Raw genomic sequence first — 134,829 nt, 5'->3', positions numbered from 1 at the left:
GGATAATTTTTTTGTATCAAGGGTGCTCTACTTCACGTACCAATGCAAACAAAAAAGTTCGCCCACACCTTACATTTCATGTTTTAATGACTGTGGATAATTTATGTCACATACCGTTTCACGTTATACAGTTAAAATCATGCAAGCAACAATCGAGTCAAGGACATTTGTTCTACCAAAACTGTCTTTTTCAGAATATGGAAATTGAAGCAGTTGAGGGTACAACTGGGGAAAGTTAATCTTTTATAAGCTTTTCTGTCACCATTGCGTTTCAAGATGCATATTTCTCTGTTCGCAAGTGTATTTATTGCGTGTAAGATAACGTCCTCAAATGTACTCGTCTCTATTTTACACAGACTGCACCTAAACTCCGCAATATCGATCTTTAACTTCAAAAAAATACAGAAATATCTTTTAATTTTTTTTTTGATTCAAGGAAAAACGTAATTTGAAGAATACAATATGACATTTTGAGAAGCGTTTTTGTTACAAGTTTGAAAAGCTATATACATTTTTTTGTATTTGATAAAGAATGAATGAGGAGTTTGTATTTCAATTTGAAAATACATTTATCATAAATTCTAAAGTCATCAACTAAGTTTTTTCATTTGTTTCAAGTGCATTTATCACATAATTCTACAATAAAAATTTCTCGCATCTTCGAAAATTCCACATCAGAAATGACTGCACTAACAGTGATAATTCATCGCATCTATAGTTAAAATGGATCGCTTTCAAAAATCGATATGCTATATTATGTTGCTTTTATAACACTTATTTGAACTTTAATGCTATGTTTGTACATAATAAAGACATATCACAATGAAAATATGTAAAAACTTTCCCTTCAAATCAATTAATTTGGTATTTTCAAAACGTAAACAAATACAGTTTTCCCATGATCCTTTATTCTACAATAGACATACCCGCATATGACAGTGAAAATAAACTAGCTGGATTCGCACTTTATATACACTGAACACATAAAATATAAGAGGAAAACACAATTAAAAAATTATTAGATAATTTTAAAATCTGTACTTATATGAATTCAATTTATACTATATAACGAAAATTAAACGGATCTTGAAATGTGCATGAAACATTGTCAATGTTACATTCAACAATAAATATAACAGTATAATAATATCTATAAGGTCAAAGTTTTAAGATATTTAAATTTATTTTAGATAGAACATCAAATACAAGATAATAAATAACAATAAATTTTGTAAATAATAGAAATAATGGAGATTTCTAAATGTATGTAACTATTTCAGTGGACACGAAAAAAATCAATGTTCTATATACTTCAAATATCTTCCAATCAAACATAAACAGTAGTAAATACTGAAAGCGTAAGATAAACCAAAGAAGATTAAATATTGTAATGGAAATAAATGACTGTTGGATCTATGGCTAGCAACGAGCCAAAGTTACATGCATCAAATGAAGCTTTAATTCTATTTTTTTGGATGTTAATTAATATAGTTAATTCAGAAAAAAACACTCTGATCCCATCAGCCATGAAATATGCTAACTAGTTATCAAAGGTACAAGGCGTATATTATAATAATCCAGACGCGCGTTTCGTCTACATAAAGACTCACCAGTGACGTTTAGATCAAAATAGTGTTTACCCACAACCAGTACAAAGTTGATTCGTCTACATAAAGACTCATCAGTGACGTTCAGATCAAAATAGATTTTACGCACAACCAGTACAAAGTTGAGAAGCATTGAGGACCCAAAATGCCGAAAATTTGTGCCAAATACGGCTAAGGTAATCTATGCCTGTGATAAGGCATTAATCAGTATTTCGAAAAATTTATACTTTTGTACACAGGAGATTATAAGACAGAAGCAAGATATATTATTTGAAACAAAAATAGATATGCACAAAATTTACAAATGTGACAAGTGTAACATTGACCCCCAAAAAAGTAGTTTTGGGTATTTTTTCCTTTTAATTGACAAGACATGATTTGTCATGCAAGGAGTAAATTCATTATCACCTCACACCATAGCAACCATACATATACTATTTTTATTAAATGAGTATTTGACAACTGAAATAATCTTGGTGTCAATGTTACATACTTCATATATCAATGAATATCGTATTATAAAGTCTTAGAAGACATATTTCCAAAAGTCTTTTTTAATGTCACACCTTATGTATGTTAAGTGAATTCTTGCCCATATATCAAATTCCAAATACACTCTTTGGTGATACGCTAGATATGTGCACAACGTGCAGATTGTGTGTATGTAATAGGTAATAGGTGATATACACTATTGGTGTCAGTATCGGATTCGACCAGGATCTTGTTATTGTGCTTATTCAGTGGGCTTTGATGTATCACAATAGCAATGGCTTATTTATGATAGAAGTTTTCATGCCGAAGTTAGACTTTCTCAATCAGTGATTCATATTATAGTAAGTCATTACTTTGTTTGAAATTCATTACAAAGACATCAACTAACTGGAGCTGGTTGTTAATAGACTTTCTCAATCAGTGATTCATATTATAGTAAGTCATTACTTTGTTTGAAATTCATTACAAAGACATCAACTAACTGGAGCTGGTTGTTAAGTATGACTTTTTATTTCACAGCACTCTCTTTGTACTGACAACTTTTCACTTAAGTTATTTGTTAAAATATTTTACCAGTTGATCAGTTAGTGAAAGAAAAATTCCAACTGCTCTCTGGTAAACTGTTTTAGCCATTGCTATTGTGATACCCCAAAGCTCATTAAATAAGCATAGCTATAAATTATAATACAGTTACCTAAGAATCAGACAAGCAAAAAGTACCATCTCACCACTTAAAACAGCTATTCAGTGTAAAATGTTTTCGTTTTTTGGTTTGTTGATGAATGTGATTTATGATGGATATGCAACTTTTGAAATAATCCTAACATTTTACTTGTGCAAAATGATTTATATTGTCTGTTTTTTGTAATTTCTCCTTATTTTTTCCCTCTTTGTTTTACATTTCTGAGTTTGTTTTGTGGTGTTATAGTATGTTCGATACTCAAAATTAACAACTATGTGTTAATCTCTTGATTTCCCTCTGTAATATTAATGTTTAATGTTATTCTTAAAATTTAGCAATTAAAATACACTTCGACAAAATATTTTCAAACGTCTGTCATTCTTTTTTTTATATTCATCCTCACACAAGCATTTTTTTTCCACGCCAAACATAACTAATTTCACATATGCATGCATGCATTGTATTTGTTAAAACATAATACACGCACCTATCTCCCAAAAAATGTTTAAAACAAGCTACATTTGTAGAAATGTTTAAATTTAGATATGTGATATATTTTTTTAATAAAAGGCAAAAGAAATCAGATTAATTGAAAAATATCTACAAAAATGATTGATTAACAGTGACATTCCTACCTTGGACAGTATGCCATCTCATAGTCATACTCATATTCGTCATAGTGATCATAATGAATTTTTGGAAGGTCATTGTGAATTTCTGGAAGGTCATTATGAATTTCTGGAAGGTTATTATGAATTTCTGGAAGGTCATTATGAATTTCTGGAAGATCATTATGAATTTCTGGAAGGAAACCAGTTGCATTCTCGTAATTATAATCATGAAGGTCTTCCACAATCGTTTCCATTGTACTGGATGATGTCGTACTATTGTGATTATCTAATTTATGGAGATCTGAAGTTTCGTCAACTCCAGGCTTTATTGAAAACCCGTCACTTTTTAAAATCATCTTATATGATGAAGTGTCAGTTGGTTTCCATTGCGTAGTTGAAAATAACTCATTTGTCTGCCGCTTTGATCTTTTTATTTCAGCAGTCTCGGTGGTAAAAGAACTCTTTCTGTCATTTGTCATTGACTGGACGTTTCTATGTAGACTACTGGTGTTGTCATCTTCAATATTTTCCGCATGATTTTGTAATTCTGTGGAAAACGTTTGACTTGTGTAATTTCTGGAATATTTTGTTTCTAAAACTATGACTGAAAATTAAAACATATGATTTAGTTAAATAAAAAATGAGTTAATAAATAGGAATTAAAATAAATGTACAAGGTTACGAATTGTAGATGAGCAATAGAATTCCTAGAAAGCGGTCCTCACAATTCATAGTTCTGTCACATGTGTATTTGAGTTTTAAATGCGTGTAATCTAGTTAGTTTTCTGTGAAGTAAGCATGGGCATAGTACACTATTATGTTCCAGAGTAAGCTTCTGTTATGCCCCAAAAATAAAAATACGATGAAATTATAATACTTTAGTTGATTGGTTGGTTGTTGGTTGCTTAACGTCCAGTGGCAAATATTTCATGCATATACAGGACGAGAACAAGTTCATAATAAATACAATAGGTAGACCATCTGGGATGATGGTCGGGGAAATTTGGACTGCCACTGGAAAATGAGGATATATTGGATAGGGACAGAAAATTTGCCTTGCAACAGGCCACCTACGGACCCCTCAAAGAGTTGTTGCAAGGGTTCTTAACGTGCAAAGACTGTGGCACTCTCTGTACACGAGGCATCGGATTTAACGTCCCCATTCTGACCGGACGTGACTGCGAACTTGATACATCCCGCACAGCCAAACGGACGCCCCACTTCGGCAAGCGTTTTACTGCTGGTCGGGGGAAGACCAAGTGACCATATCTCTATTCCCCAGTCACCCTTGGGGAATAATACTTTAGTTTAACAGTGTCTAAAATGAACAACTTACCAGTATTAAGAATCATTAACAAGACGTAGCATTGGAACATATGGACTTTCATTTTGGTAAATATAGGTAAAACTACTCAAGTCTAGTGGATTTATACTCTAACTCCAGAGTAGTTATTTGTTTTTTTTAATTTCATATTGAAGTAAGTACCATCTGATGATTCCCATAGGCAGGTACTTAATTTCAAATAAAAACATAAAATCTAATTAAAAATCATTTTTGTAAAAAAATTAAAACTCTTGAGGACATTTTGGGCATTTAAATGAAATAGATTAGAAATATTTTGTAAGACTTGGCAATAACTTTCAGGAGTATTTGTTTGATGAATGATACCGTACCAAAGTTATGGTTCGAGTTTACTTTAGACACGTGATATTGAAGAAATTAATTTCATATTTTGGCAGGTAACTGATTTCCAAAATGAAAAAAGGTTTTTTTTTTCATTAGTTTTATCGGTCACATGTACTCCTGTGGTAGCGTTCGTAATACACGGATTCGATTCCGACCATGTTGTGAGTAAATTATATATTTTCAATTGCTGTCTTTCATGTGCAGGAAGATTCGATGTATGTTACCAAGTGAGCTAGAGTATATAAATCTTTGTTTGTGGATTGATCTAGTATTAGTACTTCAGGCTGGCCTCCATAATGCTCTGTAATTAATTACAGGGAATGTAAGGGTAAACTTTAAAAAGTTACCAATCAAATGATAGAAATAGACCAGTGGGGGAGGGGAGGATGGGTGTATAAGGGTATACTTATATAAATTCAGCAATCCAATAGCAAAAAATATCTATAGGTATTATATTGCATTTAACGAGGTCAGTGGGGGTGTAAGGTAATATAATTAAAAACATTCAGCACTCCAATGACATTAAAAGATATCTAGAGGTATTATATGGCATTGACAATAGACCAGTAGGGTGTAAGGGCAGACTTATATACATTCAGCAATCTAATAACAAAAATATCTAGAGGTAGTAAATTGTATTTACCATGGACCAGTGAGGATGTAGGGGTTTGCTTAGATGAATTGAGCACTCCAATAACAGAAAAAGATTTTTAGAGGTACAACATGACATTAAACAAAGACCATCGGGGTGTAAGGGTATACTTAAATAAATTCAGTAATCCAGAAAAAGTTATCTAGAGGTAGTATACGGCATTTATCATAGACCAATGTGGTTGTACGGGTACACTCATATGAATTATGCAGTTCAATAACAGTAGAGGATATTTTGTTGCATTTATCATAGGCAGTGTCTATACGATATGTCGGTATCTTAATTTTCACCAGATTAGAAATATTGTGAATAAATTTGAAAGTCCACGATAAATTCCCATAAGTACAATCAAGACAATCTCCTTTCTATGGTTATATTATTTCGTTTCAGTATAATAATTCTATTTATCAATCTGACATGAATTCCTCCCAACTTTCGTATGTTGTTGTTGTTTTCTATTCAAGTCAATCATTCCAAGGTGTTCTGTTCTCCACATGACAAATCAAATTACGGTATTTTGAGTTTTTTTAAATTTATATTTTTGACAATAGGAAAATAAAAAAAAATAAAAAGGTTGAGAAATAAGTGATTTAATTGTACAGGACAATATTCACTAAATACAAAATATGAAACATTAAACTGAACGGTAACCTTGACAACACATGGTAAAATTTAACATGTTGTAGCAAGATGTCCCCTTCGCAACGATTTTTTGCGGCTCTACCATGCTAAATGTCGAATTTTAATTTATTTTTTCTTCACGAATCAGACAAAATTAATGATTTAATACGATTTTATAATTTGATTTGCAATTTTAGCTACTAGAAAATAGTAAAATCCGTTTTTAAAATATTAACAATTGTTGTTTCACGCAGTTTCTTTGATACATGATTGTTTCGATTATTGTCTAAGATGGTACATCTTATTTTTAAAAATCCACAGGTATTTTATGAATTGAGGTCAACAAAAATAAAAGGACGTTGCAACTGTACATGAAAAAGGTACGATAACAATTGGAATTGGCAATTGATTAAAAACAATATGACCGCCACATGCATTTACTAAACGAAGTTTTATTAGTGGGAAATAAATTGAAAGATTATGATTTGAATACTAGTAAAAGAATTATGATATTGGATTTTTTCTTGTTCACTTTGCAACGACGTTTTAAAAAAATGTTTATTTTCGTTGCGAAGTGGACATTCTAACATGGACATCAGTTAAAAATTGTCTGACACAAATCTTTTTGAACTTTTCTAAATATTTAAATACTTTTTGTGATGTTCCGATGTCACAGTAGCTCTTTGACAAACCATTTAAAAAGGAGAAAACATAATTATAAATTGTAATGCAATGTGATGCGACTGTCGTACAAGTGAGCGGTTTAGCTAGCTATAAAACCTGGTTAAATCCAACACCTTCACATAAGAAAATGTCTGTACCAAGTCAGGAATATGACAGTTGTTATCCATTAGTTTGATGTGTTTCAGCTTTTGAATTTGCCATTTGCCATTATTAATACAATTCAAAGACTGAGATAAGAAAAGAAAAAGAATAAATATGATAGTATCACAATTTAAGCCCTTGTCAGTTGAAGAAGATATTTTTTCGAAGAAAAAAAACCGCTTTATTTAACAGTACAATAGTTTAAAGGCAATATTCAGAGGCCAACATCCAGTTACATCATTATAGATGTCTTAAGTTGATCAGTCCCTGTTCTATTTATAGTTTTTTGTTTAGTAGGCATATCCGATATACAAAAACTTACATTTTGGTGAAGCCTGCTTTATTCATGTTATTATTCAGAGAAACTTTGAAAAGGATATACCTACCTTTCAATGGAAAATTAGTTTGTAATCAAACAACTAACTTTATAAAAAAATATTAAATCCAAATGCCTTTTGTCTAGTACCAGTTCATGTTATAAATACACTCATGTATTTGTATTGTAAAACGGTCAATTGCAGGATAAATATATTAAATGTTGAAGCAGGTGCTGTTACCCCTATCTTATTTTTGTTGTCGAGGAAACAATAATCATTAATGCTGACATTATTTTAGAAAAAATAAATCAAAGAACATTCAAAATTAAAAAAAATAAAGTTTGTTTTTTGTTAATGAGGTTAATTATAAATTACTAGATAAACAAATTAAAAATCCGGAAGTATTATGTGCGAATATACACGTATAAATTGTGTAACAGTTAACATGAACTCTGACTTAAACTGAAATGTTTCCCCGTAGCCGGTGTAATGGAGTGATAAGTAGAGTAAAGTGGTCATTTCCAGGTGATCTCATAAATATCCGGCTTTGACAACCTTCTTTCTCCATCAATTAGTAGCATAGCGTTGATTCTGAGGATTTACATGTTATATTGAATTTGGAAGGTAAGCAATCCTAGTTTTTTACATACAACATTACATGACTCAAGTTTTTAAAATTTTCATTCACATACAAACATAAGATATGAAGCAGACTAAATTGAATATCAGGTAATCTTTATCTCAAATTCAATGAGATTAATTTGAGAGCCTTAGCTTTAAATTATTCAGAAAATGAACATTATTTTTAAACGCGTGACATGAAGGTGTAGGTTAATGTCAAGTTATTTTCATGTTTCCTTGGAAACTTCTTTTAGAAGTCTGCCTCCGTTGGAATAAAGAATAAAACAGCAAGAAGATTCGCGTAGTTTGATCCATAAGGAATGCCGTTGAAAAGAAGCGACCAAACGTAACAAATAAATGTATATGTTGTAAATGAAAACAAATCGAGCATCTTGATAATATTGGTTTCAAAGAACTTTGTAAGAATCATATTAGTTCCCTTTACACTCCAATCAAATACAAGTCTTATTTCACCAAACAACAACGAAATGCACAAAAACAGAAATACTATAGCCTGTCATAATTGAGAAAATTCAGTTTATTGCAGAGATTATCATACATTGTACAGCTTCTTAACGTAAAAGTTGTTCATGTTGTTAAACTCAAAAGGAGAGATTTTTTTAAATGTGTTATTCTTTTAAATTCTCTAGAATTTCGTTTTATTTTATCTCAGTGTTTTATTTTTTTTACTGTGGAAAACATGGAGAAGGCAACTACATTTGCCTCTGAATAATTATGAAAAAGAACGACCAAGCCGCCATGTGTAGTTCACTTACACTAGAAGTAATCCACTTTTGTAATTGTAAATAATGTCAAAACACACTTGACAAATTATATCATTTTCTTTGTAGGATGTTACTCTTCAACAAATTGTTCAAGTATTACAATTTAGTTGTAACTCTTCATTGCATAAGATATATACTTTCTGTCGGTAAGTTTAAGTAGTTATCTGTAAACAAACTACACTTCATATTTAGTAACAGCAAATAAACAACACACATGAAAACAAAATAGAGTATAATTCATATAATGGTAAAATTGTCAAGCTTCTGCTTGGTCCCGTAATGACGACAAATTATCAATAAATTGGCTTTTTGGCTTTTGCTTCAAACAAGTCTGGGGTGGTTTTTTGCCTTAAAGCATGATAAGTTTAAGTTTCAGTTGGCCCTAGACTGACTTTCAGTGACTGTGGGTTTCGTGTCAGTATTGTGTCTTCAATTTATGTGTTATTTTTTTGTTTTGCTGTTATTGCTGTGTGTCAATCTTATGTTAAAGTTTGTTCTTGAAGTGTTATTCTGTTTTATTCTGTTTGCTTTTTCTGCCATGACTTTAAAGGAGTTTGAATGTCCCTTTGTTGCATCATTTCGCCACTCTTTTTCTGTAATTTAGTGGTTGTCGTTGGTTGCAATCTAACATATTTGATTTCGTTTTTTGTTTTGTCATAAATCAGGCCTTTGTATTTTCGATTGAATTGTTTTACATTTTTGTCTGTTTGGAGTTTATTAGCATACTATATGGTGTGGATGTGCTCATTGTACCTCTGCCTCATCGGTTTGCTGGTTGTGTGATTAAACTTTGAAGATGCACGTCAAAGGTCAATTTAGATAATTAAAGCATGGAGATTAAAAGTTACCGCTATGCAATTGTTATTTTCTATATATTTGCTTCGATTAGGTTGGAAGAATAGACATAAAATAAAATGAGGTATTGTTAATGTATTGATGAGGCAGCAACCCAATGACAAAAATAACAAAACGGTGTTAAAAGGGCAACATACAACCCTCAGCAATAGACAAACGTCTTTTTATCGTACCGAATATAAAAAATAAATGTAAAAGAAGTTAACTAAAACAATCAAAAATAAACCTGCAAAAAATACACCCACCAAATTAAATGTCTCAATATAACCCCAAAAAACATTAGCAGTGGCGGATCCAGAACTTTTCCTAAAGGGGGACACTGACTGACCTAAGGGGGCCCGCTCCAGTCATGTTTTAGTGATTCCCTATATAATCAACCATATTTTTCCCACCAAAGGGGGGGGGGGCCCTAAGTCCCCCCTGGATCCGCCTATGATTAGGATATGACATATGCAAGCAGTGTCGAGATTTCTGAGAAATATTTTTTGTGGAAGGAAACGTCTGTGGTTATTGTAACCTGTATAAACACGTCCATATGTAAGTTGAACTGGTTAGTAAAATTTAACTACATAACTATGTCAAAGTTTACACATGATTAGTAGGTTTTGGTTTTTTTAAATCCGTAAATCCGGTATCACGATATTTTATAGTATCAATTGAAATACAATCATGGGAAAATATTTATACGGCACAATAGAAATCCACTTGAAAAAAAATTGAGTCACTCCTTTAAAAACTTTAACAGGGAAATAATTACGGAGTAATGGGTTCAATATTGTTGCACCTTCTAATGTCGAGTAACATGCATTAAACATCAAAACTGGAAGCATGGACCTCTGGCGTATTCCACAGTACTTTAAAAAAAAAATTAAATACAAAGTAGTATATAAGATATGATTTAGTAGTCCAGTTAAGTAACATGCACATTCCATATTTTGTGATTCACTTTGTGAAAGGTTACACATGAAATGGAATTAGTAATATTTCCATTAAGTATTGCCTTGCAAGGATATTTAATTCATATACATTCTACAATAGATTTGATTGGAAACTATTATAGCAGTTAACTCCCTAAACATAAGTTTATAACGCATTTTATAGAATTTATATCTCACCTGGTAAGGGTTCGTAAAAACCTGTTTGTGGAGTTGAACACAGTTTTGTATCTAAAAAAAAATTATTTGCAGGCTCTCCACCCATAAATCATTTTTTATACTTAAATAATCCCATACAATTAGGAACGCAAGAAACAACTTTTAGTTAAGTACACTGTATATCACAGATGCAAAACATTGGTAATATTACTACCAATATAGTATTCTCTCTCTTTAGATCATGATCAACACCAAACAGTGTATGTTCTACTGAACATGACAGAAGTGTTCCTCAACTGTTCATCGAGTAAAGAGGTATAATATTCCTTAAACAATTTTCTCTCTTCTTTTGTTGATTGTTCCTCCAAAGTTTATGTGATTCAAGTGTATCTTCTAAACAATAGTAACGAAGAAAAATTTCAGTTGTATATAATAGGATATAACTTTCTGGTATTAAACACTACATATTTACATAAGTAGAACATTTTGTAGTTAAAGCTCAAGATAACCACATTACAGGGTTCGACATTAACAAACTAAACAACAATGAAAAAGGCGGAAATTACAAACTTATGCCAATTTCACTGTGCAGTGTGTTTCTTTTTATGATTAGTAACTATATAAACTAAATAATTGTATTTTTTCCATAGAGGAGATATGTTGTGTCGGGGTGTCATATCATGGATGAAAGAAACGAAATGTATATCCTCAAACGATGTCTTTCTATGGTTAGCATTATAACTAACAAATCATATATAGATATAGGAAGATGTTGCGTGAGTGCCAATGAGACAACTCTCCATCCAAATGACAATTTATAAAAGTAAACAATTATATGTTCACATGTGTTAATATGTTTTTTGATAGGGTTAAGTCATTTCAATTGATATTTTAAAGTGTGTCTTCTTATGTTTTGATGTGACATTATTATGTCAGATAAGGGTGAAGGTTTGGTACCATTAAAACGTTTAAACCCGCTTCAATTGTTTGCACCTGTCCTAATGCAGGAATCTGATGTTCAGTAGTTTTCTTTTGTTGATGTGGTTCATAAGTGTTTCTTGTTTCTCGTTTTTTAATGTAGATTAGACCGTTGGTTTTCAAGTTTGAATGGTTTTACACTAGTACTTTTTGGGCCCTTTATAGCTTGCTGTTCGGTGTGAGCCAAGCGTCTTGTTGAAGGCAATACTTTGACCTATAATGGTTTACTTTTATAAATTGTGATTGTGATGGAGAGTTGTCTCATTGGCACTTATACCACATCATCTTATATCTAAATCATTCACAAATATTTAGGTAGCATGGACACGTGGTGAAGAGGTTTTAGTACAGGGTGGAATGAAAGTAACATCTGATTCAAGAATCCAGCTGATAATAGATACACATGTAAAGAGGTTACATATCAAAGATATAACGAGCAACTATACCGATGTATATCGATGTGTAGATTATATCGCAGGACAGATAAAGAATGTTTCCATTGTAACCTACAATGTTACTGTAGTTGGTAAGTGCTGTCATTTTTAGGGGAAAACACTTACGTAGTTATTATAGTTTTACTGTTGTCATGTCTATATTCATTGTTGATAAAGTGGCTGTAGTTTTACTGTTACGTTTATTTGAACATGTGCATGCAGTAGTTTCGTTTTTGCAATAGTAACATACTGTAACATATATTTATCAATTTATTTCATAACAAATTCTGGCGTACATTAGTATAATACATTACTTTGTTACACGAGGCAAACTATTCGTGTAACGGAGCTGTTTATTTATACAGTGTATTGCAATGTACCAGGGCAGCTTTTCATTCGAAAGGGAAGAGGTATGAAAATAGGATTTCTGTGACATTTTTGCTAAATGTTACACTCAGGATTATTCAAGATTTACAGTCTCAATCTTTTAGATAATTTACACTGTTAATGTAAACTTAACAACATAAGTAGATCTATATGGTTTCAAATCATTGAAGTTTTACTCTGGTGAGGATAATCATAAATTGTTTACTACTAATGTAATTCTATGTTACATAATGTCAAATATGAACAACCTTCACAGCTGTAGAAATATGTCACAATGATGAGACAGACATCTAACAACGAAAAGAAACCAAAAAGAAACCAAATTGTTTGCAAAGGATATTGTCTATATTAGCTAGCTAGTTGGCTAATTGTCACTGTAAATTTTTTAAAAGGATCCCATCTATATTGTCCAGCTATCAAACTAATTGTGAGTGCGGATATCAGTGAAAAGGTTCATGTAACATTATTACTGGCATTCAAATAAAGACGATGCCAGGAAAACTATATTGTCTTTTAATAAAAGATTTTGTTCAAACGTTGTAGAGGATCTTTACATAACGGACAATACAGCCAGCTTTATAGCAGTAGAAGGAACGTCTGTTAAAATGACTTGTCCTGTTTATGGGAGACCCGAACCAAACATTAAATGGTACATATGGTACATCAGTAGTAGTTATTTACAAGGTAATCACATACAAACTGACAATCACATACTCACATAGGGAAACTAATTGGCCATATTTGCTTTAATTTTGCCAGTAGTTTTTGAGGAGAAGATCTTTGTAAAAGTTAACGACGACGACGGATGCCAAGTGATGAGAAAAGCTCACGTAGCCCTCTGGGCCAGGTGAGCTAAAAAAAGCAACGGACAAAAATTGGCCGTGTTTGCTTTAATTTTGCCAGTAGTTTTAGACGAGAAGATTTTTGTAAAAGTTAACGACGACGACGGATGCCAAGTGATGAGAAAAGCTCACGTAGCCATCTGGGCCAGGTGAGCTAAAAAAGCAAAACGGTCAAAAAGCAACGGACAAAAAGCAAAATAATCGGACAAAAATAAAACGGACATAAAGTAACGGACAAAAACGCAAAAGTGTCGGACAAAAAGTAAATTGCGGACAAAAAGCACCGTATCACTCGTCCTGTGTACGACCTGCATAAACCAGTTAGTTAGATATCATTAGTAGAAATTGTCTACATTATAATCATTAATGTAGTGTACAGAGTACAGCGATAGATAGACCGACAAAAAGAGGGAAAGAAAAAGAGAGAAAGAAAAGAGAGAGAGGAAATATTTTCCCGGCAGACCTAAATCTTATAATCATATATTACATGGTAAATCAGTAGCAATCCTCTAATAATTAATTAATATAGATAAATACACTCAAACACGAACACACAGGAACATAGAAAAGGCAGTTGGCCATATGCGATCTTTGGATAACTTGAAATGAAGTATTCGTATTAATCAATAGCAGTCCTTTCACACAGAAAACACATCAATGACAATAACTTTTGAAAATTAGACAAAATATATATTATCATTGTGTACTTAACAATTTGTTTTTTAATTCATAATTCGTTTTGTTGTAGACATCGGTATATCTGGAAATGTGTTAGAAATACGAAATTTTACCAGGGATTGTGGAGTTCCTTATATGTGCATAGCGAAGCATAAACTAACCAAATCTTTAAATCATACTTGGACGCCTATACCAGAATGTAAGTTTATCTCGTGTAACTCTTTCCTGTCATTTGTATCATTGTTTTCCTCTTCGTTGTTTTTTAAGAAAGGATATAAAAGTCATTGTTTATCATAGATAAAATTAAAAGTGAGAGAAAAATGACAATACTCATGCCGATCAAGAAAGGTAAAATATTTATAATAGATATAAGAAGATGTGGTATGAGTGCCAATACTACCTTTATGCCATATGCACTATTGTTGCACTGTCACTACCAAACAAGTGCAGTAAGCACATAAAACACTTGTATTTTAGGAACCATCTGTTTTTCACACAGTATATGATTCAACAGTTCTATTGCAATGTAATGCAAACTTGGTTTCTACTCTGAGATTACTTGCATTTACTGATAGCTATTTCAAAGTCAATAACAACGAGCAAAATCCATACCACACCATTTACTGATAGCTATTTCAAAGTCAATAACAACGAGCAAAATCCATACCACACCATTTACTGATAGCTATTTCAAAGTCAATAACAACGAGCAAAATCCATACCACACTATATAGTAAGCTATAAAAGGCCCCGAAATGACAAATGAAACCATTCAAACAAAAACAAGATAACTAACACCCAAATTTATGTACAAAACAAAAATAAATATGATATACCTCAATATATGACAACCACTGAATAACTTACCCCTGACCTGAGATAGACACATACAGAATGTGAAAGGGTTAAACCTGTTTGTTGGTGCCAACCCCATCAAATACATACATAGCATTTGAAGTTTAGCAAACACATGTTTGTATTAAGTGAAAAAGTTAAGGTAAATTTCTTTCATTTTCAGTTCCACCAGATATCTCTGCGAGTGCTGACCCCCATAAATTCAACAGAACGAGTGAAGGAATCTACTTTTCAGCCAAATATAGTGATAAATTCGAAATGATATGTAATATCACAGCAAATCCGTTTTACAGTGTAACATGGACTAAAGGTGATACATGGCTAGGAAATATCACTTATATGGATGACAAAAGGCCAAAAATCTTAACAAATACAAACTTAGATATGATTTATGATTGTGTTTTTGATTTAAAACCTGTCAATGATGAACATACTCACAAAACTTCTGTTTCGAGCCGTATAACAGACCCAAGCGTCTTTGGTCAATATAAATGCGTAACATCTAATGTATATGGTTATGATGAACAAATTTTCAACATAATTCAGAGAGTTGGATAAAATAATTTCATGTGATTACTGATTTTTTTATATATTTTTTGTTTGTTACTGCTATTTTATCTGGGTCTTGCCAAACATGGTTATATACGGTTGTGATTTTGCTATGTAGGGTTCGTAAAAATAAACAAATGTGTGTGATCAGTCGGATGAGAGCAACTACTTACTGTGTGTTCTCAGAAAATGAGAACAATAACAAAATGTGTGTTTTCGGACGGATGAGTAAAATCACCAATGTATGTGATTAGTCAGATGAGAACAATAATAAATTTTAATAAAATGTTTGTGCTCAGGAGATTGGGAACAACAATAAGATTGATGTGCTCTGTCGAACGAAAACAATAACCAAATGTGTGTGCTCAATAGATGGGAATAAAAAAATATGTGTGCTCAGTCGGATGAGAACAACAACTTAATATGTCTTGCCATTCGAATAAGAACAATAAGTTACTTAATGTGCGTGCTCAATCGGATTAGAACAATGACCAGCTATCATGTATTGTCAGTCGGGTGAGAACAATTGCTAAATGTGCGTGTTCAGTCGGATGAAAACAATTGCTAAATGTGCGTGTTCAGTCGGATGAGAACAATTGCTAAACGTGCGTATTCAGTCGGATGAGAACAATTGCTAAATGTGCGTGTTCAGTCGGATGAAAACGATTGCTAAATGTGCGTTCTCAGTCGGATGAGAACACTAACTATAAACGCGTGCCTAGTCGGAAATGAACAATAATGTAATGTGTGTTCTCAGTCGGAAAAGAACAATAACCAAATGAGTGTTTTAAGTTGGATAAGAGCAATACAATATAATGTGTACCCGATAGGATGCTAACAACAATAAAATGAATGTTCTCTGTCGTATAAGAAAAAAGCAATAAAATGGGTGTTTTCAGACAGATGAGAACAATAAACAAGTGTTTCTGCTCAGTCTGATAGGATTAATCCAAAAAGATATGTGTACAGACCCAAAGTTCTTATTTCGTGTAAAGTTTGGATGAAGACTATAGTTGTAACGTAATTGTCCTTCGTAACGTTAGTTCTACATTTTGGTTTGTTCAAAATTGTTGTTATAGATCATTTATAATTTCAAAAATAGAGTTAGACTACTTGATAGAAAAAAATATAGCATTCGTTTGTTTGTTTTAAGGTCAACGTCTAAAAGCCTACATGTCGTATATATTCATGATAAGAACAAACTGACAGTTATTTAAATAGACAGGTTCTGCCAATTGGACTAGTCCAGCCCTGGCCTCAGTGACTCTTTTTTTTTTTTTTTTTTTTTTTTTTTTGTTGTCACTGACAACAAAAAAAAAAAATAATGAGTCACTGAGGCCAGGGCTGGACTACCAATTGGACCAGATGATGTAGAGGGTAAATAAAGACAACAGTAGTATATCGCTGTTCGAAAGGTCAAAAATCGATTGAGAAAAATCAAATCCCGTTACAAACTAAAACTGAGGAAAACACATCAAATATAAGAGGAAAACACCAAAGTGCAACAAAAAACCAAACAACAATGCAACACACACAGAAACGAGCTGTAAGATATCAATTGCCATTTGTGAAAGATTTAACCTGCCACTGAAAAAAAATTTGTGGAGACATGTTACACTACAAAGGTCAACCTTCATCCCTATGAAATAGATGTTTAATAAGGCTTTCAAATCCCGATTCTGACCGGTTGTAACTCTGTATAAGTATATTACACACAAGGAAAAGAAAACCTCGCTATTCAGCAGATCTCATGGCCAATATTTAAAAACAAAATTCCCTTTGGGAGAATTAAAAGCCAGTGCTATTACAAAAATTTCTATTCTTTATTTGTTCTGATGACATATTTATATAAATATTGATTTCCGTCCTTGATCATGTTGATTTAAATTCAACTTTTTAAATATTGAAGTTTTTTTTTTAGAGTTCCTATGCTTAGAATTATATGATATTTTCAATGTAAATATAGATCGATTTAACTATTACAGTTTCGAATATATTTTTTGACCAAAGTTTGTTTACACGAGGAAACATTTGTAAAATAAATGTAAAGTATTCTCTAAATTATGTCGATGTTAAAGAACTATATATTTATTTTTTGGTAAATTTCATAAATTTAACCAGAAAATCTGTAAACCTTCTTAATTATATGAGGGATTACATAAAATCGCTAGTTAAAGTAGAGGTTGTTTAATAAAAATAGAAATTTTATCACTCACTTATCGATTTGTTAGTATTGTAAAATCCAGTAATTTATAGATTTTACAAAAAAAATGATTTTCCAAATTCGCTGTTTAAGTTTATAATTTGCATTGGTACTTAAAAAATAATCATTAATAAAATTAATTTAACTATATAACATTTAGGCGAAAGATATACATGGTAAAGGGTGGTTAAAACTCATAAATCGACGACAAACTGACGACTGCACAAAACAAACCACCAAACACAAAAAGCAACATAAAAAAAAATAAAGACTAAGTGTGTGGAGCAGGATCTGCTTACCCTTCCGGAGCACCTTGCTTATTTTTTTTAGTTTACTATGTTTTGTCATGTGTTCTATTGTTTGTCTGTTTGTCATCTTTCATTTTTAGCCAGGCGTTGTCAGTTTATTTTCGATTTATGAGTTTGACTGTCCCTCTGGTATCTTTCGTCCCTCTTTTGACTGAACTCCACAAATCATCTGGGTTGATCTTTTGTGCCTTTCAATTGTTAAGCATATCCTTTTATATATATGTTGCCCATAGAAGCACACAATCGATCTGTATCTTAACTTTGTCTGTGCCACAATTATTTCCTCGACATAACTAACAAATTAAGGTTAGAATTATGAAAGAAACATACCACAGTCTTAGATATAATATAATGTCTTTTTGAACTTGGCCATGCTTGTAACAAAGGAGGTAATATTGGGTTAATTAGCCTCGCACATTGTTTCCTGTTTCTCAATCTAGTTTAAATAATAATTATGTTTATATATTTCAAGACAATCTGTTGTTGTTCCATAACCAGGTGACCGTAAAACTAAGAATCCAAAGAGTATACATTGGTCTTAACTAAAATGTGTTTGTCCCGCATTGAAGCTATTTTACTTGTGGTCAGATTGGCGTCCATCCAAGATCCAAATGTATGTGTGTAGATGTTCAAAATAGCAATGATCGGTGAACACGTTGTGTTACATTTTGTATCTTATTTATCTAATCTTTCTCGCAATCGAACAAATTTAAGGAACGCATTTAAATGATTTACATTTTTTCTTTTCCCATTTTTTATACTGCATACGTTGTATTGTTGGATGCCATTAATAAATAATAGTGTATAATATATGCAGATGCTAAATCTGAAAATGACTGAATGATTATTGTTAAGACTTTTCAGATAGACAATTTTGAGATCAAAATGACTATTTCAGACGAGATTTGTTTACTTAAGTGAATGTTTCAAACATGAAGGGGAAATACAAAAAACTAGTTCCGTAGACTACATTGTTATACACATGAACTGATTAGAAGGTTCTAAAAAGACAATTCTTTCTAGAAACTTCACCACTAAGCAGTCACTTATGCGAGACCCCTCAAATTTAAATATGAACGACAGATGAAACATTTTTTTCACGCTTTAACTCATCCTTATTAAGTTGCAGACCTAATATGAATTAGTTCCCTCACAAAGTATTTTAAAAGACATAAAATATTTGACCTTGAACAATGAATGTTTTGAAATTTCTAATCATCTGCAAACAGGATCTTGATGCACGACAGTTGTAAAACTTGCTTGTACGGTACAATAGCCAGCCATACCAAGGTGAAAGAACAAAATAGAAATTGTGCACATCCTGCTACAAGCATGAAATTTGGCATAGACCTTCCTCAACTATTACTCTTTTATTTCAGATAGGGAGGCATTTGAAAAAAATGTCTCACTTCCGGTAAAATCCAAAATGGCGGACATCATACTAAAATCAGCCCAATATCAGAGGCTAGTGTGTGAAAGGGTATTTCTATCATGCTGCTATTATAATATCTGGTACAAACCTTTGTTATGTACTACTTTTGGATATTTATATAGATTAGATGTCTTTAAAAACCCTACTTCCGGTAAAATCCAACATGGCGGACATTGTACTAAAATAAGCTTATTGTTTAAGGAGGGTGGTTGAAATGTGTTTTAACGTATTGCTACTATCATTATATTGTGCAGGAACCTTTCTTTAATGCTGCAAATGGATACAATGTATAAGACATATGTCTTTAAAACTCTTACTTCCGGCAATATTCAAAATGGCGGACAAAGAAATATCATTATTTTATTTTGATATTCAACTTCTTTTCAAAATGTAAAGAAAATGTATTTTTTTTTTTTGTGCTGGTCATTTAACTTTTGGCTTTAAATTATCCTATGAACCACTTATTCTATTCTATAGTTAATGTTTAAATACAAAGTTAACATTCCCGGTATATAAAACCAATATGGCGTAAATGTCAAAGATGAGTCCATATCTTCGATGTAGAGTTTTGAATAGATTGATTAAAATAAAATAAAATCACTGAAGTACTAAAACACTTTTAAAATTACTGATTTATGCCCGCAAATACATGTTTATTCACAATCGGAGAGCTGATTTTCCTCATTTACAAAGACCGTGTTATTGTTTCCTAAATCAATAATGTACAAGCTCCTGATAAGGTGAAGAGGCCTCACAAAGAGTTGTCAAAAAGGGTTCCAATGGATCACATTTTCCCCTTCGCCATTTATAAGCGTCTGGACTAGTTAGCATAGGAATCAATTCCGAGCGTGTTACTCATTCACACCCGCCATGGTATATTGCACGTTTTACATGTTGAAAAAACTAGACCGAGTGTTTCAAATAGCCTCATAAGCGTCTTGACTAGTAAATATAAGACAAAATTCCAAGCTTGTTACTCATCCACACCCGCCTTGGTATATTGCACGTTTTACATGCTGAAAAAACTAGACCGAGTGGTTCAAATAGCCTCATAAGCGTCTGGACTAGTAAGTATAAGACAAAATTCCAAGCTTGTTACTCATCCACACCCGTCATGGTATATTGCACGTTTTACATGCTGAAAAACACTAGACCGAGTCGGTCAAATAGCATCAGTAAGTCTGTCCTCCTCCAAAAACATGTTTTCTTGCTTCGTAAACGCCATCTGATAAGTTTGTTCGATCTTACAACAAAACCACGTATTGTTTTATCAATGACATTCTCAAATCCATATCTGGTGATGTTGGCTGATCAATCATCATTCTTAATCATAAAGTCACATCTTCAAACGCCATTCATGTCAACAACGAAGTTCCCTTTCAAGTAAACGTGCATTTGAAAGGTCATGGATAGATATATACATCTAAAGTTTTTCCGACTTCCAAATGCAAGCCAAAGTTAACGCATCAATGTAAATATAACGAAATTTGATGAGACTGTCATCAAAGTGAGAGGGCTAGCGCTATAAAACCAGGTTTAATCCACCATTTTCTACATTTGAAAATGCCTGTACCAAGTCAGGAATATGACACGTTTTGTTATTTGATTTTGCCATTTGATTATGGACTTTCCGAATTAATTTTCCTTTAAGTTCAGTATTTTTGTAATTTTACTTTTTTTCGGCTGCCCCTATGTCACGGAATAACGTAACGGCGATGACAGCAACATCAGTATCGACTGTTCGAGTCATGACTCAGTTAAGTCTGTGTATCACTGCATCAGACATATGTATCTTGATTATAGTATAAGCCTCTTCATGTTTACATGGGGCTAAACTTGAAACACCGTCATGTGGTTGATAACACAAAACATCCTGAGCATTTGTTGCTACAACTAACTTTTCCTCAAAATCTATTGAGCAAGCCCCTGTGAATAAAAACTAAAACGTTCTTTCTTAATGTCGTCATCTCTCAAAAAACTTTTCCAATTTTGAGAAATTTGTTTTGACCTTGGATTCGTCTATGTATTCTCTTTCCCCTAAATGTAGCTCTTTTAGCAGCCTTCAAACTACCGGTATCGTCTATGTACACATCCGAGACTACAATCACTGTTGTTACAGTTTCAAGGTGTTTCATAACGAGTATGCTGAAAGGGTATTATGCCCTTACCTTAAAAAAAACCGTGAAACTGTTACAAGAGTGGATGAAGTCTTGGATGCATATGGTAGTTGTAGCAACACATGTTCAGGATATTCTATCCTAACCACCACGTGATGTATTTCAAGTTAAGCACCATATTCACATTAAAGGCTGACACTAGAATCATGGTGCATGTGTCTAATGCAGTGAAACACGAACTTAAACGAGTCAGTATTCGAACAGTCGTTACTGATATGCTGTTATTACTGTTTCGCTATTCTGTGACATAAGGGTAGACGAACTATGGATTGTGTTTATGAGGGGAAAGCTTTGGATAAATATCGATCAATGACCTTTTAAATGCACTAGCGATTAGTGATTACATACACATATTGTGATCCATGTATTTACCGGTTGTGATACGGTTCTCTGTGTGCTTGAAAAGGGGGGGGGGGAGACTGCGTGGGAGCCATTGATGGCATTTGAAGATGTCACCTTAAACATAAATAATGATAATTGATCCGCCTAAATCCTCGGGGTTTACTGTAAGATCGCACACACTTATCAGATGGGGTTAACATGGTTAACAAAGCAAGAAATAACTATTTATGCAAAAGTGAAGGCTAATTGAGGCTATTCCTTCAACTTAGTCTAGTCTTTTCGAGGATGCAAAACGTACAATATACTAAGACACGTGTTTAGGGGACGAGCTTGAAATTAGCTCTTATGCTACCCAGTCCAGGCGCTAATGGATGACGAAGGGACAAAGAGGATCACTTTTAAAAAACTCTTTTTAAGGCCTCATCATTTTGTCAGAAGCTTGCACATTGTGGATGTAAGAAAGGTTGCCGCAGTTGTTGTTAATGTGGAAAATCAAGTCACCCGTGTCCTGCGTCGTATACATGTGGTGGTGACTGTGAACATGATTTTGGGCCAAATAGTGATTATTTTTTAAATGTTTTAGTACTAAAGCGGTTGTATTTTGTTTTAATCAATCTATCCAAAACTCTACATCGAAGAAATGGATTGAGGACTCATCTTTGACATTTACGCCATATATATTGGGTTTTTTTTAACGGAAATGTTAACTTTGTATTTAAATATCAACTATAGACTATGATTTGTGGTTTAGAGGATAACTGAAGCCAAAAATGTAATGACCACCACAAAAACCCAATTTCTTCACATTTTGAAAAGAAGTTGAATATCAAAATAAAAAGATGATATTTCTATGTCCGCCATTTTGAATATAACCGAAAGTAAAGGCTTTTAAGACATATGTCTTATACATTGTATACCTTAGAAGCATTAAAGAAAGGTACCTGTAGAATTTAATGATAGTAGCAATACGTTAAAACTCATTTCAACCACCCTCCTTAAACAATAAGCTTGTTTTAGTAGAATGTCATCTATGATGGATTTTACCGAAATTAGGGTTTTTAAAGACAACTTATCTATATATTATATCCAAAAGTAGTCCATAACAAAGGTTTGTACCAAATACTATTATAGCAGCATGATAATAATACCTTTTCACACACTAGCCTTCGATATTGGGACGATTTAAGTATGATGTCCGCCGTTTTGGATTTTACCGGAAGTGAGACTTTTTTTTCAAATGCCTCCCTATCTGAAATAAAAGAGTAATAGTTGAGGAAGTTCTCTGCCAAATTTCATGTTTGTAGCAGGATGTGCACAATTCGCCTGAAATATGCTGTAACCGCTGGACTGTGTCGAGAATGAGAAATGTGCAGTTTATTCAAACGAATCCAATAGTTCAGTTTAGAGAAAAAAATTTGAATGAATAAAAAAAGTTTAGAAGAAAGAGAAAGAGACTTATTATTTGTGATTTTTGCTACCGCAAACCGGAAATTTAGAATAATTTATCGGTGGCATTTTTAAACAGATATTTAAAAGTACTAAAGTTAATATTTAATAATCTCAAAAAATCAAAATTACCAAGTAGTATTTACAGACATGTATGTACTACAAATAATGTTTTGGCTTACATATCTAATTTGGAAAATATAAGTATCATTGCAAATTAATCAATATTACAATAATGACACAACAGGATCCTATCAAAGGTTATCATAAATGTGATTGAGATACAGCTCTTGCATTTGGATACAAAACACGTACGTTCGGTACCTGTAACGTTTTAACTTTTGTCTTATCTGTAAATAAAGACATATTTTTAATACTGGTTCGGCTTATAGCACTGGTCGGTCGTGAAGCTCCGAAAAAGTGCCTGAGTGAATTTGTCAACCTACGTCCAAGGCCAAGAACACCAGTATTCTTTTGTGAGTTCGATTGAGCATCGTCTTGATTTTTCATCATTTTAGCAAGCTGTGTTATATTTCGAAGATTTTTCTGTGTTTTAAAACTTTTCCATGCACGTTGTAGAGTTTTGGCAGCAACGTCTTCTTTTTTCTTCGTCATAGTACTTGATGTTTTTGTAGTTTTAACCCTTGTGGGAAAAGTTTCTGCGAATTTAATTTGAAGCTCCTCTCTAAGCTGTGTAAATTCTTCAGTTTCTTCCACATTTCCTAACACATGAATTACTAAATGCATGAGAATATCTAAGCAATGCATCTTGTCGCCTTGAACGATAGGAATATCAAATGCTACCAAAGCTATTTCGTTAGGTGCCGGTATTCCTAACGGTTCATCTAGCTCCGCTACAAAAAGTGATAGTTGGTCAAACTTTATAAACTGTGTAGCTAGCGGGTCATACTTCTCCCATACTATGTAGAATGCATCAAAATCATCCTCAGTAATTCCAATTTCTTCCTGTGCATGTGCTTGATTAAAATTCTCCAGAATAACAGCAATATAAGTATTTATAATAACTAAGTATGTGATTAAAATATAGGAACACATGAACAAAATTGCCAACCATGGTTGTCCGCAATCACCAATGTCTTGTTTATACAACGTACCATCAGGCCGAGTAATGTAATCTGGATTACAATCCGGGGGTTGTATTAACAACGGTTCTAGGATGTCATTCCAGCCAGCTGATGTTGAAATCCTTAACATCAACACAAAACTGCTACTAAAAGTTTTAAAATTAATTACATCCTCGTCCATAATTCCGCCTGCTATCTTTAAATTACCAAAACTCGACATTCCAATTATGGAATATATAAACATTATGAGAGCTAAAAGTGCTCCGATGTTGACTAAAGCTGGAAGAGATATTACTAAAGCAAAAATTAACTTTCGGATTCCTTTGGCACCTTTGATCATTCGTAATATCCGACCAATTCTGAAAACTCTTGCTACTCGGAATAATGTTGGTGAAATGGATATGTTCTTTAAGGCGTCCTCAAATCCAGAAACTGAAACAAAAATTGTTGTGATTAATCTTTGTTATTTATATAACAGTAGCGGCTTCTGCTCTGCGATGTTTAATTGTTAATTTGTTCGTGTCACAAAGATGATCAGAAATATAGTTTACGTAAATGAGAAACGTAGAATTGTTCGTTTGTTTGTTTCTATGGTTTTTTTTTATTTGCGTTACGTATTCTTGGTTTCAAGATGATAGTGTACGTATTCGCTGATAATCGATATTATCATACCTCAGTATGTTTGTTCTATATAAAAAATAATGAAATAGTTGTGCTAACATACAAGAAGCAAACATAAAAGAGGGAAAATCTTCGCGCGCATTTTTTAAAATTTAAATTTAATTTTTTTAAATTACAGTACCTTATTCATAATATGGGTTCGGTCGTTGTATTCTAAAAGCGAATTTGAGTTTGGTGTACTTTAGCTTAAATTTATCATATGCACGGAAAATTAAACACGAGTATTTCTAGTCTTGATTGCAATTAATGAAATATTTACAAATACAAGAAGAACCATAAAAAAAAAACCCGTATAGTTCATCTTTTGCATGTCAAGTTATGTGACATTTTTCTCTTTTCTTTCAGATGATATATGTACACTTTTAGAAAATTAGTTAATTTGGTATATAAAAACATTTAATGACTTTGCTGTTCAGTATAATAAATCACCTAATGACTGGTTGTGCGGGTAATAGCAAGTGTGTTGTCCCTTCGCATACCAACTATTGCTCTTGGCTTTGCCTCGAGCAATAGTTCGTATATCAGGGACAACACACTTGCTATTACCCTCACACCCAGTCAATAGGTGTATAATGTTCAAATAAAGGCAACAGTGGTATACCGCTGTTCGAAAATCATAAATCGATAGAGAAAAAACAAATCCGGATTCAAAGAATTTTGGTTCAAAATTTAATATCGAAAATGGAAAATTTTCTTAAATCTTGCTTTATAATAAGATGGATGCTCAACGAAAATGGAATCGCAGACCTGTCAAAACAGTGATTTTATTAATAATATATACAAGTTTTCGAGTAAATTCAAGGCTAGGATCGTTAATAAAAAAGCTATGTTCAAAATCTGTCAAGCCCTGTTCCCTCCTCTAATTCGAATAGTTCTCCCCTTAGCAGGCAATGCAATCTCAACGACAAATGAAATGATTTGTAGATCTAAATTGCTTTAATGGATGTTGCTGCTTATACTTTCTTTCTGTTGTATTTATGATTAGTAAGTGCTATGCTGAAAAGCTAAGTGTTTATAACAAGAGTTCACAAAGTCATGTTGAAATGTAACGCTGCTTTACTGGTCATAGTCAACTTTATGTTCAATACTGATGCATGTAAATGACGTCAAGGTCATATGAACCAGACGGACATGTACGCATAACAGTTCTTGATACACCAACTACAGCTGACCAATTATTATCTAACATAAAAGACCTTACCTATTGAATGAAAACATAAAATGTAAAATAGACCAACAAATCATACAAAAGAAATTTACTAACAGACAAGTGCATCTTTTGGTAAATCAAAAAAACTAAATCAGTATCTGAAATATAAACTTAACCTTAATTATCCATAAAATTAGGTAAAGGTCAGATAATGAGAGCTTGTTAACGGCCTTTGCTCCCCTTTAGGGTCGGATGGACCAAAATTTTGAGCTTTCGAAAGCACCAGCACCAGATTATCATCCCTATGTCTTGTCGTTGTGTTAGTCAACGTTTTCACCTGTATAAAAATGAGTGTTTTGTGGATCGGATCCAGGGCCGTAACTACCTATGAGGCAGGGGAGGCAACTGCCTCCCCTGAATTTTCTGCACCATTTTTTTTTTAAAGTAATAAAATGAAATATTGACAATATGTACAAGAAGAACTTGAATTTATATCATAAACAACACAAGTTTACAGTTTTAACAGTGTTGTAATGATACATGATATATCTGTCATTGTCTGGATTTTTGATCGATAGTGAACCGTTTCAGTATTTGTTTTATTTTTATATTTTCGTGTGGCCGTCCGTCTGTTATTCGGTATTCGTACGAATATGAAAGTTTGCTTCCGACAATTTTGAATAAAACCTTACTATTCACATTTATTTAGGGGCTCAATTAAGCAGAGGAAGTTCCCTTTGTATTGTGATTCTTTTATGATATCGGAAATTCGTTACCGGCTGAATCAGCTGTTGAATCATTTTTTTAACATCTCCCGATCATACTAGAACATTATGGTCAATGACTTAGTTACTTAGTTAAACACTCCCATTCGTTGTAGCAGGGACTTTCTATACTAAGTATATACTAGCAAAGAAAGTCCCTGGTTGTAGTTTATACATGTCTGTTCAGCTTTCAACAATATTGAAGTTCAAGGTCCTCGATAAAAAAAATCTTGCGTTCTATGATCTTGCTTTATATGTTTTTTTTTAACTTACCAGTTTGATTTCTTACAAAAAAATATCTTTAAATACAGATAATAATTGTTTGCATAAAAATTGCCTCCAGGATCCAGCAATACTGATGTTTCTTAAAGTAAGTAAATTGAAGGAAAACGGGTATAATTTTTACGGCCACTGATTTTATTAAGAAAAAAATCCGCGGTCACATTATATTTAATGTTAATAATTAAAGGTCAAAGTACGGCCGGCCTTCAAGACGGAGCATCGGCTCACCCCGAACAGCAATCTCAGCTTGTTTTTGCATAAAATTGCTTCAGGTTCAAGCAATACTGATGTTTCTAAAAGTAAGGAAATCGAAGGAAAACGGGTAATTTTTAGCCATTTTACTGAGAGAAAAAAAAATTGGCGGATCTAGGGGCCTCAATCGGCGGCCCCCAAACCCCTGCCTCCCCTGAATTCGAACCCTAGTTATGGCCCTGGGATCAGTCAAACAAATGGATTTATTGCTCTTATAGTTGATATGTTTCCCTCAGTTTTGGTTTGTGCCCCATATTTGTTTCATGACTATTGAACAGCGGTATACTACTATTGCCTTTATTTACCTTAAATTTTGACATTATTTTCCTTTTAAAAACTTAACATGTCTAGTTAATGAGTAACTCATCTCTAACTAATGGAATAAATAGAAGGTCATATGAAAACGGATTCAGTGAGGTCAAATTATTCACTTGAGTGTGATTCATTCATCAGCACCGTTTCTTAGACTTTTTTGACAAAATTGAAACAAATTGGCTGCAAAAAAGTGAATTATCATTTCACTATTTAACTTTCATTAGTTAATTAATGATTAAAAATAACCCATATTTTTTTAATATTTAGTAGCTATTGCCCCTTTAAAAAGTCAATTAATGGTTTTACCCATTTTGCATTTTGAGGAGTTTCAATTTATGTCGGTCAATATTACAGTTGTCTCTTTGACTGCAGGTAACAATGATAAATAATTCGGTCAAATATTCGGTCATTTAATCGTTAGAATTCTTGTAAAGAAAAATTCGCAAGGGTTCCACGGAACCCAGTGTCTCGCCTACTTTTGCTGTTAATCGCAGACTCAACAAAAATGAGGAAAAACATCAATAAAAATTTCCCTCTCGATACTGTCTTTTGATTGAAAGAAGCTTCCAAGTTTGGTAAAAAATCCAGGATAGTTTATGAATCTAATAAATGTTTTATAAACTTTAACTGCAGACTGTATGTAATGTTAACTGGAAGAAAAACTAAGTCCATTTATAAGTAAAATACGGAAAAAGTGAATTTTTTTTTACAAAATTTCCTTCTTGATACTATCTTATGATCATAAACAAGCTTCTGTCCAAGTTTGGTACAAATCAAGGACAGTTTATGAAAGTAATTAAAATTTTAAAAACTTTAACCACAGAGTGAATGTAATGTTTCCTCGCAAAAAAAACTAAGTCCATTTATAAGTAAAATACGGAAAAGTGGAAATTCATTTTTACAAAATTTTCTTCTTGATACTATCTTATGATCATAAACAAGCTTCTGTCCAAGTTTGGTACAAATCAAGGATAGTTTATGAAAGTTATTAAAATTTTAAAAACTTTAACCACAGAGTGAATGTAATGTTTCCTCGCAGAAAAACTAAGTCCATTTATAAGTAAAATACGGAAAAAATGGAATTTTATTTTTACAAAATTTACTTCTGGATACTTTCTTATGATCATAAACAAGCTTCTGTCCAAGTTTGGTAGAAATTCAGTATAGTTTAAGAAAGTTATTAAAATTTCAAAAACTTTAACCACAGAGTGAATATTTGTGGACGCCGCCGACGACGACGACGCCGACGACGACGGAATGTAGGATCGCTTAGTCTCGCTTTTTCGACTAAAGTCGAAGGCTCGACAAAAATAGGATACTAATAGTTTCAAGCCTATGGACATTTTATTTCAAGTAACATTATTTTGCCATGGAAGCCATATTGGTTTGATTTGGGTAACATTAAACAATGAAGTCTTGTTTATACTACGAGATACTCACAGAATCATTCATAAAAATTGAAATTGCAGAATATCAAATAATTTCTAAAGAAGATTTTTAACAAGACGACACATACAACGGCATCGACGGGTAAGAGATGACCATGGCATAGCTGACCCAATAAAAATTAATCTGAAAGGCTTTTGATATGTTTTTTTTTCTTAAAAACTTTGAGATCAAATTAGGCTTGAAATGGCCCAACTTCTTAAATAGTAAAAAAATATGAAAATTATATTTGGGAGATAAACTTCTATTTCATAACTTTTATATCATCTGTAATTAAGCAATGCATGCAGACGATTACTGAGAAAATAGTTATAGGTATCTCAACCAGATAAAAAACATTTTGTTCTGTTTTGGAATACATTGCAGGCTAAAATTTTCAATGAAGTCTGTGAGTTCCACAAAGGATCGAAAAATACACAAATTCGGTTTATATTTGTGACAAGAACGGTCTTTTCCTTACTTTGTTTTGTTTTTTTATTGATTATAGTTTTTTCACGTCCTTTCTAGTTGTGTAACACATTTGTTTTCTTGTTAAATGAGACATTCATTTCTACGCTTAACGATTTTTTTGGTTATATATCATTGAGATATATCTTGTTTTGCCTAAGCAAGTCTCGTGTGTTTCAACGTACGTGTATGATTTTTAATACTTTATTAGTTCATTATTTTTTGTTAATAGTAAAACTACTATATATAAAAGCTATATACTACTGAAATGCTACAAAATAAAAGAAAACGTAAAAATTATTAAGACTTACCTTAATTGTCTTGAACATTAAAATCTTTCTTAACAACGACGAATTGTAAAAATAGTACCATCGACCAATAGTTTAAATGTTTAAAAAATAAATTACAATGTAGAAATTTTCTTTAGATGCATGTTCATATCTCTCTTCCTTAAAAGGATACCATAAAATCTATGCTCTACTCTTTTAGAATACGGATGAATAGACTTCTATTTCTTTTTTAAAAAAAATATTTTTCTTCCTTTCAAAAAATTCAATTTCACCCTACTTGATTAGCCATGCTATCATTTGCAGTGAGTCTGCAACCCAATGTTGTATTAGTTTCAGACAATGATACATGGGAAAAAACATTCCTAAACCTTTTGACTTTGTCATTTTCCCCTTTCCAAATAACAAGAACCGAGTGAGTTGACTGAAATTGTTATTATCCTAGGTGGTAATACTCCCCCAGACACTTAATATATAACTTACCAAGATTTCTAGCAAAAATAGGAATTTCAATAATAAATCTGGGAAAAAAATATAGTTTATCAACAAAAACACTACGCACATGTGCACCCTAATTCACTAAAACATCAAAACATTCTACAGAAACGAGCTAATAAAATCAAATAAGAATAATGGGCAATTTAACTATAATAAAATAAATATAAGGAAGTTTTGTAACAATGATGCTAATTGTGGGACCATTTACATCAACCAGACATATTTTTTGTCCAGTTGAGTTCTACTTGGAGCTATCATGTAGCAAGGGTACTATATTAATACGTGTTAGACCCAGTTTGTAAGAGCATTTTACTCTAAATTAGTATCTATATTTCAGAGTTTAAGTCATCAATGCAGTATCCTATGCCATTCAATCCCTTTTGAAAATACGAAATTCTACTTATGCTTGAACCTTGCTAACCTCGGTAGGAACATATGAACTTCTGTTTAACCTTGAACTATGATTATCTTAAGCAACATATATATAAGATTCTGCTAATTCTAAAACTATGCTAACCTGTGGATAAACTTGGATTTGTTCCTTTTTAAACCAGACTATCCTATATGAACGTTTCAAATACAACTTAGGAATGTAAAATTCAGCCAGCCCTTGACTCATTATAATGTTAAAAAGTGCACATAAAGTTCTTTCACTTTCTTTTATCATGTTCAGTCTACAATACCAAAAATTATGTTCGCCCTTGAACATAGACGTTTCTGAAGTTCTTTTAGGTTCTAACCAAAAATCATTCATGGGAATTTCTGAAATTCTGCTAGCCCAGAGAACTTTTGAAATTCAGTTACTAGTAACTGAGATAGATCTGAACAGTACTCGTCTATAAACAAAATGTAAGTTAAATTACTCCTGGATAAACACATTGAAAAGTGTTTTTCCTTAAATTTAACATGCTTACATTAGTGTGTACTATAAATAATGTAAGATTCCCTAACCTCAAACTTTATAAATACAGATTCCTATAAGACTCTATAATGGTATCATTCTACCAATACACCCTACTTACATCCAACCCTGAGAGTAGTAATGCCCTTTACTGTAGAATTTTTTAAAATATTGGATCTTCATGTGAACAATTCTTCTAAGCATGACATTGTTCAATCTAAACAACTGATGGTGTGTAGCATTCACTGGCTAATAATACAACATGTCAGGAGATCTATACATGAAGTATGATTTTGAACCCTGCTTTAGACTAGATTGAGTCACTACATCAAAATTGCAGAAATGTTTAGTAAATCCAACTGATAAACAAATTAGCGGCTCTGAAGAATCCGTGTAGCTCACCTGATTCTACTTTGGTATAAATCCAACTGCAGTTGTATCTTGGTGTTTATTATAATTTTCCCACTTAAATGATAACTTAAAGGCCGTGGAATGAAAATATTGACTTACCTATTTATAAAGCAAAACCATAAACTGATTATGCTAGTTGTTGTTAAGAATACTTGCAGAAAAACTACCCAAATTTCTTTTTCAAAACAGTTTATTTGGAAAAAGTATGTATGAAATGAGTTGAGAGTTAATATGATGAAAAATACACATGTAAACAAAATACATTTCTGGTTGTAATAGCTCAATCATCATCACAGAAATACAGAAATCAAAACTTCAACAAATAATTTCATGTAGTAAATTACAAGGAATTGTTACCTTCACATACTTGTGTATAGATATATATATCTTTAAAAAATCAACAGAATTAATAATAAAACAATTCATTTTATTTACAAATACTTTGAATGTACAACATATGAGAAGGAATTGCAATATTAGAATATTTCACTCGAAACCCTTATTAGTTTTACAATTAAATATTAACTGTTTTACATCATGATGCATACACTAAAGCATGAACAACTTGAAAGTCAAGATTTTGTGATTTTTTAAAGAATTAAATCACTTTTTATTGATTCAAACTGGGGTTACTAATGGGCATGAGTGATTTTGTATGAATCTAATTTCCAATTTGATAAATAGGACAGGAAGATTTGTCTCCCCTGCATGCAATGCATCTGATAAAAATCCTATTGACTTCCCATAAGAAATTACTGTTTAACAAATCAGAAGATCAAGGTCTTGAATAAACTGCAATATTTTACTCCAAAATTCAAATCCAGTAAGGGGTGCATAATATTTCAATGCTAAAAGCAAGAAATAAGAAAAATGTCATCATTTTCACTCTATTTTTCCTTCATACTTGCTGCCATGTTTTTTCTTGGCAAGGTAGAAGATACCTTTATTTCTTGCATCAATTTTGTAATTTTTATAATCTATATTATCATGTTATTTTTAAAGAAAAGAAAGAATTTCTGGATAAATAACAAATTGAAATACTTCAGTACATATTTCTTTTAGAATTTCATGGCATTTAAATCATGAATGAAATTCAGATATGAAATCAGTAATTCATTTAGATGTGGTGTTTATGACAGGAGTGTTGCATTTCTTATCGTAATTTAAATATCAGGAAATAAACAGAATAAATAAAACAATGTTTTACATAATGATAGCACTATTTTACATTTAAAGTATTCATAAACTTAAATGTGTTTGCTTTTCAATTTCTACTTTATGACAAACACAACTTCGGCACTTGTTTCCAGTGCTTTTTTTGGCACTTTTTAACACTCCTGAAGTGTACAAGAAATGTTTATTAACAAATTTTGGGGATATTTCTAATAAAGGAAAGTTGACAACCTTATATGACCTGAAAGTTATAGATCTTCATGAAGAGATGAAAAAGTTTTTGTTCTAAATTCCAATGGCCAAAGAGGGTGTGCAGATTAAACATAAATGCAGATTGTACACAACTAAATATGGTAATATTGAGCTTATTAAACATAGAAAATGCAACTGTTAAGCCTAACCATTGTTTAAACCTTGGTTTCTTTTATAATTAAAAAGCTTAATCATTTTTTCCCCTTCCTTCTTTATGGCAAATCATATTACTAAACCTTCCAAGAACAAGCACTTATGACTGCATCTTAACATGACAACATTCAAACTTAGAAACTGAAAGAAAAAACAAAACACTAAAAACATGGGGAAAAAAATATATCCACAGGTATGCTTTTTCAACATTCAAATTTTTCCACAGTTAATTGATGGATTTTTCATTCGTTCATACGCAAATCGCAAATGCATAAATATAACAGAAAATAACATCAGATAAAACTTATTATAAAAAAAAAAATGTTCACTGAAAAATAAAATAACAATATAAAAACAAAGAAAATGTTGTAAGATTTCAATGAGACAACTATCAAAAAGGTTCACTCAGTATTCAAAAAGAAAAAATATTTTTAAATATTAATCCTAATATCTAACACTTTCAGATCATTTGTTTATATTATATATCATATTGCATGTTACCTTGAAAATATCACGTGACAAAACTTTTCTGAGTAAAACTAAAAAAAATCAAATAAACTTATCAATTATGATAAAAATAAAAATCTGTAAAAAAGGAATACCCTCTTTAGTTGGATCATAATATAATAATATCACATGGAATTTAAATATGACATGACTACATGTAAACAACTGAGTATATAAACAGAGTCATAAACAAAATAAAAATTAAATAAAAATTGGTTAAATGCTTCATGGTACAAACTGGAATGTGCATATATATATATATATAATTTGAGCAAAGGGTGAAGAATGTTGAATATAATGAAGCAAAGATTTTGATTTTGTTAAAACAACACAATATTTTTTTAGTCCTATTTAAACTGTTATAATACTGTATTCATATTATAATCAATGTGTATTTATCTTACACAAAGGTCAATAAATTTCTTCATGGTGACCTCGCTTAAGTAATAAAAAAATAAGAAGGCAAATTTACCATTGATTACCAAGCTCTTTCTCAAGTACCCAAAACAGTACAATCAAATTCAGACAGACTTTGAAGGGCAATTCTTACTGGTACAAAACTTGGGAAATATCAATTATAAAGAGCTGACTTAAGAAATCCTTTCTAAATAATAGTTATCACTTAAATATAAAGTTTGATATAAACAGGATCTTGTAATGACCAATGTGATTTTTGAAAGGACTGGAACCCTGTTAATGTGTGAAACATCAAGGAACAGTCAAACAAACAGTGACTAGGAATTGTGGTTAGGAATATAAATGCACATCCAAACTTATGAGCAATATCAATGTGCAATACAAATTAATTTTGGCATATATTTTGACATATCAACAACAATGTATTTTTGCATCAGATGTATAAAATATCACAGAATACATATTTAAAATGCTAGAGTGTCTTCTAATTTATAACAACAGTTATTCGTTCAGTTTTTTTGGTTACAAAATACTGCTGGCCTTGTGTTAAAACATCTGACCAAGGAAGAACTTTGTGTCATATACATAAATGCTATGTAGGCTGCATGCATAATAGTTCTGCAAATGTTGTTAGATATACCTCCATCAAAAAATTCAAATGCCAATACTATATCTCAACTTAGAGACATTAATTTTTTTCTGTTCTTACTGTTGTTTTGATGATTATTTTTTAATGGTTTTAAAATATATCATAATAAAGATTAGATATAAAAAGAAATGCCATTTTATTTCAATGTAGGTATACCACAATATTTTCAACACACAAACAAAACTTGTTATGCCATTTTCAGCCATTCATCAACCTTTAAAACACTTGCAGACTCTTTTGACACTCTACTTTCCTTTATGAAGTCATTATTATCATAAATCTATGTCAGGCTTGTGTTGATTTGGTGAGTAGAGTGAGCCTACACTTGGAACTTGTAATGTGTTTTTCTTTGTAGGTTTTCTAGTTAATGCAGTACTACTTTTAACACTAGCTCGACTTGTTGCACTTGTAGGTCTTGACGAGCTGAAGAACTGACTCAATGCACTACTGAGTCTACGACCCAAGCTTATAATACTGTTGCCTTTTTGTGAGGTCAGAGCAGCTTCTTCTTCTTGACTTTTTTGTAATTTTGCTAGCTGTGTAATATTACGTAAACTCTTTTGAGTTTTCCAACTTTTCCAAGCACGCTGTAATGTTTTTGCAGCCACATCTTCTTTTTTCTTCATCATAGTACTTGATGTCTTAGTTGTTTTGACTCTAGTTGGGAACGTCTCAGAGAATTTAAGTTCAAGTTCTTTTTTCAATTGCCTAAATTCTTCTGTTTCTTCAACACGCCCTAGCACATGTTTCACAAGGTTCATTAAAATATCTAAACAATGTATTTTATCACCTTCCACTATAGGAAGATCAAACGCTACTAAAGCTATTTCATTTGGTTTTGGTATCCCTAAAGGTTCTTCAAGATCGGCAACAAAACTAGTTAAATGCTCATATTTTAAAAACTGTGATGCAAGTGGGTCATATTTTTCCCATACAACGTAGAACATATCGAAATCATCTTCTGTAATACCCACCTCTTCCTGCTGGTGAGCTTGATTGAAATTCTCCAAAATAACAGCAATATATGTGTTGATTATAATTAAGAAAATAATTAATATATATGAACACATGAAAAAATAAGCTAGCCATGGTGTACCACAATCCCCGTTTTCTTGTTTGAACAAGGTTCCATCTGGACGTGTAATGTACTGATCATCACAATCTGGAGGTTGTATCAACAGAGGTTCTAAAATATCATTCCAACCAGCCGAAGTAGACAGCCTCAATAGTAACACAAAGCTACTGGCAAACGTCTTAAAATTCACTACATCCTCATCGAAGACTCCACCAACAATTTTTAAGTTACCGAAACTTGACATTCCAATAATAGCATATATAAACATAATTAAACACAGGAGAGCCCCGATATTTATTAAAGCGGGTAATGAAATTATTAAAGCAAATAAGAGTTTTCTAATTCCTTTAGCTGCTTTAATTAGTCTAAGGACACGTCCAATCCTAAAAACTCTAACGACACGAAGAAGTGTTGGTGAAACGGACAGACTCTCTAATATATCTTCTAGAATGATTGCTGAAATACAAAGATTTGGATAGATTGTAAGTCAATGGTAAAACTGCATACAGGAAATGAAATTAGCAAGACTATGTTCTGCTTGTTCTTACAAACTAAGAACCATTAGGCCAGACAACACTCGAGATTTAAGTCATTAAACAAATTCTCCTCAAATGAAACCAACAACAGGTCGTACAATTTGTATCATTGCTGTAATCAATAGTTCATGAGATGCCAATTTTACTATGGTATTTAGAGGAACTAGAGGATAATAATGCACTCAGCTGGTAGGGGATAGAAATGGAGTTTGGAGTAACAATATTCACACTACTTGTCTTATTTGTCTCTAAATTTATCTACATCTAAATTCACATTTCACGTCAAACTTCTAACACAAAACTAACTTTTGCTTTAAATTTTGTTTTGACTTTAATAGATTTTTGTTTCCTTTAAAAATCAACTACTTTTCCATCATAAATTTCAGAGTACAGAAACTTTCGTGTAATAGCTTTTTTTTTTAATATTTTATGATATATGTAAGTATATAATTGAACAAAAAGGATATACTAATATCAAAAACAGCATTTGTGAGTTCAAAGCTAGCAAACATTACACTTCTAGAAAGTGAAAACAATATATTATCATCTACTTAATAAAACATCCTACAGTGACAAAGTGTATCTCATCAAAATTAACTGACGTCAAGTCATATTAGGACTTTAGTCAGAATCTACAATATATTACCTGACTCCTGTAGTATTAAAACTGAGAGAAAACTAACAGTATTAAAATAATATCTCACTAGGTACAAATATTAATCCATTTTTCAAAACATTTATTGATGATAATATCTTAAAACTCGTTGAAAACTTTAATTTTTGAATTTATTTCATCTAAAGAACTATTTTTATCAAATAATATGCAAATGAGGAGAATGTATTTCTTGACTGTTATCCCAGTTGTCTGTCCTAAATATATCTAATAAAATATACACAAAATTACAATTACAACTCCAATGACAATATCTGTTTTATAGTGTCTTCAGTGAAACCTTTATAAACTATCCAATATTGTACTCTAAATTATTTTCATCCCAACACCTTTTCTTATTTGTAAATGGTTCTGTTGAGATAGATTTCACTGCATTGTGTAATTTGACATTTTCTTTCAATGTGTAACAAATGATATTTCAAATGTGTAAAATGTTCTTTTAAAATTAATTGTTCTAACTATTTTACTTTTTTTTTTTAACCAATACAAGCTTTTTGTACATAAATAAGGCCAATAGTTTTCTTGTTTGAACTGAAATACTTTTTTTACTTTTGTCATTTCTGTGTTTTTTATAGCGGTATGGGCTTTGCTCATTCTTGAAGGTGGGTGGTACAGTGAGCTATAGTTGTTAATTTCTGTCATTTTGGTCTTTTATGAAGAGTTGTCTAATTGGCAATCATACCACATCTTTTTATATTTAATCATATCTCCAATACAAATAATGTTAAACATAAGAGATTACATTTATAAACCAAGAAAGGAGAAAGTACATTTTTGGTCAAATTGGCCCTTATAAAATGTACCAAAAGTTCTATATAATTGGAATAGTTTTAATGCACTTTTCAGAAATTCATAGGGCCAAATAAGCACAAAATTTTACCTTCTCCTTTGCAAAATAAAGAGCATCTTTTTTTCATTATTATTTTTTTTGTATCATTATAATAAACATTCAAGTAAACTAAGGATGAAGTAAAATTAGCATCAGATTGAATGTCTAATGCACATCTACCCCATGTCTCACATTTCTATTTTTAAAGGAACAGTTAATTTCTGTATCATTTGGTCACTTGTGGAGAGTTGTTTCATTGGCAATCATTCCACATCTTCATTTTTATAGTTATATCAGTCCTTATCTATAATCTAAATTTATACCTAGTATAGACAGCACAACAACAATAAAATCAAACACATTCCAGGGCTGTCTAAAATAATGAAACCGCAATCCTGTTATCTTGATCGCTGCTTCCAGTGTAAATACAGTTGTGAATATAATATTCATAATTTGTAAGATATCGATGACCATATCTGACTGTTTGTAATGTTCTATGCCCATTACTATCATGTTCATGAATATTACAACCACTATACAAAGATCAAACTTTGTGCTTACTGCTACATCATAAAATACACCTTGCATTGTGTTCTGAAAAATAAAACACAAAAAAGTATGAAAAACAATCATTTCTTACTTGTTCACAATTCAATTGCTATGTTATACCTTAAATATTCTTTCATTCCAAGTTTTCACACAAAAAAAGTAAATATTCAATTGGGGCCAATCAGTGATTTTTCTGCGATCTTTCTTTGAGAACAATACTAGGATGTGGTATGATTGTCAACGAGAAGTTACTTAAATTATACAGTAAATCAAGGACCTTTTTTTTAGATAACAGAAAATCAAAAGGAAATATAAAACCACCATACAGTTTAAAATTTATATAGAGCTTTTCAATAAATTCTTTTACAATTTTTAACAAAGTCGTTCTGTTTCAATGCAAGTAGGTCTAGTTTCTGGCTTTAAGAATGAAGAAAAAGTTTTTTTTATAGGAATTACTGTAAGGGGTTACAACAACTTATAAAAGATATATTACTATGTATTATTCATTGTTTTAGACAACTTATAAATAAGTTCAATTAATTCAACCAGGTAGGTTGTAACAGCAAATGAAAAAAACAATCATATATAATGGTGACAACCCGGGTGACAATAAGTAGAAAAATAAGGTGTAAAATAAATTATTGAATTGATTGCAATGTCTTGGTGAAACAAAAACTGATATTTTTACATGTGAAATAAGGCTGATAATTTCACTCTTCAAAGTTTATACAATAGGTGTTGTCAAAACACTGTTGAGGAGGTTTCATTCATACAAATTGATAATTTAACACAAAGAAAAAGATATAGTAACTTCTATACTACTAAATTTCCCTTAAAAAAGGTTGATGGACTTATTAACAAAAGAAAAACTAATGCAAGAGTTCAAATAAAGAAAAATATTCAACTCTTGACCAAACAACCATGTTAAGTTAAATTGTTTGGACACACATTGAATGTTTTTCTATTTTTTGCATTATTTGATAAGTTATCTTATACTTCAATGGGAAAATGTGTATACAAATGATTAAAAAAAAAATATATATAAAAATTAAAACATGCAAAATTTTAGGAAAAATCTCTAAAATAACTAAAAAAATGTTGAGAACTTTCCAGTTTTTATCTTAAATATTTCCTCTCTGCTGCTATAAAATAGCAAGATCATTCTTCTATACATGTTTTTGATGAAGGACAGATTTCAGCATTTTATATTCTACTGCTACTGAAGTATGAATCTTAAATGACATCTATTTCACTAATATCTTTTATAACATGCTCGGCAGGTCTTATTTGAACAGAAAACAAAAATCCAAAATCTGAGATACTATTCCAGTTGTACATTTTATACTACAGACAATAAAGCTAAAACAACACATTGACATGAAAAATTTCAGACATGACGACTATCTAAGTGTGGTCTAATACTCTATCTGGTCTCCATACTTACCATAAGACCAGGACCCTGTAAATTGTATTTGGTTCAGGATTTACACACACATTTCATTTTCTAAACACTTTACATGCCCTTTCAAATGCTACATCTAATAACAAAAGCCCAATTGTCAAACTGCAGCTGAACTAAATATTTACATCGTGAAAAATTTACATCTAAATAAAATTGACTGACATAAATGCCAAACTAATAACGACAAAAAACAACTTTATTCGGTTGACCGAAAGCAAACTCATATTCTATGACCACATCAGTCTCGTTGCATTACATTTTTTTGCAACATTACAATATATTGAAAACCGCAATCAACCAATCCACTTCAGTCAAATTCACGCATAAAAAAAATCCATCAATTAGTCACTTAAATAACTTGATTTAATTTTCCCTACCTTTGGTCTTTTAATGGTTTTCTGTGGTTTTTTGTTTCCCAGTTTCTTTAATGTGTTCATATAATTACGCTGGGTTGTTGTTAGGAACATATCTAACACATGTCCTTCATACTGCAATATGGAAGATTTGAAATAACATTAGAGATATCACATATTTAATATATATAATTCTTATCATAAAAGATCATACTAATTCTTGATGGTGTTAATATTCATAGTAAGAGTATTCTACATACTGGATATCAATATGATATGACAGTTTGAAATAATAATATTCTTAAAAGTATACTTTTCTGTTTCTTTTTGGGTTAAATTATAAAAAGCATATTATGCCTGGAAATTTGACAAAAGCTGTCTCTTGTTTATTAAAGCTTTTACTAATGGAATACATAAGAATAAAGTTTACCTGTTTCTTGAGTTCATTGAAGTTGTCAATGATAACACTTATAATCAGGTTCAATGTGAAGAAAGATCCAAACACAATAAATGCCACAAAGAAAAGATAGTACCATATGTTGGACTCAAACTTAGGTTGTATATCAACCTGAAATATACAAGTTACCAGTATATGATAAACAATAATCTGAACAACATTCTCCGACTTAGCAAAGAAAGTAAATGTTAGTTGATACAGTCTTTTTTTTAGAGAATTAATCATAACCTGAGAATTTAAAGACAAACTGAAATTTACATTTAAAATATACTTGTATACCAAAGCTTATGTTATAACAGAGAGTTACCTAATATTGTCTGAATCAAATTTCTTTCATATTAATTCATTTCTAAGAAAAACAAGTATATTTACCTGAGTAGCATCTACGGCATCTTCCATCAACTCCATCCAACCTTCAAATGTAGCCTAAAAATAAAATTAGAATTGTTTTATCCATTCATTTTTTTTTTTGGAGTTAAGCCGTCATCTGTTAAAACCTATTCTACTCAAAACAACTTCAGTAATATCATCTACAGCTTTCAATGACAGTATTTTATTTGAGGACTCACTTACAGTGTTTCAACAAACAATAAAAAAATTGTGTTATAGTTAGTGGCAAAGTTAATGAGGTTCTTCAGGTATCCCACAGAATTTACATAAAGTGACATCAGAAAAAAATGATTTTATAGTACATTTGTAGTCCCAAATTCTAGAAATTGACCCCTCATTTAATTTTCTATAATTATTGAACTCATCCATGGTTCCAGGAGATGAAAATCTTTATCCAATTTCAAAGACAATCACACAAAATAAAGGCCCAAGAATTGTTACAAGTTTGGGTATAATAAAAACAATTCCCTCTATTATTTTTCTCATTACACAATTGATATGGTATACAACTATATATATAAGCTATACAACTTACTACTTGGAATAAGGATAGGAATCCCTGACCTACATGGTCAAAGTTGATTTTAGAATTAGTCCAATTATAGCCACTAGATATACAGTGTGATTTATTTGCTATCACCAATGGATCAAATTTCTCGCCATCATTATCCACACATTTAAAAAACTTTCCAGCAAAGAACTGCACACCCATAATACTGAATATGAGCCAGAATACCAGGCATACAATTATCACATTTATAATTGAAGGTATTGACAACATCAGAGCATTGACAACAATCTGAAAAAAAGGGAAAACAAGTTTTTAAAAGATCAATAATAATCATCAAAAATACCTGAAACAAAATCAAAGATTGAAACAAACCACATATCTTTTACATTAATGCATGGTTAGAAACAAAATTAGCAGATAACTGTATTGTATTTTAACCTTGGCCTTTGCCACATAGATTTTTCCTGTCGCAAATTGACTGTACCTTGCAATATGTAACATCACCAAGTAAACAGTTATTTGTGATAGTGAAATCTAGTTTTAAATATAATACAGTTATCTCCATTCTAATGCTACATATTAAAATAAATTCTTGTTTAGTAAATATTTTGAATAAAAAATGCCATAATTAAAGAAAATCAGGAAAATAGTTAAATAGTTTTTGGCATCTAAAAAATGTGACATCATAGTCCACACATGATGTGAAACATAAACAGTAGACATATTTATGCTTTTCATATCCTTCTGAATGGTTTAAAATTTTAAATATTGAGAAAAAGAAAATTTTGAGACACAAACTGTGACTTTTTTTTTTTGGAGAAAATACATACAAAAAAATTGAAAATAGTAGCTTTTCTAGTTATAGACTGGTGGAAAGTGTAATTTAACACTTCAAAATATTTGTCAACATCCAATGAAATTTATGGTTTTAAACCAATTATCATAAACTTGCTGTTCTGTGTACCCCAAGGGTTCTTTTTGAAGACTGTACATAGACCTATAATGCTTTACTTTTACAAATCTTGACTTGGATAGAGAGTTGTCTCATTGTCACTAATACTACATCTTTTTATATATCTATGCACTAGAATTAAACATACCTTCATTCCTTGCCATCTTGAGATAGCTCTGAGTGGACGAAGAGCACGAAGTGTTCTCAGAGATCGGAAAGCAGAAATGTCAGCAGCACCTGCTGCAGCCGCAGCAAAACTGGCCCAAGATATCTGTAAAACATTTAATGTCATTGACAATACAAAATATCAAGTTATATAACTAAGGACTTTTTATAAGTCAATCTTTTCAGTGTAATTTTGACTGATATTCAATTGTTTTATTCATGTAATTTGACAAAAAAAATATTTTGCTCTTACAATTATTATTGCATCTTATATTTTACTTGTTTAAAAAGAGATGTCACTTTCACACATGTGTATTGCTTAGATAATAAATGCACATGTACAACTTTTTTTATGGATTATCATATAATACCCGATGGCAAATTTATTAAATGAGAAGCATGGCAATCTAGATTTACACAAAAAAAAAACCCATTATAAAAAAACCCATTTTATTACACAAGAGTTAAATTAAAGATATTTGATTTTGATAGATAAAACTGGCAAGTATGACAGTTTCAAGACCCTTGTTGCAGAAGTTTTGTTTACATTTTTCTTGCATTTCTTTAAACATTCCTCTGAGTGAATGTGTGCTGAAAGGAGAATGTTCAGTGCACAATAAATCTTCTCTAAGGTGTTTCAACTGATATACTTACAACAACAATGAGAAAATCTAGAATTGTCCAAAAACTGCTGAAATATGCCTTCATTCCAAGAGCAAACCATTTCATCAACATTTCAATGGTGAACAACACAACAAATATAATATTGATGACATACAGAGCTTGCTCCAGTTCTGGTTTCTGGTACAAATAAATATCTTCAAAAGCCTAAAAAATAAGGAGTTAAATCTTAATTTATCTTTATTTTCAGAATATATACATGCATGCACACTCACTACAAGTGATTTAATACCCTAAACAAAGAAATTGATTAAATCACTAAAATTAGATCAATACTCACTAAAAAAACTGTCTGACTGAGAAGTAAATTTGCAATAATTCTATAAACAATAGAGACTTTTGTTTTATTTCTAATAAATTAGCTGATGAAAATATGAAGCAGTATACAAATAGGTGATGGTGAATGCTAATGTCTGATTAAAATCCTTATGTCTTGCATTTTGAGACATTCACTGTACATTCGACAAAAATGTACTACACATATGTATATTTTTCAGTCCTTGTTTGTCCTTTTTTTATATAAAAACTCTTTACTTTACTGTTTTAAACATACTTCTTACAATTCCTTTATAAATACTAATATAAGGACACACATTATGTTAAATATAGAAATAAAGTACCTACCATTTACATATCAACATTAGCACACATAATATGTACAATACTAAAGTAAAGTACATACCAGTGACATATGTAAAATACCAAAGTAAAGTACCTACCAGTGACATATGTAAAATACTAAAGTAAAGTACCTACCAGTGACATATGTAAAATACCAAAGTAAAGTACCTACCAGTGACATATGTAAAATACCAAAGTAAAGTACCTACCAGTGACATATGTAAAATACCAAAGTAAAGTACCTACCAATGACATATGTAAAATACCAAAGTAAAGTACATACCAGTGACATATGTAAAATACCAAAGTAAAGCATTGCAATGAGTTAAGTACCTACCAGTGACATATGTAAAATACCAAAGTAAAGTACATACCAGTGACATATGTAAAATACCAAAGTAAAGCATTGCAATGAGTTAAGTACCTACCAATGACATACTGCTCAAGCCAATACAAATCAAAACAATAGCTTCAAATACTTTGCTTTCTACAATCATAGTCATCACACGACGGAATTTGTACCATCTTATCCCACATGTAGTTTGGTCAAAATGTTCCCAGCCCTGACTAAGAAACCTACAATAGAGGAATTCAAGATATTAGCATAAAGTGTATAAATATGGTCATTTATATAACTTGAGTAAATAAAAAATTAAGGCTATGACTGTTTCCTTTTTCTCATCTATTGTCTTGTGTACAGATTAAGAAGTTTAGAACTCATAACTTTGAAGACCTTGTTATAAAGTTCCAACACAATGCCAATATTTCAATGATGTTTATTCTATATCTCTAATTCACAAATTGGTGATTCCTAATTTCTAGTCTTAAATAGTGAAACAACTAGTCGAAATTAAGCAAATCAAAACACCAATTATAACTACACTCAAATGAAAATGAAATTTAACAAATAAAGGTGGCATGTCAGTAACTGCTAGTCGTCCTTTGTTAATTTATGTATCATTGTTATTTTGCTGAAGTCTCTTTTATTGCATGTTCTGACATAGGTTTAAACTTCTTTTAAACTGAGTTTCACTGTACATATTCCTAAGTGTTTCTTTATTCTACATCGGATAAAGGTAAAGGGGAGAGTTGACATCTCATAAAACATGTTTAACCCTGCCACATTTATACACCTGTTACCAGGTTAGGAGCTTCCAGTTTTTGTTAGTGTTGTACGTTTTTCCAATTTAATTCATGTATATGTTTTGGAGTTTAGTATGACAACCATCTCCACTGAACTAGTACACATCATTATTTAGGGGCCAGCTGACACCTGTCTCCAGGTGTGGGATATTCTTGCTGCATTGAAGACCAATTGGTGGCCTTCAGCTGTTTTCTGCTCTTTGGTCTTTGATACATTCCCCCCCCCATTTCCATTCTAAATTTCATTTAAATCAGATTGAAGCTTAACATGTTATAACCAATAGCTAGCTTGGTTGGGAAGGCAGATAAACATATAGGAAATCAGAAAAATATGTAAATTTCTGTATCAAGAATCTGAGAATGAATTGTCCATAAGAGCATTAGTGAAAACATATTCCCTATATCAGTCAGTTATTAATTTTCAGTTAGAGTAGAAACCATAGTACCAAGGAGGTAAACCATTCCTAATGAAGGTAAAGTCATACAAGATTTTTGTTACAAATGATGTTATGGTATGTTGTTTTTTTTGGGTTTTTTTTTTTTACTTAACATGAAGAACTATTCACTACACACTTTACAAAAATCAAGCAAATACTGAAATCAAAATTTTTTCACACAAAATAAAAAGTGATATAATGTATTATGAACTATTTGTATGTGTGGAAGCATGCTGTTATATGGACAAAAACAATTTTATATATATTAAACGTTGATACATTTAATACATCAAAATTATGAGTATTTTAACTTTTCATCTTTCAGATTTTATAAACTTCCCCCCTTTACACAATCTGATGAGAGACTTATTTTTTGAAATAGTTACAATATATAAAAAAGGTTTGCATAAAGTTTAGGATGTAATCCTGTATATACAAAAAATGTCAAAGTCTTTTTAATTATTGTTAATTAATTAATTTACTATTGAAATTGATATCCATATGAATTAAATTAATCTTCAAATGAAAATAATGTGTTACTTTATCATTGATGTGGTTAATAAAGAAATGAAAAGGTTTTCACTTTCCATTCCAATAATTAAAGACTAAAAAAGTTGCAGATCTTACCTCGTTTCAATTCTATATAAGTGAAAATACATAGCAAAAATGTCAAATGATAGAAAACAAGGTCACAAAATACACAATGTCAGAAAAATCATTTAGTTTTTAAAAGTCCAATTAAACTATTGAATCTAATTTTTTGTGTCAGGACAAACTATTTTGCATAAAGGCTTTGAAAAATGTTGAAGTTTTTCTTTAGGAAAAGATCCCAAAATTGAGATACAAAGTTATCTCCCCTTGAACATGAACAGAGCAAATACAGTCACATTTATCTCCCTTATGACAAGTCTCTTTGGAGGGCATGTTAGGTCTCTTCATATTAAAATATTTGACAGATCTGTTAGAAATAATGGTAATTATTGGCTAGGAGTCGTACATCTAGAGAAAAATCTTTTTTTCTGTTTTACATTTTCATTAAGACTGCCAATTTTACAAAAATATGTGACAATGAGGTTGCCTGAAGGTAATTAAAAAAACTTTTAGTTATTTTACCAACAGCATTCTTACCTTTTTGAGCACATGAGAGGAAAACAATCATTAACAACCACTTCTTTTTTCTCTTCCTCTTTATCTTTCTTTGAATGAGTTGACGCTTCTTCTCCGAGTGATAGGTCGTCTTCATTTTCAGATTTTGCATCTTTGTTTTTATCATCTTTGTCATCTTTGCTCTTATCCTTGTCTTCTTTCTTAGCTGCAGCATTTTTTGCATCATTAAAGCTGGAATAAGTGTCCCTCTTTGTTTTAAAGGCATCGTCCATGTCTTTTCCTGTAGCTGCATCTTTGTCTTTTACTTTAGCATCCTTAAAGTAAATTCATATTATAAAAAATTGAAAATTTTTACAAAAATGTGTTAAAAAACAATTAAATCTTCATGTGTTTGAATCATAACAAAATATAAGATCAAAACCTTATAAAACAAAAAATATATCTCAAATGTCTTAAATAATTTTCCATATATAAGTTTAAAATCTAATCTCATTGGTCACATGACATCAGAAAGTAAGACATTATCTTCGATGTAAGAACAACACTTCATGAATATGAAATATCTACTTATGGCCAATGACAACTAACCACTAGTCTCTAGCATAATGACATGTCAAAAAATACAAAATGTGTATATATACGGTACTAAACAGAGGCTAAAAAACTGCTATCCTGTAACTCTCCTGGTAAATCTTAATATGTTGATTTATATCACATGAGTTTATATAGAAATGCTAATATGACTGTTTTGTCTTGAGGATTGTGGTATGTTCATCAATATACACATTATAAATGGTGTATTAGAGGTTTCATGATTGGTGTACATCAATAGATACATGTGTATCTGAGAGACCTTGATTACCATACAGCAATATATACATTTGTGTGTGTGTCAGGAAGAGGTTATACATACCTTATTATTATTGTCTTTATTTTGAACAGCTCCGTTAGACTGTGATATCGGTGGTAGTTTTAATTTCTCAGGATTTTTCTTATCCTTTCCAACTTCTTTTGGATTGCCATTTTTGTCTAAATATAAAACATACCCAAAATTTTAATTATTTTTATTTCTAATGTCAATGTTCTTTTCTGTATCTATCAACCTGCACAATCAATATGATACAGAAGATTAAACTTGTTTTTGACTTATCTAATCTGAACATCCAGTCTGAAACTGGAAAAATCATTCATTTTCATTCATTGTATTTTGTGTATAGCTGTCAATTTTTTAGACCCCCTATCTGATGTTTAATTGGCGATCGCTTGAGAACCTATTTCACATTGGTTTTATTAATATTGCATATGATTTTTGTTGTTGCTTAGCAACTAATATAAAACTTGTATTAAACAAGAATGTGTCCATAGTACATGGATGCCCCAGTAGCACCATCATTTTTTATGTTCAACGTACCATGAAATTGGGGTCATACCTCTAATTTGCTATTAAAATAAAAAAGATAATATCATAGTGTAAAAAAAAAAGTTTCAAATTGATTGGACTTCAACTTCATCAAAAACTACCTTGACGAAAAAACTTTAACCTGAAATGGGACAGATGGACAAAATAAAAGAACAGATGAACGAACAAAGAAGGGACAGATGGACGGAAGGACAAATAAACACACAGACCAGAAAACATAATTTTTTTTGACAATCATTTGTCTATTTATGGAATAAACAAGAAATAAAACATTTGTAGTGAAATAAAAATGAAAAAGGAAAAGACAAGAAATTTTCTCCAAAGCAGGACATTAAATGTTCATTAGTCAAGAGAGACTAGTTTCAAAAGGAATGTCCACATTTTGGTAAAAAAATCAAAGGAGTATGGTTTTTTATGCAATACCATGAAATATGCACAAAATTAATATAAACAAGTAGTGTGAAAATGATAAAGCATTCTTCATTAAAGAACAATGTCTACAAGCTGAAGCTCTATACAAGAAAGAAATTGTAGTATTGACAATAACCATGCATATATATATTAAGCATTATCAGACTATACTGATATTTTTGTCAAATCTTAAATATTCAATCAAAATATAATCTGATTTTCAATTAAAATCTAAATCATAAAGTTAGGGACGACATCAAAAGATCAATGAAGGATAAAAAACTTAATTCAAATAGTTTGTAGTATAAAAATTGCTGCAAGTTTTGTTTTTAAATTGACATCTATTTTACATGTATCCTTAATGGTCAATACATTTTCCCCAAATTAAGTTAGGAGGGGGGTAGGGGGTCAAAGATAAAACTATGTGAATTAAGTTTTTTATCCTACATTGAACTTTTGATGTCGTCCCTTATCATGCACAACACTTAAAACTCTCTTTGCACACACATGTTTAATTATGTGAATTTTGTGAATTAGTTATTAAGGAGAACACAAATAAAATAAGAGTGCTGGCACACTTTATGGAATACACCAAAGTCATGTATTCTGGTTCATAAATATTTTTAAGGCAAAAGAGAAGGTATGATCTTAAGGACACTTTTTAGTTCCTGAAATTCAAAAATAAAAAAAATAGGAAATTCATGGTCCCTTACACATAAAGAGAAATATTTGATAAAAAAAAAATTAAAGTAATGATAAGCATGTGTATCAAAGGAACACAAGTGAATATAATAACGAAACAATCTTTTTACAGGTCATACCACAAAATTATATGGGCCAAATATTCAGAATTAAGTAAGAATTTTTTTTGCCTATGTGTAAAACATGATAATATGCAAAAAAAAAACACAAATTATGATCACTACAAGAACACAACACACTAAATTAGAGTATTATAAGGAAGACGTGTTAAAATTTTGAGTACATTTATAAACTGGTGGTCCTACTAACTCCTATAGCAAGCATTAGTATTCATATAAAGATAATGGTCTAACTAAGTAATTACACAAAGTTCATCATTTTTCTTGAGAGAAAAGGGATGTAACTCCATGCAATGGCACATTACATTAAAATAGAACTCCAATTACTCCATATCATTTTTTTTCATTATGTTCATGAGAAAGTAATTAAATGTCATCTGGAGATATTTTGATGACTTCAGGGTTTTTCCATTCTTAAACATTCCATCGAAATTTGTAAAACATGTCTCTTATAATCTTTATATCTATAAAAATTTATAAGGCAGTATATTATATACAAGATTTTAAGAAAAACTTTCAAAAACATTTACAAAACTGTAAACTCTAGATGGATAAAAAAAATCACAATTAGCGCTACAAATCATTTGCTTCGAGAAAGCAAACAAATAGGAGTAAATTACCCAAGGAATTTGCTTATTCTAAGTAATCTCATCTTTTAAATCAATCAGCAATCAATCAGCATATATTCAATTAAGATTTTTCTAAGATACTTTTACTACTTGGAATCAATCTTATAATGATATTTTTTTTAATGGGAAAACAATGAAATTAACTCCATTTATATATCAAATGCCATACATATTATTTAATCAAAAAAGATCAGCATTCAAAATATGACTAGTTTCATCTCAATGCTACAGAATTTTCACACTTTTAATGGGAAAAGTAAATTTTCATGCTTAATGCAAAATATGCAGATTGTCAAAAGCCTCCCTATAGATAATATAAAAGTTATTATTCAATTATTTTCCAAAAAATCTATTTATCAGTATTTCATGGGAATTAGCAATTTATTAATTAAGAAAATTTACAGATTAAATTTCTTCCAGGGGAATTAAAATCATATGATAATGGAAATGTTTAGAAGATTTTCATGAGATATTTAATTTGATATGAATCAAAAAAAAATTAAAAAATAAAAAAAATTAATAAAAATGGAAAAATACTGAAAATTGTTTGACCTATCTATCATGCCTAATTCAAAATGCTATGGTTGTCGTCTCTCTATAAGGTAAACTTACTAGTTTTGAACAGGCATGAAATATTTGCCACTGAAATTTAGAAAATCCCTGTCCAGCTTTAGGTTAAAAGTTTTAGTCAAGGTAGTTTTTTAAAGAGTTGTTTTATAAATTTTTAATGAAGTTGTTCTATGATTTTCAAATAACCAGTCTTGTTTTTTATTCAATGAGAGAAGTTTTTAACGAATTTGACTGGCTATACAGCCTTTGCATGTTCAGTAGAGAAACAATCATGGCTGCCCACCAGTTTATAAATGTCTAGGTTAGTAGAGAGCTAGTACTGCAGTGTGCTTACCATTGCTATTAATACTCTCAATATCAGAAGAGAGTTCCATACCTTCCTCAATCGCCGATTCATTAGGTGCTACTTTCTTACTTAAACAGCAACAACAAAGCTCTTTGATTCTTCTAACAGCAGCCAACATTTTGTTGTCTTCTTCTTTATCACTATTGGCCTTTAAATTATCACTAGCAAAAGCATTAATTAACAAGGCAAGAAAGAGATTCAGTACCTGAAATAATAAGATGTTTTCACTGTGATTGTAAATAAAACAAAAGGTCAAAAGCAATAGGAAAAACAACCAACTTCATAGTAAAACAAAAGGTCAAAAGACAATAGGAAAAAAAACAACTTCATAATAAAACAAAAGGTAAAAGACAATAGGAAAAAAAAAGAACTTCAAACAGGTTAAACCCACTTAAGAATTAGACATAAAAACCAATGTATCCACTATTTTGTAAAAACATGTCATCTGATATTTCTAACAGATACAAATATTTATAAAAGTATATACCTCTCATATTCTCCAGTAGTAAATATTGATTCACCTAATCGTATAATATGTCACAATAATTATCAATCACTATTTTCATGTTTTTCATGAGGCCAATCTTAATATTTTCTTTGGAATATATACAATCATGATTATATAAGTCAACATTAGTGTAAGGTTTAAATGTTTGTGCTTCAATTTGAGTTAACACATTGGAATATAAAGCTTAATTGCTGACATCTGCTTTCTAATGATGCCCCAACAACAAGTTATACAAAAAAACAGGAAGTTGATAAGTGACAGATTTGAAAATGCATCAGATGGTTGAGCACGGTCTCATTCAGTTTAATTCTTATTTCAGAAAGCCTTAATTGATTTGTAGTTCATTAGAAATAATAAACAGAAATTTCAAAAGTATCTATTGCATGTCAGAATATACAAGAATTCTGTGAACAGGAAGTTGATGAATAATGGATCTGAAAGTTCATCTATAGTATAACAAGCTCACATAAAGCTTGATATTAAATTTTTGATTTGTACTTCGTGAGAAAAATGAGACCAAATTTGTACAGAACCAACAGACAGACATAATTGTGTACCCTCTCCTTCTGAACAGTGGGTATGAATATTAAATTAACTTAAATACAGCCACATTCTTAAAGCTTAATCTTTATTAAAAAAAAAAACAAGTTTAGAGATCTTTGATAATACTGTGGGTCCATTTATTTCTGTGGATTTTACTTTTTGTGGATTGAGAAAATAATGTATGTTCTGGGATCACTGATTTCATGGTTTTGTCAAAGTTAGCATACAATTATTGTGTACATAGACCCTTGAAATACAATAAAATAGATATCCCTAGAAAATATATGAATCCACAGTCAGCGATTATTTCCATCTAATCTTTTCTTATTTCATATAGATCTGTTCAAGTTAGACAATAATCTCCACTTGAAGCTCACGAAACCAAGAAGTATAAAAGAGGGAAGAAAGATACCAAAGGGACAGTCAAACTCATAAATCTAAAACAAACTGACAACGCCATGGCTAAAAATGAAAAAGACAAACAAACAACAGCACACACGACACAACATAGAAAACTACAGAATAAACAACACGAACCCCGACAAAAAACTAGGGGTGATCTCAGGTGCTCCGGAAGGGTAAGCAGATCCTGCTCCACATGCAGCACAAGTAGACAAGATAATATATATGCCTTCAAACAACCACATGATAAAGTTTCCTGATGATCGAAGGAGAAAACCACAATTGTTAGTGAATTTTTATTATGTAATTCATAGTATCAAATATCAGCATTTTTACAAATTTATCTTTATTAATATAAATCTATGTAAGACATTATTAGACATTGAAGCTTGAGATCTGTAAGATGAATTGCACCCATTCATCAATATCTAATTTTAATAGCAAGGTAATCTAATCAAGTATCTACAGAACTCATTTCAATAATTTTCTTTGTTAGTCGTTTAAACATTATTTATATGGTTGTCATAAAGAAAAAAAAATCATGTTCTCAACTTCAGATTTGAATAGATTTAAATGGAACATGTATATAATTAATTATCAAGAAACATTTAATGTTTTGGACTAGCTCCAACAGGAATGAGATCCTTTATGTGCCCGACAATAAAGTTCATAGGTACCCTCAATATTGAAGTCTCGGTAAAACTTCAGTTGAATTGTATGTAAAAGTGGTTAAAAACTACTTTCTACTATGCTTTGAGAAAGGGGTAAATTGTAAATATTTATCTAAAGTCTCTATGGAATCTCAACAGTCATACCCTGAAGTGACAAAACAAATGATTTTAAAATTCCCACAATTGCTTCCTCTTTGTAACACCAGTAATAGGGCAGACATTACAGGGTAACAGTAATGTCTCCTATCTCCACACCCAAAGCCAGAGGGTTTAAAGGGTTTGTATGAACCCCATCTACCCCCCCCCCCCCCCTTTTCCCCCTTTAGAAAACAAATAAGCACTGTTAAAGTCCACTTTCTGTTTTAATTATAACTGTTGAGTTTGAGTATGATTGTACCTAAATCCTTGCTACAGGCCTATTCTTTGCTGTAACAAATTATTCAAAGCCTATAGTATTAACAAGTTTATTGACAATTTTGACCATCTTAAATGCAAGGACCACATACAGAGAAGGATTTTTGGTTGATGCAAGTATTTCATACACTGTTTTTCAAAAGTTCCTGTGAGTACTTACAATAAAGTTTCCTAACACCAGTGTGGGTAGAAAGACCACCATACAGAGTTCTCCTTCAGCTCTCATACAGTCCCACAATGGTTCTATCCACTCCCCACATAGAACTCGAAACACCATCATCATAGCATGGAAAAAGTCTTTGAAATGCCACCTGAAATCAAACAACAAAATCTTCATTTTATATCAAATGTTTACAATTTTATTTTGTTAAAATCTTTTCATAACTACATTTGTACTATTATGTTTTAGTCTTTTTATTACTATGAAACTGCCATTTCACAGAAAACTTTTACAAATGAATACAAAGAATGTAAAAAGGCAAATTCATAAAAAGGACTTCTAGAGGTCCCCTTAAAATGTTCAACAAGCACCCAAAGCACAAGACAGGATCTTAGGGTTGCAGTCTTGTAATTGACTGCTCCATAGGCTTACATGCAAAACAGCTGATCTTTGAAAATAAAAAAATAAAAAATGCTACATAGAAAAAAAATTTCATGTTCATATCATGTATGTACTAATGTGAAATTGTGATTTAATCGAAAAAAAAGGGGGTCTTGCCACGAAGAATAAAAAGTTACGCAATCCTGAAGTCAAAACATTTTTTTTCTACTTTCTGTTTGCTATTTTTACTAGGCCGCACCACTTCCAGTAAACATGATATCCTTCCACTTTCCTGGATTGATATCCCCAAAAGATGCAAGATTTTTTTTAAAGTCTATATATATGTTTCAATTCAGCATAAACCTATAATCAAACAGAAAAAATTGAGTTCAGAAAAAAATTCAGAAAAAAATGCACTATTTTGTTTCCCTCCATGTTTTGACATGCACCGGAAATTGGAGTTGTAATACAAGACTGGTACCTTAGTCACCTGAAATCTTTAGTTGCTATACTTTACCTAGACATATTAAGCATTATACTGAAACAGTTTTAGATGGACTGATCAATACAAAGTAATGTAATATAAACAACTTGTTTTATGTTTTTTCCAACATTATACATTGTCTCATGTAAATTAATTTTTTATCCATTCTTCCATTTCAAAAATAACTAGTAAAGAATCAGTTAAAATGTTTTCTTGGTCGTGTACCAAAAGAAACTAAAATCTACAACAAAAACCAACCTTGGAATGTCATCTCCAAATACATCAGTTGTGTAACTTTTACTAAATAATTGAAGTCCGATAACCGCAAAGATGTAGATAACAATAATCAGAATAAGAGTCAAAGGTCCAAGAGATCCTAATGTACTCAAAATAATCTGTAGCAGTAGTCTCATAGTCTTCCAGGACTGGGCCAGCTTCAGAACTCTCAACTGAAATAGACAAATGTATAAACATGACATTTAAAAACTGGTGTGTACTTGGAAAAAAGATTGAAATAGATATTTACTCAATTGGTTTGCAATGATATTAGCTGCTTTACAAATCTCAAATGAAACGGTAAAAATTATGCAGCCATGTTTTTTTCAAAAATTTTGGATTTCAACTTTATATTTGAATTCCACTTATAAGATTTATAAAGGAAGTGATCTTGCATTAAACATAAAAAAAACCTTGTAACTTAGTAAGAGTTTTCAGGGTCATAAATGGCTGGTCTAGCTTTAGGACCAGATCAAATATATCTATTTACAGCTTATTAACCATAGTTTGTTGTATAAGTGTCAAGTATTTGGATTATCTTAAAACACAGAAAAGAATAATTTTTTCATAACTGTGGAAAATAGTGTTTGTATGTACTATGAATTCAGCATGTTTGGTAAATTGAAAAACATTAGCCTGTCTAAACATTCTAGATAAGCTAAAGAGATGTTTTGACCAGTATAAAACACAAACCGACTAATCGGTATGTGTTAATTTTTCTCATTGCTGAATGCCATAGGGTTGCATAAAATTGGTTAAATTCACTTCATTTGAACTCTGGTGGCTAGTTGTCTCATTGGCAATCATACTACATATACGTATCTAAATAAAATATAGTCAGTAACAACATTGATGTTTATAACCTGTTTTAGTACTTACCAATCTAAATGATCTAAAGACAGAAAAACTTGGAATATCTGATAGACTGATATCTATAATACTGGCTATAACAATAACAAAGTCAAAAAGATTCCATCCAGACTTAAAGTAAAACTTGCTCCATGACATTATCTTCAGGACAGCTTCCAGTATGAAAACTGAGGTAAAAATCTGAAATAAAAAACATAAATTCATTTTATCATATTAAACTAATATCATTTCTGAGAGATTATGATATTTTATGATTCCATTTGTAACTTTTATTTTTGCATTATATATTTATATGGTCTCTCAATGTTAATGTTTCTGAGCTAAAACAGCTATTATAAAGTATTTATTAAAGTCTGTTGTATAATAATTTACAAAACAGATATTTCTTTGTTGTTTTGTTGTGCCATTGCAGTTTATTCAAATTTTGTTTATTGTTACACATCAATGGAGAGGAATTTGGGAGTTCCTGTAGGGTTCACCCCGATTTTTTTTTACATTTATAAAAATTCAACTCTTGGTTATGGTACACTCATTGTTGGACTTCGGCTATTATCTGCTCTTTCAGGCCCGTAGCCAGGAATTTCCAAAGGGGGGTTCGTTTGACTCACAAACTCGACTTTAACAGTCACAATTCGAACAGAACATCGACTTTAACAGTGCTTAATAGTTTTCAAGGGGGGGTTCGTCCGAACCCCCCGAACCCCCCTGGCTACGGGTATGTCTTTAGTCAGGTTGTTGTCTCTTTGACATATTCCCCAGTTCCATTCTCAACTTTATTTGCCTTAATGTTTTGCATTAAAGTGTTGAATTTATAAGTGTTAACCCTCTTATATCATGGCTTTAAATGTATATTTTTAAATCTAGGTGACTTTTGTTTGATTTTGAGAATGTTTCTAAGATATAAACTGTCTACACTCACATAGTTAGACACCTCCAAAGTTGTTGTAAGTTCTTGTGGTTGACCATGATGTTCAAGCATCATAAACAGTGTATTCAAAACAATGCATATTGTGACAAACAGGTCAAAAAGTGGGTCGCTGACAAAGATGTTAAGAATATTCTGGAACTTGAGCCAACACACAAACATTTTTGTTTTGGAACAACATGCACAATTTCTGTCCACCAGTTCACCTTTTTCTCTAACAGCAACATTTCCTTCTTCATCAGCTGAAAAATGATAATTAGTATAATAAAAGTTACAAAAAAAGAATCATTGTACATATACTGCTTGGCTAATCTGAAATGGAGAAACTATATATATACCTAAATTTGGTTCATTTTGGAAACCTTGTCCCATTTCAGACATTACTTCATTCACCCCCAGTTTTTGGTTGGGCTCATGTTGCTTAGTCCTTAGTTTTCTATGTTGTGTCTTGTCTACTATTATTTGACTTTTTGTCTGTTTGTCTTTTTCCTAATAGCCATGGCATTGTCAGTTTATTTTTGATCTATGAGTTTGAATGTCCCCTGCTATCTTTCGCCCCTCTTCTTCATTATGGTATATTATGACTCCATTTAGGTACATTAATTCAGAACCTTATTCTCGGACTGAACCAAAATTTTAGAATTGCTGACTCACAAGACAGGCAGTGTACACAAAATGCACAGGGAATGAAATTTCTATTGATTGATGTTGAATGCCACTTTCAGCAATATTTGCTATTTCATGGTGGCTATAGTTTTTATTGGTGGAGGAAGCAGTGACCGTTAACAGAGAGAACAATGACCTTCTGCAAGGTTTATATGAAGACAAGAGTGCACACGCTGAAATGTCTCGCCTTCTATACTAATCATTGATATTATGTTGATAGTCCTAAGTATAAAGCTTTATTACAACTGTCTCATAAACTTAACATTAACCAAGATAACTAAACAAAGACCAATGAACCATGAAAATGAGGTCAAGGTCAGATGAACCATGCCAGGCAGACATGTACAGCTAACAATGCTTATATACAACATATATAGTTGACCTATTACTTATAGTTTAAGAAAAATAGACCAAAACACAAAAACTTAACACTGTGCAATGAACCATGAAAATGAGGTCAGGGTCAAAAGAAACCTGCGCTACTGACATAAAGATCATAAAATATTTCCATACACTAAATAAAGTTGACCTATGGCATATAGTATTAGATAAAAAGACCAAAACTCAAAAACTTAACTTTGACCACTGAACATGAAAATGAGGTCAAGGTCACATGACATCTGCCCGCTAGACATGTACACCTTACAATCATTCCATACAACAAATACAGTAGACCTATTGCATATAGTATGAAAAAAACAGACCAAAACACAAAAATTTAACTATAACCACTGAACCATGAAAATGAGGTCAAGGTCACATGACATCTGCCCGCTAGACATGTACACCTTACAATCATTCCATACAACAAATATAGTAGACCTATTGCATATAGTATGAAAAAAACAGACCAAAACACAAAAATTTAACTATAACCACTGAACCATGAAAATGAGGTCAAGGTCAGATGACACCTGCCAGTTGGACATGTACACCTTACAGTCCTTCCATACACCAAATATACTAGCCCTATTGCTTATAGTATCTGAGATATGGACTTGACCACCAAAACTTAACCTTGTTCACTGATCCATGAAATGAGGTCGAGGTCAAGTGAAAACTGTCTGACAGACATGAGGACCTTGCAAGGTACGCACATATCAAATATAGTTATCCTATTACTTATAATAAGAGAGAATTCAACATTACAAAAAATTTGAACTTTTTTTTCAAGTGGTCACTGAACCATGAAAATGAGGTCAAGGTCACATGACATCTGCCCGCTAGACATGTACACCTTACAATCATTCCATACAACAAATACAGTAGACCTATTGCATATAGTATGAAACAAGAGTGCACACGCTGAAATGTCTCGCCTTCTATACTAATCATTGATATTATGTTGATAGTCCTAAGTATAAAGCTTTATTACAACTGTCTCATAAACTTAACATTAACCAAGATTAGATAACTAAACAAAGACCAATGAACCATGAAAATGAGGTCAAGGTCAGATGAACCATGCCAGGCAGACATGTACAGCTAACAATGCTTCTATACAACACATTTAGTTGACCTATTACTTATAGTTTAAGAAAAATAGACCAAAACACAAAAAATTAACACTGTGCAATGAACCGTGAAAATGAGGTCATGGTCAAAAGAAACCTGCGCTACTGACATAAAGATCATAAAATATTTCCATACATCAAATATAGTTGACCTATGGCATATAGTATTAGATAAATAGACCAAAACTCAAAAACTTAACTTTGACCACTGAACCATGAAAATGAGGTCAAGGTCACATGACATCTGCCCGCTAGACATGTACACCTTACAATCATTCCATACAACAAATATAGTAGACCTATTGCATATAGTATGAAAAAAACAGACCAAAACACAAAAATTTAACTATAACCACTGAACCATGAAAATGAGGTCAAAGTCACATGACATCTGCCCACTAGACATGTACACCTTACAATCATTCCATACAACAAATACAGTAGACCTATTGCATATAGTATGAAAAAAACAGACCAAAACACAAAAATTTAACTATAACCACTGAACCATGAAAATGAGGTCAAGGTCAGATGACACCTGCCAGTTGGACATGTACACCTTACAGTCCTTCCATACACCAAATATACAATCCCTATTGCTTATAGTATCTGAGATACGGACTTGACCACCAAAACTTAACCTTGTTCACTGATCCATGAAATGAGGTCGAGGTCAAGTGAAAACTGTCTGACAGACATGAGGACCTTGCAAGGTACGCACATATCAAATATAGTTATCCTATTACTTATAATAAGAGAGAATTCAACATTACAAAAAATCTGAACTTTTTTTTCAAGTGGTCACTGAACCATGAAAATGAGGTCAAGGACATTGGACATGTGACTGACGGAAACTTCGTAACATGAGGCATCTATATACAAAGTATGAAGCATCCAGGTCTTCCACCTTCTAAAATATAAAGCTTTTAAGAAGTTAGCTAACACCGCCGCCGCCGCCGCCGCCGCCGCCGTAGCCGCCGCCGCCGGATCACTATCCCTATGTCGAGCTTTCTGCAACAAAAGTTGCAGGCTCGACAAAAAACAGACCAAAACACAAAAATTTAACTACAACCACTGAACCATGAAAATGAGGTCAAGGTCACATGACATCTGCCCGCTAGACATGTACACCTTACAATCATTCCATACAACAAATATAGTAGACCTATTGCATATAGTATGAAAAAAACAGACCAAAACACAAAAATTTAACTATAACCACTGAACCATGAAAATGAGGTCAAGGTCAGATGACACCTGCCAGTTGGACATGTACACCTTACAGTCCTTCCATACACCAAATATACTAGCCCTATTGCTTATAGTATCTGAGATATGGACTTGACCACCAAAACTTAACCTTGTTCACTGATCCATGAAATGAGGTCGAGGTCAAGTGAAAACTGTCTGACAGACATGAGGACCTTGCAAGGTACGCACATATCAAATATAGTTATCCTATTACTTATAATAAGAGAGAATTCAACATTACAAAAAATTTGAACTTTTTTTTCAAGTGGTCACTGAACCATGAAAATGAGGTCAAGGACATTGGACATGTGACTGACGGAAACTTCGTAACATGAGGCATCTATATACAAAGTATGAAGCATCCAGGTCTTCCACCTTCTAAAATATAAAGCTTTTAAGAAGTTAGCTAACACCGCCGCCGCCGCCGCCGCCGCCGCCGTAGCCGCCGCCGCCGGATCACTATCCCTATGTCGAGCTTTCTGCAACAAAAGTTGCAGGCTCGACAAAAATCTTATATGTTTTAGTGTAACATAAAATAAAGGATGTTAATTTCAAACAATTAGCATTGATTTCATCTGCATATCAAAACATTTTATACTAAAATCTACTTTCAAATCAATAGCTCTAAAATCCAAAATGACATCTACCTAATATAAAGTTGATTTCCTGCGAAGTAATTTCGGTAATTATGCTGTACTTATTATTAGACTTGAACACTAACTTTGTTTTCAATTGTTACTTATTGTTAGTTAATGGAAAACAAAATAATAAAACAAATTTTTACAGCCAAATGTCCTTAATTACATTGGTATATTCAAGTTTTACAATGCCTGTCACTATTCCCATAGGAGGAATAAATGCTTAGCTTTCAGGCATTCAATGTCATTATCTGTTTTATACATACATATATATACATTTTACATGGAAGCAAGATATATGATTGGTATAAAAATAAGTCGATGGATAATTAATAATACATGTACTTCCCACATGGTTTTATGTATGCAAGTCCTGTCAAAAGGACAGTCATCTTCGTCTTTAATTTACAAGTTTATGACTGGTTAGTTGTCACAAACCAATCAATGGGCAATGCACAAAAGATTTGAAGATTCTGGCCAATGTTTTCACAAAAGAAGGCTCATGGGGTGTCTTTAAATACTTGTATGTTTCAGAAAGTGGCCTTGAAAGAAATACATTTGTAAAACGCAAAACAACCTTTGTATCAAAATAATTTATAATAAAATTGAGAATGGAAATGGGGAACGTGTCAAAGAGACAATAAAACCTGAACATAGAACAGACAACAGCATATAAGACAAGACAGCACTTTCAAGTAAGAAGGAAAATAAGTTTGTTAACAAAATTAGAATAGCCACTTTCTTTATGGTAAATTAAAAGATAAAATTGATTCTACATACAATGTTTGCACTTTTATTTAAATGTCAATTCTTTGAACTACAAGTATTATTAATTAAAATCTAATTTTCTGCCTGGTTAAACTCTATCAAAGTATTTTAATGAAATAATACACTTATATTTTGAGCCCAGCTTAAAGTTATAGCAAGTTCTAAAACTTCACCTGTATTAAATAATATAAGTAAATGCAGTGGTTTTGTTTCCATTTTAGATGTACTATTATAAAACTTTAATAATGCAACAGTTTGGCGTCCACTCAATAAAATTTTCAGCTAACCTTGAAGAAATGACAAGGTTTCAATACATATAGATTTAACTCTCATATTACACTTTAGGTAAAATGAATTTAAGCGTTAAGATGAATCAATAAATTAGAAATTTCTATAGACGGTCATTGTCAGCCCTACAAAGATTTTACAAGCCAGGTTTATTGTGTCCCAGCTAGTAGGTGTGCATCAGCTTAGACAATCTATTCATAAACTCCTCATCCAGGTGAAAATATTTACTTATATGAAATGTACATTTTTCATGTTGAGAAATAACCTTTTATAGAAACGTCAATTTCAGACCTAACTCTTTTTATTTTGTTATATGTCATTATGCATACTTAGTTTATAACAGTACATATTCAATAGAAATATTGGACTGATTTATTCCAAGGAATTTATAACAATGATAATATTATAAATCAATTTATGTAAGGCTAATCCAGTACATACTAACAACTTTATGTGGTATGGACCAATTTCATTGACTTGCAATTCTTTTCATATTTCAGAAAATTTTATTATTAGTGACGCATATACTGTATTCATTTTTACAATTTTAGAAGGCCATTTTAAGTATTTAAGTAATTATCATTATAAATTGAATCAGAAAAATGCATTAACTTCTGGTAGATTTCGTGCAGTTCTTTACTAAGTCTCAAAATAAATCTTTGTTTTCTGATACGGTTTGTATTGCTTATTCAGAGGTAAATATCAATGAAACAGAAAATCAAAGACTCAACTTGTTTGTTTTTGTCCCATTTTTTTCATTTTTCACAGAATTGTTTCCCCTTCTTTAACTAATATCAGTATTCTGATAAAAATGAACTTTATAATGACAAACATTTCCATTGTACCATGACATAAACACCATTTTCCATTTTATTTCTTTTAATTATCTTAAGGATAGGGTAAATTTCTATTTTTGTGATCATGGATTAACTTTTCATGGATATAAGAATATTTTCAAAAACTTTCATGAAATTTAATGTTCAGTTTTAGGGATTTCAGATACTAGGTATCTGTTATACTTGATCTTTTTCACCATCATTTCAACTAGGAACAATTGAAACTTTTGTAACCATTAAGTTTACTCAAGCATAAGGCTGTATGATCCTCAGATATCTTATTAACAACAATAGAATTGTTCACCCTCCCCTTTCTCCCTAATTCAAATGTCCAAGAATATTTATGTTCTACACATTGTGAATTACCAATAACAATTTGTAAATAAAACCAATTTATTCTTTCTGCAAACTTGAGGTTTTTCTGCTAATTACTAGATTAGAAATGGAAGAATTAATTATTCATGTGTGAAGCACTGATTAGAAGCATTGATGATCTTTGTAGCTGGGTTAACTTGATTTTTATAATTACTATGTGTCTTATGTAGAGGGAATAATTAGTTCATTGGAGGGTATTAATGGAATAATCTATTACCAAATAAGTGCTGATATAAAGATAAGGAGATGTGGTATATCATTGACAATGAGATAACTATCCACCAGACTTCAAATGAAGGGAATGTAAGCAATTGTAGACCTTTTTAAGTATATTTTTTGTAATCATACTAGGATGCTGGGTAAATCTTACATTTAGTTGTAAGCTTCAATTTATGTCTGTTTTTGGTATCAACTATACTATGGACATATGTTCCATATTCCAATTATCAACTACATGTACATTTTAAAATTTTGCACTACATGACTAAAAGTAATGATACATAATAGACAACTTTCAAATTTATGCATTTTCTTGTACATTTCCTCTAAAAATGTTGTCAAGGTCACAAAAAGAAAAAAATGTTCAATGACTTAATATATACTAATTGACAAGGGGTCAACAAGTGTACTTATTCTTAAAAAAAAAAAAAAGCTTGAGATTGGTCTATTCAAGTAGGCCTCACTTTTATTGTCTTTTTATTGTTTACACTTATGCCTTCTGGAAATACATTTATATTTTTTTTTTAAATCCAGAGATTTGATCAAACCTAAAAATATATCTTTTTGGGTATAATTAAAAAAGAACATGTTTTTCTGATCTTAACAACCTTTTATAGATATAGAAAGATGTGGTGTGAGTGCCATTGAGACAACTCTCCATCCAAAAAACAATTTATAAAAGTAAACCATTATAGGTCAATGTATGGCCTTCATCACAGAGCCTTGGCTCACACAGAACAACAAGCTATAAAGGGCCAAAAATTACTAGTGTAAAAAAACATTCAAAAGGGAAAACCAACGGTCTAATAGGTTACAAATACTGCATTAATATTTATATAAAATAAAAATCCTAAAAACGTTATTCAAATGAAATCAATTTTCATTGTTATAAATCCAAAATACAATCAGTTTATAACTGTTGATATTTATCAGCAATAATGAATTAATTACAGGTTCTGAAATAGAAACGAGGATATCTTTAAATCAAGGACTGACGTCACATTTACGTCAGAGCAGTATTTTAAACAAGAAATGTCTATTGAATTGAGTTTCATTAGATATATTAGACAAACATTATTTATCAAACTTGTTGAAATCCTAGATAATTAAGTTATTTGTGACAATTAGAATTTAAAATTTAAAATGCATTATTACAATCAATATTTATTTAAAAATATCCTTGGAAGAATAAATGTTTTGACTGGTAGGGCCTTAAGATCATAGGATTGAGTATCAAAACCGCCTATATATAGAAAATCTGAAGCAAAGCTGGGAAGCTATTTGTTAAAGACATTATATTGCTGTTTCATTTAAATAGTTTTATTGCATGTCATAGGCAAAAGGTTTATGTCTAATAAAATCAAACTACCGGTTAACCAGATCATGATATACATTTACTAGTATTCATTTTATGCAAAACAATTCTTAATCCATATGATACTACATAAGAGTTCTTATGAAAATTGATAACAGACAAAGGTACATTTAAAAGTCCCATTCCAAAAGTACTATTGTAATTCAATTTGACTTGTAAATAATTATATTATTAAATAGTCTAATCAGTCTAAATTATAAAATGATTTTGAATGAGTTTTGTCTATGAAAGTAATACATTTTTGTGGGAAAAGTGAGCTTTGTAATGTATGTTTTGCTGAGGACCACCTCTGAATCGGGATTTTCTCCCTGTGTTGAAGATTCATTGCTGGCCTTCAGCTGTTGTCTCTGACATATTCCCCATTTCCATTCTCAATTCTATTATTACTTACGTTTGATAATGACAACAGTTTCCTCCCTTGACAAACTACTGAATCTTCCCGTACTTTTTGCAATTTGAACATCTGAGGAAGATACCTGCAAGAAAAAAACATCATATACTGTAAAAGTTCCAGGAATCATAACACATTTTTTATGATTTCATTATCATGACACATTTTTCATGATTTTATCATCATAACATTTCATGTTACAGATAAACAAGAAATTGAAACTCTTAGGTAGCTGAGATGTATTTTTTATTTTATCTTGCATGTTTGTCTTATTGCTTAAAACTCCTCCCATGTAATAAAAAACTGTAAAATCTGCCATAAGAGCTAGCTGAGTGATATTTCTAAGATCTTTCATTACTTTTTTGAATATGTTTCTTATAAAGATATGTATTTTTTTTATCCTTTAATGTTTATGGGGGTAAAATATCTTTTTGGGTAAAACCTTGTCTCATAATTAATTTTGAACCAAACTGTGTGCAAAATGGCAATGTTAGGAGGAGAAAATCAACATTAACATGTGTATGATATCAAAGTGACATCACATTTACAAATGATCTTTCCAGAGTATAGCACCCATTTTTATTTATGAATTTAACTAACATATTTTGAAAGCAATAAAGAATTTTATAAATTTTGAAGATTTAAAAACCAAGTATTATTATGACTCATCATACCCTGTTCCAATACTCCTTTTAAATTTATCGACAAAAAAGAGGCTATAAAAACAATTTTTGTTTTTATATAAGACAGCCTTAGTAGCTGTCATCTGTTGTGCATTTTGAGGTTAATTCTGGATTTAAATTCTTAGGATTCAAACTTACAGGTTTCTTTTGTTATTAGAAACATGTGCACATTCTTTTCTGGGGAACAACAGTGCAATGGGGATTAATACAAATCACTTGATTCAATCCTCAACGAAAAAGATAAAATGTTAATTCTGGTGATCAACAAGTATAACATAAAAATACTCACAACTGTGATTCGTCGCTATAAATAGGTATAAAATTTATGAAGAACAAAAAACTAAGGCAATATTTAATCTCCATTAAGTATCTGATTCTGTTTCAGTATGAGCATGTATCATTATTCACAGTGTAATCAAATTTCTACATATTGTGGTACAAATGAATTATGCAAGGACAAAATATCAGAGTTCCAACTTTTCCAATAAATTATAAATATAGCACACCATCAAATTACCATAGTAAAATATGAATTTACCTTCTCTTTTAGTGGTTATGCAAAACCTAGGAAAAAATTACAGACAAACGGAGATAAACTATGGCGAAGAAGTTAGAACACCAATAGGTACCTGAAGTGCAACTATTGTCCCCACATGATAAATTTAGTGAAACAATACATAACCAACTTTATTTTCAAAGACCTTTTATGTTCAAACAAATATCACATCAAGCTTACTATACTTTGATCCAGAAAAGAACGTGCCTGAAAAAGATTAATATTCAATGAGTTGAGGACAGTTTTTGAATGCTGTAAACTAGTATATGCTTTCCAAAAAAGCTTGGCTGACCTGCACCATTTGTCCTTTTTCTAAACCAAATTATATGTAATGCAGAAACTTCAAATATTTACTGATTAAGTTCTAGTAAAGTTTAGGAAAGAAATTCAATGAACTATTACACAAAAATAATTATCTATGGTTTGGTAAACATTTTTTCAATTTTATTCTTGTAGTTTAATTTTGAAAGTAGTAGGTAATTGGATTCTGGATTTAATCGATTGTTTTCATGGGAATGTGTAAGATCAAAGAAACATTTGTAAATATAAGAATTTAAGTTATTGACCAAGACTAAGCCAAATCTATATATACTAGTCATATTCCTAGAAACAAAGAAAGTGTGATATGCAGTTCTAAATTCTGTCAGCACTTTCATTGTCTGAAGCTATTCATAAGTCAGCTAAGACATAGTGTTAGTACATTATTGATATTTCCCATGCCCATACTTTAAAAAGATACAAACACCATAAAAAGAGGAAAATAGATTATTATAAAATATTTCAACCATGAAAGATACCACAGCTTAAAATGTAATCCTAATTCTTACAGTATATTTTATCTGAAAAAAGTTGTATTTATATATATTATCTTTATATTTCTACGTTTTCAGAGTAGACATGTAGACAATTAAAAACATTGCGCCTGTCTGTTTATAAGTAAATAGTCAAACATCACGCATGTAAGTACCGTCTAACAAGTAACAGTTTAAATTTACTTTGATGGTCAATATTTATCACTTGGTACTTGTAATTCACATTCAATACACCAGTGGTGATGACCAACTATCATAAGGGCATGAGGGAGGTGAAAACACATTCATACAATGTTGACAAAACTAAATAGTAGTTATCTCAAAATAAGGATTATAAATTAAGTCAGAAAACCATTCAAAATAATTACTACATCTGCAGACCATTCAAATGTTATCCTCATTAAAGGGTAGAATTTAACAAACCAATTATGTTAAAAAGGGAGATAATAATTAAATCCCAAATTTGATATTGCAGAAACAAGAGATCATAAAAAAATATAAGACAGGTTACAAAATTTATATGAACAGAAACACCTGAAACTAAAGCTAAATTGGACAATAAAGACTAAATCCAAGCCAAGTCTAACAAAAAAAAAAAGAAGGAAAAGTAGTGCAAGGGAGACATGCAACCCAGCAATGAAATTAAATCAAAAAGACCTCTCAAGGTGAACATTCAGGGATTACTCATGAATACCCAATGCACCAATAAGCCTTGTTTATAAATAAAATGTTCCAACAAAGATCATCATGCCTCTCCTGTGTATTACTTCAATAGAAAAATGCAAATGTTGAAATTTAAATGCAAACACTTGAACTAATATATTACAACAGTTTCAAAGTCTACTGATCCTCATTGCCTGACTGCATGAGTGGGTGGTTTCAAATAGTCTCCATTCCGTTTTCCTAACCAATGCAGATAATATATATCATGTTGTGGATTTCTACCCAAGAAACAGCAGCCGAAATGTATTTCTCGATAACTTAATCATTACAATAGTTACAGCTTTACAGCAATAATAGTCTTTGAGAATAGGATATTCAAACAACCTTGTTTTAGTAAATAAGACAGCATTGATGTTAAAACATAGATGAGGGATGTGCTATAAAATTTATATTTACAGGGTGCTCAGCTACAGATGTAATATACAAGACGTAACAGCCTTGATGTTAAGGCATAGATAAGGGTTGTGCTATAAAATTTACATTTACATGGTGCTCAGCTTCAGATGTAACATACAAGACGTTACAGCCTTGATGTTAAGACATAGACATGGGATGTGCTATAAAATTTACATTTACAGGGTGCTCAGCTTCAGATGTAACATACAAGACGTTACAGCCTTGATGTTAAGACATAGACATGGGATGTGCTATAAAATTTACATTAACAGGGTGCTCAGCTTCAGATGTAACATACAAGACGTTACAGCCTTGGTGTTAAGACATAGATATGGGATGTGCTATAAAATTTACATTTACAGGGTGCTCAGCTTCAGATGTAACATACAAGACGTAACAGCTTTGATGTTAAGACATAAACATGGGATGTGCTATAAAATTTACATTTACAGGGTGCTCAGCTTCAGATGTAAGACATAGATAAGGGTTGTGTTATGTTGTGGATTCATTATTATTTTCAATTTATGTGGATTTCGTAGTAACTGGTGAACCATAAAATTAAATGTGAAATGAAAAACGAATTTTTAATAGACTTAAATGCAAAATTCGGTAAAACCAAGAAATTAAATGCATGAAAATTCGTACCCACATAAATAAATGAATCCACAGTTATGTACATTTATAGGGTGCTCAGCTACAGATGTAACATACGTTAACGTTAAAACATAGATAAGGAATGTGCTATACTATGTACATTTACAGAGTGCACAGCTACAGATGTAATACATTTACACACAATTTCAGTAACTTACATGTGTCATTCCACCCTGTGTAGTGTAGAGTAAAAATGTTTAATGTATTTCATGTTATCACATACAATAAAACAGCACTTATTTCTTATATTTTTACAGTAGACATAGCCAGTACTTGTATATCATTATGTATTTCAATATTTTCAGAACTTTATCTTAATAGCAGGTCTGTTGTTTCTGTTTAATTTAATCATTCACAATGCTTATAAACATGGGACAATATATTATTATATCATAAATTTTTTTACTTCAAACATCTTTTGGTTATTCTGTCAATAGGTTGCTTTCTCTTCGATGTTTAACTGTCTTTTTTTTAACTCTTATTTTTATTATATTAAGTCTCTAATAACACTAGATATTTGTGTATAAAAAAAATATGTCAAAACTCAGAAGTGTTTTTTTTAAGATAATAACAATGGATGCTTTTATTTGGCGGTATTATCTTAAAATAAGATTAAACAAACAACTATTTTAAAATATTTCATAAAGCCCTTAACAAACATCGAGACTGGGACTTCTTGTTCTTTATATAGACAAATAATTTTGTAGGTCTACATCCCAGCAGGATAATCATTTCCTAAATACAATTAAATTTTTATTTGGTAAAATGTAGACTTAAGTTAAATGGCCTGATACACAATTTAATTATTCTTTCTTTATTGCATTAAATGCATGACAAAATGTTCGTCTATCGTCCAAATTTATCAAAATGTGACAACTACAGATTTTATCGAAAACAAATTAGCTCTTATTCAATCCAAACTTAATCTGTTTTGGATCAGTAACTATGTTGGAATTATTTAATACAAGGATCATATTATTAAATAAATCCTTCGTGTTTTATTGTATAGTAATAAAAATCCCTAATTAGACTTTAATTTGCTGGTAACAATAACAAGTCACACATAAAAATCAATGGATAACCCAAGATATCTTCTTAAACATTTCCAGATTATTGCCATATTTCAGCCATTTATGTATTATAGCAATTGGGGAGATCATCAGATAAAATAAAATGAACAATTTTAATTCGTCTAGCTTAATCTTTAATGAATAAAACCATTATAAAGAGACTGAAATTGAGATAAAAATGGGCTAAAAATGCAAAATATTTGATTTTATACCATTATTCTTGTAACATTCAGGATGCCATGTTTAAATGACCTAATTCTTACATGGTCACATGATGGTTGAATAATTAGGAACATACAGTACCAAGTACGGTGACCTCTGACCCTATTACAGGACACCTCAGACAACAGATTATGAATAATCTTGATCCAAGAGACAGGTCATTTCTGAATAGAAGCTAACATATTTACCAGTTAATGTATATCAATATATTTTCTAGTTGAATGTATTTTTACTTTAGTATATATTTATGCACTTGCCATTTATTAAATAAAATTGAGAATGGAAATGGGGAATATGTCAAAGAGACAACAACTCGACCAAAAGATCAGATAACAGCCAAAGGCCACTGATTGGCCTTCAACACAACGAGAAAATCCCTCACCCAAAGACTAAATTTATTGGTTAAGCTGCAAGGTTACTATCTCAGAGGCTTAACCATCTTCTTTTTTTTTAATTCTCATTTTTTCATTTAAACACAAATTAACTCAATTGATGAGCAGTATTTCTCTTAAAAAAGATCCAACTCATTTAATCAACCAATTTAGGAATAACTTGAAGGACTGGATAAACAAAAAAATACACAGCAAACACTTTGAAACTCCCGATCTTTGTGTTAAATAAAACATCTGGAGTCAGTTTCACAAAACAACTTACGACTAAGATACTGAACTGTTTACGACTAATGATCAATCTTAGTCGTAAGGTTTTTTTTGTGAAACAAGACTCCTGAATTTTAGGATTGCTTACATTTAATTCTTTTGATTTCGATGTCTTCTTATCATAGACTGGTTCCTGGCTGAGAGATCCTGTTCCTGAGTCTGCTTTTCGAGGATTAGAGTCGCTATCCCAACTGAGGTTGTCCCCTTCATCTCTAGGTGTATCTTTCCCATTAGATTGAGAGCTACCTTTACTTCCCACAGAATAACCACTGTCTTTACTGGGCATTTTAACCATTGGATTTCGACCTTTCCCATATTTGATAAGAGGTTCACTATTTGTTGTATCAGATTTTTTGTCATTTTTATCATTTTTTGAACCAGAATCTTTTTGGGTTTTATCTAGTATCCCTGTTTTGTTTTTTCGATGTCCTGGATTCCATTTTTGAGCAGCCTTTGTGGCACTTGTTAGTTCCTTTAACTTTTGTTTTTCTCTTTCTTTCTGTTTCTTTTCGTTGTCTGCTTTTTCCTAAAATAAATGATAAACACTATTATAAAAAATACTCTGTGTCTCATCAAAGACTACTGCTGTTAGCTTAAAAGTGATATGTGGACCACCAAAAAACCTATGATTATTAGAAAAATATAAGTATTTCTCAAAGTGTTATGTTATCTCTTGTTATATCTAAGTTTGGCATATCCCATAAAGGTCATCTGTTGAATAAGGAAAACTGAAATGAAAAAAATCAAACTTTTGAATCTAAATGATATCAAGAACAGCTTCTGTAAAAGTTTCATTACTTCCAGGATTGTTTAAGAAAAGGTTATAGATGTTCTTAAAATCTTCATTTATATATAAAATATAGATGAAAAACATTCAAAAAACCATTCAAAAAAGGGTTTTCATACAATAGTTTATCATGATCTTTAAGTAGTTTCTGTTCAAACACTTTTCTTTCTTTCCTTTTCTTCTTAAATTAAAGATTTAATGACAAACCCTAAGTTGAGAAGCAAATATAAGAACAATTTTGACGATTGATATTATTTATAACATTTAGTGGTCATGAATCAAACAATACATTTACTCAATAATCATTTCATACAAATATTATTTCAATGGATTACACCTAAAAGAAAACTTTGTTAATCTGACACATTACGAGGACATGAAAGTGACCATGCAAAGACATTTTATTTTTATTAGTTATATAGTTTGTAATCCATGTATTCAATAGAAAGAATTATATTACGCAAAAGATTCATTAATTGATATTAAAATTTTCAGACAATATACGTAACAATATCTGGTTAGTAATCGGGTCTCATGTGAACTTATATACCATGGATTCTGTAACTTTTATTACATCAAACTGAGAATCAATAGGGAAAAAAATAGCAACATTAATTATCCTCAACTCATTTATGTTTAAAATCTATATGAAGTTTAATTTTGATATTTAAATGGTTGGAAACTGCAGTTAATTAAGACTTTTCCTTCAAAATTGATTTACAATTAAGTTTTTCACAACACGGGAACACAGATACATAATTATTTAATTTCCTTCTTGGTAATGCAATTCCATTCATATATAGCATCTTTTTATTCCTGTAATTACACCAGACATAATCAACATACAAAACAATAATTACTCAATTATTCTAAAAATATTATCAATGGGTTATTTCTGTCCCAATGAATCTGGGAAAAGAGTTTTTAGTTTCACATACAAACAATGGACCAATATATCCAACCATCAAAATAATCATCACACTCCATTATTGCATAAAATAATTGTATAATCACACATTATATTACAATATTATTAAATCATAAAAGCTGCTGAAAAATAATACACTCTAGTTTTAAAGAATACATGCAATTTATTTGAATATTGAAATGTAGAGAAGGGCAATTTCAAAATATATATATATAATACTTGTGTAAAAATTTTCTTGTAATTCTGGTCACAGAAAAAGGGAGATAATTTTTATGCAATGTTACTTTCATTCAAAACATGTTAGTTTTATTCTCAAGCTGGTGATGGACAGGCCCCCAAGATAGGAAAATAAATACAGTCATTATTAATCATACAAAAATATACTGTCAAATAATAGCTATTTCTTTTCTTTTTTCAGGAAAGGGTATTCCAGAATTCATGCTACAATTGGGGCCATCACCATGAAGACAACATATATATATTTTTTTTAATTTCATTCATATAGCTGTTAATTCATAATACCTTTTTCTCATCCTCATGCTTTTGCTGCATTGACAAAAAAATAAAATTTACAAATATATTTATTCATTGAAAACTTTATCTGTATAATATTTCCTTATTTTATTTTACCACCAATGAATTAAGGAACAAACCTTTGAGAAAGACACAATGTGTTTACTCTTTTTATCAAAAATATTACTGTTTTAAAGATGAGGCATTTGGATTTTATGTTACTTGTAAAATAAAAGAACTTTCTTTTTATTACTGTTATACATTTGTATATCATATAAGAAGATGTAGTATGAGTGCCAATGAGACAACTCTCCATCCTTAGTCACTTATATATATATGAAAATTATGACTTTCAAAATTTTTATATCAACATTATACTTATACACAGGTTATTTTTTCAATTTACATTATGCTTTGTTTACTTGCACATATATGCACAGCTATATGTAAATAAAATTCTATAGTCATTTTAACAATTTTAGTTTTTTTTTCAAACTGTTCACATAACCGTTACTAACACAACAGAACTTTAATTTTAAATAACACCAAACTAGCTTCTGGAACTGAATCAAAGTTGATGTTGTGGGGGAAACATTCTACAAAAAATGTATGAGATTGACCATTTTTACAGGACAAGTTTGTAATATTGGATATGTAGCGAATAGAACAAGTAAAACTGCAAGATACTGCTCACTGATGATACCCCTGCCGAAATATTTCGGTAAACAGCTGTATTTATATTTCAGTTAAAAGGAATTTGTTGAGTGATGTATCTGGAAACGCATCATAGAGTAAAGTGGACTAATATATAAATCCTGAAAACCAAATTTCAGAAATCCTTGTCTAGTAGTTCCTGAGAAAAATGTGATGAAAATTTTTAACTTGGCTATTATGTGTAAAATGATACAAGTGTTCGGTAAACTTGAAGTTGTCAAGTGATGAATCTGAAAACGCATCACACAGTATAACTGACTTATATAAACCCTGAAACCCTATAATAATAATATATTCTCTAAAGTTTTGGACAGAGTGATTAGTCAAAACTTTTGATATTAAAACAGTATTGATAAACTAATACCAGAATGTGTTTGTCACAATGGAAAAATTGGGCTTCAAGTTGTAGAAAAAAATGGTGAATAGAAAAAATAAATGTGAAACAGTTCCAGCTTCAATAAAACAATAACAAAACTTTGTTGCAACATACAAATTTGTATTTTGATAAACATCATAAAAACAGCATAAGTATTAAAAAGCTAAAAAAACACTGTTTTATTGTGGATGATCATTTCTTGTAAAAAAAAAAGGCACTGCAATTGTAAATGAATTAACCATGCCAAATGATCGATGATGATAAGGAACACAATCATGATGATAAACCAACAATAAAGCCGTTGTTTGTTTAGCCGATAAACCCAACATATAAGCTGTCTGCAGTAGACTTACCAATGCCTGTTCTTCCTATAGGTTAGAAAATAAAATATTTGATCAATGTACACTTTAAATGTTAACTTAAAGTGAAAGAAATTGATACTGCGTATGTGATATGCTACCGTTTAGTCAGTGTGTGCACAAACAAAAAATTCTTACAGTAGCTTTTCTTTTACCAATTTTGAAATAAAGCAAACAAAACATAAAATGGTGACATCAATTTTTTATGTTCCTTGTGTTTTATTTGAATTTTGTTTAACATCACCCATCCCCCAATCTCCCCTCCCCCTTTTAGCATTTCTATCATACCCGATACCCCAATCTCCCCTCCCCCTGTGAGCATTTCTATCATACCCCTATGATCCCCCAATCTCCCCCTCCTCTTTTGGCATTTCTTTCATAACTGTGGGAAAGAAAATTTTATAGATCATATCAAATAATAGAACTATCTATAATGAATGATATAAAGGAATGCAAGCAATAATTCCATTTTTTCAAAGAATTTCTTTTATTGATTTTATTTTTTAAGGGCTTTCAATCTCCAGTAATGAAGCAAATATTCATTATTTATTAATTTCAAAATGTTTGCTAATCAATATAAGTTACTAATCTCTTTGAATATATCGTCTGGATCTACGTAAGCGTTTCTATTTATCATTTATTTAGTAAATACTTTGTATTCTTTCACATAACAATACAATACTAAATCTGTATAATGGGTGGAATGAGGTATTCTTATAAACTGAAAAAGTACAATGTGAAAAGGAAGGGCCACTTCAATAAGGGGTATTTTCTGTGCCACATATTAGACTTATATCTATTGCATATAGTATAAGAAAAAAAAACATACCAAAACAAAAACTTAACTATAAACACTGAACAATGAACATGAGGTCAAGGTCAGATGTCACATGTCAGTTGGACAAGTACACCTTACAATTGTGTGTATCTCACATATTTACATGAACATACATGTATTTCAATTCACAATGTCAACAATATGTATAAGAATGTGAAAGACTATCTGTTTTATTATGCAATTTTTTATCTTTAATAAAAATTTTGAAAAGCAATAATGTCTCTCCTTTATGGGGCTTAAAGCATTCAGCATTGTCTTGTCTTAACCAGATATAACATACATGTATGACATGCTGCTATACTCAATTCATCACAGCCAAATGATCATTTTAAGAAACGGAAAAAATGTCTCTCAATTTGATATTTTAATTGATTAAGGTTAGAATCAATCCCTCCCATAAAGCTTGATGACTGATATCATTATTGAATTTTATTACTTAAGAAAATATAACAAATAAAATCCTTCACAATTTAATAAACTTTGGAACTTTATTTCAAATCTTATTTCACCTGAATAGCACTAACAGCAATTCTAATATAAATTTAATCTTAAATAATTAACAAAATTTTTTAAACATATTTGCACACCCATAAATTCTTTAAAAAATGTAGAAATAATCATTTATGGCAATCTAATGCATGTAACTACATCAAGTTATTGGGTTTTGTAACTCATTAATGTTTCACTGCATATCAAAAAAGACTCGAATACATGGATAATTAACTTTCTACCTATAGCCACTGATCAATTCATCACAAACAAACATTTTCAAATATATTTCATAAAAAAAAACACATTTTAAAAATAAACTTTCATACAAAATTTTTAATGATAGCTACATTATCCTTTGGGCATATCTAATGAATTTTTAAGAAACTACAAACTGAGAAGTTGTACACGGTACAGTAATGAGCAAATATATTCAGGAGTGTTTCAAATAAACTTTGTAGTCAAAGATGAAGAGTGAACGTAAAATTTAATCATTCTCATCTAAAAAACTAAAACAAATTATTTAAAAAATAAAACCAACTTGACATTTTCTGTTAGCAATGACGGATTGAATATACAATAACAGCTAGTACAAAAGAGGGACGAACGATACCAGAGGGACAGTCACACTCATAAATCTAAAATAAACTGACAACGCCATGGCTAAAAATGAAAAAGACAAACAGACAAACAATAGAACACATGACAACAGGACACATGACAACAATGACAACATGCTACACTGATCTACGTAACGTCTGAACTAACCTTTTTCTTCTGATTGCCAAAAGCAGCAATAATTGGAAGAGAGTAATGTTATTGTGAATGGTATTTAAGACTAATACTAAAAGTTCCCTACATTTATATAAAATAACAGTTGATTGACAAGTCTAAATTATTTCAGTAATTCCATATACAGATCTCTGTCCATTGCATAACTTATGTCTCTTAGAGAAGTAAATGTAATATAGTGATTGCGTCGCATCAGCAAAATAGGCTGTAACTTGGCCAAGTACGTTAGTACTTTTAATAACTCAATTCCATGTCAATTATATGGTCAGTATGTGTTGTACAAATAAGGATAAAAAAAGATTTAATCAAGAGAATTTTATCTTAATCAAACTTAGGTTCCACGGAATACAAGCCCTATTTTGTACTTTTAACAGACAATCACAATTTATGGTGGATATAAGACAAACAATTTAAAATTATTTTTCAATTTAACTGATATTGAAAATTGTTAAGATGTATTGATGATCGTAATAAAAGCAAGATAAAGCAGTGAGATCCTTTTTCATGTTGACAACTAAAAAGCAAACTCAGCAGAAACTTTGCAAAACAATGAAATGAGCATAGATCAATTAAACTTAAATTTATCCCGTTTTTCTTTCATTCAATATGCAATTACCACAATAAAAGGCAAAGAACATAAAATTTCAATCAATTTTTAGCATATTGTTAGCTTGTGAAGGTATAAAGATCAATCAGAAACATATCACATTTAATAATTGATGAAATCGAAGCATAAAGCGAATCAATTCAAGTGTATATAGCTCACTTAACATAAGCATTAGTATTCAGTCTGTAGTAAAGATAGCAATTAGCATTTAGCCTGAAATTTATGTAAAACATTGACTGTTGTGATTTCGTTATGCAATAAAATGTTGGCCACGTTGAGTAAACAGTAAACACTGTTTTTAACTTTGTTGATGAGAAACATGTATAGTGAGAACATTTCAACAACTCATTCATCGAAGAAAGTTTATATTACTATAATATAGTCCCTAAGACATACATGTACTGAACAGAAAACATAATGCCTCCAATTGTCATAGACAGGGCCTTTAAAAAATTCATAATTTCCTGTCTTGGGTCCCTTTTTCTGATTGTTCCCCTTAAAAAAAGCTTAGATTGATTGTTGGTTGGTTAATGTCCAGTGACATATATTTCAATCTTAAGCAGGACAAACTTGACTGAAGAGCTTCAATCCTCATGGTTGTTAGAATCCAAGAACAAACTATTTTTCATTTAATATTACTTTCTATTGATTAGGTTCCTGGTCCAGAAACATTAAAATTGATTTTCATAACCAATTAACAATTAATGTACAATATGTATTGAATTTTCTTTAGTCCACTGATAACTAAGTAACTATAAGAATTAAAATAATATAAGCTTTCAGGTTTAATTTATTTTGCAAGTCATAGCATTAGCTCCTGAAGTAACTGTGGAAAGTCCACCTGTCTTTTCTTGTCTCCACCTTTTAGAATAAGTCAAGTCAAAGTTAGCTGGTTAGTGTACTGTTGATATTTTAAGAATTACAATATAAAGTTGAAAAATTTCAAAGCTATTACAATGCATATATATATGCATACACATTAAGCAGTGCATTAAACATATGCATACACATTAAGAAGTCCATTAAAGCCAAATGATTTACGGATGTTTGCATGGATACAAAATGAACAGACTATACACTATTTCAGCAGGTGAATGGTATCAACATTTTGTTGGTTAAATTAGGAGAAAATCAGCAATGGCACAAAGTATGGCAAAATAAATTTCACTAAAGCAATATATCTAACAGCCAAAGCTAAACTATTGCTTTTGTGTAGTCATAAAAAAAAACAAGGAGAAAATGAGAATCCTTAGCTCAAACCGCTATTGAGATTGTTTTTTTAAATAAAAGGTCATTTATGGAGAAAAAAAAATGTTATATTATATCAAGAACCAGGATGATGGCAGGTCTTTCAAATCAACCCTTCTTTCTATGAAACATAATAGTTGGATGAAACAGTACAGTGTATTGCCAAAAGCATAGGTAGTGAAGTCAGGAAAAGCCAGGGTTAAAGCATCAATATTGTGATGAGATGGGCTAACAAATATTGTTTCTGCCTAAATATAACTACTGTGCAAACAAATTTATTCATTTAAAATTGCGAAAAATTAACAACCTGGGGAAATATGCAGTACAGTGTTTACAGTACAAACATGAAGTTATTTTATTCCAAATTTCATTAAAACATAATTTTTTCACCAAATCATTCTAGTATCAAATCTTACTTCCATTTTAATAAAAATTTCTCCACATTTAGAATTACTTATATTTTTAAATGATTGTATCATTTTAATCTTTACAGATTTTACATGAGACATTCTTGAAGTAAATTTCAAAAAGATTTTGTTTTCATGGTAAACTCAGATAAAAAGTTATGGCAATTTTTCCCCATTTAAATCTGCTATGATGCTAGAAGAAATTGATAACGTACACAGATTCTTTTTTTTAATCAATCTGAAAAAAATGTATTGAAATGAAGTTTAGTGATCAAATGTATTAGGTATGCCAACTGGCAACACAGTGAGAAAGTTAGGAATTTTAGGAAGGATTATGTGTGCTGGTATTTTATGGTGCATCAGGTAAACAACAGTTTTGATTTTGACTACCTGCAGTTCTTCCTTAAGTAATGATTAGCATGAAAAACATATCAGATTTGTAATAATCAGGCTTCCTTATAAAGTGATGATTAGCATGAAAAACATATCAGATTTGTAATAATCAGGCTAACTTTATACAAGATATTTTCATGATTAAAAATTCTATAACTATCAAATATGATGCTACAAAGGCGAGGTCCATATTTCTAGATTAATACTTCTTGAGTACATACTGATAGGTTCTGATATATAAAAACTGCTCTACCAAAGAGTATGCCTTAAAAACATGCTGTCTAGCGCTAGCACAGAATTGTCCATTCATAAAATATTGAAAGCTTTCGCTACAGTATGCCACATTACTATGTAAGCAGATTTAAGTCACTATAAATTTACATTTCTGGCTAAAACGCACAATCTCAGAAAAATGAACTTGAAGTTGTAACATATATTTGGCACAGTCACAAAATGGTGTTATGTCTTATGATGTACTAAATAAATATACTCAGAATGAGTTTTTACTTAACTTTATCGTTAATCTCTACAATTTTTTTCTAAAGAATTTCAATTAAATATTTTATCATTCTTCTGATCAACTTAACATTTTAATTAAACAAGAAAAAGACAAGTTGGTCAGATAATCAAAAGTAGCTATCTAGATCAACTTAAAATCTTCTTTTTCTTTATCAAAATTTAAATATGTGAAATTTGTAATTGCAATTTAAGAATATTTTGCAAATAAAAAAATACTATTGTAATTTAAAATATTAGTTCCCAAAACTGTGACATTCATCCAATTACAACATTATTTCAAAATGATACAAAAACATTGTTAGTATTTCTGCAATTACATTACAGAGATGACTTAAAAAATATCAGCAGCTGATCAACATTACTCATATTGATCAAGTAAAGACAATGATAAATAACTTGCAGTCTCATTTTCAAAGATTGTGAAATAAACATGCAAAATACCCCATGCTTCCCTGGAAGTGATACTTAGGTAATCGTACAATGCATTATCTAATATATAAGAAAAATATATTTAAAGTCAACTTGAAATAAAATACTTATGTGAGAATTACTCAAACTTTTAACCTCTATTGATATCTATTTGAAACAGACCCATATAAAACATGTAAATCAACCATGTAACAACAGCAATTTCTCAAAGAATTACATCATTTCAAGTCAAAATATGTATGAATTATTCTGAATTTGATAATCTATATTGCATAATAGATTTAAGAATAGTTGTTTAACGACAAAGACCTGCTAAAACAACAATTGAAGGGGTTTAAATTGTTTCTTTCTATTTTGTGAGTCTGTTTCCAAAATCAAATAAAATTAACCATTTATATTTTTCTTGCTGTATCTAATAATGCACTGTTTCTGTAGAGAGTCAATTTAGAGTTAAACATTGACATTATAAAAAGTATGGAAGATGGTATACCAGGGGGTATGATCTTGGTCCAAAACGCCAAACCTGAAAATTCACATGAATATCTAATAAAATAAAGTGAGAAAATGATAATAGTGAATTAATTCAAAACCAAATATATTGGATTAACTAGAGATGATGAAATGAATAATTATATCATGAACAAAACTCAAGTGCTATAATTTTGTGAATGTATAACTTTACACAATACCTTTGATAAATCTAATTAATATATAATAATGCTTACATTAATATTGTTAATATATAAATCTGAAATTATTGTTAGTTCAGTATATTTATATCTTTAAATGGAAAATAAGCAAAACGATAATAACGTGGAAATCTACAGCAAAAAAAAAATCAAAGCAAATAAATTCTACATAAAAACATTGAGATATTATCATAAATATTGTATTCGTACCTTCCCTGCGCTGACAGCCTCTTCTTGGTAGGACATGGCCACGACAGCTAACATCAAGTTTATCAGGTAAAATGATCCAAAGAATACAACAATAACAAAGAACAACACATTCCATGGACCAGAGGCACGGATGATCTGAAAAAAATAGGAACATAGATAAATTATTTCATGGACCAGAGGCATGGATGATCTGAAAAAATAGGAAATTAGATAAAAACATTTCATCGACTACAGCCACGGATGATCTGCAAAATCAGGTACATTAGATAGTTAAGCACATTATATATTTTAGTCCATAGACCAAAGGCACATGTAATTTAAAAAATTAGTAAGATAAGAAAGATCCGTTCTTGGACCCTGAGCATCTGGTGATCTCAAAAAATTAAAGATAGTAGGTACATTGCATATTCCTGCAGAAAGATATCTAACACATTCACCTTGAATTTGTTGTCTCATTAATGAAGCCCACATCTCCTTCTGTTTGAATTAAAGAAAGCAAGTTATAGCTAGGTATTTCAAAGGACTGCACAATTGGTTTGGACTAGTTGAGGTAAACAAAATATTAGTGAATCAGTCTTTTCCTCCTTTATAAACATATATAAACTAGACAACTGACATGTCAGCAAGGGCCTGCTGGTATATATTTGTGTGAGGCACTTAAGCAAATAATTCACACTGAGGCAAACAAAGCAAGTCACCACTCTTGATAATATCCAGATTACCTTAAACCAGCTATGAAGACAAGAGTCACCACACACTTTTAACCCGAGTGAACCTGATCCTTTGGATAAGAATGGATGGCAAGTAAAAGATGGGCATCTGAAGCCAAGTAACAGTGCAAAGCAAAAATAAATTGATAACATTCCTTTATATACTTATGCACAAATTTGAAATTTTTAAGGACAAAAGAAGTTAAACAAAGTTTTAAATGATAAAATTTGTGATTTCTAAACAAAAACTAAGTTTTTTCCCAAAATTATTGAGATGAATTTCACCAAAATATAATATGCCCATCTACATATAATGCACAACTGTGCAAATTTTCGATGGCCTCCTATCTAAACTTTTTAAGTTTAAGTGCTTACAAAAATTGTTGACAGACAAACACATTTAAAACTATAGGGCTCCTGCATCCCTAACCGAATGCAGGAGCTCTAACAAAAAGCCTAGGTCCAAAATATGAATTATTCTTCAATAGCTCTCAAATATTCACTAGCAATGCTAAACAAATATTCTCATTTGCTCTTTAACTAGCTACTCCATTTCAAATAAGCCTTTATAAGCTGCTAACACTGGCATAAACAAATATATATACATTTACCTACTGTTATATATTCAGGTATCAAAATAAAATATAAAATTAAATAATATTGCATGGCAAAAAATCATAACTATCGACCATGGCTCCACAAAAATGATGTTTTTGATTGGTTAATTTTTCATTTTTTTTTAATTCAAAGACATATTGAAAGATAGTGGTAGATGTAATTCTAAAGTGCGGGATACAGTACCTGGCTGAGTAGATTCCATATAACTTGTATAACATGAAGGAATTATGAAGGGGTAATTAATTGTCAAAAAAAAATTGTCCGTGAATGAAACATGACTAACAGATTTCTTTTCTTGGCTGTTGCTGAAAAGTATTTGGAATGTTTCTTTATTTCAATTAAAAGCATTTTATTCATTTTCACCTTATAAAATATTTTTGTTAATGGCAAATTACAAACTTTAAAAATCTCTAAATTCAATTATATCTCATTTAAACTAGAAATGGTTGACTTATAGTGCAAAAACTTGTCTACTATTGACACCTACGTACAATCTTTTTTTTCTCTTTTTTTCTTTTTTGTGTATTTTTGATTGCTTTCCTATTGATTATGAAGTCTTTTTACTTTTAAACACCTGCAATAGTGATTTTCAAAAACAGGTAGGTTAGTTATACAGACTCTTACCTTGTTATACGAGTCTTCCCAGAAGTCCAGAGTAATGAGCTGGAATGATGTTAACATGGCCCAGCCAAAATGGTCAAAACTTGTGTAACCATAATTGGGATTTTCTCCTATGTCTGGTAAACATGTATAGCCACTATTACATTGTCTGAAAAATAGCAAAATTTACCACAATAGAGAAAGCTTTCTTATGTAGAAGGTAAAAATTGAATTTACAAGCCTCAAAGAATTCTGTATTTATTGCATAGAGGCACAACAATCACTCACTTTTTGAAACATCATGTTACAACACACATGATTCAAGAAAACAGAGTGTAAAATGCAATTAAACAGGCTATATTCTAAGACTTCTTGATTAAGGTATGGCAAAATCTCAAGCGATCAGAGTGTCAGCTATTACAATTCAAAATGGGTGGTCTGTAACTCTGATACAGTTCAACTACCAAGCTGCCTTGAATGTCATGTATTCATTAAGGTAAGCAGTATCAGTCAGTATATCAAATCTGATGTAAGTTTATAGGAGAAATATGTATCCATTACAGTGTAATATTCAAACTCTTTGAAAAGACGGAGCCAAAAGCATCACAGGTGAATACTGATCTGATATAAATAGATGAGTTAATAGTTTATAAGAAAGTAATTATGCTAGATCCCTTGGTACCAATTTCATTTCTTCTGTGCTAAATGAACCGAAGAACCTTAACTTTGGAAATTCTTCTGAGTAAATGTGACATGTTAAAACCCTTCAAGGAGACCCAAATTTATTACTAATCAGTAAAAAGAAATTGTAAAATTTTATAAAAAAAACCTTTTCTGTTTTTACATATATCAAAAGGTAAATGTCAAGGTATAAGTCAAACTTAGTTAAATTGTGTCAATGACTTTTTATAGAAAATTAAACCTTGAGCAACAAAGCCAACATTAACTGAACATGTATTTTGAATACTGGTATAAGTGCACCAAGCTCAGAGGTACTCTATTGTATATATCTTTTATATCTTATAGACAACTATATGGTACAAGGTCAAGCGTTTCGTTAAATAACTTATAAGCAAAAAGGTCATGGAAAGTTAACCTAGGCTTGGTAGACATTGCTATAATAAACGTAACTGTAAATATCATACCTAGTGGAATTCAACATAACATGTCTGACTGATAAAATATTCAGAACTCACTTCCTTGTACTTATATGAAGATGCAAGATCATACAAAAAGAACTTTCCCACTATAAATTTTGCACTACAATTCATAACTTTTGCCTGTCTGCAATTGTACAATAAAATTATGCACTCCTTAGGTTCTCAAATTTATAATTTAGTAATCAATTTATATATGAAGATTATAAATTACATTTCATGACTTTCAGTAATTCATATTTCATTTGAAAGTTCCTAGGAACTAAATATATATATATATATAGTCCATGAGGAGTATATATAAGACCTTTTATCATTCCTTAATATTCTGGATACTTGTTTGTACTTAATAACCTATGGGTAGTTAAGTGCAAAAGAAAAATCATTTTATTTCCATACAATATATCAATGATAGAGTACAGTTATGAACTATTTCTCAGACAATTGTAATAAACAAAAGGTACTAATGATCTAGTACTAGTAGCATTTAACCCTTCAATTTAAATAAATGTATACAGCTGTCCAAATATTTAAAACAAATATTGTGAAGAGAAATACCCCTAAGCCCTCTGTATGTATGGGCAAAATTGGACTTAATGGTATTAATAAATCAGCTCATCATTTGAGTGGTATCCTATAAAATCCAACTTGGGTAGCTTGTCCAAAACCATCGGACTTGGTAATCTGTCTAAAATAATTAGACTTGGTTCCCTGTCAATAGCAATCAGACTTGGTAACCTGTCTAAACAGTCAGACTTGATTAACTAGCCTTAAACATGTTAAACAACAATCAGACTTGGGTAACCTGTCCAAAACAGTCAGACTTAATTAACTAGCCTTAAACAATCAGACCTGGGTAACCTGTCCAAAACAATCAGATATGATTAACTTGTCCAAAACAGTCAGACTTGATTTTCTTATCCAAAACAATCAGACTTGGGAAACTTATCCAAAACAATCAGACTGAAATAACTTGGCCAAAACAATGAGATTTTGTAATGTGTCCAATACAAGCAGCCTTGGTTAACTTGTTTAACACAATCAGCCGTACTCCAAGTGTCTTAAACCGGTCATTTTGAATGCAAATAAAATTAAAAGTGTGGGTGTATTATTTCAGTATCCTCAGCTTTATGCACAGGAATTGTTAGTGATGGCACAACACATTTGTTTTGCCTACCATTATATATACACTCACCCTGAACCACTGGCATTACCACATATAACATAAGTACCACCATTCTCTGGATCTTCATACCAGTTAGCTGCATAAGATAGTAGAAGTCATTAATGTCTGCATAACAACTTTAGTTTGCAGTTATCAACATTAGTTCTGCATTCTATTATTAAAACTAGAATATATATAATACATGATTAAATGAATAGACTATATATTGTTGAAAATAAAAAATCTTTCATTCCAAATGTCAAAAACAAGTATTTTAAAAGGGCTGTAAAAATACATGTTACATGCACTGAACATGACCTCGATTCATCATGGCTAATCAAGATTTACAATCCGAAATACTTAAATTGTTAAGTTTGATTACATTGCTCTCATTTCCTTTTGACCCAAAAGGACAATAATATTTAACATCAACTAGCAAAGATGGCAGCTGATTACATTATGAACTTTTAAATATTTCCAGATACACGGAATGATAGCTTTGCATTATATGTGTGAGACAAGGAGGACAGCAGTTATCATATATGTATGTAATACACAGGTGAAACTGTGTTTAATACATGTCAGAAGAACTCCAAAGATCTGACTATTACTGAACATTTGGTATATCATTGAAATCATATTGTAGGATCACTGACAAATTCTATATGAAAATTACGGGTTACTATATAATGGTTACATAATCAAATCATAAGGATTCATAGTTTACTGGAAACCAATAAATTGAGGGTGAAAATATTTATGCTCAATGGTTGCCTATAAGGGTGAAAATATACAGGCCGTAAGGCTGCCTATAATTGCTTACATCCACTTCATTTAAACTTTGGTGGATAGTGTTTTCATTGGTCATCTTACCACATCTCCTTATTTTTACATGGACCATATAAGCTGATATAAAGTTGTAAACTTACATGTATTTTTGATCCAATCGTTGTAATAAGCTAGATAATTCATAGAACTAGTTGCATTATAACTGGGAACATCTACAACACATTTTTGTCTTAACACTCCCATATAAACTTGTAATCCAAATAAAGCAAACACAGCTAAACAGAACGTTATCAAGATAATCACTTCAAATAACAACTTGAAAGCCCTCAGTAATGCACCAACTAACGTCTTTAGACCTGAAAAACAGACAAATATAATAATAATTAGCAGTTTATATAATAATTCATTGAGAAGATAGAGAGCTTTGAGAGTTGTTCAGGGCTCTCCGTCATAAAACTAAAAGTTTCAAATAATATTAAAGATATTTGATATCCTTGGAAGCAATCTATAAATCAAATATCCTCCAACAAAAAGTGTTCCATAGCAAATTACGATTTACTTTTACCATTATTCTTTATAAGTCTATCAAGAGACATATTTACCAAAAATTGTCCCTTTTAAAGGATTTTAAGTTTGAATGTGATATGCATCATGAGTGTTTTCTTGTGCCCTGTCTGTAAATTGTTTTTATGGCTTCAAGTGAAATACATTTGTCATTGTTCACCCCTGTTTTCTTGTGCCTTGTCTGACATTGTTTTTGAGTGCCCTATCCATAATTTTTTATGTTTCCTTGTGTTTTGAATGACATTTTTGTATGTTTTTCCTGGTATGGTCTGTTCCTTTTTATGTTTTTTTTTCCTGGTATGGTCTGTCCTTTTTATGTTTTTTCCTGTGCCCTACAAGTCATTTTTTTATATTTGATCTCTGCACTGTCTGTCATATTTTATGTTGCCCCTCTTAAAATCTCATAATTTATTTTATTGCTCTCATAAATGATTTATAATCTGATTATATTTAATATTTCACAGCTTTAAATATATCAAATTTTTCAATCACTATGCTGTCAAAGCTCTGTCACAGTTTTAATGATTTTCTTTATCTATTTAACCTGTTGTCCACTAGTGCATTGTTCCGATTCATATCCTACACTTTTCCACTTATTTCCCTATTGATTCACGACATGAAATCTACCTTTTATCCATCTGAATCTCTAACTAATGCTATACCAGAACAACTTGTTTGCTAACGCTAAATCAAATTTTCCAATCTGTTGAATGTTATTGTAGATCTCAATTGATTCACTCAGTTCATTAAAGCAGGATCAAATGATTTAAGAAATTGTTAATTATAAAGACCATGAATTACTAATTATTTCTATTGACCAATTACAGATGATTATAAGGAATTATCTGATAAACAGTGTCACAGAAATTATCAAAACACCTTAAATTGCCCAAGTAAATATGAATGCAGAGATGTGTATATATGTCTCTGATGAATGCAATCTTATTTGTTCACATGACATAAAATTTTGAAGTGGTCTTGTTGTTCTCTTGCGTTTCACATAGTACTAGGTAAAAGGTATATTGAACCTCAAGCTTGAATAGAATTTAAAAATTCTTTAAGAAACTACAGCAAAAAATATCTAAAACACTATATTGACCAAGTGAAATGATTTTCTGTATGTAATGTATGAGAACCCAGGAGATATTTCTATTAGCCAACAGGCTAATTAGTATTTATGAAATCTTTAGAACTGACAAGATCTTCATATAAAACTGTAATGAATTTCAGCCTCATCTTGTCTTCTATTGAAGATAAAAAAAGTCAAGGCTGCAAACTGTTTCTCTGACTTTGTGTTGAACTTCGTAAAGCGAATTTCAACATTATGGACTATTATCACCTAGCATGTCTAGTAATTCTTGGCACACTCTGTCTGTTTCAAATTGTTTTGGTAAAGAAAAATCTAAAACCAGATGATATTATGAATAAGTAGGTGCATATTTTATCTTCTTTAGATGAGAATGGTAAAATCTCAAATCAATATTTTACCTGGAACAATAGAAATTGTTTTCAATGCTCTGAAAACCCTGAATGTCCTAAGAGCCTGTAGATTTGTCCCCGAGCTACCACTGACTTCAGAAATTATTGTTGTAACGTACCTGGAATATCAATAAAACATCTTTTATCATCTCTCTTTATTGACATTAGAATGATTTTTATCCTTATTAAATTTATTTCTTTGTTTGTGATAAGATATATGATTATATTTCACTGAAACGTTAACACCAATGGAGAAAAAAAATAAAGTAGTTCTATACAGCTGTACTTAGCAATTGATTTCTTTCAACAAAAATAGGTGTATAGTAATTTTTTTGTTTGATTTGAATCCCCCTCCACATAAAAAAACATACAATAAAAATAATCAGATAATATTAGGCCAAAAACATCTCCTGTAATTTTCAAAGACATAACAGAAGACATATGTGTGTTTATTTATAAATCTGCAATTCCATACTAATTATTCCACATTTTCCCCCTTATTAAACTTATAGACTAAAGTCAAACTATGCAATTTGAATAAGGAAATGTGGTATGATTGCCATCCTTAAGAATTATAACAATACATCTTTTACAAACTTACGCTGAAACTATGACCGCAAAATCTAACCAATTCCACGGATCTCTCAGATATGTAAATTTGTGGAGTATAAAACCTCTTGCTAAAATTTTGATAATTGATTCTAATGTATATATGGCGAGAAAGGCATATCTGAAATTAAAAATGCATACAAATTATTTGACATTTCACACATATTGCAGTGTCATATGAAAATGCAAACAGGTAGATTTCAAAAATCAAAATAAATATTTTCTTATCTTACCAACCAGTGATATTGTTGTTTTTTTTCAAAACTACCTCTACCCTTTTTTATTGGGAAAATATGCGTCATTTTTATCAAATTGGGAAATTTAAAACAAACCACAAATTTGACTGAAACTTCAATTTACAGACCCCCTTTCAAGAGTCAACCCCTGCTTTGAAATAAGACCCCTTTTTGTCACTGATTTTACATAAATAGACCCTCAAATCTGCACATGTAGTCATTTTAGGCATGCAAAATGTTTAAATGAGTGTTTCTCAGTTTGTATTCATGCACAATTACTACTGAGACTGCACTGTTTGGGAAAAAATTTGTCTTTTTGGGAATAATTTTAAGCCAAATTTTTTTCAAATTGGGAATCTTCTCCAGGGGAAAAAGCCTTTATTCTCCACTAATTTAAGGCAAGCAATATCACTGGCCAACTAAGAATGAATCTTTGAAAAATGTTATCCTATTTCAGTGAAGTGATTACCCCTAGTTATAAGCTCAATTAGGTGATGTTACGTCTCTATTCAAACTGGTGCTTAGGGCTGTATTAAACTTGCAGTAAGGTAAGAGTTTTTTAGTTCTGTGTCACCGGCCTCACTGTGATTTTGAGATGAAGAACAGTTATAAAAGCGCTATTCCTTATCTTTTTGTGTGTTTTTTATAGTTGTTGCTATGCATTTATTGATTTTGTGTCATGGATGAATACCCCATTTACTTTGTTTTTCTATTATAACAACTTACTCTGCAGTTTCTGCAGCTTTTGAATCTGGTCCCAGGGACATAAAAACACAGTTTGTTAAAATCGTTAATATCACAACATAATCAAAGAACTGATTCGTTGCAATGAAAACTGCCAATTTTCTAACAGGATTCCATGGGGTTAATAAAAACAAAGCTTTTTCTGAAGTAAATCTGTAGATGAATTTTCTTTTAAATCTAGGTGCTACTGCAATAAATGTCTGAAAAAGAGAAAGAAATATATTTTAATAACTTCACTTATCCATCGCATTACAAATTTAACATTATTGAGTTTTCATTATACATTATATTGTTATAAAACACAGTTTGACAGGCATAAAAATCATAACCTTTGACCTTCCACTTTCTAATGAACCTTTGTTTAAAAATATGAACCTTCAATCTTACACAATTATCTAAATATGTAATGTTAACAACAAGAAAAATAAAGTTAGTTTGGTAAATATTATTTATTATTATATCTACTCATAATACCAAACTCAATTAAAGGTAATAGTCTTCACACTTAACCACAAGTCCTATGGCAGTGGCTTGTAAAATTGATTTCAGGCTTGTAAAATTCCTCTCTACAAGACAATAGAATCCAACAATCATTTTTTTTTTAAAATTGAGCTTCTGGCGTTTGGACCCGAAAGTTAAGCATGAAGGCTGAGGGAATATGTAAATAATGCCTAAACAACCATTTAAATCTGGTAGCCATCTATTCTTTTATGCATAAAAAAAGAACAAATATTACACTGCTGTCCATGAATCCCACAAACTCTTCAACATGCGCATATAATAATACCTCTATATTTTTAATGCTGATTAAAATGCAATGCCTAATTCATAACCAGAAACATAAATTTAAATATTTCTTTCATTTCCAATACCATGTTAAAAAAGGATAATTAAAACTATGCTATATAATTATACAATAGGTCTACCATATTTTTCAAGTAACACTTTCATGGCTGAAATTAGATAGTGTTGAGAATTGATATCCATACCTAAAACTATAGTGGAAATCATGTATAACTAAAGTAGAGCTGGGCAAACTATGATTCCCATACCTCACCACCTTTTTCCTCAGCTCATGACAAAACTGAACTTTAACCTATTATACATGCAGTTGTAATAAAATTCCTAAGCTCATGACAAAACTGAACTTTAACCTATTATGCATGTAGTTGTAATAAAATTGGTTAACATATATGTAACTAGAGGCTCTAAAGAGCCTGTGTCGCTCACCTTGGTCTTGTGCATATTAAACAATGGACACGGATAAATTCATGACATAATTGTGTTTTGGTGATAGTGATGTGTTTGTAGATCTTACTTTACTGAGCATTCTTGTTGCTACAATTATCTCTATCTATAATGAACTTGGCCCAGTAATTACAGTGGAAAATATTTTCTAAAAATTTACAAAAATTTATGAAAAATGTTAAAAATTAACTATAAAGGGCAATAACTCCTTAAGGGGTCAATTGACTATTTTGGTCATGTAAACTTATTTGTAGATCTTATTTTGCTGAACGTTATTGCTGTATACAGTTTATCTCTATCTATAATAATATTCAAGATAATAACAAAAAACGGCAAAATTTCCTTAAAATTACCAATTCAGGACAGTAACCTAACAACGGGTTGTCCGATCCATGTGAAAACATCAGGGCAGATAGATCTTGACCTAATAAACAATTAAACCCTGTCAGATTTTCTCTTAATGCTTCGGTTTTTGAGTTATAAGCCAAAAACTGCATTTTACCCCTATGTTCTATTATTAGCCGTGGCAGCCATTTTGGTTGATTGGCCAGGTCACGCCACACATTTTTTAAACAAGTTACCCCAATGATGATTGTGGCCAAGTTTAGTTTAATTTGGCCCAGTAGTTTCAGAGAAGAAGACTTTTGTAAAAGATTACTAAGATTTACAAAAAAATGGTTAAAAATTGACTATAAAGGGCAATAACTCCTTCAGGGGTCAACTGACCATTTTGGTCATGCTGACTTATTTGTAAATCTTACTTTGCTGAACATAATTGCTGTTTACAGTTTATCTCTATCTATAATAATATTCAAGATAATAACCAAAAACAGCAAAATTTCCTTAAAATTACCAATTCAGGGGCAGCAACCCAACAACAGGTTGTCCGATTCATCTGAAAATTTCAGGACAGATAGATCTTGACCTGATAAACACTTAACCCTTTCCTCCATGGATTTTTTTTCTTCACATACTTGATTCGCATAAGGATTTTTTTCAATCAAAAAAATCATCAGGCTTAAAGTATTAATGCATTATGAAAAGGAATATTTCATCAATGAAATTCAAGTCATATATTCTCAGATATATTTTTTTCATATTGGATACAAACTTTTTTAAGTCTGATGCAGACATTTTGTAGTCAAAGCATTTCAACTGAGGTACTACACAGGCGTCAAAAGGCGTCATTATGGAGTAAAGGGGGTGGCGTCAAAAAGCGTCATTATGGAGGAAAGGGTTAAACCACATGTCAGATTTGCTCTAAATGCTTTGGTTTTTGAGTTATAAGCCAAAAACTGCATTTTACCCCTATGTTCTATTTTTAGCCATGGCGGCCATCTTGGTTGGTTGGCGGGGTCACGCCACACATTTTTTAAACTAGATATCACAAAGATGATTGTGGCCAAGTTTGGATTAATTTGGCCCAGTAGTTTCAGAGGAGAAGATTTTTGTAAAAGATAACTAAGATTTACGAAAAATGGTTAAAAATTGACTATAAAGGTCAATAACTCCTAAAGGGGTCAACTGACCATTTTGGTCATGTTGACTTATTTGTAAATCTTACTTTGCTGAACATTATTGCTGTTTACAGTTTATCTCTATCTATAATAATATTCAAGATAATAGCCAAAAACAGCAAAAATTCCCTAAAATTACCAGTTCAGGGGCAGCAACCCAATAACGGGTTGTCGGATTCATCTGAAAATTTGAGGGCAGATAGATCTTGACCTGATAAATAATTTTACCCCCCATGTCAGATTTGCTCTAAATGCTTTGGTTTTTGAGTAATAAGCCAAAAACTGCATTTTACCCCTATGTTCTATTTTTAGCCATGGCGGCCATCTTGGTTGGTTGGCCGGGTCAAGCCACACATTTTTTAAACTAGATACCCCAATGATGATTGTGGCCAAGTTTGGTTTAATTTGGCCCAGTAGTTTCAGAGGAGAAGATTTTTGTAAAAGTTAACGACGACGGACGACGACGGACGACGGACGACGGACGCCAAGTGATGGGAAAAGCTCACTTGGCCCTTCGGGCCAGGTGAGCTAAAAATGTAGGCTTCAGCTTTATTAATAAAATGAATTAAAACATTAAGAAGACAATGCATGGATTCTAAAAGCAATGATAAATGTCTAATAAAACTTGTAACAATGGCAATCATGATGAACTGTTTAAATGTTCAATCGTTCGATCTATAAATTAGGATTATAGGATCTGCTTGAGTGCCAAGTCGATACAGTAACTATTTAAATAGGTTTTGCTTGACTGAATCGTCATAGTTTTTGTAACATTATCCATTGAAGAAGATATTGATCGGTCATTATCCGTGAAACAATAAATTGTCAGTGTTAATCGGGTATCAGATCACACATCTATAAGACATATTATACACTTATTACACTAATAGGTCACTGTGCAAACCCTGTCAAACATCGCAGAAAAAAAGCATTTAAAATTACAAAATTTATGTTCGCTGTTGTACATGTAGTAACAGATAAGAAATTATTATTAAAGTTCTTTTATCCAACAGAACAAAAATTATTTGCTTTCAACTCCGATCATTATGAAGATCTACAAAAAGACCTTGGTTTAAATTTGAGGGGGTTTATATAAAGTTTGAACTTTAAATGGATTTATTTGATTTTCATCTTTAATATTAAATTAAACATTGATAATTGAGATTTATTTTAGCTTTGTAAATATTCAAAACATTGAAACAGAAACAAATGGAAATACCAATAACTTTGTAAAAAACACTTTAAGAAAATTATGTGAAATGAAATAAATTACGTCAATGAAAACCAATGAATTTATCTGTAAAAAGTTAGAATATACGACTAATAGAGTTAACAGACCTTGAGCTTCATTTGTTAAAATTCTATTAAGGTGTTTTATCTGTACACATTTTATTTCATCTTATCAAAGTTTGATTTTATCTTCATCTAACTGCACAAAAACTTTCAAAAAGTTAGTATTCACCATGTTTTGTAGAGTTTTAACGACTGTTATTTGTTTTTATTTGGCCATAGTGATAACTTGTATTTCTTTCACTCAGTATTAGTTTTTGACTGTCCTCTTTGTACATGGTGTCTTACTTTTCCCCCACATTTTATGTCTGATTATAATTGTGAACAAAACTAAAATCACAGAACCAGTGAAGATATTTGATCTGCACACAAAACCTCTCACCTAACTAGAAGTAAATATTTTATTATGAGTTGTAGTTGTGCAGGGTGTAATGTGTTCCCAACAAAGAATGCTATGTATCATCATTCAACGTTTTATTATCATTTACTTTAGGATACAATATAAGTAATACATTGTCAAACTTACTTCTTATAGGTCTATGTATAGAGAGATATATTGGTTAAAGGTTCTAATCGTGTCTATGTCAGCACTGTGACTTAACACCAATTTTGGTACAAAAAAAATCATACACCTTTTTTGGTATAGACATACTTCTTGATATTTGATTTGTTGAGCTCAGAAGCTTTGGTATCTTTTCACAAATAATCTAACGACTAAAACTGATTGAAAGTTATACTGAAATGTTAATGACTTGCAAGTATATTTTTTGTAATATTTTTTGTAAGATTTTTTATAAAATGAATCACAGGACCCAAACCTAATAATTGAGTGTATACGTATGTTATGGTATTTCCTAGACCCAGGGACTTAAATGAGGGGTTGGACTCAAAAATGTTATCCTGTTGTTTTGTCTATTCAATTTAGTAGTACATGTACTAGGAAAAGTTTATTAAATTTCTTTATAAAAAAAACACATTACATTTAGTAAGACAGTCAACTTAATTTCATGAGGTTTCTAAAAATGTACAAAAATTTCTAGATAGAAATTATATCAATAAATATAAACTTCTTCCTCTTAGAAGACAGTACTATTGATTTATTGTTAAGAAATTGTTTTTATCACTTTTTAATGAAAAGTAAACTGAACATATGAGTTGAGAAAATGGCTTGCTTTAGGGAGAAAATTTTCCTAAAATGTCATTGTGATAAAGGCTGAATAATCTATACTAATTAAATTCTTAAAATGCCATAAATAAACTTAAAGCTTATTGGATAATCGCTATTAATCCAGTTTTATATTCCATACATCTATTGTTTGATTTAAGTGAAGAAATAACAATGACCATAAAAATGTTATGTACCTGACCATGTGTATTATTTTAAAAGCAATATTTTATGAAATAAGGATATTTCTTAGTAACATTTAACAAATTCTACTTCTTGTCATGTGAAACACATTTCTGGTGATGCCATGACATGTGAAACAAGTTTCTTGTGATGCCATGCAATCTGAAACATGTTTCTGGTGATGCCATGACATGTGAAACAAGTTTCTTGCAATGCCATCATGCAATGTGAAACATGTTTCTGATGATGCCATGACATGAGAAACAAGTTTCTTGCAATGCCATGCAATGTGAAACACGTTTCTGGTGATGCCATGACAAATCAGAAATGTCCAAACCCATGATATTCCTATAAAAAACTTCCAAGATTCATTCTGAAATTCTAAATCAGTCACATTAATTTTTGTATTTAATAATGGAAGGAATTATAAAAAGAATTCTGTTTAAGCATATCAACTTCCCTTAAGATTTGTTTTGATTGATAAAGTCTCAGTATTGTCTGTGGTACAAAGACTGGCTAAAACAATGAAAAACCTACACAGGAAATTATGTATAGAACAAAATACAATTCCAGATGTGTTCCCTCACTCAGTGGTCAAATTCTCTATAGGATATATAAAGTCAGAAGAGTGTAAGATTGAGGTTCAATAGACAAGACTTAAGCTATACTGAGTCACTTTTGACTAATAATTTTGCAATCAAATCTTGATTTGGTGTTAATAAATGCCTGGCAACTTTCAAAATCTACTGAATGATGTAAAAAAAAAATAAACCTGAACCAAGGTTTTTGTACCAATGTGTTCAGTCACCCAATGCCTCAACTCAAAACAAATTGTTTGCCTTAAAATTTCAAGCACATTAAACTAATTGAATAAAAAATTGCTATTAAATCATGTTTATTCTATTTTAAATGAAAGTTGAATTTAAATGCATAAATGTCTTATTTATATGTATTTTGTGTAACTTGATCATTAGATATTTTCAAATTGTCAAGGCCCATTTGTGTATCATCATAATAAAATAAGAATTTTGAATATTTAAAGGTATCTTTGTGAAAATATTCACAAAGAAAATGAAAAATTACTTTTCAAAAGCTTCTGACAGTTTAATTCTTTATAATAATGCATGGTAAAGAAATTACATAAAAAATATTTGAAAATGACTAATTATTGTTAAAATGTCCTTAAATGATTGTATATTACAGGGTTTGTTAAACAATACTATCTCTAAGAAAATTAAAACAGTATCGGTAGTTGAAACTGTTTTGTTTTTATTTTATTTTTTTGTGCATTAAGACAAGCCTTGAGCTTCCGGTACCATCAATATTGACAGCTCAGGCAGTTTTCACATCTTATTGCTGCAGAAAAAATGTGTTAAGAAGATTCACCTATTTATTTCACAATATAAATTCCTCACAGCTAGAACTACAATATTGCTAAGCATAAAACTTAGTTGAGTTAATGATTTTAGAAAAAAATCGGTCATAATCAATAAAATTTTACTTTCAAAAGTCATATGTATCCTTGTGTGAAATGTAAAAAAATCAACATTGCAGCTTATTGTATGGTCTGTAATGTCTAAATACGTATATTTCATAGAAGTAATAAATAGTTAATAAGTTTCTACAGAAACTTGACTCTAAAGCAGTTTACTCTTTTATTAATCGAATGGCAAAGTTCCAGAACATTGACACTGTAGAGCAAATGTATGCATAATTTTAATGGATTATAAATTATTAAAAAAGCCCATGGAAAAAATCATTAGACAAAACATTAAATTGTTATAGATCTGGTTCTAGTCTAAGGTACTGATGGAATAATCCATACTTATATCTCAATTATGCTCCAATCAGTTCAGACTTTCGCTCATTAACCATAAAAAAACGTAATGTATATGTATTTTTTTCATGAGTTTTAGCTTTTGTAACCTTTTACATATATATGGAACTCAATAAAAACTTCTGATTGGCTTTGTGGGTCCATCAAAATTGTACCAAGTCTAAAGAAGTTATGGATGATACAATGATCACTTAAGTATCCTCTAGATTTTGTCTTTTGTTTATCTCATGTGACTTATTCTGAACTGGCCAGTGGGTTTAGCTGCTATAGGCCCCCAATAGTCAAAACAGTTGCCTAAAGATATATAACTGATAATATGTTACAGTTTCTCAACCAACTAATTGAAAACTGAACATTGGTTTATACAGAAATGATGAGTTCCCAAGTATGAGATTGTAAGAGGTCATTAACTTAAAAAAAAAAATTTTTTCATGCAGGCCTTCTTTGGCATGGTATTGTACCAAACAAGATAAATGACAGTATGAAAAATCCCTTAAACTGCCAAAACTATTTAGTCGAGCAGATTGTATATTAGATCAGTTATTCTAAGAGGTGGTCCAACCCAATATCTGTCAAAATATCTTGGGAGTTTCAAAATGTAAGGGAAAATGTTCTCAGACAAAAAAAATCATTTAGTCTTGGATCGTGGCTAACTGTACAGTTGAGAGTTTTGTTTAAATTTTAGTAATCTACACAAAAATGGAAATATTTAACATTTCTAACATCTCATGGGATAAATGTCCTTCCATAGCAAAGGTTTAAGGTTGGACAATAAAATCTAGCATAGGATTACTTTAATAAAAAGCATTAGCCTTGGGTTGTTTCTACATTGGTAAATTTACATCAGGATTTTTAAAAAATAAAAAGCATTATAGAATATGCAGAAAAAGATTTGAGATGAAGATAAAAAGATAACATTTATATCTAAAAAGAATTTTTCAACATCTAAAAAAATTCAAGGGAGAGAAAGGAATAGATAGACATCTCATGCAATAATATATATAATTATATAAAATCCTCATCAATTTATATTTGAAAAAATAAGTTCACCTCATAGAATGCTATATATCAAATACAAATTCAAATCAATTTGAAATTCTGTAAAATTGCTGGTGGCAAAACTAGTTTTATGACTAAATATACGAAAACATGAAAACTGAAAATTTCAATTATTTACACTTTTTCTACTAACTTGACATCTTAAAACTGGAAATATTGGTATAATGCCACAAGCATTAGTTTTACATTAAATGATATTTCAGAACAATGCATATCTTGGTTATATCTACTAAGCATGCAGTACTTCCTTGGTTCCCATAAGCAGGATAATTACTTCTAACATGTATATATATATATATATATTATATCATACCATACTATATGGAGAAACTAAACTCTGTATAACAAAACAAACTATGATTATATAACATGTAATAGGGTGACAATTAGTGATATGAGTAACAATAGTTTTGCAAACATACATGTGAAAATGCATGAATGTGTATAGCAAGGATTTGTTTTTATATATATAGTGAGATACTTCTGTATAAGTAATCAAAACATGCAGGGGTTATATTTTAATTCAACTGCAAGACAAGTTTGGTTGTTGGATGAGCTTTCTACAGAGTCATCATCTAAGCTGGGAACCTGATTCCCATTTTGTGAATTGGAATTTTAATGATAGCAAGGGATTTTAACAGCATCTTTTTTTTTTTAATTTAAATATGTAAAGGCCTAGGGTAGTATGATATACACATGTATTTCATTTTATTGTTACTGTTATAGATATAATAATGACCGTTTTAATTTTCTTATCAAAATTAAAATATTTTTTCTTTTTCATTTTCATTTTTTTTTACTGTGAAAAGAAGTAGAATCAAGGATTAATTTTTGATGATTTTATCTCTTGAAAAATATCAATCTGTAAACTAAAAATATACAGATATGTTTCACATTATTAACACACAAAAATCGGGCAACATGAATTATCTAGCTATTCCAAGCCAAAACCTGTTAATAATGGGCATGGATACTAAGAAATATTGGGGAAAAAATGAAGAATTGAGATGACTTATAAATTGATAGGAGATATATCATTTCAACATTGTTCAGTGCATCAAAACTGTATACATGTACATGACAAAAAAAAATAACTGTTAAATTAACATGTCATATCAAAATAAACATGTGCAAAAACGGATTTGGTCTTAAAAATAAACATAAGCAGAAATTTTCTTGGTTTAAAAAAAGAAAATTAAACAACTGTTTGTATAAAGTTGCTATGTGTGTGTTTTCTCTGGATTATAATAATCATACGTTTCTATAATCCTAAAAAGGTTTAATTTGTGTTTAATTCCGAGCAATCTACTTACCTGTATATGATTAAATCTTGATTAAATCTTTGTCACGATAATCTACACTTTTATAATAATCCATAAAATAATTTCTTTACTTTATTCATACCTTGTCTTTAATATACTTGTCGATTTCTTCTAAAGGTTTGCCTAGTAATTTATTATCGAAAACATCTGAATATTCCACGGGGAGCAGATTTCCTTCCACCAAATTCGGATCTCGGTCCTTTTTAGCTTCATCTTCGTCATCATCGAATTTCAATTCCCCGTCTACAAGATGGGCTTCGGCAACACCTCCTGTTTTCTCGAACTTTTTCTGAGCTGCTGCCGCCTGTTCTACTTGTTGTTTCCATGATTCCGGTGTATACTCTTTAATTCGTGATTCGGGACGTTCATCTGGTTCTTTTAGGGGCTCGGTCTTACCAGCCAAAGCAAAAGCTGCTGTTGTAAGACTAGCAGCACCAAAGGGGTCTTTTTTCTTAACTCCGTCATTTCCACTGGCAGCCATATCAATTTACCCACAGTATTATTGACTTCACTTCACGGTTTTACGTTGTTAAAATCCCAAACATTTTATTTTAGAAGGACACTTACAAGGCTGCATTGCTGCATTTCGTATTTTACTGGAGCCTGAAGAAAACAAGCAAGAAAATAAAAATGAAGTTTCAGTATTGTCATAATGATACCAGATATTAGAGTAGATGAAATTATAGCACCTCATGCGCAAGTCTTGTCAGAATATCTTGTTGAATGTGGGCAGCATTTGGAAGAAGAGAAAGAAGATTCCGATATGTCGACAAAGCATTATCTTGTCTGAATTATCGACGATGTTCACAATGAAGAAATATATTGAACAAACAACAGTTTAAAAGTAAGTATACCCCATGTTCCTTCTCAAGTTAATTTTTCAACGTCTGGTTTCTTTGATAAATATGTCAACTTTCATGTCACAGCAACCTAACAACACATGTTCACTATAAACAGTCCTCAAGTGGACGAGCACCCAATACCGTTTTATAAATCATCCCGTGTCTTGAGATTTCGCATTTTCATTGGGCACTGATATCGTATGGCGCGTTTGAATTACAACGGAGACCCTGACTTTGGACACTAACCAAACGTGGTGACTATAGGTTTGTAAGTACTCCACCCTATCCGCCGTTGAAACAGATGTTTTAAGTCTATATTTTGTATACTCATCAACCAACATGTAAATGTCTTTCATACGAATCGTTTTTACCTAATTCAAATAAACAAGACTTAAAAGTACTTTTTGTATTTAATGATCTTTAATGGTAACTATGTGTTAAGCATTTCAATCATTTCATCGGACAATATTACAGACGGCAAAACACGGAGGGGGACAAGGGGAAAACTTTCTACCCTAAATGATGAGGAGACATAGCAAGGCACCCGTCAAATTTTTAGTTTATAAATATATAATGTAATACAGTAAAATCACTAAAGATTCTGAAAATAACAAATTTCATCTGTTTTCGTTTTTATTTTGCACCCACTTGCACTGTCATGTTGTAATTATCTGATTGTTTTTTTTTTTTGGTTTTTTTTGGTTTTTTTTTTTTTTTGGTTCTTTTTTTGTTTATGTTTGTCAATTTACATACGTAAACATTCACTGAAAATACCGTCAGTGTAAAATCAGATATCTGAATACTTTGAAATACTAAAATTCTATTCCGAATACACCTTTACAATTATTATGTTATAAATGAAAATATATAAGTTTATACTTTGTCTTACCTTAGTAGTTTGTAAAGAGAATTAGGTTTATTAAAAAAGTAATTCCAAGTTCAAAAACATATACTAGTATAAGTATTGGCAAGTATCACGTTGTTTCTTTAATTTATTATCCAATCCGAATTACGTAAAGCAGAAAAAATATATTTCTGGTAAATATGTGATAATATCCTTTAATATCTCTTTTGTTAGGAAAGTCACTGCTTAAAAAACTAATGATTTTTTAATGGATTCCAGCACTCAATTCTTATCCCAGGATATTCAGCTATGGAAACTTTTAAACTTTGCCAACGATGACGTCAGTTCAATATATGTATTCCATTGTATAAGAATAATACCATCCGTTATAAATTGATTTCACGGGTGACTGATGATTAAAGACAATTAATAGATAAACTAGTAAGATTGTGTAAAAAAAGACATGGACTTCTGCGAAATTTACTTGTATATTCCACCGCGACTGTCTCCCGTATCACTCCTTTTAATCCGACTTTTATAATGGAACGTTTGTTGTTGAGAAAATTAAACTCGACAAATAAATGAAGCTTAAGTATTTTAAATCTGAAAAGATATATTATAGTAAATAAAAGTAGTCCCACAATAGTATACGGTCGAATAATTTTGTTCTGTTGGATTTATATGGAATTGAGAGTATTTACCCAATGTTTTGGACACGCCATTTAAAATTGATCACAACTTGTACAAATACCTACATTGGAAGTATAACTAAACAGTCACAAACAAAAATCGTTAAGCTACTATTTAATTTGAAAAAGCAGAACTAATTAAATCGTTATTGAAGTTAAAACTGTCCTATTTAAATATACGAAGGCCCTTGAATTCCATAACTCTTATCGACGAAATTTTATTTTGACGACGTTCTTTAAGTCGCCATCAAAAAAGATCTCTGGGCAGCTTAAACATTCAGCAACACCTTACAATATAAACAATGTATCGTAATATTCATCTCTAATAAACTTGATTTGCTAAATGTCAAATAAATATTGTAATTTTATTTTATTTTTATTTACCTTTATACTTCCCGGGGAAGAAAACGAAGCATCAGTAATACGCTACATATATCCATGTTGTCAATCCTAAATGGGGACCATCCTATCATATATACTGTAGGTATTTTGTAGCATCACCTTATTCTCCATTATGTACTTTATAGTCGTTATTTTCCTATTTTATTTTTATTTGGTGGTGGGGAAAGGGGGGATAATTCCAAAACCCAACCAGATCGTCATAAATGAGCATAGTGATTCGAATTATAATTGACTATTTGTTTGTATTGTAGTCTTTTTATTATTATTAAAAAAAACACATATATGTCATCCATATAATGCTGCCATGACTTCTATTTACATAGTTTTACTTGATTTGTTAAATGTCTAATAAATACTGTATTTTTTTTTCATTTATTGACCTTATACTTCCGCGGGGAAGAAAGCGAAGCATTAAGTAATAGCTATATCAATGCAATGTTGTCATTCCAAAGCAAAATGGGGACCATGCTATCATATGATATATAGGTATACCATTCTTTATTTATGGTCGTTATTTCTCTATTTTATTTATTTTTTTATCTTTTTTTTTTAATTTTTTTTTTTTGGGGGGGGGGGGGGTAATTCTCTGTTCTGTTTACCCAACCAGACCGTTATAAATGAAGAATAGTGAACCGAAGATTCAGTTAACTATTTGTTTGTATTGTAGTCTTTTTTTTCAAAAAAAAAAAGAGATAGGTCATCCACATAATGCTACCATGGCTCTATGAAAAAAGCAACTAAATTCTTAATAGACAAGGTGTCTGCAGTCATTCGCGAAGTATGTACTCTTAATTCATGAAACAAATATTCCAATTTCACAAGTATTGCACAAAGCTGAATTTAACTCATTATAAACGCATGGACGCACTGAAGTTGATATATCCGTACCATAAAGAGGAACAGTAACGCCATTGCTAACATCCATAATTTATACACTGCTTTGTAGTACATTAAAGCTTCATCTGTTTACTGAAACGATGAATTGGTGTTTTGTTCGAACATTCTTAATAATTGTCTCGTTGGTCTCGTGCTCGGCTACATTCGAACCACCACTTGGTCAAACCTAATAAAAGTCCAGTGGATGAAATTGATAAGAGGAACACTGCTATCAAAACCTCTAAACTATCAATTATATAATACTAGTACTATTATACGGATAAGTACATTCAGGATAGTACAATTCTTTGAGACAACGTTAATAGTTTTTGTCGAGCCTGCAACTTTTGTTGCAGAAAGCTCGACATAGGGATAGTGATCCGGCGGCGGCGGCGGTGTTAGCTAACTTCTTAAAAGCTTTATATTTTAGAAGGTGGAAGACTTGGATGCTTCATACTTTGTATATAGATGCCTCATGTTACGAAGTTTCCGTCAGTCAAATGTCCATTGTCCTTGACCTCATTTTCATGGTTCAGTGACCACTTGAAAAAAAAGTTCAGATTTTTTGTAATGTTGAATTCTCTCTTATTATAAGTAATAGGATAACTATATTTGATATGTGCGTACCTTGCAAGGTCCTCATGTCTGTCAGACAGTTTTCACTTGACCTCGACCTCATTTCATGGATCAGTGAACAAGGTTAAGTTTTGGTGGTCAAGTCCATATCTCAGATACTATAAGCAATAGGGCTAGTATATTCGGTGTATGGAAGGACTGTAAGGTGTACATGTCCAACTGGCAGGTGTCATCTGACCTTGACCTCATTTTCATGGTTCAGTGGTTATAGTTAAATTTTTGTGTTTTGGTCTGTTTTTCTCATACTATATGCAATAGGTCTACTATATTTGTTGTATGGAATGATTGTCAGGTGTACATGTCTAGCGGGCAGATGTCATGTGACCTTGACCTCATTTTCATGGTTCAGTGGTCAAAGTTAAGTTTTTGAGTTTTGGTCTTTTTTTCTAATACTATATGCCATAGGTCAACTATATTTGGTGTATGGAAATATTTTATGATCTTTATGTCAGTCGTGCAGGTTTTATTTGACCGTGACCTCATTTTCACGGTTCATTGCACAGTGTTAAGTTTTTGTGGTTTGGTCTATTTTTCTTAAACTATAAGTAATAGGTCAACTATATATACGGGTATGTTGTATAGAAGCATTGTTAGCTGTACATGTCTGCCTGGCATGGTTCATCTGACCTGGACCTCATTTTCAAGGTTCATTGGTCTTTGTTTAGTTAACTTGGTTAATGTTAAGTTTATGTGACAGTTGTAATAAAGCTTAGCTTTATACTTAGGACTATCAACATAACATCAATAATTAGTATAGAAGGCGAGACATTTTAGCGTGTGCACTCTTGTTTAATACAAGTAGACAAAAAATACGAAAAATGAAATTACAATGATTGTAAAATACATATGTTCACCGAGTCCCTGTGGTTTTACATAGACATAAGAAGATGTGGTATGAGTGCAAATGAGACTGCTCTCAATCCAAGTCACAATTAAATTTGTAAAAGTAAGCAACGGAGCCTTTGGTCACACCTGACAGCAAGCTATAATAAGCCACAAAAAGACTAGTGTAAAACCATTCAAACAGGAAATTCAACGGTCTAACCTATATAAATAAGACTGTACACGCTGTAATGTCTCGCCTTCTTAACTAATCATTGATATTATGTTGATAGTCATAAATATAACCCATGAACTTAACATAATCCAAGAAAATGAGGTCAAGGTCAAATAAACCAAACAAGAAATACATGTACACCTCACAATCAATCAATACACTAAATATGGTTTACCTATTGCTTGTAGTTTCTAAGAAACACAATTAACCATGAAAACTAAAAATTGACCAATGAACCATGACAATGAGGTCAAGGTCAGCTGAACCATGCCAGGCAGACATTTCTTTATTTAAATAAGGCCGTTAGTTTTCTCGTTTGAATTGTTTTACATTGTCAATTTGGAGCCTTTTATAGCTGACTATGCGGTAGGGGGATTACCTCATTGTAATGTTGAAGGCCGTACGGTGACCTATAGTTGTTAATGTCTGTGTCATTTTGGTCTCTTGTGGACAATTGTCTCATTGGCAATCATACCATATCTTCTTTTTTATATGTACAGTTTAGAGTTCTTCCATACAACAAATATATTTGACCTATTGCATAACAGTTTAAGAAAATCTGACCAAAACACAAAACTGAACACTGAGCAATGAATCCTGAAAATGAGGTCAAGGTCAAATAAAACCTGCGAGACTGACATGTACATCATAAAATATTTCTCTGCACCAATTATAGTTGACCTATTGCATATAGTATTAGACTGATATATACAGCTTACAGTCCTTTTTACAACAAACATAGTTGACCTATTGCTTATAGTTTAAGAAAAACATACCAAAAACACAAATTCTTAACACTGAGCAAAGAACCGTGAAAGTGAGGTCAAGGTAAAAAAAAAATCTGCAAAACTCACATGTACATCATAAAATATTTTCGTACACCAAATAAAGTTGACCTATTGCATTTAGTATTAGAAAAAAAAAATACAAAAACTCAAAACTTAACCATAAACACTGAATAATGAAAACTTTCTGACGGACATGAGGACCTTGTAAGGTAAGGAGATACCAAATATAGCTATCCTATTACTCATAATAAGAGAGAATTTAACATAATAAAAAAATCTTAACTTTTTTTCAAGAGTCCACTGTACCATGAAAATGAGGTCAAGGACCATGGACATGTGACAGACGGAAACTTCGTAACATGAGGCATCATACAAAGTATGAAGCAACCAGGTCTTCAACCTTTTAAAATATAAAGCTTTTAAGAAGTGCATATAGCCAACGCCGCCGCCGGATCACTTTCCCTATGTCGAGCTTTCAGCGACAAAACTCGTAGGATCGACAAAAAAACGAAAACGAGGCCTGATGAACATTTTTACTATAGACATTTTTACTATTATTATTAATATATGGAGTTTTTGCCAGTAAACACATTACAAAAAAAAACCCGAAAAACACTTTTACACGAAAGAGCACTGGCTCAATTTTTTATGACTAGTTTTATTTAGTTCTTTCCAAAAACATTTACTCTAAATAACAAACAAAAAATCAACAATTTTTTCAAATGATTTATGGAATACAATATACAACTACGACACATTGAGAGTTCGTAAAACGTCGCCAAAATTAAAAACTTGAAATCAAGCAGACCAGGGGGAAATTATGTACAAACTAAGAAAAAAATTCAATTAATCCGATCTAAACAGTTTCCAACATACACGAAATGTCATTTTAGATTATCGGGATGAAAAATGAAGGTTAAATCATAAGAACTAGAATATCAAATACGTATTTTATTACTCGCTTTAATTTGAATTTTTTTCTTCTTCAAATTCTAGTATTATTTGTAATGATTCATTAGCGTAAGCAGCAGTATCTATATCTATAAAAATGTGAACATATTTGATCCTTCATTCTGAAGTGTACTGATATTTACTTTAATTAGACGCGAGAAAATTATTTCTTTGTAGGATGTTATTGGACAGTGGGTATGGATACTCTCAGATTAATACTTTTAAATATAAATGTGTTAGGGTTTTTTTTTTGTGTGCTTCGTGCGGGTCTGGTGAATCAGGTCATTTCAAAAAAATCAAAAAAAATCACTTTAAATTTATTCTGTGCTAACACATCGGGTACCAGGTGACGTAGGGTGGGTAACGACAGAACCCTCACACACATATCTAACTATTCACATTCTTTTATTTTATTTCCAAAGTAGCGGGGATCGGGACCCCTTATATAATGCAGCTGTTGTCGTTTGTTGCTGTGTGACATCTATGTTTTTCAGGTGTTGTTTTGACATAATTCAGGCCGTTTTCTTATTTCAATTTTTTCATATTTGAGTTTTGTTGGCCGCCTGATATAGATAACTATATACGAGTTTGCTCATTGTTGATGGTCGTTCTGTGACCTATAGTTACTAACTTCTGGGTAATTTGGTTGTTTCATCCACATTTCTTTTTTTTTAAGAATTGATATACTAGTATATTGAAATAAACTGGATTGGAACAGAAACCCAACAATAAAAGACATTTCCCAATATAAATTCAGTCGGTTTTCAACAATCACAACTTAATTAACTTCGATTTCAACCGAAACTGAGAATAATATATGTATGAAATGGTCATTATAGTTGCATATATATGCCAATGGAAAACATGCTATACCAGTGAGGGGTTAGGGCATTCTGTTTGAGTTGATAAAATGTCTGCTAAGGCCAGTTTCTAAAATCTTAATATCAGATTCCTTGTTTATAAAGTGGTAAATATAGTAATCGAATGCACTATTTGAACCAAAACAAAGAAAAAAATGAAAGAGTGTAAGGATGAATTGATAATAGCGTCAGAAAATTAAAAGAAATTAAAATAAAATAGCATGGTAACATCTAGGAATCATCATAACATACTTCAATATAAAACCTAGACAGATTCTTTTTAAATGTACTCCCCCACACATCCCTTCTTTTCTAATCTAAACATTACGAGTTTCAACCTAATCAATTTTTTTCTCAATTAAATCAATTCAAAATATGAATATTTTATTAGTTTCAGTTACATTTCAAATAACAATCAATGCTAATAATTATAGAATTACAATTTTTGAAATATGACACAAAACAGGTTGATTCTAACTATAAAATCACAGTCTGAATAAAAAAAAAAAGAACTTTTCAGAAACAGCACTTCCCCGGGGAGCAGGACCAACAAAATTTAAAAACAAAACAAGAATCATAACAAACATGCATGTCCATGAAGTAAAATAACATGTCACCTTACCTGGTAATGATAAAATTCCAATACATCTAAAAGCTGTAATATTATAAGCTGCATTTTTCTAATTGCACATACATACTCTAGAAAGAAATATCTTGTAATCGATTGGTGTATTATCAGGTGAACTTTCTTTTGTATATACCTATAGGAATCAATACCTGTCCGATCAATCATAGGGTATTGTTTCAATATAGATTGTCAAGTGTCAACATCAAACTAATGTGTTTTAAAAGCACAAAACCTCCAATTCCAAAGCACACACTGTTCAACTCGTCATAGATTTTTTTTCTCTCGGTTTGGCTTATTTTGTCAATGTATCACGGTCATGTATGTATATATAGCATATGAAATATGATTTTGAGATATCCTTTTAAAAATATTATATCAACTGTACAACAAAAGATTTGAAGATCTGAAAATATATGACCAGCAATTTCATCGTGGGCTGATTAGACGTCGGGTGGCAATCAGAGATTTATAATTGGGGAAACTAAAAAATACGCAGCATAAGAGAAAAAAAAAAGGTAGAAATACAAAACATTTTTGTTTCTAGTGGATTGGAGAAAGGGTGATAAATATATATATGGGATAATATACCCAAGATATTTCGATGTTTCTGTGCTAAATTTATTGTTCGACCATTTGCAAACTGTAAGAAATACACACAAATTTCTCCCCGTTAACATCAGAGTACTTGTATAATAGATAGTCTTGATTATTTTTTTTTTATGACGACACGTGCGATTACTTTAATACCAGAATAAAGTCTGTGCTAGTTCGTTATGACGGTGTTGTATGTGTTGTATTGACCGATGCGGCTTTTTTCACGACAAAAAAAAAAACTCAAATGTCAATCATGACACGAACACTTGGATACATATATATATACTTTCCAGAAATCACTTATTACTCACACGAAAAACACCATATATATATCCAAAAATTCATACGTGGACATACTGTTCACACGAACTGCTTATAACAGTGTCACATACGGTTCGATCAAGTACCCTTAAATGTATATTTGTTTACAAATAGATTATGTTTGTAAAACTAACCGCAACTTATTACTCCACACATTCACTTCGCTATATTCAATCACTTAATATAGAAAAAGTTTAAAACTTCAAGTGGAAAATAAAACTCAACAAATTATTTAAATTGTGAAATAATCTTGATGTTGCTATATATTGTCGCCAAGATGGCACTAGATATGTCAATTCTTTCATTCTAACATGCGCGTAGCTACGTTTACGTCAAAACGCCCGGACGTACACTTGAATTTTGAAAATAAAACAAATAATCGACATAGAATAAGAAAATCTGGTCAAAAGCACATCAGCCTTGTGCTTCTTTTTTTAATGGATTGTAATTTTGAATAAAAATTGGGACTAAATTTACTCAAATAGATCATTTAATATATTTGTTCGAATCTTTTGTAAAAGTCTGAATCCACTTTGAATTCTACCTTCTTTTCTTATATTTAAAGCAATTCACTATCTGCTCAGATTCGATATGCTGTTTGTATTTTTGTCGAGCCTGTGTTTTATTCCCAAAAAGCGAGACAAAGTGGTGTCAATATTTAGGTTTCCGAATGTGGATAAATTCTTTTAAATGACTCTCCGACCGTGAAATTTTACGAAAGTTGTACAGAAACTGTTTATGATCAAAAGAGTATTCAGAGCAATATAATAATGCAATTATATCTTTAATTTTCCCGCATTTTAAGGATAAAATGTATTTCTTTCTGCAATTAATCTGAGACTACTATAACACATGTGTTATAGTTGTCTCAGAATTAATAAGTGGTCGCAGTTTGGGCTTACATTTTGCTATTTCTTCTACTTGTCGAACCTTCATCGAAATTTATGAAAATGTCGAAGAAGCTTTTTCTATGACTAACGTCTAAAGCTAAAATTTTAAAAGCATTTGTTTTCGTTCATTTTTCGGTTCTTTTCTGATAGACAGATAGCTGGACTCTTCTTTACGCAATTACATGCTCAATTTATAAACCTTCATAGATTGTCGTGAAAAATTCAAGATCAAGAAAAAAATATCAAAAGAAAATTTTAATTTTTTTTTAAATCCCTGTAAAGGAATGATACATTGATTCACTTTTTGTGGAAGAAATCCTAGGTGTTCCAGAATTTTTTTATATTGTACCTCTTAGAAATATTTTTTTTTCGTGTTCATTAAAAGGTGCTTTTGTTGATTATATGCTCACTCACGGCACCATTTAAACTTATTTAAAAGTAATATTGGTTTGGACGTTTTCTCTAAAACCAATGACCATAAGGCTAGCTTCCAGTTTAACACGATGAATAAGTTAACATATTACAAAATCTAACCAAAAAAAAAAAAAAAAAAAAAACCATTTAGATTCAAAAGTATATTGTTATCAATGATTTTTTACTGACAGGAATCATTATGGTATCTCATTCTCGATAGCTTTCGGGGGCTTCGTCCCTTTCGAACCCACTACCAACAGGTGCTTTGACATTGAGCGGTTGGCACCCCTCATATCCCTCGCCAAGGTTCGGGCGTACACGTAAAAATGACCCAGCTACGCCACTGTCTAAGGAATATAATTGTCTTTTAAACATGCGTTTAAAATCACCAAAAGTCGAAATAAAATTAGATAAATAGTCAACTAGATTGTCCAATACAATATGACCGTCCAAGAAGCATTAATACACCATATGTATATATATGGAATGGTTGCCAATGAGACGACTATCCACCAAAGGTCAGAGAGGTGTAAAAAGTTACATAGGTCACCGAAAAGCCATGAACACTCAGCAAAACACAAACATTAATTTCGTCTGTGAAATAAATGACGACGTAACAAAATGTTTTAAAACTTATTCAAATGACAAACGAACCGCTGTCATTCAATGAATAGTCTAATCGGTATATGGCCGATTCATTCATTTTTCAATTACATGTGACGTCTATTACGTCACTGTAATCATAGACGTCCGTCAGACACGGACATTTTGAACGAGTTAGAAGATATACACACGGAGGTTACAAAGTAAGATCTCCGTTCAAAAAGGAAAATTACAAAGGGAACGAAATAATCCTCTGTCATATTGTTTTAATGTGTCCTTGTGCAACAGAAAAGAATATTATACGGATAAGTACATTAAGTCTTGTACAAATCCATTACCATTATAGGTCTAAGTACGGCCTTCAACACGGTTCCTTGGCTCACAACGAACAGCAAACTATAAAGGGCCCCAGAATGACCAGGTACAACCATTCAAACAGGAAAACAAATGGTCAATTCTATATAAAACAAGAGTGCACACACTGAAATGTCTCGCCTTCTTTACTAATCATTGATATTATGTTGATACTCCTAAATATAAAGCTTTATTACAACTGTCACATAAACTTAACATTAACCAAGAAAACTAAACATTGATCAATGAACCATGAAAATGAGGTCAAGGTCAGATGAACCATATGCCAGGCAGACATGTACAGCTAACAATGCTTCCATACAACAAATATAGTTGACCTATTGCTTATAGTTTAAGAAAATAGACCAAAACACAAAAACTTAACACTAAGCAATGAACCGTAAAAACCAGGTCAAGGCCAAATAAAACCTGCACGACTGACATATAGATCATAAAATATTTCCATACACCAAATAAAGTTAACCTATGACATATAGTATTAGATAAAAAGACCAAAACTCAAAAACTGAACTTTGACCACTGAACCATGAAAATGAGGTCAAGGTCAGATGACTTCTGCCCGTTAGACATGTATACCTTACAATCATGCCATACAACAAATATAGTATATCTATTGCATAAAGTATGAGAAAAACAGACCAAAACACAAAAACTTAACTACAACCACTGAACCATGAAAATGAGGTCAAGGTCAGATGACACCTGCCAGTTGGACATGTACACCTTACAGTCCTTCTATACACCGAATATACTAGACCTATTGCTTATAGTATCTGAGATATGGACTTGACCACCAAAACTTGTTCACTGATCCATGAAATGAGGTCGAGGTCAAGTGAAAACTGTCTGACAGGCATGAGGACCTTGCAAGGTACACACATACTAAATATAGTTATCCTATTACTTATAGTAAGAGAGAATTTAACATTACAAAAAATCTGAACTTTTTTTTCAATAGGTCACTGAACCATGAAAATGAGGTCAAGGACAATGGACATGTGACTGACGGAAACTTCGTAACATGAGGCATCTAAATACAAAATATGAAGCACCCAGGTCTTCCACCCTCTAAAATATTTAGCTTTTAAGAAGTGAGCTAACACCGCCGCCGTAGCCGCCGATCCCTATGTCGAGCTTTCTGCAACAAAAGTTGCAGGCTCGACAAAAAACTAGAAACTAGAAACACTTATGAACCAACCACATTAATAAACGACAACCACTGAAAAATAGTGATACATGTACCTACCAACAAATATGTGTTACAAAGTTTTATGTTACGCTTTGGTTGAATTTCTATTACAGACTTCGGAATATATTCCTTTAAAATTCTACGACTTTAAGATGATACCATGTATTTTTTCACATTTAAAATTATTTGCCCTTTTTGCTTTTTTTTACAGATACTTTGTCAATTCTTCGCTTACATGGATTCCTGGTAAGTAAAACGTCAGTGGACACAGGATGTTTTTAATTGGATTGCAAGATAATAGACAAAAATATAAACTCCTATCGATGGACAACTCGTATTGTATAGATTTATTTATAGACCTCGATCCTATTTGTTTATTCTTTTGGTTGTTTACAGATTTGCTTTCAATTTCTACAAGAAAAACAAGGGTAACTAAACATCGTCCTACTCAGTGTTCCAGGTAGGTCGTTGTAGTACAAGGAGGGTAATAAGAAATTCGTAGATCCAATTTTACTCTTCACTTTTATTGTTTACAGTTTCTCTCTATTGTTTTTTCTTTTCTTTAAACAAAAACTCAATTTGACCAACTAAATGGGGCAAACTTCTTAAAGAAGTGACTATCGCTCGTTATTACACATGCGTAATGCCGACTACCAAAAAACTAAGTCCATATATCAGCAAAACACAGATTTTTTTAATGGATTTTTGTTTCTTCAGATATTATTTCTTAATCTAGAGCTTTTTTCAAGTTTTATAACATTCCATGAAGGTTTGACAATTTAATTGACCCAATTTACTCATTATAAGTGAGAAATTCAGATGACAAACGAAAAGACACAAGTAAACGAGGCATATAGCATATCCTCTGGACTATATATAATTCAAACGAATATTTCAATATGTTGCTGCATGATAAGAATTCCTCAGTTTAACAATATGCGACAAAGTTACAGGTGAGATATATTGTCATCGAAGGGCAATAAATCACAGAAAGAGCTAATAGACAGTTCCATGGCAAAACATTTATATTTTTTAGCTGATCATTTTTTTCTTAAATTTTAAATTTTTTAACTGATATTTTTGTTAAAGTCTGTTTATTCTTCAACCCTCACACATCTGATGAATATAGTATTATAGGTAATCATTAAAACGTTGCAGTTCAATATCAAAAGATATAAAATGTGATCTATATTTCTGTTTAGATTCAACATTGCATTTTGCCATTTGCCAACAATGAAACATGTTAATATATATAACAATATTGTTCAAAAACGTGGAGTGCATGTTGCTTGCATGATTATCTATCTATACTATTAAACGAGAAGACCTCATTTTGTGTGTCGCTTCTCTTCCTTCCACAATAAATCAATCATCATGCCTCTGTGTCCTATAAGTAACATGCATAGTCGCATTTGTCATCCATTCTTATGATTATTCAGATTGAGTTATTTTGGGAGAAAAACGACAAAAAGGAGTCCGGATATGATTCCGTCATCAGACTGACTTTTAGTATAGATAAGACTTCCGGTTTGAAACATTCACAAACACAACCAATCGTATGATAGATAACAAAAAAATGAAAAATAAATAAGCCAATCAAATCGTTCTCCATATCATGGTGTTTAGATCGCAAGAACCACAACTATTATACCCCCTTATAGAGGACAATTATTTTTTCGCGTTTATGTACATGTAAACTACGATTATACTACTTTAATATATAGAGACTCTCTGTATTCTGTCTACTGTTTTCTTTCAATTGTTTACTATTTAAGGGGTCATACCAGTTGCAAGTATATTAAAATAAGTAAAACATTTTTAAAAAAACAATCGTATGATAGATAACAAAATTTGAAAAATAAATAAGCCATTCAGAGCGTTCTCCATATCATGGTGTTCAGGGCCGTAACTACATGGAGGCAAATGAGGCAAATGCCTCATGTTTGAAATTTCAAAAAACAAATTTGAAATAAAATCTTGTCTTCATATCAAATTGTTTTCACGACGAGTGTCTTGTAATAAGCAAGTTCTCTCTTCTCTAATGTCGCCCTTGCATGTTTTTCGTAATCCATGTTTCTAATTAACTTTTAGTTTTCAGTGTTGATGGTCTTTTGTTTTAAGTTATGTGTCTTATCTGTACCCGGATTTGTCTTTTGTTCATTTATTGTCTTACTTTTTGACTATAGTCTAAGTGTTGATTTTCGTTTGTAAATCTAGTAATTTGTTGTAAACTTGAGTTTTCTTATATTGAAGGACCTTTTGTCTAATGAAAAAAAAATACATTAAATTGTGAGAATATTTGAATTAAGATCTACGATCACGGGTGAACGGTAGTGTGGTTTGGCAATGTTGCATGTCCACCGATGTCCAGACATTGTGCGAGAAATATTTTAAGAAGAAAAGATGCTACTAGACACAGAAAAAATGGTCGTTTCATCATGGAGAATTAAACTTAATATTAAAGAACTGGCTCTTTTTTTTTTTGTAGATAAAACTAGATAGCTGGCATGGGTTAACTTAAAGCGAGACTACCAATCTCCCGGTATCAAATCATTTGAAAAATCAACAATGTATTGCCATATGACCTGTTACATTGAAGGGTTAAACTTGCATTAAGTCGTGTTCAGACCCTGTAATAGAAAATAAAGGAATACGGAGTACACGTGCACGGGATTTAATCGCACACAAAGTCAATACATAGAAAAAATACAAATAATCAATGGTCAGGGTTTTTATTCTTGTTCTTCATCTTGATAGTCACTGGAGGTTCTTCAACAATAAAAGAATCATTAATACCATAAAACAAGGTCAAGATGGTCCCTAGTGTCGACTGCTTAAGCGGTACTTAAAGTATAATACTGCACTGTCACTATATTTAAACTCAGACATACAAAAAAAATCACCAAAGTCTAAACACAATACAAGATAAGAACAGACAAATCCGGTATTAATGATTATGAGAATTACGATTATTGCTTTATCCTACATATCGGTCTTTTGATGTTGTCCCTTAAACCTAAAAGTCTTAAATTACAATGAATCTATATATTTTGCTTTGAGACCAGAATATTGTCGAAAAAATAGTTAAAAATTAATTGCGTTTCAGAGTAAGAAAGAGTCGAGGAAACGCTCAGAATGCACGATTTTGCGTCATTTTTTTCAGAGCTTCTGGGGGCCTTGAGCGGCCCCCAGACCCCTCGCCGAAAAATTTTCGCCTCGCTTCGCTCGGCGAATATATTTTGCCTCACTTTTAAAAGAGGCTAGTTACGGCCCTGGTGTTTAAATAGCAAAAATAACAACTATTATACCTCCTTAGAGAGGACAACTATTGTTCGCGTTTATCTACATGTTAACTACGATTATACTACTTTAATATATAGAGACTCTCTGTATTCTGTCAGGGACTTTCTATGTTATGTTACTATAGAAAGTCCCTGATTCTGTCTACTGTTTTCTTTAAAAATGTTTACTATTTAAGGGGTCATACCACTTGCATATATATTAAAATATTAAAGTAAAACATGCTCAACTTTATCTAAAACTACCTCGACTTAAAACTTTAACCTGAAGCGGGACAGACGGGCGACCGAACGAACGCACGGATGCACAGACTAGATGGGGCATAACAATTTATTGTTGAAAGTGAAAATAGTGATTTGGCAAAAATGAAATTAAGGTAGAGATTAGAGGGAGGCAGTCCCTTTTTTCGGGGCGTCGGGATCGGATGTTTTGAAGCTCGGGATTTGGGGATTGATCCTTACGGGATCTGGGAATATATTTTTCGATTTCGGGATTTCGGGATATGAATTTCTTTAAATTCTGCATCTCGGGATTTCGGGATCATGACCCCTCCGACCACCCCTCAAATAAGCCTTATTCGGTCTTAGTCATTTATACAAGATTCATATCCTACCATTGGCATGTTAGTAAGGCTCTCAAAAGAAAAAAAGCAGATGGATTGACCTTGAAGCATATTTTATTAGACTTATAATGGTCTATATATAAGCAGTTACATTTATTTGATGTTTGAAACGGTGCAAATTTTTAATTTGATTCGACTTTTACCAAAAGAAGCATTGTAGCAAAAGAGAAGAATAATTGTGGTCTGAGGCCAGAAACACGAAAATAATTGAATTTAACAGAAAGGAAACAAATATCGGACTTTGTAAAAAGGGAGAGGGATTTTGATACCTTTTATGAAATTCTCCATACATAATATCTTTTACAAAAAATCATCCTACAACAGTTCACAAGCTGTATGTGCCCGCGATTTCGCGGGTGTGTTCTAGTTGATGTTTAATGACACGTTTGGCATTATTGGCTCTATGGTGGCGGTCTGGTGGTTGAAGTGGAGTTTAAAGTGCAAACTGCAGTTCTTATTTTCTATATAGATAAAACTATGTAACCGTCAGCAATAACTAACAAACACAGATTTTAGCTAAAATTCACAGTTCTTCAATTATACATATATACAATCTATACTATTAAACGAGAAGACCTCATTTTGTGTGTCGCTTCTCTTCCTTCCACAATAAATCAATCATCATGCCTCTGTGTCCTATAAGTAACATGCATAGTTGCATTTGTCATCCATTCTTATGATTATTCAGATTGAGTTATTTTGGGAGAAAAACGACAAAAAAGGAGTCCGGATATGATTCCGTCATCAGACTGACTTTTAGTATAGATAAGACTTCCGATTTGAAACATTCACAAACACAACCAATCGTATGATAGATAACAAAAAATGAAAAATAAATAAGCCAATCAAATCGTTCTCCATATCATGGTGTTTAGATCGCAAGAACCACAACTATTATACCCCCTTATAGAGGACAATTATTTTTCGCGTTTATGTACATGTAAACTACGATTATACTACTTTAATATATAGAGACTCTCTGTATTCTGTCTACTGTTTTCTTTCAATTGTTTACTATTTAAGGGGTCATACCAGTTGCATGTATATTAAAATAAGTAAAACATTTTAAAAAAAAACAATCGTATGATAGATAACAAAATTTGAAAAATAAATAAGCCATTCAGAGCGTTCTCCATATCATGGTGTTTAAATAGCAAAAATAACAACTATTATACCTCCTTAGAGAGGACAACTATTGTTCGCGTTTATCTACATGTAAACTACGATTATACTACTTTAATATATAGAGACTCTCTGTATTCTGTCAGGGACTTTCTATGTTACTATAGAAAGTCCCTGATTCTGTCTACTGTTTTCTTTAAAAATGTTTACTATTTAAGGGGTCATACCACTTGCATATATATTAAAATATTAAAGTAAAACATGCTCAACTTTATCTAAAACTACCTCGACTTAAAACTTTAACCTGAAGCGGGACAGACGGGCGACCGAACGAACGCACGGATGCACAGACTAGATGGGGCATAACAATTTATTGTTGAAAGTGAAAATAGTGATTTGGCAAAAATGAAATTAAGGTAGAGATTAGAGGGAGGCAGTCCCTTTTTTCGGGGCGTCGGGATCGGGTGTTTTGAAGCTCGGGATTTGGGGATTGATCCTTACGGGATCTGGGAATATATTTTTCGATTTCGGGATTTCGGGATATGAATTTCTTTAAATTCTGCATCTCGGGATTTCGGGATCATGACCCCTCCGACCACCCCTCAAATAAGCCTTATTCGGTCTTAGTCATTTATACAAGATTCATATCCTACCATTGGCATGTTAGTATGGCTCTCAAAAGAAAAAAGCAGATGGATTGACCTTGAAGCATATTTTATTAGACTTATAATGGTTTATATATAAGCAGTTACATTTATTTGATGTTTGAAACGGTGCAAATTTTTAATTTGATTTGACTTTTACCAAAAGAAGCATTGTAGCAAAAGAGAAGAATAATTGTGGTCTGAGGCCAGAAACACGAAAATAATTGAATTTAACAGAAAGGAAACAAATATCGGACTTTGTAAAAAGGGAGAGGGATTTTGATACCTTTTATGAAATTCTCCATACATAATATCTTTTACAAAAAATCATCCTACAACAGTTCACAAGCTGTATGTGCCCGCGATTTCGCGGGTGTGTTCTAGTGTTTTCTTAAACTTCAAAACGATGTGCCACGAAAAACCGTTCTACATCATTTATTAAAACACAGATCACAATTTTTCATCCAGTTTAACACCAATATCAGAATTGAAGAAATTACCAAATTTGAACTCTTATTACCACACCGAATTCAATATTAATATTTTGATACATGTATTGAAAATACATTTTTCCATGTTAGGCCAATTAAAATTAATTGATAGATTTTCATCCCCGCCCGCCCCTCTGAAATCTTCCCGCCCCGATTTTTTTTATTTTTGAAAAAAATATGATTTCCGGATTTTGTTCATTTCCGTTACCGATAACCGTCGATAATTTTGCTTCATGTAAAACTTCCTGTTTTAAAATACGGTTTTCGTATTTCTCAGAGTATTCTTACTAAAATCATTAAGTCGATATATTCTGATCTATGATGACAACATCATTTACCGAGAATAGAGATTGATTACGAGAAGGGCATGAAATATTCGGGTTACGAGTAATATGCTGTGTCCAAAAACGCAAATCGGCGTATGTCACAAATGACACAAATGTTTGTGAATAAAACACCTTGGATTTATTTTATTTATACAATGACTTTATGTCAAGAAATTTGAACTGTGAATGAAACCCAAAAGCGTAAGAATCGTGGAACACATTTGACTGGAATAAAGAAATTGACACAAGCATGAACTTTTTAGATTGGTGACGGTATATTGAGTTCAGAAAATCGACAAACATACGCATTTTTTATTTATTAATTTATAGCAAGCTCTTAGATTTAGATTTAGCCATGCCTTTCGTTTTTTGTAGAAAAACAGCAAACATCCTCTGTCACAATACCCACGATAGAGTCATTAAACAACTTTATGTTTTACATTGTAATTATATTTGCATCTTGCATACTAAGGACCAACCCTATTATTTCAACACTGTTTAAGTTTTCATTTTATTCTGTACTTATCGTACTCGTGTTGCATACCAATGCATTTGCTTCATTTTATTAGGACAACAAAACATTGCTTAGAAAGCAAAATACATTTGATGGAGGTAGTCCAACTGAAGAGAGCATTTCTCCTCATTTCTGCTGTTTACTATAAAATAGGTATCTAAAGCGGTAATTACATGAATAACAGTCAGGATTGCCAATCAGAGATATATATTTACGAATTTGAAAAAGCGGCACCAGCATATAGAGTATATGTGTCTCAATTGATACGTTACTCTAGAGCTAGCTCAAAGTACGTTGATTTGTTGAACGAGGAATACTGCTTTCTCAAAAGTTGATAAGACAGGGCTATGAATCAATCAAATTAAAGTCATCACTCAAGCAATTTTATGGTCGCCATCATGAGCTGATTGGCCATTATGACAAAAGTGTGTCAGAAATCATATCTCAGTGATATTCTTCCTCAGTCATAATAACCTTCCATCATTACCGAACTGAACAAAGAAATAACATGACGGGAGCCGTATACGGTGCAGGAAATGCTTACCCTTCCGGAGCACCTGATTTCACTCCTGTTTTTTAGTGGAGTTCGTGTTGTTTCCTACTTATTATTTGTAACTGTTGATGTAAATGTCTTTTGGTTTTATGAGTCTTTGGTTACTCCTTGGTTTTAATTGTTACTGTCTTATACAAGACACCTTATGGATGTATTTACATGATATAAGCTTATTATTACAATACACTTGCATATATGAATAAACCGTGACCAGAAGGTTTCATATGAAATAAAATTTAAAAAATAAAATCCTCCCACCCGCCCCATTTTTTTCAAAAATTTGGATGAAAATCTACTAATTAATTTTAGTTGGCCTTACAATGTTAAAGTTTCTGTAATTTTTGTCATAACCCTGTCCTCGGATGCCATATATATTACAAAACAAATTGACAAAATACAGCATGCGTTTTTCCCCCCAGATGAAATTGGATACAAGGTATCTTATCCCCAATATTCTTTTGGTACGGTTCATTGTATGTAATGGGTTCAATTGTACATAGCTAATACTTGATCTTTTCTCAAAGTTTCGTAGTTTTAGCAGTTTTTATAAACTGTATCTTTCACAGGCCTTAAGTTACGAAATTTTGAGCTATCACAAACATGTATGGTTTTGTATGAATAGGCAGTTTAGTTAACTATTTTAACGATTGATATTAACCGTAAGTAATAAAACAAAATGATTTGTGGGGTGGGATGGGGTTGTTGATTGTATGTGCTTTGCTGATCGGTAGTTCTAAATAGTGACCAATATGAAGGTAAATAATTAAATGCCCACTCATAATCCAAATGTACTAAGTTTAAGGGATTACGAAATCAGAATAAAGAGTAACAATGGAATAAAATGTAACTAAGATACACAGATATCAACCACTCTAAAATAGTGGACAGTAAGATTTTGGACAAATATGATAAAAAGGTAGAAACTTACCTTGATAAATCATTCCAACAATAAGTTAATATATTTTTCTGCAGGGTTTAATTATGTGTCATAGATCTTTAAATCTCTTCCAAAAGGAATATTAAATACTATATTGAATTGCAACCATGCGGCTAAGGTGTTATTTGTTAATGAACCTTTTCAGATCAATGAACAAAGGCCTATGATGTGAGTTTTGCAGGTTTTATTTGATCTTGACCTCATTTTCACGATTCATAGTTTGTGAGTGTTCAGTTTTTGTGTTTTGGTCTGTTTTTTTTCTTAAATTATAAGTGATACAATGTAGGTCAACTATATTTGTTGTATGGAAGGATTGTAAGATGTGTATATGTCAGTCTGGCAGGTATCATCTGACCTTGACCTCATTATGGTGGTTGATTGGTAAATGTAAAGTTTTAGGCGAAACAAAAACCCCATTCACTTTATTTTATGGACATGGTGTATGTATTACCTCCCTCCTTTTTTGTAACTGTATTGTGTCCCTTAAACTCCCTTACAAAAACAAATTAATACCCAGAACCGCTATCTAAGATACTCAGTGTTGTTAACTCCACCCATGTACAACTTATTTTGTACCCCGAAAAAGTCTTAACAGTCAATATGTCACAACAATCTCGTTACACTTGCACCTTATAACAGCTTTTCATCACTTTTCTTTATTTCAAGTGACGTCTTGATTTATTTATTATTATAACTTTTCTTTATTTCAAGTCAGTGGCGGATCCAGAGGGGGGGTTCCGGGGGTCCGCACCCCCCCTTTATTTTGGCCGATCAATGCATTTGAATCGGGACATATGTTTGCACCCCCCCTGCACCCCCCCTTTGCCCTGGGCTAGCACCCCCCCTTTCGAAAATTCCTGCATCCGCCACTGCAAGTGACGTCTTGAATCAAGACGTCACTTGAAATAAAGAAAAGTGATGAAAAGCTGTTATAAGGTGCAAGTGTAACGAGATTGTTGTGACATATTGACTGTTTTTAAAAAGCATACATTATGTAACATATATACATTGTATAAAGGGTGATGACCTCTGATTAATGTGTTTGATACAATCACTTATCCAAGACCAAGAGGTATTAACAATTACCATTACATGTATAAATCCTTTTTATGTATAAACTTTAATTTTCCAAAGGTCAAATTTGTAACAGTTATTATACCAAACTATGCATGGCTGGAACCTGTTAGTAAATAGTTCTATTGGGTACTTGTAATTTTTTACCAAATAGTTACTTATTTAAACTAACTTATAACTAACCAGTTTTGATTCTTATTTACAGGTTTTTAAAAAGTGCACTGTTATTTTTCCATGTTTATAAATGTGTCTTATTTTTAAGTTTTGATCAGAATAAATATCCATGAATTCCCTTTTCAGGCTTTTGCAATATAAAGAAGGTTTGAATGTGACAATTTAACTGGAAACTAATGAAATAAGATCCAACGATAGAATGTGCAATTTCCAAGACTTAAATTGAAGCAGTTCTATTTAGTGTATGAAAAATTTTAATGAATCAAGTTAAATATGTTGTACCCTAAAAAAAAAACAATTCACCAAAATTACAGCCTGTAATAAGATGTCTGTATGTATGCATTTTCAATAAAATGACAACAGACAGAATAACAGACTGAAATAGATATATTTGAAAAGATTGTACTGATGATTAAGTTACGTTGTATCTGCATATTGATATTGTAAAATATTAGTTGTGAGTCACAATATAAAGCTTTTTGACGAGTGAGGGTAGCGAAAGAGTTTGAAAAAACTTTGTATTGTGGCTGGCAGTTGTTATTTCACAATTTATGATATGATGAAATACAATGATCAATATAACAGAATAATTTTGTGCAGTTTGCATGATAGATTCAAGTATTTTTCTTTATTTTACCAGCACACTGAGATGACTTGATGAGTTTGGCACAAACTTAATTACGTCAGTTCATACATCATGTTCATTTATATGACATTGGTGATACATGTATGTCCAGTGCAAAGTTGCTTAGACTGGGTTAAGGTATGTGATGTCACAAAGCAGTAACTTGTATGCAATTTTATTCAATTGAGCAAAGTGAATTATACAGACAGTGGGAAGACTGATAAATCTCTTTATAAGGACATGTACATTTTGTACAATGAACATCCAATCTCTGTGCATAAATAGACTAATTGACCTTATTTGTTCTTTATTTAAGAATAAAAAGAAACACATGCTTGGTTAAAAACCTCGGAACGTAAAATGGTTCTTAAGAACTGTAATTAAGACTGTACAATAGTATAAATGATATTCGATTTAACAGGTCAGGCAAATTGTAAAAGATAATGACTTTAATAGTATACAATGTAATAATAGGTTTTTATGATATTGTAACATTTGGTTAAAAACATTTTTTTTCTGGCAAGCATGTACATTTTGCATGTTTTGTGTATAAACATTATAAACTCTATAATAAACACGAAAAACTTTATTATTAACATGATTAAAAGGAGAGGATTCATAAAAGCTCAAATTCTACCAAAAACACATTTTTAATATATTCAGTATACATGGTATACATGCATGGGTTATACATAAAATTGTTGGGAAATTACTCTTATTATATGAACATATATTTTTGGGGGTTAATTAATATAAATTTGCAATGACTGTCATATTAAATAAACCCTGTTTCTGACAAGCTTTCAAGATTAAATACAATGTTACTGTACGTGTAAGACTACTAATTATAAGAGGTAAATATATAGACAAGTACAATTTTAATTTGGCATTATAGGTTTTTAAATATATATTGCCTTTGGATAGTAACTGAACAGGCTGTCAGCAGACATGAATGTCACCTTTTAACTTTCTATGGTGATCTGATGCCAATGTTGCAATGTTTTAGCAAACCAATACATGTAAGTTAACACATATATTTTTGTTTTATAGCAGTCTACTCTTGAAAGTCTCCAGTTTTACATGTTTATCAGTCATGCATGATACTTGGTCAATTAAAGAAATATTATAAAATAGAATTTATCAAGATAAGGATTATCACTACTTTATTCTTTATTTTCAAGGTCAACATCTCTGGTCCTTTTTTTTATTTTTGTCCAATTTGCTCTTTTCTTTGTAAATTAGCCCCCTCCACAACCCCTTATTCTGTTTTTTTAACCCATTTTTCCCTTTTAAAATTTGATCAATTACAAAATGTATCCCTCTATTCTGTAAACATCTTTTAAACGGTTTAGACTCAATTTATATTTGTCTATTTCATAATATAAATAAAATGGTTTCCGACACTGATTTGAGTTCTGTCTTGCCTAATTTTTCTCACATGAAAACAAAGTTTCCATTGGATCCTGTTAGAACTTAGATCATAAGATGGAACAAATATATGTTTACATACATGTGTATTCATACAAATAAAAAGTGTTCTGCTTGAATGTTACAAATAACTTGTGGACCATATTCATGATAATGGTCGGGGAACACAGTTATCGTCCCATGATTTTTGTTGTCCACGAATAAAGTCCCTAGTGCATGTAGTGTGGACAGTGTGTTACTAGCCAATTTTTTTTTATACTGCTTCCAAGTAGTTGTTGTTGTTTTTTTTTTTTTTATCTCAGAACATTCTCCATTTTGATAGTCAACTTGATGGAAGATTTTTACTTTGATATGGAAAGGCCGCCCATTAGCACCATTAAATCAAATCATCATGAGTTGGACAGAATGAAGTACATTGTACAATGTAGACACATGAAAATATGGTTCCTTCATATTCATAGGTAGCTGTGGAACCGTAACTCTTATGGTCCTTTTTTTATTTTGTTATATATGAGGACCATAGAAGGGGCACTCATTGGGGGTTCTGATCCTGGATCTCACTAACTGTTTTGTCAGATTCCCGTATCCCGCTTATACTATGCACGTAAGCATTTCTTATTTTTTGTAATTTCACTGTATCCTGCTAGACATCATTTCCCGTTTTCACAGCACAATAATTTGACTTTCAAGAGTCACGCTTACAAAAAAATCGGCAATCCTGTGTCACTCTTAGACCCCAATGAGACCCACATAGAATAAATACATTCCTGACCTAAGCTACAAAAGACGTTCATCGAACAAGCCTCTGTGCATGAATAAGGGATAAATAGCCAAACTAATGGAAAGAAGTGCAACCTGAACTTAGGTTAAAATTTTAAAACGTTTAGAAACAGGAAAAAATTGTAGCTCTATAGTGGGTCTCATTGGGGTCTAAGCGTGACGCGGGGATGCCGATTTTTTTGTAAGCGTGACATGTGACAGTCAAATTATTGTGGCGTGAAAACGGGAAATGACAAAAAAATGAGAATTGCTTTATTACATAGTGTAAGCGGGATACAGGAATCTGACAAAACAGTAAGCGGGATCCGGGATCAGAACCCCCAATGAGACCCCCTCTATAGTCTGCGAATAGTCAACATTACCTAACAGCTACGGTTCCACAGCTAACTTATCTTAAGATATTACTAGGATTGATTGATTGTTGGTTGCTTTACGCTGCATTAGCACAAAAAGGCTATATAGGATATTACTAGCCTAGGAAGGTTCCGTTCAATGTGGGTCTCATTTTGGGGTTCTGATCCCGGATCCCGCTTACTATTTTGTCAGATTCCCGTATCCCGCTTACACTATGTATGTAAGCAATACTTATTTTTTTGTCATTTCCCGTGTCCCGCTAGACTCCACTTTCCGTTTTCACGGCACAATAATTTGACTTTCACGTGTCACGCTTTCGAAAAATCATCAATCCCGCGTCACGCTTAGACCCCAATGAGACCCACTTCAATTTTATTTATTGGAATTTAATATCTTGTAGATGGAAAAAGTTTTTAAATACAATTATGTATTGAACCACCAAAATGGCATTCAATACGTTTTCACTGATTCTTTTTGGAAAAATATCTAAGAAGGAGTAGAAACTAGACTTGGTGTGTCACTGTTTGTGTGTGAATGTTCTTTTTTGTGTTTCGAATTTGCCGCCTCACGAAATTAAAAACAGCAAGAAGTGGAAAACGAATTTGTTGTCATTAAAATTGTATTTAATGGAATGAACATATGAAGAGACTATTTAACATGCGAAAATCCATTATAAATGAATAATGTTTTCTTACCATATGATTCCAAAAAAAGAAGTTGGAGAGAATTATTTTGCGTCAGGGTACCAGCTGCTTCTAAGGAAGTCGATTTATGCACTTGCGCAATGTAGAACTTTTTTCTCCGTTCATCAAAACGCTTTTAACGATCGAAGTTCTATTTGCATTAGAAAGCATTTCCACGATTTTAATGTCCACATGGCTGAGCAAAACAGTGTCTTTGTAAATGTAAAATTATCTCAATAGTTGCAAATTAGAGAAATGTCATTTTAAAAGAAAGACTTACTTTCTGTACAAATTGTTCAAAAATCGGATCACATGTACTGTCTTCCCTGTAGTATTTTTCAAAATCTAGAATTTGTACATTTTGGTTAATTTTGGTTGTCCTAGAAAATGACCTTTAATAAATCTGAATAATTATATGAGGCCCTCATAGAACAGAACAGAACATATTTTATTTCCAATTAAGGTCCCACAAGGGGCATACAGAGCATACATGAATAAGGAAAAAGAATATTGATTTGCATAGATACGTAAATACAAACATTTTTTTACATACACTTAGAAATTATTATACAATTACTAACTCATATTCACTTTAATAAATTTACCAACAGCATTAAGGACCTGATTGTCTTCACAGTTTAATGAATAAATAAATTTGAGATCTAGCACAACTGGGACATCATAGATAACATATCATTTCTATGGCATAGTAAGGTATAAGTCTGTTACAGAACTACCTAACGCCATAAATAGAACAATTAACAACCAGTCTTGAACAGATATGTAGAAAATGACTATGTGGTCCGAGACCAGTCCAAATAATTATGACGTCTGGCAAGGTTATTTTAATTTTTTTCTGGGACGCCCTTCCTATGACGTCATAACGCTGAAGCCATTTTTTACGTCTGGAGTTTGAGAGCAAATTTTGGGGGGAACTTTGACACCTAATTTTGACAAGAAATTTTCATTCCCGGTTAGAAATTTTTACGTAGTTACAAAGTCCTACCTTTTTTGTGCTTATTGATGTAAAATATTTCCATAAATATCCAAAAGAAAGGATTAAATATGATCGATTCCATTTGAAGTGGGGGAATATTTATTTTGTCTGGAAATGATTTCCCACAATTACCAACAAAACTCACTTTCAGTGAATATAAAATTTAAAATCCGGTAAATTTTAATGGATCCGAATTTCCAGAATGTTCAATTTACATTATCCGGAAATTCGGGTCTGTCAAATTTTAACCGATTTTAGATTTTTATAAATTTTAAATCCCAGAAAAAATTAAAATAGCCTTGCCAGACGTCATAATTATTTGGACTAGTTCGAGACCACAATTATTTCGTAGTGCATTTCTTTTAGAACATAAATGAAAATTAAAATAATCCCACCTGTTCTTTCTCAATGAAATTTTTACAGTGTATTCTTGGGACAAATTATATCAAAATTATAGAAAACTTCATTGGCTCTAACTCAAAATATGGACAATTTTATGTTTAGGGCGTCTTGAAATCTTATTACAGCTTCTGAAGTGCTAATTTTTAACCTTTTTCAGCTGAACCAAATCACTACTTTCCTTTAAAATTCTGGACCCAATTTTTCTACAGTGTAATTTCACCCCCCCCCCCCCCCCAACCCCCCCCCCCCCCCTTCTTGCAATTTGAGGCTTTAAACATGGAGAAATAAATTCTGAAGGGGTATAAAAATTAATGGCAAGTAATCCACTGTCAACACTAGGGACTATATTCGTGAAATCAAGGGACGACAATTGTGGTCTTAGACCATGTAACCTTATAGATGCAGTATTTTATATAGCGATATCCAATCATTCCTTCCCTAAACGAATCCGGCCCCAAGTTGATCTGGCCCCAAGTGGATCCTGCCCCAGGACGATCAGGCCCATGTTGATCTGGCCCTACGTCAATCCAGCCCCATAATAAAAAATAAATAATCTATATTGACTTCAGTGGATTTGGTGACAAATTTGAAAAAGAAAGAAATGGAATTTGTAAACAGTATTGATGATTGATAATATATGGAACAACTAATTGTTTTTATTATAATTATACCCAATAATCTTGAAAACTTGTAATGAATAGTACTCGTACTCATAGATACCAGGATTAAAATTTAGTACTTGCACTGAACAAGCGTTTGGTCTAAAAAAAGACCCTTCAGTGACACTGTTATAAAAACAGTAAAAAAGGGCCAAATAAAGTAGAAAGTTGAAGAGCATTATTATTTAATGAGCAAAAATTCCTAAAAGTTTTGCCAAATACAGCTAGGATAATCTATTCCTGAGGCAGAAAAGCCTTGGTATTTTAGATATAAATTAAAGTATGAAGAAGCAATAAAACAACATAAAATACATTTGAAGGCCATTGAGGTTTCTTAGGACTATAAGAGCCATCTTGCACCCAAAACCCCCATGGGCATTTTGAAAATTCCAAAGGTATGTGAATCCCAATACATCAAATACTTGAGCAGGTTTCAAGTTAAAACATTAAAGAAATATGAATAAACTCATTAACCATCTAAATGTTTAAAACAAACAGTGTATTCACTTTACAGTCATGTCAGTGTTTAATTAAGTCTCCTCACTCAACTGAATTGTATTTCTGTGAATTATTTACAAAAAATAAATCAAAATGATCACAGTTTTGTAATGTCAGCAGATTGTAAATATCTGTCAGTTTGTTCAAATTGATATTTTACTACAATGTGTTTCTTAATTTAGACCTGCATTGAGCATTTTTTGGAATGCAAAAATAAATAATTCAATAAAAGTTAGAACAAATTTAAAATAAAACTTATAATATCAACATATAAAATGCTATTTACCAAATATTTACAAATCATTAAATAAAGATTGATATTTACTTTATATTAGCTTTTTTGTAAACACTGGAATAACAATTAATAGTTTTAGAATAGCATCATTATTCTGTGTGCCTATCTATGGCTGAGACTTGGACATTATATTTTGCTAGTAAAAAAGTCCCCGTTTTAGACATGAAAAAGAATAATGACTATTATTGACTTTTGTTTTATAAATGTTGATTGTGTTCATGAAATTTGTTTTATAGTTTTACACCCACTAGAAAATGACCCTAATTATATAGATAGTTTCATTCAAACATATCCTATTTCTATTGTTTAAATCCTGGTACTAAAGTTTAAATTAGTTTAACACAAATCAGATACAACAATCTTTCATATGTTGACCGACTTTAAAAACACAACACTCATTTTTGTAGATATTTTTACCAAATCAGGTTTTATCCTCATACAACTACTATTCATGCTTATCATACTTCTTTCTCTTTCGAAAAAACAACATCTGACTTACCTGTGGTTATTGAACATACCGGATTTTTTGTATCGCACAAATTTCAGAAAGCGAAATTTTGAACCAATAAAAGATTATTTCTTTGTGAAACAGTTCTTTCAATCCTTGGCAATACTAAAATCGGTTAAGAAATGTTACATCTCCATATTGCTCAGACTGAGAAATGAAAATCTGAATCAAACCATTAGAATACTGCAAACAAGAAAACGTGAAAGTTCTGACACCAGACAATTTGACGTCAGAAACTTGTCTTACTGTCCTTCCGACAATGATATCGGTAGACGGGATTTGTTCAAGACCATCAATGATCAGATAAACATGTAGTGACAATGCAAGGTCAAAAGAATTTGATTGTGCAACGTCATTTGTGAGACATGTCTATCAGTCAAGGGTCTAACTTAAATAAGTTATTAGAGAAAAATAACATACATGTTGTTATTGTGGGCTAAAATATAAAAAAAAAACTGTGATAACATATGTATGTTACATGTTTCAAAGGGAAAATATACAACCTTTATTTTGTTAAATTTTTCTCTATTTCTATTGATATTATAATTTTCTTTATGTATACTAATCTTTGCCAAGATATAACAGCTCATAGTTTACCAATCATGCATAGCACACCTATGTTATTATAGAAAATGTATTCCTGCAATAACCAAAGGGTGTTATTACAGCTTCTCTATATCTCTTTAAAGGCTTTGCTCTGACTTGCATAACAATTTATTTCAATTCATTGTAAGAAATGATGATCAGAGCTTGTAATGAGGCACTGCGCAAGATTCCAAGTGTCTCATTTACTCTCATATAGTAAGTTACATGCTTGTAATAACTAAGCTTTGTTATTATAGCTTAGTTTGCCCATAAAGGCCTTGTCTCATTGATTTACCATGGTTGATCAAAATTGTATTAATGGAATTAGAAAATTTGTTATGAAGGTAATATATTGAACTACTGCGCAAAGTTTTAAGAATTCCCAAGTGCCCATTAAAGATAAAATAATTATGATATATTTTACTGATAACAAACATATGTTATTACAGATTAAGGAAAAAAGAGTAGACAACTCTTGAAAGTGTCTGTAATAACACATGCATGTTATTTTTCTCTGATAACTTATTTAAGTTAGACCCTTGACTGTCTATGGCCGCAAAGTCAACTGCTAATCAAATTGCTGAATGCCATTTTGCACAGATTAATGCCATAAATGTTTCCCATTAACTGAACTGCCAGAGAATTGACTGCAGAAAAACATTTAAAGCTTAAAGTTTCAACCGCATAATTGCCAAAACCCATTGTAATGGTTGGAACAACTGCAAAATCAGAAGGTGCAAAACAGAACCCTAAACAGAATTAATTGACCTTTCTGACAATCATTTTGGCCTTTGTTACAGGCAGCCATTGCTTTTAACGGTGACACGTTCATTGGTAAGGGGAAAACCAGAGTTGCAGTGTATATCACACTATTTGAACATTGAAAATGACGTAATCAATTCAACTTTCGAACTTGCATTTTTTTTAAACATTGAAGAAATGAAAGAACTCTCTGTTCATAAGTTTTTTTTACAAAAAAATGCATATTTGAAAATGGAAATTAAAAAGAATAATCTAGTGTTGGGTTTCTAAAGTCTGTCAGTATATAAACCGTTTCTGTGGATTAATATAGTGTTATTTAAGTTAATTCTTGTGGCTTTTAAATTTAAATTATATTTGTTTAAAGGTGTCAATCTTTATGCTAGCAATTGATATTTGAAACCTTTCCACTTTGTCACAGTGCCACTGTGCAGACTTGATAATTTTAAGAGTTATAATAATTTGGCTTACTATTGGAATTCACATTCCCCCCACCCTCATTGTGTTCATATAAAAATTTCATACCAGAGTTTATAAAAAAAAAGGAAAAATGTCTCAAGACTGTAAGCACTGAAGACTTTGACCTATAGTATCATTATTTGTGTATAATCAAAGGCTGAATGTTAACCTCTATATATCCTTTTTTTTTATTATTATACCCCTGCTTTAAAAAAGTGGGGTAATACAGTTTTACCTCAGTCCATCCGTCTGTCTGTCCCATGATTATTTTTGTTGCATCTTTCTCCAGAACCACATTTCAAGGATTGCTGAAATTTGGTGTCAGCGTTTATATGAGTTAGCTATACCGTCATAGTAATGCTTTTCAGATTCATCACTCAACAAGGTCCTGTTAACCAAACACTTAAATCATTTTACACATGACATCCAAATTGAAAATTTGCGTCACATATTTCTTAGGAACTACATTACAAGGATTTCTGAAATTTTGTTTCAGGGTTAATAATATGAGTTAGCAATACCTTGTGATGTGTTTTAAGATGCATCACTCAACAACTTTCTGTTTACCAAACGCATATTTTTATACTATTAATATTATCCAGTGCAACAGGGTTTCATCAGTGAGCAGTAGCTAACAGTTAAACTTGTTGCTGTCATCTGACCATCCAAGTCAATTAGGACTATCATATATATAGATAATACATTTGCTGTAAAAAAGGATTTGAACTGACAACATTAGATGAACTTCATAGACCATATAGCCACCATGTTGATACATATATCTGATTTTATATCATCAAGAAGTAGAGCTGAAAGGAAGTTGTTTCAACTGTATTTAAACACATATTTAAAAATTCTTTTATTTTCAGGTGAATATATTGTTTTTTGCCAAGAGTAGAGAGTTGAGTGGTGTAAACAGTGCTCAGATTACAGTCCTAAGTCAGTGTACATTTACAAATTTGTTGGAGAATATTTTACAACAATACCCTAGGTAATGTTATGAGAGAAGATATCAAGTCCTTTTAAGGTAGAAAGGGGTTGAAATTAGATAAGATCATTTGCCATAGTTTAGAGTTTAAATCAGGCTTTTTTGGGCGTATAATGGTATCACGTCGTCTGTGTCATTGTCATCAGCATCGTCCAAAGATGAATGATTTCCGGATAATAACTGAAGTATAAGTAAATAGAAATCAACAAAATTTCAACACAAGGTTTATAACCATTAAGGAATTAGGGGCCAAAAGGGGGCACAAATAAGCATTTTCTTGGGTTTTTGCACACCCAACTTTAGTATAATTAAATAGAAATCTATGAAATTTAAACACAAGGTTAATGACCACAAAAGGAAAATTGGGATTGATTTTGGGAGTTTTGGTCCCAACAGTTTCAGAATTAGGGGCCAAAAGGGTCCAAAATTAAAATTGGTTTGCTTTGATCAAGAATTGAGTTATTGGGGTTCTTTGATATGCCTAATCTGACCATGTATTTTAGATTCTTAATTTTTGGTCCCATTTTCAAATTGGTCTACATACAGATCCATAGGGTCCAAAATTAAACTTACTTTGATTTTAACAAAAACTGAATTCTTGGGGTCTTTGATATGCTGAATCTATACATGTACTAAGATTTTTAAATATGGGCCCAGTTTTCAAGTTGATCCAAATCGGGGTCCGAAATTTAATTTTGTTTGATTTCAACAAAAATTGAATATATGGGGTTCTTTGATATGCTGAATCTAACCATGTTCTTTAATCTTTTATATTTGGGTCCCTTTATCAAATTGGTCCACATTGAGTTCTAAAGGGTCCAAAATTGAACTTTATTTGATTTCATCAAATATTGAATTCTTGGGGTTCTTTGATATGCTGAATCAAACCATATATTTAGATTCTGGATATTGGACCATAATAAGCAAATGTCCAATTTGATTTTTAGCTCCCCTGACCTGAAAGGTCAAGTGAGCTTTTTCATCACTTGGCGTCCGTCGTCCGTTGTCCTGCGTCCGTCGTCCGTAAACTTTTACAAAAATCATCTCCTCTGAAACTACTGGGCCAAATTTAACCAAACTTGGCCACAATCATCCTTGGGGTATCTAGTTTAAAAAATGTGTCCGATGACCTGGCCATCAAACCAAGATGGCCACTATGGCTAAAAATAGAACACAGGGGTAAAATGCAGTTTTTGGCTTATAACTCAAAACCAAAGCATTTAGAGCAAATCTGACATGGGGGTAAAATTGATTATCAGGTGAAGATCTATCGGTCTGAAATTTTCAGATGATTCAGACAACCCATTGTTGGGTGCTGCCCCTGAATTGGTTATTTTAAGGAAATTTTGCTGTTTTTGGTTATTATCTTGAATATTATTATAGATAGAGATAAACTGTAAACAGCAATAATGTTCAGCAAAGTAAGATCTACAAATAAGTCAACATGACCAAAATTGTACAAAAATCTTCTTTTCTAAAACTATGGGCCAAATTTAATCAAACTTGGCCACAATCATTACTAGGGTATCTATTTTGAAAAAGTGTCTAATGACCCTGCCTGCCAACCAAGATGGCCGACATCAGTAAATACAGTAACAGGTGAGCGACACAGGCTCTTGAGAGCCTCTAGTTTAGCTCACCTGGTCCGAAGAGCCAAGTGAGCTTTTCTCATGACTTGGCATCTGTCGTCCGTTATCCGCCGTCGTTGTTGTTAACTTTTTACATTTTGAACTCCTTCTAGAGAACCACTAATGGAATAAAACCAAACATGGCATGAATGTTCCTTATGAGTTGCTGACTAAGTGTTGTTACTTTGTAGCCTATCCATCATCCAAGATGGCCGCCAGCAGGGGACTTAGTTTAACATAGGACCCTATGGGAAATGCATACAAATGACTTCTTTTAGAGAACCACTGAATGGAATGAAATCAAACATAGCATGAATGTTCCTTATGAGGTTGTTACTTTGTCGCCAATCTTACATCAAAGACAAGATGGCCGCCAGTGGGCGGACTTGGTTTAACATAGGACACTATGGGAAATGCATACAAATGACTTCAATTAAGGGAACCACTGAATGGAATGAAATTAAACAATGCCTGAATGTTCCTGATGAGATGCTGACCAAGTGTTGTAACTTTGTTGCCAATCCATCATCCAAGATGGCTGCCAGCGGTTGCCTTAGTTTAACATAGAACCCTATGGGAAATGCACACAAAAGTCTTCTTCTAGAGAACCACTGAATTGAATGAAACCTAACATAGCATGAATGTTCCTTTCCTAATGAGGTGCTGGCCAAGTGCTGTTTATTTTGTAGCCAAAGTTTATCTTTTTTTATATGATTTCAAAAACCCAAGTAGAGTCAGGTGAGCGATACAGGCTCTCGAGAGCGTCTAGTTTAAGTTCTTAGACCACATTCATTCTGTGTCAACTATTAAATCACTATCCAAATTCAAAGCTGTACCAAGCTTGAATGTTGTGTCCA

At 31.5% G+C, this 134,829-nt stretch overlaps 2 protein-coding genes across 17 annotated transcripts; one reads left to right on the top strand and one right to left on the bottom strand.

Moving 5' to 3' along the window:
- Window positions 1-7,929: 7,929 nt before the first annotated feature.
- On the top strand, window positions 7,930-15,596 carry LOC143071641 (lachesin-like). Its single transcript, XM_076246103.1, has 7 exons — window positions 7,930-8,118; window positions 8,967-9,046; window positions 11,088-11,164; window positions 12,143-12,353; window positions 13,192-13,332; window positions 14,239-14,367; window positions 15,187-15,596. The coding sequence occupies exons 2-7, from the start codon at window positions 8,968-8,970 to the stop codon at window positions 15,579-15,581; spliced, it is 1,032 nt and encodes a 343-aa protein (XP_076102218.1). The 5' UTR covers window positions 7,930-8,118; window position 8,967; the 3' UTR covers window positions 15,582-15,596.
- Window positions 15,597-23,650: 8,054 nt separating this feature from the next.
- Window positions 23,651-126,287, bottom strand: LOC143071638 (sodium channel protein 1 brain-like). 16 transcript variants are annotated; one of them, XM_076246098.1, is made up of 34 exons: window positions 101,340-101,991; window positions 99,691-100,211; window positions 98,600-98,623; window positions 89,970-90,187; window positions 89,000-89,128; window positions 88,408-88,517; window positions 86,496-86,711; window positions 85,597-85,663; window positions 83,269-83,413; window positions 81,317-81,451; window positions 80,908-80,940; window positions 73,256-73,279; window positions 71,107-71,544; window positions 69,226-69,240; window positions 66,216-66,230; window positions 65,244-65,328; window positions 56,917-57,164; window positions 56,007-56,177; window positions 55,110-55,300; window positions 53,987-54,137; window positions 51,319-51,493; window positions 48,005-48,120; window positions 47,113-47,405; window positions 46,612-46,623; window positions 44,833-44,980; window positions 43,757-43,930; window positions 43,086-43,208; window positions 42,010-42,273; window positions 41,457-41,510; window positions 41,058-41,195; window positions 40,652-40,762; window positions 38,587-38,857; window positions 37,408-37,428; window positions 23,651-24,997 (listed from the first exon to the last, which is right to left on the bottom strand). In XM_076246098.1, the coding sequence occupies exons 2-34, from the start codon at window positions 100,087-100,089 to the stop codon at window positions 23,745-23,747; spliced, it is 5,967 nt and encodes a 1,988-aa protein (XP_076102213.1). In that variant the 5' UTR covers window positions 100,090-100,211; window positions 101,340-101,991; the 3' UTR covers window positions 23,651-23,744. The 16 variants fall into 16 exon arrangements, with proteins under 16 accessions (XP_076102213.1, XP_076102201.1, XP_076102202.1 ...); XM_076246086.1 differs by lacking the exon at window positions 101,340-101,991 and adding an exon at window positions 126,207-126,287 and having other exon boundaries at window positions 23,652-24,997; window positions 51,277-51,493; XM_076246087.1 differs by lacking the exon at window positions 101,340-101,991 and adding an exon at window positions 121,068-121,181 and having other exon boundaries at window positions 23,652-24,997; window positions 51,277-51,493.
- Window positions 126,288-134,829: the final 8,542 nt, after the last annotated feature.

This window comes from Mytilus galloprovincialis, chromosome 4 (assembly GCF_965363235.1).
Source record: "Mytilus galloprovincialis chromosome 4, xbMytGall1.hap1.1, whole genome shotgun sequence".
NCBI classification, from domain to species: Eukaryota; Metazoa; Mollusca; class Bivalvia; order Mytilida; family Mytilidae; genus Mytilus; species Mytilus galloprovincialis.
Note: the sequence above shows the minus strand (reverse complement) of the source record. Positions and strands in the feature narration are given on the sequence as shown.

Excerpts from the sequence above, each read along its gene's own strand:
- LOC143071638 (XM_076246086.1), bottom strand. The coding sequence starts at position 100,089 with ATGGCTGCCAGTGGAAATGACGGAGTTAAGAAAAAAGACCCCTTTGGT. Across the intron at positions 42,274-43,085 it reads CAAGATGGCAAGGAATGAAG|ATTGTTGTCAATGCTCTGAT; the intron begins GTATGTTTAATT and ends CCTTTTTTTCAG. Across the intron at positions 37,429-38,586 it reads TGTTGTGCTGTCTATACTAG|TTTTAATACTACAGGAGTCA; the intron begins GTATAAATTTAG and ends GTTTTCTCTCAG.
- LOC143071641 (XM_076246103.1), top strand. The coding sequence starts at position 8,968 with ATGTTACTCTTCAACAAATTGTTCAAGTATTACAATTTAGTTGTAACT. Across the intron at positions 11,165-12,142 it reads ACTGTTCATCGAGTAAAGAG|GTAGCATGGACACGTGGTGA; the intron begins GTATAATATTCC and ends ACAAATATTTAG. Across the intron at positions 13,333-14,238 it reads CAGTAGTAGTTATTTACAAG|ACATCGGTATATCTGGAAAT; the intron begins GTAATCACATAC and ends GTTTTGTTGTAG.